Source organism: Oncorhynchus mykiss, chromosome 9, assembly GCF_057628025.1.
Source record: "Oncorhynchus mykiss isolate SJ-2025 chromosome 9, ASM5762802v1, whole genome shotgun sequence".
Taxonomy (NCBI): domain Eukaryota; kingdom Metazoa; phylum Chordata; class Actinopteri; order Salmoniformes; family Salmonidae; genus Oncorhynchus; species Oncorhynchus mykiss.
In genome coordinates, this window is record NC_143030.1 from 3,567,187 (window position 1) to 3,669,543 (window position 102,357).

The 102,357-nt window shown below is 43.2% G+C and overlaps 1 protein-coding gene across 1 annotated transcript; it reads right to left on the reverse strand.

Moving 5' to 3' along the window:
• Positions 1-4,606: 4,606 nt before the first annotated feature.
• LOC100135883 (proteasome subunit beta type-6) lies at positions 4,607-99,371 on the reverse strand. The gene is made up of 6 exons (XM_036986995.2): positions 98,688-99,371; positions 95,041-95,108; positions 93,025-93,156; positions 91,349-91,478; positions 87,848-87,992; positions 4,607-4,856 (listed from the first exon to the last, which is right to left on the reverse strand). The coding sequence occupies exons 1-6, from the start codon at positions 98,775-98,777 to the stop codon at positions 4,729-4,731; spliced, it is 693 nt and encodes a 230-aa protein (XP_036842890.1). The 5' UTR covers positions 98,778-99,371; the 3' UTR covers positions 4,607-4,728.
• Positions 99,372-102,357: the final 2,986 nt, after the last annotated feature.

A 102,357-nucleotide genomic window follows, 5' to 3' on the forward strand; every position in this document is an offset into this window, starting at 1 on the left:
TCTGTGTTGTTTTATTTCCTGCTTTGATGGTTGTTGATGCTGAATGTGATGATGCAACGATGTGGCAATAAAGATTGACAGAGTCAAACTGATCAACACCGTCTTTGTCTCTGTGTTTTATCCAGTCCTCAACAGTGACAGCTGTTATTTCATCTCTGATACCTCCGCTCTTCTCTGGGTTTGACAGACAGACAGACCAAAAACCCGCTGACACTCGGCAGTCTGTGGAATGAGTTTGACCCCGCTGTACTACAAAGACCCACCTCTTACCTTCTGCTGAACGTTACTGCTGTGCTGTGTCTGTGTGTAGCAGCAGGCTGGTACAATACTGACAAAGCTGAGAACAGGAAACTGTTTTATACCCCTCCTGTGACATAAAACAAACTCTGGTTAGAGAATGCCTTTTGGCACAGATACAGGTTCAGCTTAACGTCCTCAAACCCTCACAGTAACCACTAGGAGGGAAATACAAAGCTGACCTCAGATCAGTATCCAGAGGGTGACTTCATCACTTCACCGCAAACAACTGCTCTGCTTCCTCTTTCCCCTAAGGGCCCCTCCCACCGTGAATTCTTATTGGCCAACTGTCCTGAAGTAGAGGTAACCGCTGGCGATGATTGTCAGCAATGATCTAAGGCAGCGTTTCCCAAAATAAGTCATCGAGACCTGAATAGGTGCACGTTTTGGTTTTTGCTTCAAACACTACACAGCTGATTCAAATTATCAAAGCTTGATGATTAGTTGGGGGGAAGAGGTGGAGAAGGAGGGAAGGATGGGGAGGAGGAGAGGAGGGAAGGATGGGGAAGGATGGGGGAGGAGGAAATGAGGGAAGGATGGGGGAGGAGGAGAAGAGGGAAGGATGGGGGAGGAGGAGATGAGGGAAGGATGGGGAGGAGGAGATGAGGGAAGGATGGGGGAGGAGGAGATGAGGGAAGGATGGGGGAGGAGGAGATGAGTGAAGGATGGGGGAGGAGGAGAAGAGGGAAGGATGGGGGAGGAGGAGATGAGGGAAGGATGGGGGAGGAGGAGATGAGGGAAGGATGGGGAAGGATGGGGGAGGAGGAGATGAGGGAAGGATGGGGGAGGAGGAGATGAGGGAAGGATGGGGGAGGAGGAGAAGAGGGAAGGATGGGGAAGAAGGAGATGAGGGAAAGATGGGGGAGGAGTAGAAGAGGGAAGGATGGGGGAGGAGGAGATGAGGGAAGGATGGGGGAGGAGAAGAGGGAAGGATGGGGGAGGAGGAGATGAGGGAAAGATGGGGGAGGAGTAGAAGAGGGAAGGATGGGGAGGAGGAGATGAGGGAAGGATGGGGGAGGAGGAGATGAGGGAAGGATGGGGGAGGAGTAGAAGAGGGAAGGATGGGGGAGGAGGAGATGAGGGAAGGATGGGGGAGGAGAAGAGGGAAGGATGGGGGAGGAGAAGATGAGGGAAAGATGGGGGAGGAGTAGAAGAGGGAAGGATGGGGGAGGAGGAGATGAGGGAAGGATGGGGGAGGAGGAGAAGAGGGAAGGATGGGGGAGGAGGAGAAGAGGGAAGGATGGGGGAGGAGGAGAAGAGGGAAGGATGGGGGAGGAGGAGAAGAGGGAAGGATGGGGGAGGAGGAGATGAGGGAAGGATGGGGGAGGAGGAGATGAGGGAAGGATGGGGAAGGATGGGGGAGGAGGAGATGAGGGAAGGATGGGGGAGGAGGAGATGAGGGAAGGATGGGGGAGGAGGAGAAGAGGGAAGGATGGGGAAGGAGGAGATGGGGGAGGAGTAGAAGAGGGAAGGATGGGGGAGGAGGAGATGAGGGAAGGATGGGGGAGGAGAAGAGGGAAGGATGGGGGAGGAGGAGATGAGGGAAAGATGGGGGAGGAGTAGAAGAGGGAAGGATGGGGGAGGAGGAGATGAGGGAAGGATGGGGGAGGAGTAGAAGAGGGAAGGATGGGGGAGGAGGAGATGAGGGAAGGATGGGGGAGGAGAAGAGGGAAGGATGGGGGAGGAGGAGATGAGGGAAAGATGGGGGAGGAGTAGAAGAGGGAAGGATGGGGGAGGAGGAGATGAGGGAAGGATGGGGAGGAGGAGATGAGGGAAGGAAGGGGGAGGAGGAGATGAGGGAAGGAAGGGGGAGGAGGAGAAGAGGGAAGGAAGGGGGAGGAGGAGAAGAGGGAAGGATGGGGGAGGAGAAGAGGGAAGGATGGGGGAGGAGGGATGAGGGGAGGATGGCAGAGGAGGGATGGTCCTAGAGAGAGATTGAGGCTGAATAATGCAGTGTGTTATGGTTAGGGACAGTGTGTTAGGGACAGTGTGTTATGGTTAGGGACAGTGTGTTTTGGTTAGGAACCGTGTGTTTTGGTTAGGGACAGTGTGTTTTGGTTAGGGACAGTGTGTTATGGTTGGGGACAGTGTGTTAGGGACAATGTGTTATGGTTGGGGACAGTGTGTTAGGGACAGTGTGTTATGGTTAGGGACAGTGTGTTAGGGACAGTGTGTTGTGGTTAGGGACAGTGTGTTTTGGTTAGGGACAGTGTGTTTTGGTTAGGGACAGTGTGTTTTGGTTAGGGAGGGTGTGTTTTGGTTAGGGACAGTGTGTTTTGGTTAGGGACAGTGTGTTTTGGTTAGGGACGGTGTGTTTTGGTTAGGGAGGATGTGTTTTGGTTAGGGAGGGTGTGTTTTGGTTAGGGACAGTGTGTTTTGGTTAGGGACAGTGTGTTTTGGTTAGGGACAGTGTGTTTTGGTTAGGGACAGTGTGTTTTGGTTAGGGACAGTGTGTTTTGGTTAGGTACAGTGTGTTTTGGTTAGGGACAGTGTGTTGTGGTTAGGGACAGTGTGTTATGGTTGGGGACAGTGTGTTAGGGACAGTGTGTTATGGTTGGGGACAGTGTGTTAGGGACAGTATGTTGTGGTTAGGGACAGTGTGTTTTGGTTAGGGACAGTGTGTTTTGGTTAGGAACAGTGTGTTTTGGTTAGGGACAGTGTGTTATGGTTGGGGACAGTGTGTTTTGGTTAGGGAGGTTGTGTTTTGGTTAGGGACAGTGTGTTTTGGTTAGGGACAGTGTGTTTTGGTTAGGTACAGTGTGTTTTGGTTAGGGACAGTGTGTTGTGGTTAGGGACAGTGTGTTATGGTTGGGGACAGTGTGTTAGGGACAGTGTGTTATGGTTGGGGACAGTGTGTTAGGGACAGTATGTTGTGGTTAGGGACAGTGTGTTTTGGTTAGGGCCAGTGTGTTTTGGTTAGGAACAGTGTGTTTTGGTTAGGGACAGTGTGTTATGGTTGGGGACAGTGTTTTAGGGACAGTGTGTTATGGTTAGGGACAGTGTGTTTTGGTTAGGGACAGTGTGTTTTGGTTAGGAACAGTGTGTTGTGGTTAGGGACAGTGTGTTATGGTTGGGGACAGTGTGTTAGGAACAGTGTGTTGTGGTTAGGGACAGTGTGTTGTGGTTAGGGACAGTGTGTTAGGGACCGTGTGTTTTGGTTAGGGACAGTGTGTTATGGTTAAGCTAAATGGCTGGTTCAGTTAGCCAGTTCCTGTCGACTTGTTGCCATGGGCAGACCGATTCGAGACTGCATTATCTGTGGTAAGCGCAAACTTACGAGGCTGAATCGTCATCTGCTCTCAGTTTACAAACGTAACACTATGAGCCAGATGTGCAAAGACGCTATGCGGGTGTCTTTGTCTACCGAGGTGTTAGAGAATACAGCTCCAGCAGAATCCCCATCCTCTGGTGACGAGACCAACCTTCCCCTGGGCAACTTCCAGGGATGGACGACAGCGGCCTTCTCCCCGGGCAACATCTAGGGATGGACGACAGCGGCCTTCTCCCCGGGCAACTTCCAGGGATGGACGACAGCGGCCTTCTCCCCGAGAAACATCTAGGGATGGACGACAGCGGCCTTCTCCCCGGGCAACATCTAGGGATGGACGACAGCGGCCTTCTCCCCGGGCAACTTCCAGGGATGGACGACAGCGGCCTTCTCCCCGGGCAACATCCAGGGATGGACGACAGCGGCCTACTCCCCGGGCAACATCTAGGAATGGACGACAGCGGCCTTCTCCCCGGGCAACATCTAGGAATGGACGACAGCGGCCTTCTCCCCGGGCAACTTCCAGTCCTTTAGACAGACAGTAGGGTATATCTCCAGTCCTTTAGACAGACAGTAGGGTATATCTCCAGTCCTTTAGACAGACAGTAGGGTATATCTCCAGTCCTTTAGACAGACAGTAGGGTATATCTCCAGTCCTTTAGACAGACAGTAGGGTATATCTCCAGTCCTTTAGACAGACAGTAGGGTATATCTCCAGTCCTATAAACAGACAGTAGGGTATATCTCCAATCCTTTAGACAGACAGTAGGGTATATCTCCAGTCCTTTAGACAGACAGTAGGGTATATCTCCAGTCCTATAAACAGACAGTAGGGTATATCTCCAATCCTTTAGACAGACAGTAGGGTATATCTCCAGTCCTTTAGACAGACAGTAGGGTATATCTCCAGTCCTTTAAACAGACAGTAGGGTATATCTCCAGTCCTTTAGACAGATAGTAGGGTATATCTACACTCCAGTCTCTCCCTTTCTGATTAACAATTAAACAGGCTGTTCATCAGTGACCACAAAAGAAACAATATTTACTTCCAAAACAACTTTATTTAAATTTGCTTATTTTTTATTAGAAATCTGAAGGGCTTTAGAAAGTCATGCTGCATCACTGGTGCCTGGTCTGCCTAACAGAACTGTGTGTCTCTGTCTTTAAGCAGTAGACCATTTAGGTAGCTGGTTTCCCAGGATGACCTGTCTGTCCACTCCCGTCTCTGAGATGGCTGCCAGCCGGACCACGCCTCCACTGGACCCATCCCTCTCCATAGCCAGGGACAGGGCTGTCGGGGAAATAATATAGTTAACATGATAACAGGGCTGTCGGGGAAATAATATAGTTAACATGATAACAGGGCTGTCGGGGGGATAATATAGTTAACATGATAACAGGGCTGTCGGGGGGATAATATAGTTAACATGATAACAGGGACAGGGCTGTCGGGGGGATAATATAGTTAACATGATAACAGGGCTGTCGGGGGGATAATATAGTTAACATGATAACAGGGCTGTCGGGGGAATAATATAGTTAACATGATAACAGGGACAGGGCTGTCGGGGGGATAATATAGTTAACATGATAACAGGGACAGGGCTGTCGGGGGAATAATATAGTTAACATGATAACAGGGACAGGGCTGTCGGGGGGATAATATAGTTAACATGATAACAGGGCTGTCGGGGGGATAATATAGTTAACATGATAACAGGGCTGTCGGGGGAATAATATAGTTAACATGATAACAGGGCTGTCGGGGGGATAATATAGTTAACATGATAACAGGGACAGGGCTGTCGGGGGGATAATATAGTTAACATGATAACAGGGCTGTCGGGGGGATAATATAGTTAACATGATAACAGGGCTGTCGGGGGAATAATATAGTTAACATGATAACAGGGACAGGGCTGTCGGGGAAATAATATAGTTAACATGATAACAGGGCTGTCGGGGGGATAATATAGTTAACATGATAACAGGGCTGTCGGGGGGATAATATAGTTAACATGATAACAGGGCTGTCGGGGGAATAATATAGTTAACATGATAACAGGGACAGGGCTGTCGGGGGGATAATATAGTTAACATGATAACAGGGACAGGGCTGTCGGGGGAATAATATAGTTAACATGATAACAGGGCTGTCGGGGGAATAATATACTTAACATGATAACAGGGACAGGGCTGTCGGGGGAATAATATAGTTAACATGATAACAGGGCTGTCGGGGGAATAATATAGTTAACATGATAACAGGGCTGTCGGGGGGATAATATAGTTAACATGATAACAGGGACAGGGCTGTCGGGGGAATAATATAGTTAACATGATAACAGGGCTGTCGGGGGAATAATATAGTTAACATGATAACAGGGACAGGGCTGTCGGGGGGATAATATAGTTAACATGATAACAGGGACAGGGCTGTCGGGGGGATAATATAGTTAACATGATAACAGGGCTGTCGGGGGGATAATATAGTTAACATGATAACAGGGCTGTCGGGGGAATAATATAGTTAACATGATAACAGGGCTGTCGGGGGAATAATATAGTTAACATGATAACAGGGACAGGGCTGTCGGGGGAATAATATAGTTAACATGATAACAGGGACAGGGCTGTCGGGGGAATAATATAGTTAACATGATAACAGGGCTGTCGGGGGGATAATATAGTTAACATGATAACAGGGACAGGGCTGTCGGGGGAATAATATAGTTAACATGATAACAGGGCTGTCGGGGGAATAATATAGTTAACATGATAACAGGGACAGGGCTGTCGGGGGAATAATATAGTTAACATGATAACAGGGACAGGGCTGTCGGGGGAATAATATAGTTAACATGATAACAGGGCTGTCGGGGGAATAATATAGTTAACATGATAACAGGGACAGGGCTGTCGGGGGAATAATATAGTTAACATGATAACAGGGACAGGGCTGTCGGGGGGATAATATAGTTAACATGATAACAGGGCTGTCGGGGGGATAATATAGTTAACATGATAACAGGGACAGGGCTGTCGGGGGAATAATATAGTTAACATGATAACAGGGCTGTCGGGGGAATAATATAGTTAACATGATAACAGGGCTGTCGGGGGAATAATATAGTTAACATGATAACAGGGACAGGGCTGTCGGGGGAATAATATAGTTAACATGATAACAGGGACAGGGCTGTCGGGGAAATAATATAGTTAACATGATAACAGGGACAGGGCTGTCAGGGGAATAATATAGTTAACATGATAACAGGGACAGGGCTGTCGGGGGGATAATATAGTTAACATGATAACAGGGACAGGGCTGTCGGGGGAATAATATAGTTAACATGATAACAGGGACAGGGCTGTCGGGGGAATAATATAGTTAACATGATAACAGGGCTGTCGGGGGAATAATATAGTTAACATGATAACAGGGCTGTCAGGGGGATAATATAGTTAACATGATAACAGGGCTGTCGGGGGAATAATATAGTTAACATGATAACAGGGACAGGGCTGTCGGGGGGATAATATAGTTAACATGATAACAGGGCTGTCGGGAGGATAATATAGTTAACATGATAACAGGGCTGTCGGGGGAATAATATAGTTAACATGATAACAGGGACAGGGCTGTCGGGGGGATAATATAGTTAACATGATAACAGGGCTGTCGGGGGAATAATATAGTTAACATGATAACAGGGACAGGGCTGTCGGGGGGATAATATAGTTAACATGATAACAGGGACAGGGCTGTCGGGGGAATAATATAGTTAACATGATAACAGGGACAGGGCTGTCGGGGGAATAATATAGTTAACATGATAACAGGGCTGTCGGGGGAATAATATAGTTAACATGATAACAGGGCTGTCAGGGGGATAATATAGTTAACATGATAACAGGGCTGTCGGGGGAATAATATAGTTAACATGATAACAGGGACAGGGCTGTCGGGGGGATAATATAGTTAACATGATAACAGGGCTGTCGGGAGGATAATATAGTTAACATGATAACAGGGCTGTCGGGGAATAATATAGTTAACATGATAACAGGGACAGGGCTGTCGGGGGAATAATATAGTTAACATGATAACAGGGACAGGGCTGTCGGGGGGATAATATAGTTAACATGATAACAGGGACAGGGCTGTCGGGGGAATAATATAGTTAACATGATAACAGGGACAGGGCTGTCGGGGGGATAATATAGTTAACATGATAACAGGGCTGTCGGGGGAATAATATAGTTAACATGATAACAGGGCTGTCGGGGGGATAATATAGTTAACATGATAACAGGGACAGGGCTGTCGGGGGAATAATATAGTTAACATGATAACAGGGACAGGGCTGTCGGGGGAATAATATAGTTAACATGATAACAGGGCTGTCGGGGGGATAATATAGTTAACATGATAACAGGGACAGGGCTGTCGGGGGAATAATATAGTTAACATGATAACAGGGACAGGGCTGTCGGGGGGATAATATAGTTAACATGATAACAGGGACAGGGCTGTCGGGGGAATAATATAGTTAACATGATAACAGGGCTGTCGGGGGGATAATATAGTTAACATGATAACAGGGACAGGGCTGTCGGGGGGATAATATAGTTAACATGATAACAGGGACAGGGCTGTCGGGGGGATAATATAGTTAACATGATAACAGGGACAGGGCTGTCGGGGGAATAATATAGTTAACATGATAACAGGGACAGGGCTGTCGGGGGAATAATATAGTTAACATGATAACAGGGACAGGGCTGTCGGGGGAATAATATAGTTAACATGATAACAGGGACAGGGCTGTCGGGGGGATAATATAGTTAACATGATAACAGGGACAGGGCTGTCGGGGGGATAATATAGTTAACATGATAACAGGGACAGGGCTGTCGGGGGAATAATATAGTTAACATGATAACAGGGACAGGGCTGTCGGGGGGATAATATAGTTAACATGATAACAGGGCTGTCGGGGGAATAATATAGTTAACATGATAACAGGGACAGGGCTGTCGGGGGGATAATATAGTTAACATGATAACAGGGCTGTCGGGGGGATAATATAGTTAACATGATAACAGGGCTGTCGGGGGAATAATATAGTTAACATGATAACAGGGCTGTCGGGGGGATAATATAGTTAACATGATAACAGGGCTGTCGGGGGGATAATATAGTTAACATGATAACAGGGACAGGGCTGTCGGGGGGATAATATAGTTAACATGATAACAGGGACAGGGCTGTCGGGGGGATAATATAGTTAACATGATAACAGGGACAGGGCTGTCGGGGGGATAATATAGTTAACATGATAACAGGGACAGGGCTGTCGGGGGAATAATATAGTTAACATGATAACAGGGACAGGGCTGTCGGGGGGATAATATAGTTAACATGATAACAGGGCTGTCGGGGGAATAATATAGTTAACATGATAACAGGGCTGTCGGGGGGATAATATAGTTAACATGATAACAGGGACAGGGCTGTCGGGGGGATAATATAGTTAACATGATAACAGGGACAGGGCTGTCGGGGGGATAATATAGTTAACATGATAACAGGGACAGGGCTGTCGGGGGGATAATATAGTTAACATGATAACAGGGACAGGGCTGTCGGGGGGATAATATAGTTAACATGATAACAGGGACAGGGCTGTCGGGGGAATAATATAGTTAACATGATAACAGGGCTGTCGGGGGAATAATATAGTTAACATGATAACAGGGACAGGGCTGTCGGGGGGATAATATAGTTAACATGATAACAGGGCTGTCGGGGGAATAATATAGTTAACATGATAACAGGGCTGTCGGGGGGATAATATAGTTAACATGATAACAGGGCTGTCGGGGGGATAATATAGTTAACATGATAACAGGGACAGGGCTGTCGGGGGAATAATATAGTTAACATGATAACAGGGCTGTCGGAGGGATAATATAGTTAACATGATAACAGGGACAGGGCTGTCGGAGGGATAATATAGTTAACATGACAACAGGGACAGGGCTGTCGGGGGAATAATATAGTTAACATGATAACAGGGCTGTCGGGGGAATAATATAGTTAACATGATAACAGGGACAGGGCTGTCGGGGGAATAATATAGTTAACATGATAACAGGGACAGGGCTGTCGGGGGGATAATATAGTTAACATGATAACAGGGACAGGGCTGTCGGGGGAATAATATAGTTAACATGATAACAGGGACAGGGCTGTCGGGGGGATAATATAGTTAACATGATAACAGGGCTGTCGGGGGAATAATATAGTTAACATGATAACAGGGACAGGGCTGTCGGGGGGATAATATAGTTAACATTATAACAGGGACAGGGCTGTCGGGGGAATAATATAGTTAACATGATAACAGGGCTGTCGGGGGGATAATATAGTTAACATGATAACAGGGACAGGGCTGTCGGGGGGATAATATAGTTAACATGATAACAGGGACAGGGCTGTCGGGGGAATAATATAGTTAACATGATAACAGGGACAGGGCTGTCGGGGGAATAATATAGTTAACATGATAACAGGGCTGTCGGGGGAATAATATAGTTAACATGATAACAGGGACAGGGCTGTCGGGGGAATAATATAGTTAACATGATAACAGGGCTGTCGGGGGGATAATATAGTTAACATGATAACAGGGACAGGGCTGTCGGGGGAATAATATAGTTAACATGATAACAGGGCTGTCGGGGGAATAATATAGTTAACATGATAACAGGGACAGGGCTGTCGGGGGAATAATATAGTTAACATGATAACAGGGACAGGGCTGTCGGGGGAATAATATAGTTAACATGATAACAGGGACAGGGCTGTCGGGGGAATAATATAGTTAACATGATAACAGGGACAGGGCTGTCGGGGGGATAATATAGTTAACATGATAACAGGGCTGTCGGGGGAATAATATAGTTAACATGATAACAGGGACAGGGCTGTCGGGGGGATAATATAGTTAACATGATAACAGGGCTGTCGGGGGAATAATATAGTTAACATGATAACAGGGCTGTCGGGGGAATAATATAGTTAACATGATAACAGGGCTGTCGGGGGAATAATATAGTTAACATGATAACAGGGACAGGGCTGTCGGGGGAATAATATAGTTAACATGATAACAGGGCTGTCGGGGGAATAATATAGTTAACATGATAACAGGGACAGGGCTGTCGGGGGAATAATATAGTTAACATGATAACAGGGACAGGGCTGTCGGGGGGATAATATAGTTAACATGATAACAGGGCTGTCGGGGGGATAATATAGTTAACATGATAACAGGGACAGGGCTGTCGGGGGGATAATATAGTTAACATGATAACAGGGCTGTCGGGGGGATAATATAGTTAACATGATAACAGGGACAGGGCTGTCGGGGGGATAATATAGTTAACATGATAACAGGGCTGTCGGGGGGATAATATAGTTAACATGATAACAGGGACAGGGCTGTCGGGGGGATAATATAGTTAACATGATAACAGGGCTGTCGGGGGGATAATATAGTTAACATGATAACAGGGACAGGGCTGTCGGGGGGATAATATAGTTAACATGATAACAGGGCTGTCGGGGGGATAATATAGTTAACATGATAACAGGGCTGTCGGGGGAATAATATAGTTAACATGATAACAGGGACAGGGCTGTCGGGGGGATAATATAGTTAACATGATAACAGGGACAGGGCTGTCGGGGGGATAATATAGTTAACATGATAACAGGGCTGTCGGGGGGATAATATAGTTAACATGATAACAGGGCTGTCGGGGGAATAATATAGTTAACATGATAACAGGGACAGGGCTGTCGGGGGGATAATATAGTTAACATTATAACAGGGACAGGGCTGTCGGGGGAATAATATAGTTAACATGATAACAGGGACAGGGCTGTCGGGGGGATAATATAGTTAACATTATAACAGGGACAGGGCTGTCGGGGGAATAATATAGTTAACATGATAACAGGGCTGTCGGGGGAATAATATAGTTAACATGATAACAGGGACAGGGCTGTCGGGGGAATAATATAGTTAACATGATAACAGGGCTGTCGGGGGGATAATATAGTTAACATGATAACAGGGCTGTCGGGGGAATAATATAGTTAACATGATAACAGGGCTGTCGGGGGAATAATATAGTTAACATGATAACAGGGACAGGGCTGTCGGGGGGATAATATAGTTAACATGATAACAGGGCTGTCGGGGGAATAATATAGTTAACATGATAACAGGGACAGGGCTGTCGGGGGAATAATATAGTTAACATGATAACAGGGCTGTCGGGGGAATAATATAGTTAACATGATAACAGGGACAGGGCTGTCGGGGGAATAATATAGTTAACATGATAACAGGGCTGTCGGGGGAATAATATAGTTAACATGATAACAGGGCTGTCGGGGGAATAATATAGTTAACATGATAACAGGGACAGGGCTGTCGGGGGGATAATATAGTTAACATGATAACAGGGCTGTCGGGGGAATAATATAGTTAACATGATAACAGGGACAGGGCTGTCGGGGGAATAATATAGTTAACATGATAACAGGGCTGTCGGGGGAATAATATAGTTAACATGATAACAGGGACAGGGCTGTCGGGGGGATAATATAGTTAACATGATAACAGGGACAGGGCTGTCGGGGGAATAATATAGTTAACATGATAACAGGGCTGTCGGGGGGATAATATAGTTAACATGATAACAGGGACAGGGCTGTCGGGGGAATAATATAGTTAACATGATAACAGGGCTGTCGGGGGAATAATATAGTTAACATGATAACAGGGACAGGGCTGTCGGGGGAATAATATAGTTAACATGATAACAGGGCTGTCGGGGGAATAATATAGTTAACATGATAACAGGGACAGGGCTGTCGGGGGAATAATATAGTTAACATGATAACAGGGACAGGGCTGTCGGGGGGATAATATAGTTAACATGATAACAGGGACAGGGCTGTCGGGGGGATAATATAGTTAACATGATAACAGGGACAGGGCTGTCGGGGGGATAATATAGTTAACATGATAACAGGGACAGGGCTGTCGGGGGAATAATATAGTTAACATGATAACAGGGACAGGGCTGTCGGGGGGATAATATAGTTAACATGATAACAGGGACAGGGCTGTCGGGGGGATAATATAGTTAACATGATAACAGGGACAGGGCTGTCGGGGGGATAATATAGTTAACATGATAACAGGGACAGGGCTGTCGGGGGGATAATATAGTTAACATGATAACAGGGACAGGGCTGTCGGGGGAATAATATAGTTAACATGATAACAGGGCTGTCGGGGGAATAATATAGTTAACATGATAACAGGGCTGTCGGGGGAATAATATAGTTAACATGATAACAGGGACAGGGCTGTCGGGGGAATAATATAGTTAACATGATAACAGGGACAGGGCTGTCGGGGGGATAATATAGTTAACATGATAACAGGGACAGGGCTGTCGGGGGAATAATATAGTTAACATGATAACAGGGCTGTCGGGGGGATAATATAGTTAACATGATAACAGGGACAGGGCTGTCGGGGGAATAATATAGTTAACATGATAACAGGGACAGGGCTGTCGGGGGGATAATATAGTTAACATGATAACAGGGCTGTCAGGGGAATAATATAGTTAACATGATAACAGGGACAGGGCTGTCGGGGGAATAATATAGTTAACATGATAACAGGGCTGTCGGGGGAATAATATAGTTAACATGATAACAGGGACAGGGCTGTCGGGGGGATAATATAGTTAACATGATAACAGGGCTGTCGGGGGGATAATATAGTTAACATGATAACAGGGCTGTCGGGGGGATAATATAGTTAACATGATAACAGGGCTGTCGGGGGAATAATATAGTTAACATGATAACAGGGCTGTCGGGGGAATAATATAGTTAACATGATAACAGGGACAGGGCTGTCGGGGAAATAATATAGTTAACATGATAACAGGGACAGGGCTGTCGGGGGGATAATATAGTTAACATGATAACAGGGACAGGGCTGTCGGGGGAATAATATAGTTAACATGATAACAGGGACAGGGCTGTCGGGGGGATAATATAGTTAACATGATAACAGGGACAGGGCTGTCGGGGGAATAATATAGTTAACATGATAACAGGGCTGTCGGGGGGATAATATAGTTAACATGATAACAGGGCTGTCGGGGGGATAATATAGTTAACATGATAACAGGGCTGTCGGGGGGATAATATAGTTAACATGATAACAGGGCTGTCGGGGGAATAATATAGTTAACATGATAACAGGGACAGGGCTGTCGGGGGAATAATATAGTTAACATGATAACAGGGACAGGGCTGTCGGGGGAATAATATAGTTAACATGATAACAGGGACAGGGCTGTCGGGGGGATAATATAGTTAACATGATAACAGGGCTGTCGGGGGAATAATATAGTTAACATGATAACAGGGACAGGGCTGTCGGGGGAATAATATAGTTAACATGATAACAGGGCTGTCGGGGGAATAATATAGTTAACATGATAACAGGGACAGGGCTGTCGGGGGGATAATATAGTTAACATGATAACAGGGCTGTCGGGGGAATAATATAGTTAACATGATAACAGGGACAGGGCTGTCGGGGGGATAATATAGTTAACATGATAACAGGGCTGTCGGGGGAATAATATAGTTAACATGATAACAGGGCTGTCGGGGGAATAATATAGTTAACATGATAACAGGGACAGGGCTGTCGGGGAAATAATATAGTTAACATGATAACAGGGACAGGGCTGTCGGGGGGATAATATAGTTAACATGATAACAGGGACAGGGCTGTCGGGGGAATAATATAGTTAACATGATAACAGGGCTGTCGGGGGAATAATATAGTTAACATGATAACAGGGACAGGGCTGTCGGGGGGATAATATAGTTAACATGATAACAGGGACAGGGCTGTCGGGGGAATAATATAGTTAACATGATAACAGGGCTGTCGGGGGGATAATATAGTTAACATGATAACAGGGCTGTCGGGGAAATAATATAGTTAACATGATAACAGGGCTGTCGGGGGAATAATATAGTTAACATGATAACAGGGACAGGGCTGTCGGGGAAATAATATAGTTAACATGATAACAGGGACAGGGCTGTCGGGGGGATAATATAGTTAACATGATAACAGGGACAGGGCTGTCGGGGGAATAATATAGTTAACATGATAACAGGGCTGTCGGGGGAATAATATAGTTAACATGATAACAGGGACAGGGCTGTCGGGGGGATAATATAGTTAACATGATAACAGGGACAGGGCTGTCGGGGGAATAATATAGTTAACATGATAACAGGGCTGTCGGGGGAATAATATAGTTAACATGATAACAGGGACAGGGCTGTCGGGGGGATAATATAGTTAACATGATAACAGGGCTGTCGGGGGGATAATATAGTTAACATGATAACAGGGCTGTCGGGGAAATAATATAGTTAACATGATAACAGGGCTGTCGGGGGGATAATATAGTTAACATGATAACAGGGCTGTCGGGGGGATAATATAGTTAACATGATAACAGGGACAGGGCTGTCGGGGGAATAATATAGTTAACATGATAACAGGGCTGTCGGGGGAATAATATAGTTAACATGATAACAGGGACAGGGCTGTCGGGGGGATAATATAGTTAACATGATAACAGGGCTGTCGGGGGAATAATATAGTTAACATGATAACAGGGACAGGGCTGTCGGGGGAATAATATAGTTAACATGATAACAGGGCTGTCGGGGGGATAATATAGTTAACATGATAACAGGGACAGGGCTGTCGGGGGAATAATATAGTTAACATGATAACAGGGCTGTCGGGGGAATAATATAGTTAACATGATAACAGGGCTGTCGGGGGAATAATATAGTTAACATGATAACAGGGCTGTCGGGGGAATAATATAGTTAACATGATAACAGGGCTGTCGGGGGAATAATATAGTTAACATGATAACAGGGCTGTCGGGGGAATAATATAGTTAACATGATAACAGGGCTGTCGGGGGAATAATATAGTTAACATGATAACAGGGACAGGGCTGTCGGGGGAATAATATAGTTAACATGATAACAGGGACAAGGCTGTCGGGGGGATAATATAGTTAACATGATAACAGGGACAGGGCTGTCGGGGGAATAATATAGTTAACATGATAACAGGGACAGGGCTGTCGGGGAAATAATATAGTTAACATGATAACAGGGCTGTCGGGGGGATAATATAGTTAACATGATAACAGGGACAGGGCTGTCGGGGGGATAATATAGTTAACATGATAACAGGGCTGTCGGGGGAATAATATAGTTAACATGATAACAGGGACAGGGCTGTCGGGGGGATAATATAGTTAACATGATAACAGGGACAGGGCTGTCGGGGGAATAATATAGTTAACATGATAACAGGGCTGTCGGGGGGATAATATAGTTAACATGATAACAGGGCTGTCGGGGGGATAATATAGTTAACATGATAACAGGGACAGGGCTGTCGGGGGAATAATATAGTTAACATGATAACAGGGCTGTCGGGGGGATAATATAGTTAACATGATAACAGGGACAGGGCTGTCGGGGGAATAATATAGTTAACATGATAACAGGGCTGTCGGGGGAATAATATAGTTAACATGATAACAGGGACAGGGCTGTCAGGGGAATAATATAGTTAACATGATAACAGGGCTGTCGGGGGGATAATATAGTTAACATGATAACAGGGACAGGGCTGTCGGGGGAATAATATAGTTAACATGATAACAGGGCTGTCGGGGGAATAATATAGTTAACATGATAACAGGGCTGTCGGGGGGATAATATAGTTAACATGATAACAGGGACAGGGCTGTCGGGGGATAATATAGTTAACATGATAACAGGGCTGTCGGGGGAATAATATAGTTAACATGATAACAGGGCTGTCGGGGGAATAATATAGTTAACATGATAACAGGGCTGTCGGGGGGATAATATAGTTAACATGATAACAGGGACAGGGCTGTCGGGGGAATAATATAGTTAACATGATAACAGGGACAGGGCTGTCGGGGGGATAATATAGTTAACATGATAACAGGGCTGTCGGGGGAATAATATAGTTAACATGATAACAGGGCTGTCGGGGGAATAATATAGTTAACATGATAACAGGGCTGTCGGGGGGATAATATAGTTAACATGATAACAGGGACAGGGCTGTCGGGGGAATAATATAGTTAACATGATAACAGGGACAGGGCTGTCGGGGGAATAATATAGTTAACATGATAACAGGGACAGGGCTGTCGGGGGAATAATATAGTTAACATGATAACAGGGACAGGGCTGTCGGGGGGATAATATAGTTAACATGATAACAGGGCTGTCGGGGGAATAATATAGTTAACATGATAACAGGGACAGGGCTGTCGGGGGAATAATATAGTTAACATGATAACAGGGCTGTCGGGGGAATAATATAGTTAACATGATAACAGGGCTGTCGGGGGGATAATATAGTTAACATGATAACAGGGACAGGGCTGTCGGGGGGATAATATAGTTAACATGATAACAGGGACAGGGCTGTCGGGGGAATAATATAGTTAACATGATAACAGGGACAGGGCTGTCGGGGGAATAATATAGTTAACATGATAACAGGGCTGTCGGGGGAATAATATAGTTAACATGATAACAGGGCTGTCGGGGGAATAATATAGTTAACATGATAACAGGGACAGGGCTGTCGGGGGGATAATATAGTTAACATGATAACAGGGCTGTCGGGGGGATAATATAGTTAACATGATAACAGGGACAGGGCTGTCGGGGGGATAATATAGTTAACATGATAACAGGGCTGTCGGGGGAATAATATAGTTAACATGATAACAGGGACAGGGCTGTCGGGGGGATAATATAGTTAACATGATAACAGGGCTGTCGGGGGGATAATATAGTTAACATGATAACAGGGACAGGGCTGTCGGGGGGATAATATAGTTAACATGATAACAGGGACAGGGCTGTCGGGGGAATAATATAGTTAACATGATAACAGGGCTGTCGGGGGGATAATATAGTTAACATGATAACAGGGCTGTCGGGGAAATAATATAGTTAACATGATAACAGGGACAGGGCTGTCGGGGGAATAATATAGTTAACATGATAACAGGGACAGGGCTGTCGGGGGGATAATATAGTTAACATGATAACAGGGACAGGGCTGTCGGGGGAATAATATAGTTAACATGATAACAGGGACAGGGCTGTCGGGGAAATAATATAGTTAACATGATAACAGGGACAGGGCTGTCGGGGGAATAATATAGTTAACATGATAACAGGGACAGGGCTGTCGGGGGGATAATATAGTTAACATGATAACAGGGACAGGGCTGTCGGGGGATAATATAGTTAACATGATAACAGGGCTGTCGGGGGGATAATATAGTTAACATGATAACAGGGACAGGGCTGTCGGGGGAATAATATAGTTAACATGATAACAGGGCTGTCGGGGGGATAATATAGTTAACATGATAACAGGGACAGGGCTGTCGGGGAAATAATATAGTTAACATGATAACAGGGCTGTCGGGGGAATAATATAGTTAACATGATAACAGGGACAGGGCTGTCGGGGGAATAATATAGTTAACATGATAACAGGGACAGGGCTGTCGGGGGAATAATATAGTTAACATGATAACAGGGCTGTCGGGGGGATAATATAGTTAACATGATAACAGGGCTGTCGGGGGGATAATATAGTTAACATGATAACAGGGACAGGGCTGTCGGGGGAATAATATAGTTAACATGATAACAGGGACAGGGCTGTCGGGGGGATAATATAGTTAACATGATAACAGGGACAGGGCTGTCGGGGGAATAATATAGTTAACATGATAACAGGGCTGTCGGGGGAATAATATAGTTAACATGATAACAGGGACAGGGCTGTCGGGGGAATAATATAGTTAACATGATAACAGGGCTGTCGGGGGGATAATATAGTTAACATGATAACAGGGACAGGGCTGTCGGGGGGATAATATAGTTAACATGATAACAGGGACAGGGCTGTCGGGGGAATAATATAGTTAACATGATAACAGGGCTGTCGGGGGGATAATATAGTTAACATGATAACAGGGCTGTCGGGGGAATAATATAGTTAACATGATAACAGGGACAGGGCTGTCGGGGGGATAATATAGTTAACATGATAACAGGGACAGGGCTGTCGGGGGAATAATATAGTTAACATGATAACAGGGACAGGGCTGTCGGGGGAATAATATAGTTAACATGATAACAGGGCTGTCGGGGGAATAATATAGTTAACATGATAACAGGGACAGGGCTGTCGGGGGAATAATATAGTTAACATGATAACAGGGCTGTCGGGGGGATAATATAGTTAACATGATAACAGGGACAGGGCTGTCGGGGGGATAATATAGTTAACATGATAACAGGGCTGTCGGGGGAATAATATAGTTAACATGATAACAGGGACAGGGCTGTCGGGGGGATAATATAGTTAACATGATAACAGGGCTGTCGGGGGGATAATATAGTTAACATGATAACAGGGCTGTCGGGGGGATAATATAGTTAACATGATAACAGGGCTGTCGGGGAATAATATAGTTAACATGATAACAGGGACAGGGCTGTCGGGGGAATAATATAGTTAACATGATAACAGGGACAGGGCTGTCGGGGGAATAATATAGTTAACATGATAACAGGGACAGGGCTGTCGGGGGGATAATATAGTTAACATGATAACAGGGCTGTCGGGGGGATAATATAGTTAACATGATAACAGGGACAGGGCTGTCGGGGGGATAATATAGTTAACATGATAACAGGGCTGTCGGGGGAATAATATAGTTAACATGATAACAGGGACAGGGCTGTCGGGGGAATAATATAGTTAACATGATAACAGGGACAGGGCTGTCGGGGGAATAATATAGTTAACATGATAACAGGGACAGGGCTGTCGGGGGGATAATATAGTTAACATGATAACAGGGACAGGGCTGTCGGGGGAATAATATAGTTAACATGATAACAGGGACAGGGCTGTCGGGGGAATAATATAGTTAACATGATAACAGGGACAGGGCTGTCGGGGGGATAATATAGTTAACATGATAACAGGGACAGGGCTGTCGGGGGAATAATATAGTTAACATGATAACAGGGACAGGGCTGTCGGGGGAATAATATAGTTAACATGATAACAGGGCTGTCGGGGGAATAATATAGTTAACATGATAACAGGGACAGGGCTGTCGGGGGGATAATATAGTTAACATGATAACAGGGACAGGGCTGTCGGGGGGATAATATAGTTAACATGATAACAGGGCTGTCGGGGGAATAATATAGTTAACATGATAACAGGGCTGTCGGGGGAATAATATAGTTAACATGATAACAGGGCTGTCGGGGGAATAATATAGTTAACATGATAACAGGGCTGTCGGGGGAATAATATAGTTAACATGATAACAGGGCTGTCGGGGGAATAATATAGTTAACATGATAACAGGGCTGTCGGGGGGATAATATAGTTAACATGATAACAGGGCTGTCGGGGGGATAATATAGTTAACATGATAACAGGGACAGGGCTGTCGGGGGAATAATATAGTTAACATGATAACAGGGCTGTCGGGGGGATAATATAGTTAACATGATAACAGGGACAGGGCTGTCGGGGGGATAATATAGTTAACATGATAACAGGGCTGTCGGGGGAATAATATAGTTAACATGATAACAGGGACAGGGCTGTCGGGGGAATAATATAGTTAACATGATAACAGGGACAGGGCTGTCGGGGGAATAATATAGTTAACATGATAACAGGGCTGTCGGGGGAATAATATAGTTAACATGATAACAGGGCTGTCAGGGGGATAATATAGTTAACATGATAACAGGGACAGGGCTGTCGGGGGGATAATATAGTTAACATGATAACAGGGACAGGGCTGTCGGGGGGATAATATAGTTAACATGATAACAGGGCTGTCGGGGGAATAATATAGTTAACATGATAACAGGGACAGGGCTGTCGGGGGGATAATATAGTTAACATGATAACAGGGCTGTCGGGGGAATAATATAGTTAACATGATAACAGGGCTGTCGGGGGAATAATATAGTTAACATGATAACAGGGACAGGGCTGTCGGGGGGATAATATAGTTAACATGATAACAGGGCTGTCGGGGGAATAATATAGTTAACATGATAACAGGGACAGGGCTGTCGGGGGGATAATATAGTTAACATGATAACAGGGACAGGGCTGTCGGGGGGATAATATAGTTAACATGATAACAGGGCTGTCGGGGGAATAATATAGTTAACATGATAACAGGGCTGTCGGGGGAATAATATAGTTAACATGATAACAGGGACAGGGCTGTCGGGGGAATAATATAGTTAACATGATAACAGGGACAGGGCTGTCGGGGGGATAATATAGTTAACATGATAACAGGGACAGGGCTGTCGGGGGAATAATATAGTTAACATGATAACAGGGACAGGGCTGTCGGGGGGATAATATAGTTAACATGATAACAGGGACAGGGCTGTCGGGGGGATAATATAGTTAACATGATAACAGGGACAGGGCTGTCGGGGGAATAATATAGTTAACATGATAACAGGGACAGGGCTGTCGGGGGAATAATATAGTTAACATGATAACAGGGCTGTCGGGGGAATAATATAGTTAACATGATAACAGGGACAGGGCTGTCGGGGGAATAATATAGTTAACATGATAACAGGGACAGGGCTGTCGGGGGGATAATATAGTTAACATGATAACAGGGACAGGGCTGTCGGGGGGATAATATAGTTAACATGATAACAGGGCTGTCGGGGGGATAATATAGTTAACATGATAACAGGGACAGGGCTGTCGGGGGAATAATATAGTTAACATGATAACAGGGACAGGGCTGTCGGGGGAATAATATAGTTAACATGATAACAGGGACAGGGCTGTCGGGGGAATAATATAGTTAACATGATAACAGGGACAGGGCTGTCAGGGGAATAATATAGTTAACATGATAACAGGGCTGTCGGGGGGATAATATAGTTAACATGATAACAGGGACAGGGCTGTCAGGGGAATAATATAGTTAACATGATAACAGGGCTGTCGGGGGGATAATATAGTTAACATGATAACAGGGACAGGGCTGTCGGGGGAATAATATAGTTAACATGATAACAGGGCTGTCGGGGGAATAATATAGTTAACATGATAACAGGGCTGTCGGGGGAATAATATAGTTAACATGATAACAGGGCTGTCGGGGGAATAATATAGTTAACATGATAACAGGGACAGGGCTGTCGGGGGAATAATATAGTTAACATGATAACAGGGACAGGGCTGTCGGGGGGATAATATAGTTAACATGATAACAGGGCTGTCGGGGGGATAATATAGTTAACATGATAACAGGGACAGGGCTGTCGGGGGAATAATATAGTTAACATGATAACAGGGACAGGGCTGTCGGGGGGATAATATAGTTAACATGATAACAGGGACAGGGCTGTCGGGGGGATAATATAGTTAACATGATAACAGGGCTGTCGGGGGGATAATATAGTTAACATGATAACAGGGCTGTCGGGGGGATAATATAGTTAACATGATAACAGGGACAGGGCTGTCGGGGGAATAATATAGTTAACATGATAACAGGGACAGGGCTGTCGGGGGGATAATATAGTTAACATGATAACAGGGCTGTCGGGGGAATAATATAGTTAACATGATAACAGGGACAGGGCTGTCGGGGGAATAATATAGTTAACATGATAACAGGGCTGTCGGGGGAATAATATAGTTAACATGATAACAGGGACAGGGCTGTCGGGGGAATAATATAGTTAACATGATAACAGGGACAGGGCTGTCGGGGGAATAATATAGTTAACATGATAACAGGGCTGTCGGGGGGATAATATAGTTAACATGATAACAGGGACAGGGCTGTCGGGGGGATAATATAGTTAACATGATAACAGGGACAGGGCTGTCGGGGGGATAATATAGTTAACATGATAACAGGGCTGTCGGGGGGATAATATAGTTAACATGATAACAGGGACAGGGCTGTCGGGGGAATAATATAGTTAACATGATAACAGGGACAGGGCTGTCGGGGGAATAATATAGTTAACATGATAACAGGGACAGGGCTGTCGGGGGAATAATATAGTTAACATGATAACAGGGCTGTCGGGGGAATAATATAGTTAACATGATAACAGGGCTGTCGGGGGAATAATATAGTTAACATGATAACAGGGACAGGGCTGTCGGGGGGATAATATAGTTAACATGATAACAGGGCTGTCGGGGGAATAATATAGTTAACATGATAACAGGGACAGGGCTGTCGGGGGAATAATATAGTTAACATGATAACAGGGACAGGGCTGTCGGGGGAATAATATAGTTAACATGATAACAGGGACAGGGCTGTCGGGGGAATAATATAGTTAACATGATAACAGGGCTGTCGGGGAATAATATAGTTAACATGATAACAGGGCTGTCGGGGGAATAATATAGTTAACATGATAACAGGGACAGGGCTGTCGGGGGGATAATATAGTTAACATGATAACAGGGACAGGGCTGTCGGGGGAATAATATAGTTAACATGATAACAGGGCTGTCGGGGGGATAATATAGTTAACATGATAACAGGGACAGGGCTGTCGGGGGGATAATATAGTTAACATGATAACAGGGACAGGGCTGTCGGGGAATAATATAGTTAACATGATAACAGGGCTGTCGGGGGAATAATATAGTTAACATGATAACAGGGCTGTCGGGGGAATAATATAGTTAACATGATAACAGGGCTGTCGGGGGAATAATATAGTTAACATGATAACAGGGCTGTCGGGGGAATAATATAGTTAACATGATAACAGGGCTGTCGGGGGGATAATATAGTTAACATGATAACAGGGCTGTCGGGGGAATAATATAGTTAACATGATAACAGGGACAGGGCTGTCGGGGGAATAATATAGTTAACATGATAACAGGGACAGGGCTGTCGGGGGGATAATATAGTTAACATGATAACAGGGCTGTCAGGGGGAATAATATAGTTAACATGATAACAGGGACAGGGCTGTCGGGGGGATAATATAGTTAACATGATAACAGGGCTGTCGGGGGGATAATATAGTTAACATGATAACAGGGACAGGGCTGTCGGGGGGATAATATAGTTAACATGATAACAGGGCTGTCGGGGGAATAATATAGTTAACATGATAACAGGGACAGGGCTGTCGGGGGGATAATATAGTTAACATGATAACAGGGACAGGGCTGTCGGGGGAATAATATAGTTAACATGATAACAGGGACAGGGCTGTCGGGGGGATAATATAGTTAACATGATAACAGGGCTGTCGGGGAATAATATAGTTAACATGATAACAGGGCTGTCGGGGGAATAATATAGTTAACATGATAACAGGGACAGGGCTGTTGGGGGGATAATATAGTTAACATGATAACAGGGCTGTCGGGGGAATAATATAGTTAACATGATAACAGGGACAGGGCTGTCGGGGGAATAATATAGTTAACATGATAACAGGGACAGGGCTGTCGGGGGGATAATATAGTTAACATGATAACAGGGCTGTCGGGGGAATAATATAGTTAACATGATAACAGGGCTGTCGGGGGAATAATATAGTTAACATGATAACAGGGACAGGGCTGTCGGGGGAATAATATAGTTAACATGATAACAGGGACAGGGCTGTCGGGGGGATAATATAGTTAACATGATAACAGGGACAGGGCTGTCAGGGGGATAATATAGTTAACATGATAACAGGGCTGTCAGGGGGATAATATAGTTAACATGATAACAGGGACAGGGCTGTCAGGGGAATAATATAGTTAACATGATAACAGGGCTGTCGGGGGAATAATATAGTTAACATGATAACAGGGCTGTCGGGGGATAATATAGTTAACATGATAACAGGGACAGGGCTGTCGGGGGGATAATATAGTTAACATGATAACAGGGCTGTCGGGGGGATAATATAGTTAACATGATAACAGGGACAGGGCTGTCGGGGGGATAATATAGTTAACATGATAACAGGGACAGGGCTGTCGGGGGGATAATATAGTTAACATGATAACAGGGACAGGGCTGTCGGGGGGATAATATAGTTAACATGATAACAGGGACAGGGCTGTCGGGGGGATAATATAGTTAACATGATAACAGGGACAGGGCTGTCGGGGGAATAATATAGTTAACATGATAACAGGGACAGGGCTGTCGGGGGGATAATATAGTTAACATGATAACAGGGACAGGGCTGTCGGGGGGATAATATAGTTAACATGATAACAGGGACAGGGCTGTCGGGGGGATAATATAGTTAACATGATAACAGGGACAGGGCTGTCGGGGGGATAATATAGTTAACATGATAACAGGGACAGGGCTGTCGGGGGGATAATATAGTTAACATGATAACAGGGACAGGGCTGTCGGGGGGATAATATAGTTAACATGATAACAGGGACAGGGCTGTCGGGGGAATAATATAGTTAACATGATAACAGGGCTGTCGGGGGGATAATATAGTTAACATGATAACAGGGACAGGGCTGTCGGGGGAATAATATAGTTAACATGATAACAGGGCTGTCGGGGGAATAATATAGTTAACATGATAACAGGGCTGTCGGGGGAATAATATAGTTAACATGATAACAGGGACAGGGCTGTCGGGGGAATAATATAGTTAACATGATAACAGGGACAGGGCTGTCGGGGGGATAATATAGTTAACATGATAACAGGGACAGGGCTGTCGGGGGGATAATATAGTTAACATGATAACAGGGACAGGGCTGTCGGGGGGATAATATAGTTAACATGATAACAGGGACAGGGCTGTCGGGGGAATAATATAGTTAACATGATAACAGGGACAGGGCTGTCGGGGGAATAATATAGTTAACATGATAACAGGGACAGGGCTGTCGGGGGGATAATATAGTTAACATGATAACAGGGCTGTCGGGGGAATAATATAGTTAACATGATAACAGGGCTGTCGGGGGGATAATATAGTTAACATGATAACAGGGCTGTCGGGGGGATAATATAGTTAACATGATAACAGGGCTGTCGGGGGAATAATATAGTTAACATGATAACAGGGCTGTCGGGGGAATAATATAGTTAACATGATAACAGGGCTGTCGGGGGGATAATATAGTTAACATGATAACAGGGCTGTCGGGGGGATAATATAGTTAACATGATAACAGGGCTGTCGGGGGGATAATATAGTTAACATGATAACAGGGCTGTCGGGGGAATAATATAGTTAACATGATAACAGGGCTGTCGGGGGGATAATATAGTTAACATGATAACAGGGCTGTCGGGGGGATAATATAGTTAACATGATAACAGGGCTGTCGGGGGAATAATATAGTTAACATGATAACAGGGACAGGGCTGTCGGGGGAATAATATAGTTAACATGATAACAGGGACAGGGCTGTCGGGGGGATAATATAGTTAACATGATAACAGGGACAGGGCTGTCGGGGGAATAATATAGTTAACATGATAACAGGGCTGTCGGGGGAATAATATAGTTAACATGATAACAGGGCTGTCGGGGGGATAATATAGTTAACATGATAACAGGGCTGTCGGGGGGATAATATAGTTAACATGATAACAGGGCTGTCGGGGGGATAATATAGTTAACATGATAACAGGGCTGTCAGGGGAATAATATAGTTAACATGATAACAGGGACAGGGCTGTCGGGGGGATAATATAGTTAACATGATAACAGGGACAGGGCTGTCGGGGGGATAATATAGTTAACATGATAACAGGGACAGGGCTGTCGGGGGGATAATATAGTTAACATGATAACAGGGACAGGGCTGTCGGGGGAATAATATAGTTAACATGATAACAGGGCTGTCGGGGGGATAATATAGTTAACATGATAACAGGGCTGTCGGGGGGATAATATAGTTAACATGATAACAGGGCTGTCAGGGGAATAATATAGTTAACATGATAACAGGGACAGGGCTGTCGGGGGGATAATATAGTTAACATGATAACAGGGACAGGGCTGTCGGGGGGATAATATAGTTAACATGATAACAGGGACAGGGCTGTCGGGGGGATAATATAGTTAACATGATAACAGGGACAGGGCTGTCGGGGGAATAATATAGTTAACATGATAACAGGGCTGTCGGGGGAATAATATAGTTAACATGATAACAGGGCTGTCGGGGGGATAATATAGTTAACATGATAACAGGGACAGGGCTGTCGGGAGGATAATATAGTTAACATGATAACAGGGCTGTCGGGGGAATAATATAGTTAACATGATAACAGGGACAGGGCTGTCGGGGGGATAATATAGTTAACATGATAACAGGGACAGGGCTGTCGGGGGGATAATATAGTTAACATGATAACAGGGACAGGGCTGTCGGGGGGATAATATAGTTAACATGATAACAGGGACAGGGCTGTCGGGGGAATAATATAGTTAACATGATAACAGGGACAGGGCTGTCGGGGGGATAATATAGTTAACATGATAACAGGGCTGTCGGGGGGATAATATAGTTAACATGATAACAGGGACAGGGCTGTCGGGGGAATAATATAGTTAACATGATAACAGGGACAGGGCTGTCGGGGGGATAATATAGTTAACATGATAACAGGGCTGTCGGGGGGATAATATAGTTAACATGATAACAGGGCTGTCGGGGGGATAATATAGTTAACATGATAACAGGGCTGTCGGGGGGATAATATAGTTAACATGATAACAGGGACAGGGCTGTCGGGGGGATAATATAGTTAACATGATAACAGGGCTGTCGGGGGGATAATATAGTTAACATGATAACAGGGACAGGGCTGTCGGGGGGATAATATAGTTAACATGATAACAGGGCTGTCGGGGGGATAATATAGTTAACATGATAACAGGGCTGTCGGGGGGATAATATAGTTAACATGATAACAGGGCTGTCGGGGGGATAATATAGTTAACATGATAACAGGGACAGGGCTGTCGGGGGAATAATATAGTTAACATGATAACAGGGCTGTCGGGGGAATAGTATAGTTAACATGATAACAGGGACAGGGCTGTCGGGGGAATAATATAGTTAACATGATAACAGGGCTGTCGGGGGAATAATATAGTTAACATGATAACAGGGACAGGGCTGTCGGGGGAATAATATAGTTAACATGATAACAGGGCTGTCGGGGGAATAATATAGTTAACATGATAACAGGGCTGTCGGGGGAATAATATAGTTAACATGATAACAGGGCTGTCGGGGGAATAATATAGTTAACATGATAACAGGGCTGTCGGGGGGATAATATAGTTAACATGATAACAGGGACAGGGCTGTCGGGGGAATAATATAGTTAACATGATAACAGGGACAGGGCTGTCGGGGGAATAATATAGTTAACATGATAACAGGGCTGTCGGGGGGATAATATAGTTAACATGATAACAGGGACAGGGCTGTCGGGGGAATAATATAGTTAACATGATAACAGGGCTGTCGGGGGAATAATATAGTTAACATGATAACAGGGACAGGGCTGTCGGGGGGATAATATAGTTAACATGATAACAGGGCTGTCGGGGGGATAATATAGTTAACATGATAACAGGGACAGGGCTGTCGGGGGAATAATATAGTTAACATGATAACAGGGACAGGGCTGTCGGGGGGATAATATAGTTAACATGATAACAGGGCTGTCGGGGGGATAATATAGTTAACATGATAACAGGGACAGGGCTGTCGGGGGAATAATATAGTTAACATGATAACAGGGACAGGGCTGTCGGGGGGATAATATAGTTAACATGATAACAGGGCTGTCGGGGGGATAATATAGTTAACATGATAACAGGGCTGTCGGGGGGATAATATAGTTAACATGATAACAGGGCTGTCGGGGGGATAATATAGTTAACATGATAACAGGGACAGGGCTGTCGGGGGAATAATATAGTTAACATGATAACAGGGACAGGGCTGTCGGGGGAATAATATAGTTAACATGATAACAGGGCTGTCGGGGGGATAATATAGTTAACATGATAACAGGGACAGGGCTGTCGGGGGGATAATATAGTTAACATGATAACAGGGACAGGGCTGTCGGGGGAATAATATAGTTAACATGATAACAGGGCTGTCGGGGGAATAATATAGTTAACATGATAACAGGGACAGGGCTGTCGGGGGGATAATATAGTTAACATGATAACAGGGACAGGGCTGTCGGAGGGATAATATAGTTAACATGATAACAGGGCTGTCGGGGGGATAATATAGTTAACATGATAACAGGGACAGGGCTGTCGGGGGAATAATATAGTTAACATGATAACAGGGACAGGGCTGTCGGGGGGATAATATAGTTAACATGATAACAGGGACAGGGCTGTCGGGGGGATAATATAGTTAACATGATAACAGGGACAGGGCTGTCGGGGGAATAATATAGTTAACATGATAACAGGGACAGGGCTGTCGGGGGAATAGTATAGTTAACATGATAACAGGGACAGGGCTGTCGGGGGGATAATATAGTTAACATGATAACAGGGACAGGGCTGTCGGGGGGATAATATAGTTAACATGATAACAGGGACAGGGCTGTCGGGGGAATAATATAGTTAACATGATAACAGGGCTGTCGGGGGAATAATATAGTTAACATGATAACAGGGCTGTCGGGGGAATAATATAGTTAACATGATAACAGGGCTGTCGGGGGAATAATATAGTTAACATGATAACAGGGCTGTCGGGGGGATAATATAGTTAACATGATAACAGGGACAGGGCTGTCGGGGGGATAATATAGTTAACATGATAACAGGGACAGGGCTGTCGGGGGAATAATATAGTTAACATGATAACAGGGACAGGGCTGTCGGGGGGATAATATAGTTAACATGATAACAGGGCTGTCGGGGGGATAATATAGTTAACATGATAACAGGGACAGGGCTGTCGGGGGGATAATATAGTTAACATGATAACAGGGCTGTCGGGGGAATAATATAGTTAACATGATAACAGGGACAGGGCTGTCGGGGGAATAATATAGTTAACATGATAACAGGGACAGGGCTGTCGGGGGGATAATATAGTTAACATGATAACAGGGACAGGGCTGTCGGGGGAATAATATAGTTAACATGATAACAGGGCTGTCAGGGGGATAATATAGTTAACATGATAACAGGGACAGGGCTGTCGGGGGGATAATATAGTTAACATGATAACAGGGACAGGGCTGTCGGGGGAATAATATAGTTAACATGATAACAGGGACAGGGCTGTCGGGGGGATAATATAGTTAACATGATAACAGGGACAGGGCTGTCGGGGGAATAATATAGTTAACATGATAACAGGGCTGTCGGGGGGATAATATAGTTAACATGATAACAGGGCTGTCGGGGGAATAATATAGTTAACATGATAACAGGGCTGTCGGGGGGATAATATAGTTAACATGATAACAGGGACAGGGCTGTCGGGGGAATAATATAGTTAACATGATAACAGGGCTGTCGGGGGGATAATATAGTTAACATGACAACAGGGACAGGGCTGTCGGGGGGATAATATAGTTAACATGATAACAGGGCTGTCGGGGGGATAATATAGTTAACATGATAACAGGGACAGGGCTGTCGGGGGGATAATATAGTTAACATGATAACAGGGCTGTCGGGGGGATAATATAGTTAACATGATAACAGGGACAGGGCTGTCGGGGGGATAATATAGTTAACATGATAACAGGGCTGTCGGGGGAATAATATAGTTAACATGATAACAGGGCTGTCGGGGGGATAATATAGTTAACATGATAACAGGGACAGGGCTGTCGGGGGGATAATATAGTTAACATGATAACAGGGCTGTCGGGGGGATAATATAGTTAACATGATAACAGGGACAGGGCTGTCGGGGGGATAATATAGTTAACATGATAACAGGGCTGTCGGGGGGATAATATAGTTAACATGATAACAGGGCTGTCGGGGGAATAATATAGTTAACATGATAACAGGGCTGTCGGGGGGATAATATAGTTAACATGATAACAGGGACAGGGCTGTCGGGGGGATAATATAGTTAACATGATAACAGGGCTGTCGGGGGAATAATATAGTTAACATGATAACAGGGACAGGGCTGTCGGGGGAATAATATAGTTAACATGATAACAGGGCTGTCGGGGGAATAATATAGTTAACATGATAACAGGGACAGGGCTGTCGGGGGGATAATATAGTTAACATGATAACAGGGACAGGGCTGTCGGGGGAATAATATAGTTAACATGATAACAGGGCTGTCGGGGGAATAATATAGTTAACATGATAACAGGGACAGGGCTGTCGGGGGGATAATATAGTTAACATGATAACAGGGACAGGGCTGTCGGGGGAATAATATAGTTAACATGATAACAGGGACAGGGCTGTCGGGGGGATAATATAGTTAACATGATAACAGGGCTGTCGGGGGGATAATATAGTTAACATGATAACAGGGCTGTCGGGGGAATAATATAGTTAACATGATAACAGGGACAGGGCTGTCGGGGGAATAATATAGTTAACATGATAACAGGGACAGGGCTGTCGGGGGAATAATATAGTTAACATGATAACAGGGACAGGGCTGTCGGGGGAATAATATAGTTAACATGATAACAGGGACAGGGCTGTCGGGGGGATAATATAGTTAACATGATAACAGGGACAGGGCTGTCGGGGGAATAATATAGTTAACATGATAACAGGGCTGTCGGGGGAATAATATAGTTAACATGATAACAGGGACAGGGCTGTCGGGGGAATAATATAGTTAACATGATAACAGGGACAGGGCTGTCGGGGGAATAATATAGTTAACATGATAACAGGGACAGGGCTGTCGGGGGGATAATATAGTTAACATGATAACAGGGCTGTCGGGGGGATAATATAGTTAACATGATAACAGGGCTGTCGGGGGGATAATATAGTTAACATGATAACAGGGCTGTCGGGGGAATAATATAGTTAACATGATAACAGGGCTGTCGGGGGAATAATATAGTTAACATGATAACAGGGCTGTCGGGGGAATAATATAGTTAACATGATAACAGGGACAGGGCTGTCGGGGGAATAATATAGTTAACATGATAACAGGGACAGGGCTGTCAGGGGAATAATATAGTTAACATGATAACAGGGACAGGGCTGTCGGGGGAATAATATAGTTAACATGATAACAGGGCTGTCGGGGGGATAATATAGTTAACATGATAACAGGGACAGGGCTGTCGGGGGAATAATATAGTTAACATGATAACAGGGACAGGGCTGTCGGGGGAATAATATAGTTAACATGATAACAGGGACAGGGCTGTCGGGGGAATAATATAGTTAACATGATAACAGGGACAGGGCTGTCGGGGGAATAATATAGTTAACATGATAACAGGGACAGGGCTGTCGGGAGGATAATATAGTTAACATGATAACAGGGACAGGGCTGTCGGGGGAATAATATAGTTAACATGATAACAGGGACAGGGCTGTCGGGGGGATAATATAGTTAACATGATAACAGGGACAGGGCTGTCGGGGGGATAATATAGTTAACATGATAACAGGGCTGTCGGGGGGATAATATAGTTAACATGATAACAGGGCTGTCGGGGGGATAATATAGTTAACATGATAACAGGGACAGGGCTGTCGGGGGAATAATATAGTTAACATGATAACAGGGACAGGGCTGTCGGGGGAATAATATAGTTAACATGATAACAGGGACAGGGCTGTCGGGGGGATAATATAGTTAACATGATAACAGGGACAGGGCTGTCGGGGGGATAATATAGTTAACATGATAACAGGGACAGGGCTGTCGGGGGAATAATATAGTTAACATGATAACAGGGCTGTCGGGGGGATAATATAGTTAACATGATAACAGGGACAGGGCTGTCGGGGGAATAATATAGTTAACATGATAACAGGGCTGTCGGGGGAATAATATAGTTAACATGATAACAGGGACAGGGCTGTCGGGGGAATAATATAGTTAACATGATAACAGGGCTGTCGGGGGAATAATATAGTTAACATGATAACAGGGACAGGGCTGTCGGGGGAATAATATAGTTAACATGATAACAGGGACAGGGCTGTCGGGGGGATAATATAGTTAACATGATAACAGGGCTGTCGGGGGGATAATATAGTTAACATGATAACAGGGCTGTCGGGGGAATAATATAGTTAACATGATAACAGGGCTGTCGGGGGGATAATATAGTTAACATGATAACAGGGACAGGGCTGTCGGGGGAATAATATAGTTAACATGATAACAGGGCTGTCGGGGGAATAATATAGTTAACATGATAACAGGGCTGTCGGGGGAATAATATAGTTAACATGATAACAGGGCTGTCGGGGGGATAATATAGTTAACATGATAACAGGGACAGGGCTGTCGGGGGAATAATATAGTTAACATGATAACAGGGACAGGGCTGTCGGGGGGATAATATAGTTAACATGATAACAGGGCTGTCGGGGGAATAATATAGTTAACATGATAACAGGGACAGGGCTGTCGGGGGGATAATATAGTTAACATGATAACAGGGACAGGGCTGTCGGGGGGATAATATAGTTAACATGATAACAGGGACAGGGCTGTCGGGGGAATAATATAGTTAACATGATAACAGGGACAGGGCTGTCGGGGGAATAATATAGTTAACATGATAACAGGGACAGGGCTGTCGGGGGGATAATATAGTTAACATGATAACAGGGCTGTCGGGGGAATAATATAGTTAACATGATAACAGGGACAGGGCTGTCGGGGAATAATATAGTTAACATGATAACAGGGCTGTCGGGGGAATAATATAGTTAACATGATAACAGGGACAGGGCTGTCGGGGGAATAATATAGTTAACATGATAACAGGGACAGGGCTGTCGGGGGGATAATATAGTTAACATGATAACAGGGACAGGGTTGTCGGGGGGATAATATAGTTAACATGATAACAGGGCTGTCGGGGAATAATATAGTTAACATGATAACAGGGACAGGGCTGTCGGGGGGATAATATAGTTAACATGATAACAGGGCTGTCGGGGGAATAATATAGTTAACATGATAACAGGGCTGTCGGGGGAATAATATAGTTAACATGATAACAGGGCTGTCGGGGGGATAATATAGTTAACATGATAACAGGGACAGGGCTGTCGGGGGAATAATATAGTTAACATGATAACAGGGCTGTCGGGGGAATAATATAGTTAACATGATAACAGGGCTGTCGGGGGAATAATATAGTTAACATGATAACAGGGACAGGGCTGTCGGGGGAATAATATAGTTAACATGATAACAGGGACAGGGCTGTCGGGGGGATAATATAGTTAACATGATAACAGGGACAGGGCTGTCGGGGGGATAATATAGTTAACATGATAACAGGGACAGGGCTGTCGGGGGAATAATATAGTTAACATGATAACAGGGACAGGGCTGTCGGGGGGATAATATAGTTAACATGATAACAGGGCTGTCGGGGGAATAATATAGTTAACATGATAACAGGGACAGGGCTGTCGGGGGAATAATATAGTTAACATGATAACAGGGACAGGGCTGTCGGGGGAATAATATAGTTAACATGATAACAGGGACAGGGCTGTCGGGGGAATAATATAGTTAACATGATAACAGGGACAGGGCTGTCGGGGGAATAATATAGTTAACATGATAACAGGGACAGGGCTGTCGGGGGGATAATATAGTTAACATGATAACAGGGACAGGGCTGTCGGGGGGATAATATAGTTAACATGATAACAGGGACAGGGCTGTCGGGGGAATAATATAGTTAACATGATAACAGGGACAGGGCTGTCGGGGGAATAATATAGTTAACATGATAACAGGGACAGGGCTGTCGGGGGGATAATATAGTTAACATGATAACAGGGCTGTCGGGGGAATAATATAGTTAACATGATAACAGGGACAGGGCTGTCGGGGGGATAATATAGTTAACATGATAACAGGGCTGTCGGGGGGATAATATAGTTAACATGATAACAGGGCTGTCGGGGGAATAATATAGTTAACATGATAACAGGGCTGTCGGGGAATAATATAGTTAACATGATAACAGGGACAGGGCTGTCGGGGGGATAATATAGTTAACATGATAACAGGGCTGTCGGGGGAATAATATAGTTAACATGATAACAGGGACAGGGCTGTCGGGGGGATAATATAGTTAACATGATAACAGGGACAGGGCTGTCGGGGGAATAATATAGTTAACATGATAACAGGGACAGGGCTGTCGGGGGAATAATATAGTTAACATGATAACAGGGACAGGGCTGTCGGGGGAATAATATAGTTAACATGATAACAGGGACAGGGCTGTCGGGGAATAATATAGTTAACATGATAACAGGGACAGGGCTGTCGGGGGGATAATATAGTTAACATGATAACAGGGCTGTCGGGGGAATAATATAGTTAACATGATAACAGGGCTGTCGGGGGAATAATATAGTTAACATGATAACAGGGACAGGGCTGTCGGGGGAATAATATAGTTAACATGATAACAGGGCTGTCGGGGGGATAATATAGTTAACATGATAACAGGGACAGGGCTGTCGGGGGAATAATATAGTTAACATGATAACAGGGACAGGGCTGTCGGGGGGATAATATAGTTAACATGATAACAGGGACAGGGCTGTCGGGGGGATAATATAGTTAACATGATAACAGGGACAGGGCTGTCGGGGGGATAATATAGTTAACATGATAACAGGGACAGGGCTGTCGGGGGGATAATATAGTTAACATGATAACAGGGACAGGGCTGTCGGGGGGATAATATAGTTAACATGATAACAGGGACAGGGCTGTCGGGGGGATAATATAGTTAACATGATAACAGGGACAGGGCTGTCGGGGGGATAATATAGTTAACATGATAACAGGGACAGGGCTGTCGGGGGGATAATATAGTTAACATGATAACAGGGACAGGGCTGTCGGGGGGATAATATAGTTAACATGATAACAGGGACAGGGCTGTCGGGGGGATAATATAGTTAACATGATAACAGGGACAGGGCTGTCGGGGGGATAATATAGTTAACATGATAACAGGGACAGGGCTGTCGGGGGAATAATATAGTTAACATGATAACAGGGCTGTCGGGGGAATAATATAGTTAACATGATAACAGGGACAGGGCTGTCGGGGGGATAATATAGTTAACATGATAACAGGGACAGGGCTGTCGGGGGGATAATATAGTTAACATGATAACAGGGACAGGGCTGTCGGGGGGATAATATAGTTAACATGATAACAGGGACAGGGCTGTCGGGGGGATAATATAGTTAACATGATAACAGGGCTGTCGGGGGAATAATATAGTTAACATGATAACAGGGCTGTCGGGGGGATAATATAGTTAACATGATAACAGGGACAGGGCTGTCGGGGGAATAATATAGTTAACATGATAACAGGGCTGTCGGGGGGATAATATAGTTAACATGATAACAGGGACAGGGCTGTCGGGGGGATAATATAGTTAACATGATAACAGGGACAGGGCTGTCGGGGGAATAATATAGTTAACATGATAACAGGGACAGGGCTGTCGGGGGAATAATATAGTTAACATGATAACAGGGCTGTCGGGGGGATAATATAGTTAACATGATAACAGGGACAGGGCTGTCGGGGGGATAATATAGTTAACATGATAACAGGGACAGGGCTGTCGGGGGGATAATATAGTTAACATGATAACAGGGCTGTCGGGGGAATAATATAGTTAACATGATAACAGGGACAGGGCTGTCGGGGGGATAATATAGTTAACATGATAACAGGGCTGTCGGGGGAATAATATAGTTAACATGATAACAGGGACAGGGCTGTCGGGGGGATAATATAGTTAACATGATAACAGGGACAGGGCTGTCGGGGGGATAATATAGTTAACATGATAACAGGGCTGTCGGGGGAATAATATAGTTAACATGATAACAGGGACAGGGCTGTCGGGGGGATAATATAGTTAACATGATAACAGGGCTGTCGGGGGAATAATATAGTTAACATGATAACAGGGACAGGGCTGTCGGGGGAATAATATAGTTAACATGATAACAGGGACAGGGCTGTCGGGGGGATAATATAGTTAACATGATAACAGGGACAGGGCTGTCGGGGGGATAATATAGTTAACATGATAACAGGGACAGGGCTGTCGGGGGGATAATATAGTTAACATGATAACAGGGACAGGGCTGTCGGGGGGATAATATAGTTAACATGATAACAGGGCTGTCGGGGGAATAATATAGTTAACATGATAACAGGGACAGGGCTGTCGGGGGAATAATATAGTTAACATGATAACAGGGACAGGGCTGTCGGGGGAATAATATAGTTAACATGATAACAGGGCTGTCAGGGGGATAATATAGTTAACATGATAACAGGGACAGGGCTGTCGGGGGAATAATATAGTTAACATGATAACAGGGACAGGGCTGTCGGGGGAATAATATAGTTAACATGATAACAGGGACAGGGCTGTCGGGGGGATAATATAGTTAACATGATAACAGGGACAGGGCTGTCGGGGGGATAATATAGTTAACATGATAACAGGGCTGTCGGGGGAATAATATAGTTAACATGATAACAGGGACAGGGCTGTCGGGGGAATAATATAGTTAACATGATAACAGGGCTGTCGGGGGGATAATATAGTTAACATGATAACAGGGACAGGGCTGTCGGGGGAATAATATAGTTAACATGATAACAGGGCTGTCGGGGGAATAATATAGTTAACATGATAACAGGGCTGTCGGGGGAATAATATAGTTAACATGATAACAGGGCTGTCGGGGGGATAATATAGTTAACATGATAACAGGGCTGTCGGGGGGATAATATAGTTAACATGATAACAGGGACAGGGCTGTCAGGGGAATAATATAGTTAACATGATAACAGGGACAGGGCTGTCGGGGGAATAATATAGTTAACATGATAACAGGGACAGGGCTGTCGGGGGGATAATATAGTTAACATGATAACAGGGCTGTCGGGGGGATAATGTAGTTAACATGATAACAGGGCTGTCGGGGGAATAATATAGTTAACATGATAACAGGGACAGGGCTGTCGGGGGAATAATATAGTTAACATGATAACAGGGACAGGGCTGTCGGGGGAATAATATAGTTAACATGATAACAGGGACAGGGCTGTCGGGGGGATAATATAGTTAACATGATAACAGGGACAGGGCTGTCGGGGGGATAATATAGTTAACATGATAACAGGGACAGGGCTGTCGGGGGAATAATATAGTTAACATGATAACAGGGCTGTCGGGGGAATAATATAGTTAACATGATAACAGGGACAGGGCTGTCGGGGGAATAATATAGTTAACATGATAACAGGGCTGTCGGGAGGATAATATAGTTAACATGATAACAGGGACAGGGCTGTCGGGGGGATAATATAGTTAACATGATAACAGGGCTGTCGGGGGGATAATATAGTTAACATGATAACAGGGACAGGGCTGTCGGGGGAATAATATAGTTAACATGATAACAGGGACAGGGCTGTCGGGGGAATAATATAGTTAACATGATAACAGGGCTGTCGGGGGAATAATATAGTTAACATGATAACAGGGACAGGGCTGTCGGGGGGATAATATAGTTAACATGATAACAGGGACAGGGCTGTCGGGGGGATAATATAGTTAACATGATAACAGGGCTGTCGGGGGGATAATATAGTTAACATGATAACAGGGACAGGGCTGTCGGGGGAATAATATAGTTAACATGATAACAGGGCTGTCGGGGGGATAATATAGTTAACATGATAACAGGGCTGTCGGGGGGATAATATAGTTAACATGATAACAGGGACAGGGCTGTCGGGGAATAATATAGTTAACATGATAACAGGGCTGTCGGGGGAATAATATAGTTAACATGATAACAGGGACAGGGCTGTCGGGGGAATAATATAGTTAACATGATAACAGGGACAGGGCTGTCGGGGGAATAATATAGTTAACATGATAACAGGGCTGTCGGGGGGATAATATAGTTAACATGATAACAGGGACAGGGCTGTCGGGGGAATAATATAGTTAACATGATAACAGGGACAGGGCTGTCGGGGGAATAATATAGTTAACATGATAACAGGGCTGTCGGGGGGATAATATAGTTAACATGATAACAGGGACAGGGCTGTCGAGGGGATAATATAGTTAACATGATAACAGGGACAGGGCTGTCGGGGGAATAATATAGTTAACATGATAACAGGGACAGGGCTGTCGGGGGGATAATATAGTTAACATGATAACAGGGCTGTCGGGGGAATAATATAGTTAACATGATAACAGGGACAGGGCTGTCGGGGGGATAATATAGTTAACATGATAACAGGGACAGGGCTGTCGGGGGAATAATATAGTTAACATGATAACAGGGCTGTCGGGGGGATAATATAGTTAACATGATAACAGGGACAGGGCTGTCGGGGGAATAATATAGTTAACATGATAACAGGGACAGGGCTGTCGGGGGAATAATATAGTTAACATGATAACAGGGACAGGGCTGTCGGGGGGATAATATAGTTAACATGATAACAGGGACAGGGCTGTCGGGGGAATAATATAGTTAACATGATAACAGGGCTGTCGGGGGAATAATATAGTTAACATGATAACAGGGACAGGGCTGTCGGGGGGATAATATAGTTAACATGATAACAGGGACAGGGCTGTCGGGGGGATAATATAGTTAACATGATAACAGGGACAGGGCTGTCGGGGGAATAATATAGTTAACATGATAACAGGGCTGTCGGGGGAATAATATAGTTAACATGATAACAGGGACAGGGCTGTCGGGGGGATAATATAGTTAACATGATAACAGGGACAGGGCTGTCGGGGGAATAATATAGTTAACATGATAACAGGGACAGGGCTGTCGGGGGGATAATATAGTTAACATGATAACAGGGCTGTCGGGGGAATAATATAGTTAACATGATAACAGGGACAGGGCTGTCGGGGGAATAATATAGTTAACATGATAACAGGGACAGGGCTGTCGGGGGGATAATATAGTTAACATGATAACAGGGCTGTCGGGGGGATAATATAGTTAACATGATAACAGGGCTGTCGGGGGGATAATATAGTTAACATGATAACAGGGACAGGGCTGTCAGGGGAATAATATAGTTAACATGATAACAGGGCTGTCGGGGGGATAATATAGTTAACATGATAACAGGGACAGGGCTGTCAGGGGAATAATATAGTTAACATGATAACAGGGCTGTCGGGGGGATAATATAGTTAACATGATAACAGGGCTGTCGGGGGGATAATATAGTTAACATGATAACAGGGCTGTCGGGGGGATAATATAGTTAACATGATAACAGGGCTGTCGGGGGGATAATATAGTTAACATGATAACAGGGCTGTCAGGGGGATAATATAGTTAACATGATAACAGGGACAGGGCTGTCAGGGGAATAATATAGTTAACATGATAACAGGGCTGTCGGGGGGATAATATAGTTAACATGATAACAGGGCTGTCAGGGGGATAATATAGTTAACATTATAACAGGGACAGGGCTGTCAGGGGAATAATATAGTTAACATGATAACAGGGCTGTCGGGGGAATAATATAGTTAACATGATAACAGGGACAGGGCTGTCGGGGGGATAATATAGTTAACATGATAACAGGGACAGGGCTGTCGGGGGGATAATATAGTTAACATGATAACAGGGACAGGGCTGTCGGGGGAATAATATAGTTAACATGATAACAGGGCTGTCGGGGGGATAATATAGTTAACATGATAACAGGGACAGGGCTGTCGGGGGGATAATATAGTTAACATGATAACAGGGACAGGGCTGTCGGAGGGATAATATAGTTAACATGATAACAGGGCTGTCGGGGGGATAATATAGTTAACATGATAACAGGGACAGGGCTGTCGGGGGAATAATATAGTTAACATGATAACAGGGACAGGGCTGTCGGGGGGATAATATAGTTAACATGATAACAGGGACAGGGCTGTCGGGGGAATAATATAGTTAACATGATAACAGGGACAGGGCTGTCGGGGGGATAATATAGTTAACATGATAACAGGGACAGGGCTGTCGGGGGAATAATATAGTTAACATGATAACAGGGCTGTCGGGGGATAATATAGTTAACATGATAACAGGGACAGGGCTGTCGGGGGGATAATATAGTTAACATGATAACAGGGCTGTCGGGGGAATAATATAGTTAACATGATAACAGGGACAGGGCTGTCGGGGGGATAATATAGTTAACATGATAACAGGGCTGTCGGGGGAATAATATAGTTAACATGATAACAGGGCTGTCGGGGGAATAATATAGTTAACATGATAACAGGGACAGGGCTGTCGGGGGGATAATATAGTTAACATGATAACAGGGACAGGGCTGTCGGGGGGATAATATAGTTAACATGATAACAGGGACAGGGCTGTCGGGGGAATAATATAGTTAACATGATAACAGGGCTGTCGGGGGGATAATATAGTTAACATGATAACAGGGCTGTCGGGGGGATAATATAGTTAACATGACAACAGGGACAGGGCTGTCGGGGAAATAATATAGTTAACATGATAACAGGGACAGGGCTGTCGGGGGGATAATATAGTTAACATGATAACAGGGCTGTCGGGGGAATAATATAGTTAACATGATAACAGGGACAGGGCTGTCGGGGGGATAATATAGTTAACATGATAACAGGGACAGGGCTGTCGGGGGAATAATATAGTTAACATGATAACAGGGCTGTCGGGGGATAATATAGTTAACATGATAACAGGGACAGGGCTGTCGGGGGGATAATATAGTTAACATGATAACAGGGCTGTCGGGGGAATAATATAGTTAACATGATAACAGGGACAGGGCTGTCGGGGGGATAATATAGTTAACATGATAACAGGGCTGTCGGGGGAATAATATAGTTAACATGATAACAGGGACAGGGCTGTCGGGGGGATAATATAGTTAACATGATAACAGGGACAGGGCTGTCGGAGGGATAATATAGTTAACATGATAACAGGGACAGGGCTGTCGGGGGAATAATATAGTTAACATGATAACAGGGCTGTCGGGGGGATAATATAGTTAACATGATAACAGGGCTGTCGGGGGGATAATATAGTTAACATGACAACAGGGACAGGGCTGTCGGGGAAATAATATAGTTAACATGATAACAGGGACAGGGCTGTCGGGGGGATAATATAGTTAACATGATAACAGGGCTGTCGGGGGAATAATATAGTTAACATGATAACAGGGACAGGGCTGTCGGGGGAATAATATAGTTAACATGATAACAGGGACAGGGCTGTCGGGGGGATAATATAGTTAACATGATAACAGGGCTGTCGGGGGGATAATATAGTTAACATGATAACAGGGCTGTCGGGGGGATAATATAGTTAACATGATAACAGGGACAGGGCTGTCAGGGGAATAATATAGTTAACATGATAACAGGGCTGTCGGGGGGATAATATAGTTAACATGATAACAGGGACAGGGCTGTCAGGGGAATAATATAGTTAACATGATAACAGGGCTGTCGGGGGGATAATATAGTTAACATGATAACAGGGCTGTCGGGGGGATAATATAGTTAACATGATAACAGGGCTGTCGGGGGGATAATATAGTTAACATGATAACAGGGCTGTCGGGGGGATAATATAGTTAACATGATAACAGGGCTGTCAGGGGGATAATATAGTTAACATGATAACAGGGACAGGGCTGTCAGGGGAATAATATAGTTAACATGATAACAGGGCTGTCGGGGGGATAATATAGTTAACATGATAACAGGGCTGTCAGGGGGATAATATAGTTAACATTATAACAGGGACAGGGCTGTCAGGGGAATAATATAGTTAACATGATAACAGGGCTGTCGGGGGAATAATATAGTTAACATGATAACAGGGACAGGGCTGTCGGGGGGATAATATAGTTAACATGATAACAGGGACAGGGCTGTCGGGGGGATAATATAGTTAACATGATAACAGGGACAGGGCTGTCGGGGGAATAATATAGTTAACATGATAACAGGGCTGTCGGGGGGATAATATAGTTAACATGATAACAGGGACAGGGCTGTCGGGGGGATAATATAGTTAACATGATAACAGGGACAGGGCTGTCGGAGGGATAATATAGTTAACATGATAACAGGGCTGTCGGGGGGATAATATAGTTAACATGATAACAGGGACAGGGCTGTCGGGGGAATAATATAGTTAACATGATAACAGGGACAGGGCTGTCGGGGGGATAATATAGTTAACATGATAACAGGGACAGGGCTGTCGGGGGAATAATATAGTTAACATGATAACAGGGACAGGGCTGTCGGGGGGATAATATAGTTAACATGATAACAGGGACAGGGCTGTCGGGGGAATAATATAGTTAACATGATAACAGGGCTGTCGGGGGATAATATAGTTAACATGATAACAGGGACAGGGCTGTCGGGGGGATAATATAGTTAACATGATAACAGGGCTGTCGGGGGAATAATATAGTTAACATGATAACAGGGACAGGGCTGTCGGGGGGATAATATAGTTAACATGATAACAGGGCTGTCGGGGGAATAATATAGTTAACATGATAACAGGGCTGTCGGGGGAATAATATAGTTAACATGATAACAGGGACAGGGCTGTCGGGGGGATAATATAGTTAACATGATAACAGGGCTGTCGGGGGAATAATATAGTTAACATGATAACAGGGACAGGGCTGTCGGGGGGATAATATAGTTAACATGATAACAGGGACAGGGCTGTCGGAGGGATAATATAGTTAACATGATAACAGGGACAGGGCTGTCGGGGGAATAATATAGTTAACATGATAACAGGGCTGTCGGGGGGATAATATAGTTAACATGATAACAGGGCTGTCGGGGGGATAATATAGTTAACATGACAACAGGGACAGGGCTGTCGGGGAAATAATATAGTTAACATGATAACAGGGACAGGGCTGTCGGGGGGATAATATAGTTAACATGATAACAGGGCTGTCGGGGGAATAATATAGTTAACATGATAACAGGGACAGGGCTGTCGGGGGGATAATATAGTTAACATGATAACAGGGACAGGGCTGTCGGGGGGATAATATAGTTAACATGATAACAGGGCTGTCGGGGGAATAATATAGTTAACATGATAACAGGGACAGGGCTGTCGGGGGGATAATATAGTTAACATGATAACAGGGACAGGGCTGTCGGGGGGATAATATAGTTAACATGATAACAGGGCTGTCGGGGGGATAATATAGTTAACATGATAACAGGGCTGTCGGGGGAATAATATAGTTAACATGATAACAGGGACAGGGCTGTCGGGGGAATAATATAGTTAACATGATAACAGGGCTGTCGGGGGAATAATATAGTTAACATGATAACAGGGACAGGGCTGTCGGGGGGATAATATAGTTAACATGATAACAGGGCTGTCGGGGGGATAATATAGTTAACATGATAACAGGGCTGTCGGGGGAATAATATAGTTAACATGATAACAGGGACAGGGCTGTCGGGGGAATAATATAGTTAACATGATAACAGGGCTGTCGGGGGGATAATATAGTTAACATGATAACAGGGACAGGGCTGTCGGGGGGATAATATAGTTAACATGATAACAGGGCTGTCGGGGGGATAATATAGTTAACATGATAACAGGGCTGTCGGGGGGATAATATAGTTAACATGATAACAGGGCTGTCGGGGGGATAATATAGTTAACATGATAACAGGGACAGGGCTGTCGGGGGAATAATATAGTTAACATGATAACAGGGCTGTCGGGGGAATAATATAGTTAACATGATAACAGGGCTGTCGGGGGATAATATAGTTAACATGATAACAGGGACAGGGCTGTCGGGGGAATAATATAGTTAACATGATAACGGGGACAGGGCTGTCGGGGGGATAATATAGTTAACATGATAACAGGGCTGTCGGGGGGATAATATAGTTAACATGATAACAGGGCTGTCGGGGGGATAATATAGTTAACATGATAACAGGGACAGGGCTGTCGGGGGAATAATATAGTTAACATGATAACAGGGCTGTCGGGGGAATAATATAGTTAACATGATAACAGGGCTGTCGGGGGAATAATATAGTTAACATGATAACAGGGACAGGGCTGTCGGGGGAATAATATAGTTAACATGATAACGGGGACAGGGCTGTCGGGGGGATAATATAGTTAACATGATAACAGGGACAGGGCTGTCGGGGGAATAATATAGTTAACATGATAACAGGGCTGTCGGGGGGATAATATAGTTAACATGATAACAGGGCTGTCGGGGAAATAATATAGTTAACATGATAACAGGGCTGTCGGGGGGATAATATAGTTAACATGATAACAGGGACAGGGCTGTCGGGGGGATAATATAGTTAACATGATAACAGGGACAGGGCTGTCGGGGGAATAATATAGTTAACATGATAACAGGGCTGTCGGGGGAATAATATAGTTAACATGATAACAGGGACAGGGCTGTCGGGGGAATAATATAGTTAACATGATAACAGGGCTGTCGGGGGAATAATATAGTTAACATGATAACAGGGCTGTCGGGGGGATAATATAGTTAACATGATAACAGGGCTGTCGGGGGGATAATATAGTTAACATGATAACAGGGCTGTCGGGGGGATAATATAGTTAACATGATAACAGGGACAGGGCTGTCGGGGGAATAATATAGTTAACATGATAACAGGGACAGGGCTGTCGGGGGGATAATATAGTTAACATGATAACAGGGCTGTCGGGGGGATAATATAGTTAACATGATAACAGGGCTGTCGGGGGGATAATATAGTTAACATGATAACAGGGCTGTCGGGGGGATAATATAGTTAACATGATAACAGGGACAGGGCTGTCGGGGGAATAATATAGTTAACATGATAACAGGGACAGGGCTGTCGGGGGGATAATATAGTTAACATGATAACAGGGACAGGGCTGTCGGGGGAATAATATAGTTAACATGATAACAGGGCTGTCGGGGGAATAATATAGTTAACATGATAACAGGGACAGGGCTGTCGGGGGGATAATATAGTTAACATGATAACAGGGACAGGGCTGTCGGAGGGATAATATAGTTAACATGATAACAGGGCTGTCGGGGGGATAATATAGTTAACATGATAACAGGGACAGGGCTGTCGGGGGAATAATATAGTTAACATGATAACAGGGCTGTCGGGGGGATAATATAGTTAACATGATAACAGGGACAGGGCTGTCGGGGGAATAATATAGTTAACATGATAACAGGGCTGTCGGGGGAATAATATAGTTAACATGATAACAGGGCTGTCGGGGGAATAATATAGTTAACATGATAACAGGGACAGGGCTGTCGGGGGAATAATATAGTTAACATGATAACAGGGACAGGGCTGTCGGGGGAATAATATAGTTACCATGATAACAGGGCTGTCGGGGGATAATATAGTTAACATGATAACAGGGCTGTCGGGGGGATAATATAGTTAACATGATAACAGGGCTGTCGGGGGAATAATATAGTTAACATGATAACAGGGCTGTCGGGGGATAATATAGTTAACATGATAACAGGGCTGTCGGGGGGATAATATAGTTAACATGATAACAGGGACAGGGCTGTCGGGGGGATAATATAGTTAACATGATAACAGGGCTGTCAGGGGGAATAATATAGTTAACATGATAACAGGGCTGTCGGGGGATAATATAGTTAACATGATAACAGGGCTGTCGGGGGGATAATATAGTTAACATGATAACAGGGACAGGGCTGTCGGGGGGATAATATAGTTAACATGATAACAGGGCTGTCGGGGGGATAATATAGTTAACATGATAACAGGGCTGTCGGGGGAATAATATAGTTAACATGATAACAGGGACAGGGCTGTCGGGGGGATAATATAGTTAACATGATAACAGGGCTGTCAGGGGGAATAATATAGTTAACATGATAACAGGGACAGGGCTGTCGGGGGAATAATATAGTTAACATGATAACAGGGACAGGGCTGTCGGGGGGATAATATAGTTAACATGATAACAGGGCTGTCGGGGGAATAATATAGTTAACATGATAACAGGGACAGGGCTGTCGGGGGAATAATATAGTTAACATGATAACAGGGACAGGGCTGTCGGGGGAATAATATAGTTAACATGATAACAGGGACAGGGCTGTCGGGGGGATAATATAGTTAACATGATAACAGGGACAGGGCTGTCGGGGGAATAATATAGTTAACATGATAACAGGGACAGGGCTGTCGGGGGGATAATATAGTTAACATGATAACAGGGACAGGGCTGTCGGGGGAATAATATAGTTAACATGATAACAGGGCTGTCGGGGGAATAATATAGTTAACATGATAACAGGGACAGGGCTGTCGGGGGAATAATATAGTTAACATGATAACAGGGACAGGGCTGTCGGGGGGATAATATAGTTAACATGATAACAGGGACAGGGCTGTCGGGGGAATAATATAGTTAACATGATAACAGGGCTGTCGGGGGAATAATATAGTTAACATGATAACAGGGACAGGGCTGTCGGGGGAATAATATAGTTAACATGATAACAGGGACAGGGCTGTCGGGGGGATAATATAGTTAACATGATAACAGGGACAGGGCTGTCGGGGGAATAATATAGTTAACATGATAACAGGGCTGTCGGGGGGATAATATAGTTAACATGATAACAGGGCTGTCAGGGGGATAATATAGTTAACATGATAACAGGGCTGTCGGGGGGATAATATAGTTAACATGATAACAGGGACAGGGCTGTCGGGGGAATAATATAGTTAACATGATAACAGGGCTGTCGGGGGGATAATATAGTTAACATGATAACAGGGACAGGGCTGTCGGGGGAATAATATAGTTAACATGATAACAGGGACAGGGCTGTCGGGGGGATAATATAGTTAACATGATAACAGGGACAGGGCTGTCGGGGGGATAATATAGTTAACATGATAACAGGGACAGGGCTGTCGGGGGAATAATATAGTTAACATGATAACAGGGACAGGGCTGTCGGGGGGATAATATAGTTAACATGATAACAGGGCTGTCGGGGGAATAATATAGTTAACATGATAACAGGGACAGGGCTGTCGGGGGGATAATATAGTTAACATGATAACAGGGCTGTCGGGGGAATAATATAGTTAACATGATAACAGGGCTGTCGGGGGAATAATATAGTTAACATGATAACAGGGACAGGGCTGTCGGGGGAATAATATAGTTAACATGATAACAGGGACAGGGCTGTCGGGGGGATAATATAGTTAACATGATAACAGGGACAGGGCTGTCGGGGGGATAATATAGTTAACATGATAACAGGGACAGGGCTGTCGGGGGAATAATATAGTTAACATGATAACAGGGCTGTCGGGGGAATAATATAGTTAACATGATAACAGGGACAGGGCTGTCGGGGGAATAATATAGTTAACATGATAACAGGGACAGGGCTGTCGGGGGAATAATATAGTTAACATGATAACAGGGACAGGGCTGTCGGGGGAATAATATAGTTAACATGATAACAGGGACAGGGCTGTCGGGGGGATAATATAGTTAACATGATAACAGGGACAGGGCTGTCGGGGGGATAATATAGTTAACATGATAACAGGGCTGTCGGGGGAATAATATAGTTAACATGATAACAGGGACAGGGCTGTCGGGGGAATAATATAGTTAACATGATAACAGGGACAGGGCTGTCGGGGGAATAATATAGTTAACATGATAACAGGGCTGTCGGGGGAATAATATAGTTAACATGATAACAGGGCTGTCGGGGGAATAATATAGTTAACATGATAACAGGGCTGTCGGGGGAATAATATAGTTAACATGATAACAGGGACAGGGCTGTCGGGGGAATAATATAGTTAACATGATAACAGGGACAGGGCTGTCGGGGGGATAATATAGTTAACAGGGACAGGGCTGTCGGGGGAATAATATAGTTAACATGATAACAGGGCTGTCGGGGGGATAATATAGTTAACATGATAACAGGGCTGTCGGGGGATAATATAGTTAACATGATAACAGGGACAGGGCTGTCGGGGGAATAATATAGTTAACATGATAACAGGGCTGTCGGGGGGATAATATAGTTAACATGATAACAGGGACAGGGCTGTCGGGGGAATAATATAGTTAACATGATAACAGGGCTGTCGGGGGGATAATATAGTTAACATGATAACAGGGACAGGGCTGTCGGGGGAATAATATAGTTAACATGATAACAGGGACAGGGCTGTCGGGGGAATAATATAGTTAACATGATAACAGGGCTGTCGGGGGAATAATATAGTTAACATGATAACAGGGACAGGGCTGTCGGGGGGATAATATAGTTAACATGATAACAGGGCTGTCGGGGGGATAATATAGTTAACATGATAACAGGGACAGGGCTGTCGGGGGAATAATATAGTTAACATGATAACAGGGCTGTCGGGGGGATAATATAGTTAACATGATAACAGGGACAGGGCTGTCGGGGGAATAATATAGTTAACATGATAACAGGGCTGTCGGGGGAATAATATAGTTAACATGATAACAGGGACAGGGCTGTCGGGGGGATAATATAGTTAACATGATAACAGGGCTGTCGGGGGGATAATATAGTTAACATGATAACAGGGACAGGGCTGTCGGGGGAATAATATAGTTAACATGATAACAGGGCTGTCGGGGGGATAATATAGTTAACATGATAACAGGGACAGGGCTGTCGGGGAAATAATATAGTTAACATGATAACAGGGACAGGGCTGTCGGGGGAATAATATAGTTAACATGATAACAGGGCTGTCGGGGGGATAATATAGTTAACATGATAACAGGGCTGTCGGGGGGATAATATAGTTAACATGATAACAGGGACAGGGCTGTCGGGGGAATAATATAGTTAACATGATAACAGGGACAGGGCTGTCGGGGGGATAATATAGTTAACATGATAACAGGGCTGTCGGGGGAATAATATAGTTAACATGATAACAGGGACAGGGCTGTCGGGGGAATAATATAGTTAACATGATAACAGGGCTGTCGGGGGGATAATATAGTTAACATGATAACAGGGACAGGGCTGTCGGGAGGATAATATAGTTAACATGATAACAGGGCTGTCGGGGGGATAATATAGTTAACATGATAACAGGGACAGGGCTGTCGGGAGGATAATATAGTTAACATGATAACAGGGCTGTCGGGGGAATAATATAGTTAACATGATAACAGGGACAGGGCTGTCGGGGGGATAATATAGTTAACATGATAACAGGGACAGGGCTGTCGGGGGAATAATATAGTTAACATGATAACAGGGCTGTCGGGGGAATAATATAGTTAACATGATAACAGGGCTGTCGGGGGAATAATATAGTTAACATGATAACAGGGACAGGGCTGTCGGGGGGATAATATAGTTAACATGATAACAGGGACAGGGCTGTCGGGGGGATAATATAGTTAACATGATAACAGGGACAGGGCTGTCGGGGGAATAATATAGTTAACATGATAACAGGGACAGGGCTGTCGGGGGAATAATATAGTTAACATGATAACAGGGACAGGGCTGTCGGGGGGATAATATAGTTAACATGATAACAGGGCTGTCGGGGGGATAATATAGTTAACATGATAACAGGGACAGGGCTGTCGGGGGAATAATATAGTTAACATGATAACAGGGCTGTCGGGGGGATAATATAGTTAACATGATAACAGGGACAGGGCTGTCGGGGGAATAATATAGTTAACATGATAACAGGGACAGGGCTGTCGGGGGATAATATAGTTAACATGATAACAGGGACAGGGCTGTCGGGGGAATAATATAGTTAACATGATAACAGGGCTGTCGGGGGGATAATATAGTTAACATGATAACAGGGACAGGGCTGTCGGGGGAATAATATAGTTAACATGATAACAGGGCTGTCGGGGGGATAATATAGTTAACATGATAACAGGGACAGGGCTGTCGGGGGAATAATATAGTTAACATGATAACAGGGACAGGGCTGTCGGGGGAATAATATAGTTAACATGATAACAGGGCTGTCGGGGGAATAATATAGTTAACATGATAACAGGGACAGGGCTGTCGGGGGGATAATATAGTTAACATGATAACAGGGCTGTCGGGGGGATAATATAGTTAACATGATAACAGGGACAGGGCTGTCGGGGGAATAATATAGTTAACATGATAACAGGGCTGTCGGGGGGATAATATAGTTAACATGATAACAGGGACAGGGCTGTCGGGGGAATAATATAGTTAACATGATAACAGGGCTGTCGGGGGAATAATATAGTTAACATGATAACAGGGACAGGGCTGTCGGGGGGATAATATAGTTAACATGATAACAGGGCTGTCGGGGGGATAATATAGTTAACATGATAACAGGGACAGGGCTGTCGGGGGAATAATATAGTTAACATGATAACAGGGCTGTCGGGGGGATAATATAGTTAACATGATAACAGGGACAGGGCTGTCGGGGAAATAATATAGTTAACATGATAACAGGGACAGGGCTGTCGGGGGAATAATATAGTTAACATGATAACAGGGCTGTCGGGGGGATAATATAGTTAACATGATAACAGGGCTGTCGGGGGGATAATATAGTTAACATGATAACAGGGACAGGGCTGTCGGGGGAATAATATAGTTAACATGATAACAGGGACAGGGCTGTCGGGGGGATAATATAGTTAACATGATAACAGGGCTGTCGGGGGAATAATATAGTTAACATGATAACAGGGACAGGGCTGTCGGGGGAATAATATAGTTAACATGATAACAGGGCTGTCGGGGGGATAATATAGTTAACATGATAACAGGGACAGGGCTGTCGGGAGGATAATATAGTTAACATGATAACAGGGCTGTCGGGGGGATAATATAGTTAACATGATAACAGGGACAGGGCTGTCGGGAGGATAATATAGTTAACATGATAACAGGGCTGTCGGGGGAATAATATAGTTAACATGATAACAGGGACAGGGCTGTCGGGGGAATAATATAGTTAACATGATAACAGGGCTGTCGGGGGGATAATATAGTTAACATGATAACAGGGACAGGGCTGTCGGGGGAATAATATAGTTAACATGATAACAGGGCTGTCGGGGGAATAATATAGTTAACATGATAACAGGGCTGTCGGGGGAATAATATAGTTAACATGATAACAGGGACAGGGCTGTCGGGGGGATAATATAGTTAACATGATAACAGGGACAGGGCTGTCGGGGGGATAATATAGTTAACATGATAACAGGGACAGGGCTGTCGGGGGAATAATATAGTTAACATGATAACAGGGACAGGGCTGTCGGGGGAATAATATAGTTAACATGATAACAGGGACAGGGCTGTCGGGGGGATAATATAGTTAACATGATAACAGGGCTGTCGGGGGAATAATATAGTTAACATGATAACAGGGACAGGGCTGTCGGGGGAATAATATAGTTAACATGATAACAGGGACAGGGCTGTCGGGGGAATAATATAGTTAACATGATAACAGGGACAGGGCTGTCGGGGGAATAATATAGTTAACATGATAACAGGGCTGTCGGGGGAATAATATAGTTAACATGATAACAGGGACAGGGCTGTCGGGGGGATAATATAGTTAACATGATAACAGGGCTGTCGGGGGAATAATATAGTTAACATGATAACAGGGACAGGGCTGTCGGGGGGATAATATAGTTAACATGATAACAGGGACAGGGCTGTCGGGGGGATAATATAGTTAACATGATAACAGGGCTGTCGGGGGGATAATATAGTTAACATGATAACAGGGCTGTCGGGGGGATAATATAGTTAACATGATAACAGGGCTGTCGGGGGGATAATATAGTTAACATGATAACAGGGCTGTCGGGGGAATAATATAGTTAACATGATAACAGGGACAGGGCTGTCGGGGGGATAATATAGTTAACATGATAACAGGGACAGGGCTGTCGGGGGGATAATATAGTTAACATGATAACAGGGCTGTCGGGGGGATAATATAGTTAACATGATAACAGGGCTGTCGGGGGGATAATATAGTTAACATGATAACAGGGACAGGGCTGTCGGGGGAATAATATAGTTAACATGATAACAGGGCTGTCGGGGGAATAATATAGTTAACATGATAACAGGGACAGGGCTGTCGGGGGAATAATATAGTTAACATGATAACAGGGACAGGGCTGTCGGGGGGATAATATAGTTAACATGATAACAGGGACAGGGCTGTCGGGGGGATAATATAGTTAACATGATAACAGGGCTGTCGGGGGGATAATATAGTTAACATGATAACAGGGACAGGGCTGTCGGGGGGATAATATAGTTAACATGATAACAGGGCTGTCGGGGGGATAATATAGTTAACATGATAACAGGGACAGGGCTGTCGGGGGGATAATATAGTTAACATGATAACAGGGCTGTCGGGGGAATAATATAGTTAACATGATAACAGGGACAGGGCTGTCGGGGGAATAATATAGTTAACATGATAACAGGGCTGTCGGGGGAATAATATAGTTAACATGATAACAGGGACAGGGCTGTCGGGGGAATAATATAGTTAACATGATAACAGGGACAGGGCTGTCGGGGGAATAATATAGTTAACATGATAACAGGGACAGGGCTGTCGGGGGAATAATATAGTTAACATGATAACAGGGACAGGGCTGTCGGGGGGATAATATAGTTAACATGATAACAGGGACAGGGCTGTCGGGGGGATAATATAGTTAACATGATAACAGGGCTGTCGGGGGAATAATATAGTTAACATGATAACAGGGACAGGGCTGTCGGGGGAATAATATAGTTAACATGATAACAGGGACAGGGCTGTCGGGGGAATAATATAGTTAACATGATAACAGGGCTGTCGGGGGGATAATATAGTTAACATGACAACAGGGACAGGGCTGTCGGGGGAATAATATAGTTAACATGATAACAGGGCTGTCAGGGGGATAATATAGTTAACATGATAACAGGGCTGTCGGGGGAATAATATAGTTAACATGATAACAGGGACAGGGCTGTCGGGGGAATAATATAGTTAACATGATAACAGGGCTGTCGGGGGAATAATATAGTTAACATGATAACAGGGCTGTCAGGGGGATAATATAGTTAACATGATAACAGGGACAGGGCTGTCGGGGGAATAATATAGTTAACATGATAACAGGGCTGTCGGGGGAATAATATAGTTAACATGATAACAGGGCTGTCAGGGGGATAATATAGTTAACATGATAACAGGGACAGGGCTGTCAGGGGAATAATATAGTTAACATGATAACAGGGCTGTCGGGGGAATAATATAGTTAACATGATAACAGGGACAGGGCTGTCGGGGGGATAATATAGTTAACATGATAACAGGGACAGGGCTGTCGGGGGGATAATATAGTTAACATGATAACAGGGCTGTCGGGGGAATAATATAGTTAACATGATAACAGGGACAGGGCTGTCGGGGGAATAATATAGTTAACATGATAACAGGGACAGGGCTGTCGGGGGAATAATATAGTTAACATGATAACAGGGACAGGGCTGTCGGGGGAATAATATAGTTAACATGATAACAGGGCTGTCGGGGGAATAATATAGTTAACATGATAACAGGGACAGGGCTGTCGGGGGGATAATATAGTTAACATGATAACAGGGCTGTCGGGGGAATAATATAGTTAACATGATAACAGGGACAGGGCTGTCGGGGGAATAATATAGTTAACATGATAACAGGGACAGGGCTGTCGGGGGAATAATATAGTTAACATGATAACAGGGACAGGGCTGTCGGGGGAATAATATAGTTAACATGATAACAGGGCTGTCGGGGGAATAATATAGTTAACATGATAACAGGGACAGGGCTGTCGGGGGAATAATATAGTTAACATGATAACAGGGACAGGGCTGTCGGGGGAATAATATAGTTAACATGATAACAGGGCTGTCGGGGGAATAATATAGTTAACATGATAACAGGGACAGGGCTGTCGGGGGGATAATATAGTTAACATGATAACAGGGACAGGGCTGTCGGGGGAATAATATAGTTAACATGATAACAGGGACAGGGCTGTCGGGGGGATAATATAGTTAACATGATAACAGGGACAGGGCTGTCGGGGGGATAATATAGTTAACATGATAACAGGGCTGTCGGGGGGATAATATAGTTAACATGATAACAGGGACAGGGCTGTCGGGGGGATAATATAGTTAACATGATAACAGGGACAGGGCTGTCGGGGGAATAATATAGTTAACATGATAACAGGGACAGGGCTGTCGGGGGGATAATATAGTTAACATGATAACAGGGACAGGGCTGTCGGGGGGATAATATAGTTAACATGATAACAGGGCTGTCGGGGGGATAATATAGTTAACATGATAACAGGGACAGGGCTGTCGGGGGAATAATATAGTTAACATGATAACAGGGACAGGGCTGTCGGGGGAATAATATAGTTAACATGATAACAGGGACAGGGCTGTCGGGGGAATAATATAGTTAACATGATAACAGGGCTGTCGGGGGGATAATATAGTTAACATGACAACAGGGACAGGGCTGTCGGGGGGATAATATAGTTAACATGATAACAGGGACAGGGCTGTCGGGGGGATAATATAGTTAACATGATAACAGGGACAGGGCTGTCGGGGGGATAATATAGTTAACATGATAACAGGGACAGGGCTGTCGGGGGGATAATATAGTTAACATGATAACAGGGACAGGGCTGTCGGGGGGATAATATAGTTAACATGATAACAGGGCTGTCGGGGGAATAATATAGTTAACATGATAACAGGGACAGGGCTGTCGGGGGAATAATATAGTTAACATGATAACAGGGCTGTCGGGGGAATAATATAGTTAACATGATAACAGGGACAGGGCTGTCGGGGGAATAATATAGTTAACATGATAACAGGGACAGGGCTGTCGGGGGGATAATATAGTTAACATGATAACAGGGCTGTCGGGGGAATAATATAGTTAACATGATAACAGGGCTGTCGGGGGAATAATATAGTTAACATGATAACAGGGCTGTCGGGGGGATAATATAGTTAACATGATAACAGGGACAGGGCTGTCGGGGGAATAATATAGTTAACATGATAACAGGGACAGGGCTGTCGGGGGGATAATATAGTTAACATGATAACAGGGCTGTCGGGGGAATAATATAGTTAACATGATAACAGGGACAGGGCTGTCGGGGGAATAATATAGTTAACATGATAACAGGGCTGTCGGGGGAATAATATAGTTAACATGATAACAGGGCTGTCGGGGGGATAATATAGTTAACATGATAACAGGGACAGGGCTGTCGGGGGAATAATATAGTTAACATGATAACAGGGCTGTCGGGGGAATAATATAGTTAACATGATAACAGGGACAGGGCTGTCGGGGGAATAATATAGTTAACATGATAACAGGGCTGTCGGGGGAATAATATAGTTAACATGATAACAGGGCTGTCGGGGGAATAATATAGTTAACATGATAACAGGGCTGTCGGGGGAATAATATAGTTAACATGATAACAGGGCTGTCGGGGGAATAATATAGTTAACATGATAACAGGGCTGTCGGGGGAATAATATAGTTAACATGATAACAGGGACAGGGCTGTCGGGGGAATAATATAGTTAACATGATAACAGGGACAAGGCTGTCGGGGGGATAATATAGTTAACATGATAACAGGGACAGGGCTGTCGGGGGAATAATATAGTTAACATGATAACAGGGCTGTCGGGGGAATAATATAGTTAACATGATAACAGGGACAGGGCTGTCGGGGGGATAATATAGTTAACATGATAACAGGGCTGTCGGGGGAATAATATAGTTAACATGATAACAGGGCTGTCGGGGGAATAATATAGTTAACATGATAACAGGGCTGTCGGGGGAATAATATAGTTAACATGATAACAGGGACAGGGCTGTCGGGGGAATAATATAGTTAACATGATAACAGGGCTGTCGGGGGAATAATATAGTTAACATGATAACAGGGACAGGGCTGTCGGGGGAATAATATAGTTAACATGATAACAGGGACAGGGCTGTCGGGGGGATAATATAGTTAACATGATAACAGGGCTGTCGGGGGAATAATATAGTTAACATGATAACAGGGCTGTCGGGGGAATAATATAGTTAACATGATAACAGGGCTGTCGGGGGGATAATATAGTTAACATGATAACAGGGACAGGGCTGTCGGGGGAATAATATAGTTAACATGATAACAGGGACAGGGCTGTCGGGGGGATAATATAGTTAACATGATAACAGGGCTGTCGGGGGAATAATATAGTTAACATGATAACAGGGCTGTCGGGGGAATAATATAGTTAACATGATAACAGGGACAGGGCTGTCGGGGGGATAATATAGTTAACATGATAACAGGGACAGGGCTGTCGGGGGAATAATATAGTTAACATGATAACAGGGCTGTCGGGGGGATAATATAGTTAACATGATAACAGGGACAGGGCTGTCGGGGGAATAATATAGTTAACATGATAACAGGGCTGTCGGGGGGATAATATAGTTAACATGATAACAGGGACAGGGCTGTCGGGGGAATAATATAGTTAACATGATAACAGGGCTGTCGGGGGAATAATATAGTTAACATGATAACAGGGCTGTCGGGGGAATAATATAGTTAACATGATAACAGGGACAGGGCTGTCGGGGGAATAATATAGTTAACATGATAACAGGGCTGTCGGGGGAATAATATAGTTAACATGATAACAGGGCTGTCGGGGGAATAATATAGTTAACATGATAACAGGGCTGTCGGGGGAATAATATAGTTAACATGATAACAGGGCTGTCGGGGGAATAATATAGTTAACATGATAACAGGGCTGTCGGGGGAATAATATAGTTAACATGATAACAGGGCTGTCGGGGGAATAATATAGTTAACATGATAACAGGGACAGGGCTGTCGGGGGAATAATATAGTTAACATGATAACAGGGACAAGGCTGTCGGGGGGATAATATAGTTAACATGATAACAGGGACAGGGCTGTCGGGGGAATAATATAGTTAACATGATAACAGGGCTGTCGGGGGAATAATATAGTTAACATGATAACAGGGACAGGGCTGTCGGGGGGATAATATAGTTAACATGATAACAGGGCTGTCGGGGGAATAATATAGTTAACATGATAACAGGGCTGTCGGGGGAATAATATAGTTAACATGATAACAGGGCTGTCGGGGGAATAATATAGTTAACATGATAACAGGGACAGGGCTGTCGGGGGAATAATATAGTTAACATGATAACAGGGACAGGGCTGTCGGGGGGATAATATAGTTAACATGATAACAGGGCTGTCGGGGGGATAATATAGTTAACATGATAACAGGGCTGTCGGGGGGATAATATAGTTAACATGATAACAGGGCTGTCGGGGGGATAATATAGTTAACATGATAACAGGGCTGTCGGGGGAATAATATAGTTAACATGATAACAGGGCTGTCGGGGGGATAATATAGTTAACATGATAACAGGGCTGTCGGGGGGATAATATAGTTAACATGATAACAGGGACAGGGCTGTCGGGGGAATAATATAGTTAACATGATAACAGGGACAGGGCTGTCGGGGGGATAATATAGTTAACATGATAACAGGGCTGTCGGGGGGATAATATAGTTAACATGATAACAGGGCTGTCGGGGGGATAATATAGTTAACATGATAACAGGGCTGTCGGGGGAATAATATAGTTAACATGATAACAGGGCTGTCGGGGGAATAATATAGTTAACATGATAACAGGGCTGTCGGGGGGATAATATAGTTAACATGATAACAGGGCTGTCGGGGGAATAATATAGTTAACATGATAACAGGGCTGTCGGGGGAATAATATAGTTAACATGATAACAGGGACAGGGCTGTCGGGGGGATAATATAGTTAACATGATAACAGGGCTGTCGGGGGAATAATATAGTTAACATGATAACAGGGACAGGGCTGTCGGGGGGATAATATAGTTAACATGATAACAGGGCTGTCGGGGGAATAATATAGTTAACATGATAACAGGGACAGGGCTGTCGGGGGGATAATATAGTTAACATGATAACAGGGACAGGGCTGTCGGGGGAATAATATAGTTAACATGATAACAGGGCTGTCGGGGGAATAATATAGTTAACATGATAACAGGGACAGGGCTGTCGGGGGGATAATATAGTTAACATGATAACAGGGACAGGGCTGTCGGGGGGATAATATAGTTAACATGATAACAGGGACAGGGCTGTCGGGGGGATAATATAGTTAACATGATAACAGGGACAGGGCTGTGGGGGGATAATATAGTTAACATGATAACAGGGACAGGGCTGTCGGGGGGATAATATAGTTAACATGATAACAGGGACAGGGCTGTCGGGGGAATAATATAGTTAACATGATAACAGGGACAGGGCTGTCGGGGGAATAATATAGTTAACATGATAACAGGGACAGGGCTGTCGGGGGGATAATATAGTTAACATGATAACAGGGCTGTCGGGGGAATAATATAGTTAACATGATAACAGGGACAGGGCTGTCGGGGGAATAATATAGTTAACATGATAACAGGGACAGGGCTGTCGGGGGGATAATATAGTTAACATGATAACAGGGACAGGGCTGTCGGGGGAATAATATAGTTAACATGATAACAGGGCTGTCGGGGGAATAATATAGTTAACATGATAACAGGGACAGGGCTGTCGGGGGGATAATATAGTTAACATGATAACAGGGACAGGGCTGTCGGGGGGATAATATAGTTAACATGATAACAGGGCTGTCGGGGGAATAATATAGTTAACATGATAACAGGGCTGTCGGGGGAATAATATAGTTAACATGATAACAGGGCTGTCGGGGGGATAATATAGTTAACATGATAACAGGGACAGGGCTGTCGGGGGAATAATATAGTTAACATGATAACAGGGACAGGGCTGTCGGGGGGATAATATAGTTAACATGATAACAGGGACAGGGCTGTCGGGGGGATAATATAGTTAACATGATAACAGGGACAGGGCTGTCGGGGGAATAATATAGTTAACATGATAACAGGGACAGGGCTGTCGGGGGGATAATATAGTTAACATGATAACAGGGACAGGGCTGTCGGGGGGATAATATAGTTAACATGATAACAGGGCTGTCGGGGGGATAATATAGTTAACATGATAACAGGGCTGTCGGGGGGATAATATAGTTAACATGATAACAGGGCTGTCGGGGGGATAATATAGTTAACATGATAACAGGGCTGTCGGGGGATAATATAGTTAACATGATAACAGGGACAGGGCTGTCGGTGGAATAATATAGTTAACATGATAACAGGGACAGGGCTGTCGGGGGAATAATATAGTTAACATGATAACAGGGCTGTCGGGGGGATAATATAGTTAACATGATAACAGGGCTGTCGGGGGATAATATAGTTAACATGATAACAGGGACAGGGCTGTCGGTGGAATAATATAGTTAACATGATAACAGGGACAGGGCTGTCGGGGGAATAATATAGTTAACATGATAACAGGGACAGGGCTGTCGGGGGAATAATATAGTTAACATGATAACAGGGACAGGGCTGTCGGGGGGATAATATAGTTAACATGATAACAGGGCTGTCGGGGGAATAATATAGTTAACATGATAACAGGGACAGGGCTGTCGGGGGGATAATATAGTTAACATGATAACAGGGACAGGGCTGTCGGGGGGATAATATAGTTAACATGATAACAGGGACAGGGCTGTCGGGGGATAATATAGTTAACATGATAACAGGGCTGTCGGGGGGATAATATAGTTAACATGATAACAGGGCTGTCGGGGGGATAATATAGTTAACATGATAACAGGGACAGGGCTGTCGGGGGAATAATATAGTTAACATGATAACAGGGACAGGGCTGTCGGGGGGATAATATAGTTAACATGATAACAGGGCTGTCGGGGGGATAATATAGTTAACATGATAACAGGGCTGTCGGGGGGATAATATAGTTAACATGATAACAGGGCTGTCGGGGGGATAATATAGTTAACATGATAACAGGGCTGTCGGGGGGATAATATAGTTAACATGATAACAGGGCTGTCGGGGGAATAATATAGTTAACATGATAACAGGGACAGGGCTGTCGGGGGGATAATATAGTTAACATGATAACAGGGCTGTCGGGGGGATAATATAGTTAACATGATAACAGGGCTGTCGGGGGAATAATATAGTTAACATGATAACAGGGACAGGGCTGTCGGGGGGATAATATAGTTAACATGATAACAGGGCTGTCGGGGGAATAATATAGTTAACATGATAACAGGGACAGGGCTGTCGGGGGGATAATATAGTTAACATGATAACAGGGCTGTCGGGGGAATAATATAGTTAACATGATAACAGGGCTGTCGGGGGGATAATATAGTTAACATGATAACAGGGACAGGGCTGTCGGGGGAATAATATAGTTAACATGATAACAGGGACAGGGCTGTCGGGGGGATAATATAGTTAACATGATAACAGGGACAGGGCTGTCGGGGGGATAATATAGTTAACATGATAACAGGGCTGTCGGGGGAATAATATAGTTAACATGATAACAGGGCTGTCGGGGGGATAATATAGTTAACATGATAACAGGGACAGGGCTGTCGGGGGAATAATATAGTTAACATGATAACAGGGACAGGGCTGTCGGGGGGATAATATAGTTAACATGATAACAGGGACAGGGCTGTCGGGGGGATAATATAGTTAACATGATAACAGGGCTGTCGGGGGGATAATATAGTTAACATGATAACAGGGCTGTCGGGGGAATAATATAGTTAACATGATAACAGGGACAGGGCTGTCGGGGGGATAATATAGTTAACATGATAACAGGGCTGTCGGGGGAATAATATAGTTAACATGATAACAGGGACAGGGCTGTCGGGGGAATAATATAGTTAACATGATAACAGGGCTGTCGGGGGAATAATATAGTTAACATGATAACAGGGACAGGGCTGTCGGGGGGATAATATAGTTAACATGATAACAGGGACAGGGCTGTCGGGGGAATAATATAGTTAACATGATAACAGGGCTGTCGGGGGGATAATATAGTTAACATGATAACAGGGACAGGGCTGTCGGGGGGATAATATAGTTAACATGATAACAGGGACAGGGCTGTCGGGGGAATAATATAGTTAACATGATAACAGGGACAGGGCTGTCGGGGGGATAATATAGTTAACATGATAACAGGGACAGGGCTGTCGGGGGGATAATATAGTTAACATGATAACAGGGCTGTCGGGGGAATAATATAGTTAACATGATAACAGGGCTGTCGGGGGGATAATATAGTTAACATGATAACAGGGCTGTCGGGGGAATAATATAGTTAACATGATAACAGGGACAGGGCTGTCGGGGGGATAATATAGTTAACATGATAACAGGGACAGGGCTGTCGGGGGAATAATATAGTTAACATGATAACAGGGACAGGGCTGTCGGGGGAATAATATAGTTAACATGATAACAGGGACAGGGCTGTCGGGGGGATAATATAGTTAACATGATAACAGGGACAGGGCTGTCGGGGGATAATATAGTTAACATGATAACAGGGACAGGGCTGTCGGGGGAATAATATAGTTAACATGATAACAGGGACAGGGCTGTCGGGGGGATAATATAGTTAACATGATAACAGGGACAGGGCTGTCGGGGGGATAATATAGTTAACATGATAACAGGGCTGTCGGGGGAATAATATAGTTAACATGATAACAGGGACAGGGCTGTCGGGGGGATAATATAGTTAACATGATAACAGGGACAGGGCTGTCGGGGGAATAATATAGTTAACATGATAACAGGGACAGGGCTGTCGGGGGGATAATATAGTTAACATGATAACAGGGACAGGGCTGTCGGGGGAATAATATAGTTAACATGATAACAGGGCTGTCGGGGGGATAATATAGTTAACATGATAACAGGGACAGGGCTGTCGGGGGAATAATATAGTTAACATGATAACAGGGACAGGGCTGTCGGGGGGATAATATAGTTAACATGATAACAGGGACAGGGCTGTCGGGGGGATAATATAGTTAACATGATAACAGGGCTGTCGGGGGAATAATATAGTTAACATGATAACAGGGCTGTCGGGGGATAATATAGTTAACATGACAACAGGGCTGTCGGGGGGATAATATAGTTAACATGATAACAGGGACAGGGCTGTCGGGGGAATAATATAGTTAACATGATAACAGGGACAGGACTGTCGGGGGGATAATATAGTTAACATGATAACAGGGCTGTCGGGGGGATAATATAGTTAACATGATAACAGGGACAGGGCTGTCGGGGGAATAATATAGTTAACATGATAACAGGGACAGGGCTGTCGGGGGAATAATATAGTTAACATGATAACAGGGACAGGGCTGTCGGGGGAATAATATAGTTAACATGATAACAGGGACAGGGCTGTCGGGGGGATAATATAGTTAACATGATAACAGGGCTGTCGGGGGAATAATATAGTTAACATGATAACAGGGACAGGGCTGTCGGGGGAATAATATAGTTAACATGATAACAGGGACAGGGCTGTCGGGGGGATAATATAGTTAACATGATAACAGGGACAGGGCTGTCGGGGGGATAATATAGTTAACATGATAACAGGGACAGGGCTGTCGGGGGGATAATATAGTTAACATGATAACAGGGCTGTCGGGGGGATAATATAGTTAACATGATAACAGGGCTGTCGGGGGAATAATATAGTTAACATGATAACAGGGCTGTCGGGGGGATAATATAGTTAACATGATAACAGGGCTGTCGGGGGAATAATATAGTTAACATGATAACAGGGACAGGGCTGTCGGGGGAATAATATAGTTAACATGATAACAGGGCTGTCGGGGGAATAATATAGTTAACATGATAACAGGGACAGGGCTGTCGGGGGAATAATATAGTTAACATGATAACAGGGCTGTCGGGGGAATAATATAGTTAACATGATAACAGGGCTGTCGGGGGGATAATATAGTTAACATGATAACAGGGCTGTCGGGGGAATAATATAGTTAACATGATAACAGGGACAGGGCTGTCGGGGGAATAATATAGTTAACATGATAACAGGGACAGGGCTGTCGGGGGGATAATATAGTTAACATGATAACAGGGACAGGGCTGTCGGGGAAATAATATAGTTAACATGATAACAGGGCTGTCGGGGGAATAATATAGTTAACATGATAACAGGGACAGGGCTGTCGGGGGGATAATATAGTTAACATGATAACAGGGACAGGGCTGTCGGGGAAATAATATAGTTAACATGATAACAGGGACAGGGCTGTCGGGGGAATAATATAGTTAACATGATAACAGGGACAGGGCTGTCGGGGGGATAATATAGTTAACATGATAACAGGGCTGTCGGGGGAATAATATAGTTAACATGATAACAGGGACAGGGCTGTCGGGGGGATAATATAGTTAACATGATAACAGGGCTGTCGGGGGGATAATATAGTTAACATGATAACAGGGACAGGGCTGTCGGGGAAATAATATAGTTAACATGATAACAGGGACAGGGCTGTCGGGGGAATAATATAGTTAACATGATAACAGGGACAGGGCTGTCGGGGGGATAATATAGTTAACATGATAACAGGGACAGGGCTGTCGGAGGGATAATATAGTTAACATGATAACAGGGCTGTCGGGGGGATAATATAGTTAACATGATAACAGGGCTGTCGGGGGGATAATATAGTTAACATGATAACAGGGCTGTCGGGGGAATAATATAGTTAACATGATAACAGGGCTGTCGGGGGGATAATATAGTTAACATGATAACAGGGCTGTCGGGGGGATAATATAGTTAACATGATAACAGGGACAGGGCTGTCGGGGGGATAATATAGTTAACATGATAACAGGGACAGGGCTGTCGGGGGGATAATATAGTTAACATGATAACAGGGCTGTCGGGGGAATAATATAGTTAACATGATAACAGGGCTGTCGGGGGATAATATAGTTAACATGATAACAGGGCTGTCGGGGGAATAATATAGTTAACATGATAACAGGGACAGGGCTGTCGGGGGAATAATATAGTTAACATGATAACAGGGACAGGGCTGTCGGGGGAATAATATAGTTAACATGATAACAGGGCTGTCGGGGGATAATATAGTTAACATGATAACAGGGACAGGGCTGTCGGGGGAATAATATAGTTAACATGATAACAGGGACAGGGCTGTCGGGGGAATAATATAGTTAACATGATAACAGGGACAGGGCTGTCGGGGGGATAATATAGTTAACATGATAACAGGGACAGGGCTGTCGGGGGAATAATATAGTTAACATGATAACAGGGCTGTCGGGGGGATAATATAGTTAACATGATAACAGGGCTGTCGGGGGGATAATATAGTTAACATGATAACAGGGCTGTCGGGGGGATAATATAGTTAACATGATAACAGGGACAGGGCTGTCGGGGGAATAATATAGTTAACATGATAACAGGGACAGGGCTGTCGGGGGGATAATATAGTTAACATGATAACAGGGACAGGGCTGTCGGGGGGATAATATAGTTAACATGATAACAGGGCTGTCGGGGGGATAATATAGTTAACATGATAACAGGGACAGGGCTGTCGGGGGAATAATATAGTTAACATGATAACAGGGCTGTCGGGGGGATAATATAGTTAACATGATAACAGGGACAGGGCTGTCGGGGGAATAATATAGTTAACATGATAACAGGGACAGGGCTGTCGGGGGGATAATATAGTTAACATGATAACAGGGCTGTCGGGGGAATAATATAGTTAACATGATAACAGGGACAGGGCTGTCGGGGGGATAATATAGTTAACATGATAACAGGGACAGGGCTGTCGGTGGAATAATATAGTTAACATGATAACAGGGACAGGGCTGTCGGGGGGATAATATAGTTAACATGATAACAGGGACAGGGCTGTCGGGGGGATAATATAGTTAACATGATAACAGGGACAGGGCTGTCGGTGGAATAATATAGTTAACATGATAACAGGGACAGGGCTGTCGGGGGGATAATATAGTTAACATGATAACAGGGACAGGGCTGTCGGGGGAATAATATAGTTAACATGATAACAGGGACAGGGCTGTCGGGGGGATAATATAGTTAACATGATAACAGGGCTGTCGGGGGAATAATATAGTTAACATGATAACAGGGCTGTCGGGGGGATAATATAGTTAACATGATAACAGGGCTGTCGGGGGGATAATATAGTTAACATGATAACAGGGACAGGGCTGTCGGGGGAATAATATAGTTAACATGATAACAGGGACAGGGCTGTCGGGGGGATAATATAGTTAACATGATAACAGGGACAGGGCTGTCGGGGGAATAATATAGTTAACATGATAACAGGGCTGTCGGGGGGATAATATAGTTAACATGATAACAGGGACAGGGCTGTCGGGGGGATAATATAGTTAACATGATAACAGGGCTGTCGGGGGGATAATATAGTTAACATGATAACAGGGACAGGGCTGTCGGGGGGATAATATAGTTAACATGATAACAGGGCTGTCGGGGGAATAATATAGTTAACATGATAACAGGGACAGGGCTGTCGGGGGGATAATATAGTTAACATGATAACAGGGACAGGGCTGTCGGGGGAATAATATAGTTAACATGATAACAGGGACAGGGCTGTCGGGGGAATAATATAGTTAACATGATAACAGGGACAGGGCTGTCGGGGGGATAATATAGTTAACATGATAACAGGGACAGGGCTGTCGGGGGGATAATATAGTTAACATGATAACAGGGACAGGGCTGTCGGGGGAATAATATAGTTAACATGATAACAGGGACAGGGCTGTCGGGGGGATAATATAGTTAACATGATAACAGGGACAGGGCTGTCGGGGGAATAATATAGTTAACATGATAACAGGGCTGTCGGGGGAATAATATAGTTAACATGATAACAGGGCTGTCGGGGGGATAATATAGTTAACATGATAACAGGGCTGTCGGGGGGATAATATAGTTAACATGATAACAGGGACAGGGCTGTCGGGGGGATAATATAGTTAACATGATAACAGGGACAGGGCTGTCGGGGGAATAATATAGTTAACATGATAACAGGGACAGGACTGTCGGGGGGATAATATAGTTAACATGATAACAGGGACAGGGCTGTCGGGGGAATAATATAGTTAACATGATAACAGGGACAGGGCTGTCGGGGGGATAATATAGTTAACATGATAACAGGGCTGTCGGGGGGAATAATATAGTTAACATGATAACAGGGCTGTCGGGGGGATAATATAGTTAACATGATAACAGGGACAGGGCTGTCAGGGGAATAATATAGTTAACATGATAACAGGGACAGGGCTGTCGGGGGGATAATATAGTTAACATGATAACAGGGACAGGGCTGTCGGGGGAATAATATAGTTAACATGATAACAGGGACAGGGCTGTCGGGGGGATAATATAGTTAACATGATAACAGGGCTGTCGGGGGAATAATATAGTTAACATGATAACAGGGCTGTCGGGGGGATAATATAGTTAACATGATAACAGGGACAGGGCTGTCGGGGGGATAATATAGTTAACATGATAACAGGGCTGTCGGGGGGATAATATAGTTAACATGATAACAGGGACAGGGCTGTCGGGGGGATAATATAGTTAACATGATAACAGGGACAGGGCTGTCGGGGGGATAATATAGTTAACATGATAACAGGGACAGGGCTGTCGGGGGGATAATATAGTTAACATGATAACAGGGACAGGGCTGTCGGGGGTATAATATAGTTAACATGATAACAGGGCTGTCGGGGGATAATATAGTTAACATGATAACAGGGACAGGGCTGTCGGGGGAATAATATAGTTAACATGATAACAGGGACAGGGCTGTCGGGGGAATAATATAGTTAACATGATAACAGGGACAGGGCTGTCGGGGGGATAATATAGTTAACATGATAACAGGGACAGGGCTGTCGGGGGGATAATATAGTTAACATGATAACAGGGACAGGGCTGTCGGGGGGATAATATAGTTAACATGATAACAGGGACAGGGCTGTCGGGGGAATAATATAGTTAACATGATAACAGGGACAGGGCTGTCGGGGGGATAATATAGTTAACATGATAACAGGGCTGTCGGGGGAATAATATAGTTAACATGATAACAGGGACAGGGCTGTCGGGGGGATAATATAGTTAACATGATAACAGGGCTGTCGGGGGAATAATATAGTTAACATGATAACAGGGACAGGGCTGTCGGGGGGATAATATAGTTAACATGATAACAGGGACAGGGCTGTCGGGGGGATAATATAGTTAACATGATAACAGGGACAGGGCTGTCGGGGGAATAATATAGTTAACATGATAACAGGGACAGGGCTGTCGGGGGAATAATATAGTTAACATGATAACAGGGACAGGGCTGTCGGGGGGATAATATAGTTAACATGATAACAGGGCTGTCGGGGGGATAATATAGTTAACATGATAACAGGGACAGGGCTGTCGGGGGAATAATATAGTTAACATGATAACAGGGCTGTCGGGGGGATAATATAGTTAACATGATAACAGGGACAGGGCTGTCGGGGGAATAATATAGTTAACATGATAACAGGGCTGTCGGGGGGATAATATAGTTAACATGATAACAGGGACAGGGCTGTCGGGGGAATAATATAGTTAACATGATAACAGGGACAGGGCTGTCGGGGGGATAATATAGTTAACATGATAACAGGGCTGTCGGGGGGATAATATAGTTAACATGATAACAGGGCTGTCGGGGGAATAATATAGTTAACATGATAACAGGGACAGGGCTGTCGGGGGGATAATATAGTTAACATGATAACAGGGACAGGGCTGTCGGGGGAATAATATAGTTAACATGATAACAGGGACAGGGCTGTCGGGGGGATAATATAGTTAACATGATAACAGGGACAGGGCTGTCGGGGGGATAATATAGTTAACATGATAACAGGGCTGTCGGGGGGATAATATAGTTAACATGATAACAGGGCTGTCGGGGGGATAATATAGTTAACATGATAACAGGGACAGGGCTGTCGGGGGAATAATATAGTTAACATGATAACAGGGACAGGGCTGTCGGGGGGATAATATAGTTAACATGATAACAGGGACAGGGCTGTCGGGGGGATAATATAGTTAACATGATAACAGGGACAGGGCTGTCGGGGGGATAATATAGTTAACATGATAACAGGGCTGTCGGGGGGATAATATAGTTAACATGATAACAGGGACAGGGCTGTCGGGGGGATAATATAGTTAACATGATAACAGGGACAGGGCTGTCGGGGGAATAATATAGTTAACATGATAACAGGGCTGTCGGGGGGATAATATAGTTAACATGATAACAGGGCTGTCGGGGGGATAATATAGTTAACATGATAACAGGGCTGTCGGGGGGATAATATAGTTAACATGATAACAGGGCTGTCGGGGGAATAATATAGTTAACATGATAACAGGGACAGGGCTGTCGGGGGGATAATATAGTTAACATGATAACAGGGCTGTCGGGGGAATAATATAGTTAACATGATAACAGGGCTGTCGGGGGGATAATATAGTTAACATGATAACAGGGCTGTCGGGGGGATAATATAGTTAACATGATAACAGGGACAGGACTGTCGGGGGGATAATATAGTTAACATGATAACAGGGACAGGGCTGTCGGGGGAATAATATAGTTAACATGATAACAGGGCTGTCGGGGGAATAATATAGTTAACATGATAACAGGGACAGGGCTGTCGGGGGGATAATATAGTTAACATGATAACAGGGCTGTCGGGGGAATAATATAGTTAACATGATAACAGGGCTGTCGGGGGGATAATATAGTTAACATGATAACAGGGACAGGGCTGTCGGGGGAATAATATAGTTAACATGATAACAGGGACAGGGCTGTCGGGGGGATAATATAGTTAACATGATAACAGGGACAGGGCTGTCGGGGGAATAATATAGTTAACATGATAACAGGGCTGTCGGGGGAATAATATAGTTAACATGATAACAGGGACAGGGCTGTCGGGGGGATAATATAGTTAACATGATAACAGGGCTGTCGGGGGAATAATATAGTTAACATGATAACAGGGACAGGGCTGTCGGGGGGATAATATAGTTAACATGATAACAGGGACAGGGCTGTCGGTGGAATAATATAGTTAACATGATAACAGGGCTGTCGGGGGGATAATATAGTTAACATGATAACAGGGCTGTCGGGGGGATAATATAGTTAACATGATAACAGGGACAGGGCTGTCGGGGGTATAATATAGTTAACATGATAACAGGGCTGTCGGGGGAATAATATAGTTAACATGATAACAGGGCTGTCGGGGGGATAATATAGTTAACATGATAACAGGGACAGGGCTGTCGGGGGTATAATATAGTTAACATGATAACAGGGCTGTCGGGGGAATAATATAGTTAACATGATAACAGGGCTGTCGGGGGGATAATATAGTTAACATGATAACAGGGACAGGGCTGTCGGGGGGATAATATAGTTAACATGATAACAGGGACAGGGCTGTCGGGGGAATAATATAGTTAACATGATAACAGGGACAGGGCTGTCGGGGGGATAATATAGTTAACATGATAACAGGGACAGGGCTGTCGGGGGAATAATATAGTTAACATGATAACAGGGCTGTCGGGGGGATAATATAGTTAACATGATAACAGGGCTGTCGGGGGAATAATATAGTTAACATGATAACAGGGACAGGGCTGTCGGGGGATAATATAGTTAACATGATAACAGGGCTGTCGGGGGAATAATATAGTTAACATGATAACAGGGCTGTCGGGGGGATAATATAGTTAACATGATAACAGGGCTGTCGGGGGGATAATATAGTTAACATGATAACAGGGCTGTCGGGGGGATAATATAGTTAACATGATAACAGGGCTGTCGGGGGGATAATATAGTTAACATGATAACAGGGCTGTCGGGGGGATAATATAGTTAACATGATAACAGGGACAGGGCTGTCGGGGGAATAATATAGTTAACATGATAACAGGGACAGGGCTGTCGGGGGGATAATATAGTTAACATGATAACAGGGACAGGGCTGTCGGGGGAATAATATAGTTAACATGATAACAGGGACAGGGCTGTCGGGGGGATAATATAGTTAACATGATAACAGGGACAGGGCTGTCGGGGGAATAATATAGTTAACATGATAACAGGGCTGTCGGGGGGATAATATAGTTAACATGATAACAGGGACAGGGCTGTCGGGGGGATAATATAGTTAACATGATAACAGGGCTGTCGGGGGGATAATATAGTTAACATGACAACAGGGACAGGGCTGTCGGGGGGATAATATAGTTAACATGATAACAGGGACAGGGCTGTCGGGGGAATAATATAGTTAACATGATAACAGGGCTGTCGGGGGAATAATATAGTTAACATGATAACAGGGCTGTCGGGGGGATAATATAGTTAACATGATAACAGGGACAGGGCTGTCGGGGGGATAATATAGTTAACATGATAACAGGGACAGGGCTGTCGGGGGATAATATAGTTAACATGATAACAGGGACAGGGCTGTCGGGGGATAATATAGTTAACATGATAACAGGGCTGTCGGGGGAATAATATAGTTAACATGATAACAGGGACAGGGCTGTCGGGGGAATAATATAGTTAACATGATAACAGGGACAGGGCTGTCGGGGGGATAATATAGTTAACATGATAACAGGGCTGTCGGGGGAATAATATAGTTAACATGATAACAGGGACAGGGCTGTCGGGGGAATAATATAGTTAACATGATAACAGGGACAGGGCTGTCGGGGGAATAATATAGTTAACATGATAACAGGGACAGGGCTGTCGGGGGGATAATATAGTTAACATGATAACAGGGCTGTCGGGGGAATAATATAGTTAACATGATAACAGGGCTGTCGGGGGATAATATAGTTAACATGATAACAGGGACAGGGCTGTCGGGGGATAATATAGTTAACATGATAACAGGGACAGGGCTGTCGGGGGAATAATATAGTTAACATGATAACAGGGCTGTCGGGGGAATAATATAGTTAACATGATAACAGGGACAGGGCTGTCGGGGGGATAATATAGTTAACATGATAACAGGGACAGGGCTGTCGGGGGGATAATATAGTTAACATGATAACAGGGACAGGGCTGTCGGGGGGATAATATAGTTAACATGATAACAGGGACAGGGCTGTCGGGGGAATAATATAGTTAACATGATAACAGGGACAGGGCTGTCGGGGGGATAATATAGTTAACATGATAACAGGGCTGTCGGGGGGATAATATAGTTAACATGATAACAGGGCTGTCGGGGGAATAATATAGTTAACATGATAACAGGGACAGGGCTGTCGGGGGAATAATATAGTTAACATGATAACAGGGACAGGGCTGTCGGGGGATAATATAGTTAACATGATAACAGGGACAGGGCTGTCGGGGGAATAATATAGTTAACATGATAACAGGGACAGGGCTGTCGGGGGAATAATATAGTTAACATGATAACAGGGACAGGGCTGTCGGGGGGATAATATAGTTAACATGATAACAGGGCTGTCGGGGGAATAATATAGTTAACATGATAACAGGGACAGGGCTGTCGGGGGAATAATATAGTTAACATGATAACAGGGACAGGGCTGTCGGGGGGATAATATAGTTAACATGATAACAGGGACAGGGCTGTCGGGGGAATAATATAGTTAACATGATAACAGGGACAGGGCTGTCGGGGGGATAATATAGTTAACATGATAACAGGGCTGTCGGGGGAATAATATAGTTAACATGATAACAGGGCTGTCGGGGGAATAATATAGTTAACATGATAACAGGGACAGGGCTGTCGGGGGAATAATATAGTTAACATGATAACAGGGCTGTCGGGGGGATAATATAGTTAACATGATAACAGGGACAGGGCTGTCGGGGGAATAATATAGTTAACATGATAACAGGGACAGGGCTGTCGGGGGGATAATATAGTTAACATGATAACAGGGCTGTCGGGGGGATAATATAGTTAACATGATAACAGGGCTGTCGGGGGAATAATATAGTTAACATGATAACAGGGACAGGGCTGTCGGGGGGATAATATAGTTAACATGATAACAGGGACAGGGCTGTCGGGGGGATAATATAGTTAACATGATAACAGGGACAGGGCTGTCGGGGGGATAATATAGTTAACATGATAACAGGGACAGGGCTGTCGGGGGAATAATATAGTTAACATGATAACAGGGACAGGGCTGTCGGGGGGATAATATAGTTAACATGATAACAGGGACAGGGCTGTCGGGGGGATAATATAGTTAACATGATAACAGGGACAGGGCTGTTGGGGGAATAATATAGTTAACATGATAACAGGGACAGGGCTGTCGGGGGGATAATATAGTTAACATGATAACAGGGACAGGGCTGTCGGGGGAATAATATAGTTAACATGATAACAGGGACAGGGCTGTCGGGGGGATAATATAGTTAACATGATAACAGGGACAGGGCTGTCGGGGGGATAATATAGTTAACATGATAACAGGGACAGGGCTGTCGGGGGGATAATATAGTTAACATGATAACAGGGACAGGGCTGTCGGGGGGATAATATAGTTAACATGATAACAGGGCTGTCGGGGGGATAATATAGTTAACATGATAACAGGGCTGTCGGGGGGATAATATAGTTAACATGATAACAGGGCTGTCGGGGGGATAATATAGTTAACATGATAACAGGGCTGTCGGGGGGATAATATAGTTAACATGATAACAGGGCTGTCGGGGGAATAATATAGTTAACATGATAACAGGGACAGGGCTGTCGGGGGGATAATATAGTTAACATGATAACAGGGACAGGGCTGTCGGGGGGATAATATAGTTAACATGATAACAGGGACAGGGCTGTCGGGGGAATAATATAGTTAACATGATAACAGGGCTGTCGGGGGGATAATATAGTTAACATGATAACAGGGATAGGGCTGTCGGGGGGATAATATAGTTAACATGATAACAGGGCTGTCGGGGGGATAATATAGTTAACATGATAACAGGGACAGGGCTGTCGGGGGGATAATATAGTTAACATGATAACAGGGACAGGGCTGTCGGGGGATAATATAGTTAACATGATAACAGGGACAGGGCTGTCGGGGGGATAATATAGTTAACATGATAACAGGGCTGTCGGGGGAATAATATAGTTAACATGATAACAGGGACAGGGCTGTCGGGGGAATAATATAGTTAACATGATAACAGGGCTGTCGGGGGGATAATATAGTTAACATGATAACAGGGACAGGGCTGTCGGGGGGATAATATAGTTAACATGATAACAGGGACAGGGCTGTCGGAGGGATAATATAGTTAACATGATAACAGGGCTGTCGGGGGGATAATATAGTTAACATGATAACAGGGACAGGGCTGTCGGGGGGATAATATAGTTAACATGACAACAGGGCTGTCGGGGGGATAATATAGTTAACATGATAACAGGGCTGTCGGAGGGATAATATAGTTAACATGATAACAGGGCTGTCGGGGGAATAATATAGTTAACATGATAACAGGGCTGTCGGAGGGATAATATAGTTAACATGATAACAGGGCTGTCGGGGGAATAATATAGTTAACATGATAACAGGGCTGTCGGGGGGATAATATAGTTAACATGATAACAGGGACAGGGCTGTCGGGGGGATAATATAGTTAACATGACAACAGGGCTGTCGGGGGGATAATATAGTTAACATGACAACAGGGCTGTCGGAGGGATAATATAGTTAACATGATAACAGGGCTGTCGGAGGGATAATATAGTTAACATGATAACAGGGCTGTCGGGGGAATAATATAGTTAACATGATAACAGGGACAGGGCTGTCGGGGGGATAATATAGTTAACATGACAACAGGGCTGTCGGGGGGATAATATAGTTAACATGATAACAGGGCTGTCGGGGGGATAATATAGTTAACATGATAACAGGGCTGTCGGGGGGATAATATAGTTAACATGATAACAGGGCTGTCGGGGGAATAATATAGTTAACATGATAACAGGGCTGTCGGGGGGATAATATAGTTAACATGATAACAGGGCTGTCGGGGGGATAATATAGTTAACATGATAACAGGGCTGTCGGGGGGATAATATAGTTAACATGATAACAGGGCTGTCGGGGGGATAATATAGTTAACATGATAACAGGGCTGTCGGGGGGATAATATAGTTAACATGATAACAGGGCTGTCGGGGGAATAATATAGTTAACATGATAACAGGGCTGTCGGGGGAATAATATAGTTAACATGATAACAGGGCTGTCGGGGGGATAATATAGTTAACATGATAACAGGGCTGTCGGGGGAATAATATAGTTAACATGATAACAGGGCTGTCGGGGGGATAATATAGTTAACATGATAACAGGGCTGTCGGGGGGATAATATAGTTAACATGATAACAGGGCTGTCGGGGGAATAATATAGTTAACATGATAACAGGGACAGGGCTGTCGGGGGGATAATATAGTTAACATGATAACAGGGCTGTCGGGGGGATAATATAGTTAACATGATAACAGGGCTGTCGGGGGAATAATATAGTTAACATGATAACAGGGACAGGGCTGTCGGGGGGATAATATAGTTAACATGATAACAGGGACAGGGCTGTCGGGGGGATAATATAGTTAACATGATAACAGGGACAGGGCTGTCGGGGGGATAATATAGTTAACATGATAACAGGGACAGGGCTGTCGGGGGAATAATATAGTTAACATGATAACAGGGCTGTCGGGGGAATAATATAGTTAACATGATAACAGGGACAGGGCTGTCGGGGGGATAATATAGTTAACATGATAACAGGGACAGGGCTGTCGGGGGAATAATATAGTTAACATGATAACAGGGCTGTCGGGGGAATAATATAGTTAACATGATAACAGGGCTGTCGGGGGGATAATATAGTTAACATGATAACAGGGACAGGGCTGTCGGGGGGATAATATAGTTAACATGATAACAGGGACAGGGCTGTCGGGGGAATAATATAGTTAACATGATAACAGGGCTGTCGGGGGGATAATATAGTTAACATGATAACAGGGCTGTCGGGGGAATAATATAGTTAACATGATAACAGGGACAGGGCTGTCGGGGGGATAATATAGTTAACATGATAACAGGGCTGTCGGGGGGATAATATAGTTAACATGATAACAGGGCTGTCGGGGGGATAATATAGTTAACATGATAACAGGGCTGTCGGGGGAATAATATAGTTAACATGATAACAGGGCTGTCGGGGGGATAATATAGTTAACATGATAACAGGGACAGGGCTGTCGGGGGAATAATATAGTTAACATGATAACAGGGACAGGGCTGTCGGGGGAATAATATAGTTAACATGATAACAGGGACAGGGCTGTCGGGGGGATAATATAGTTAACATGATAACAGGGACAGGGCTGTCGGGGGGATAATATAGTTAACATGATAACAGGGCTGTCGGGGGAATAATATAGTTAACATGATAACAGGGCTGTCGGGGGGATAATATAGTTAACATGATAACAGGGACAGGGCTGTCGGGGGGATAATATAGTTAACATGATAACAGGGACAGGGCTGTCGGGGGGATAATATAGTTAACATGATAACAGGGCTGTCGGGGGGATAATATAGTTAACATGATAACAGGGACAGGGCTGTCGGGGGAATAATATAGTTAACATGATAACAGGGCTGTCAGGGGAATAATATAGTTAACATGATAACAGGGACAGGGCTGTCGGGGGGATAATATAGTTAACATGATAACAGGGACAGGGCTGTCGGGGGGATAATATAGTTAACATGATAACAGGGACAGGGCTGTCGGGGGAATAATATAGTTAACATGATAACAGGGACAGGGCTGTCGGGGGGATAATATAGTTAACATGATAACAGGGACAGGGCTGTCGGGGGGATAATATAGTTAACATGATAACAGGGCTGTCGGGGGGATAATATAGTTAACATGATAACAGGGCTGTCGGGGGAATAATATAGTTAACATGATAACAGGGACAGGGCTGTCGGGGGGATAATATAGTTAACATGATAACAGGGACAGGGCTGTCGGGGGAATAATATAGTTAACATGATAACAGGGACAGGGCTGTCGGGGGAATAATATAGTTAACATGATAACAGGGACAGGGCTGTCGGGGGGATAATATAGTTAACATGATAACAGGGACAGGGCTGTCGGGGGGATAATATAGTTAACATGATAACAGGGCTGTCGGGGGAATAATATAGTTAACATGATAACAGGGCTGTCGGGGGGATAATATAGTTAACATGATAACAGGGACAGGGCTGTCGGGGGGATAATATAGTTAACATGATAACAGGGACAGGGCTGTCGGGGGGATAATATAGTTAACATGATAACAGGGACAGGGCTGTCGGGGGGATAATATAGTTAACATGATAACAGGGACAGGGCTGTCGGGGGGATAATATAGTTAACATGATAACAGGGACAGGGCTGTCAGGGGAATAATATAGTTAACATGATAACAGGGCTGTCGGGGGATAATATAGTTAACATGATAACAGGGACAGGGCTGTCGGGGGAATAATATAGTTAACATGATAACAGGGACAGGGCTGTCGGGGGGATAATATAGTTAACATGATAACAGGGCTGTCGGGGGAATAATATAGTTAACATGATAACAGGGACAGGGCTGTCGGGGGGATAATATAGTTAACATGATAACAGGGCTGTCGGGGGAATAATATAGTTAACATGATAACAGGGACAGGGCTGTCGGGGGGATAATATAGTTAACATGATAACAGGGACAGGGCTGTCGGGGGAATAATATAGTTAACATGATAACAGGGACAGGGCTGTCGGGGGGATAATATAGTTAACATGATAACAGGGCTGTCGGGGGAATAATATAGTTAACATGATAACAGGGCTGTCGGGGGAATAATATAGTTAACATGATAACAGGGACAGGGCTGTCGGGGGGATAATATAGTTAACATGATAACAGGGCTGTCGGGGGAATAATATAGTTAACATGATAACAGGGACAGGGCTGTCGGGGGGATAATATAGTTAACATGATAACAGGGACAGGGCTGTCGGGGGGATAATATAGTTAACATGATAACAGGGCTGTCGGGGGAATAATATAGTTAACATGATAACAGGGACAGGGCTGTCGGGGGAATAATATAGTTAACATGATAACAGGGACAGGGCTGTCGGGGGGATAATATAGTTAACATGATAACAGGGACAGGGCTGTCGGGGGGATAATATAGTTAACATGATAACAGGGCTGTCGGGGGGATAATATAGTTAACATGATAACAGGGCTGTCGGGGGGATAATATAGTTAACATGATAACAGGGCTGTCGGGGGAATAATATAGTTAACATGATAACAGGGACAGGGCTGTCGGGGGGATAATATAGTTAACATGATAACAGGGCTGTCGGGGGAATAATATAGTTAACATGATAACAGGGCTGTCGGGGGAATAATATAGTTAACATGATAACAGGGACAGGGCTGTCGGGGGAATAATATAGTTAACATGATAACAGGGACAGGGCTGTCGGGGGGATAATATAGTTAACATGATAACAGGGACAGGGCTGTCGGGGGGATAATATAGTTAACATGATAACAGGGCTGTCGGGGGGATAATATAGTTAACATGATAACAGGGCTGTCGGGGGGATAATATAGTTAACATGATAACAGGGCTGTCGGGGGAATAATATAGTTAACATGATAACAGGGACAGGGCTGTCGGGGGGATAATATAGTTAACATGATAACAGGGACAGGGCTGTCGGGGGAATAATATAGTTAACATGATAACAGGGACAGGGCTGTCGGGGGGATAATATAGTTAACATGATAACAGGGCTGTCGGGGGGATAATATAGTTAACATGATAACAGGGACAGGGCTGTCGGGGGGATAATATAGTTAACATGATAACAGGGCTGTCGGGGGGATAATATAGTTAACATGATAACAGGGCTGTCGGGGGAATAATATAGTTAACATGATAACAGGGACAGGGCTGTCGGGGGAATAATATAGTTAACATGATAACAGGGACAGGGCTGTCGGGGGAATAATATAGTTAACATGATAACAGGGACAGGGCTGTCGGGGGGATAATATAGTTAACATGATAACAGGGACAGGGCTGTCGGGGGGATAATATAGTTAACATGATAACAGGGCTGTCGGGGGAATAATATAGTTAACATGATAACAGGGACAGGGCTGTCGGGGGGATAATATAGTTAACATGATAACAGGGCTGTCGGGGGAATAATATAGTTAACATGATAACAGGGACAGGGCTGTCGGGGGAATAATATAGTTAACATGATAACAGGGCTGTCGGGGGGATAATATAGTTAACATGATAACAGGGCTGTCGGGGGGATAATATAGTTAACATGATAACAGGGCTGTCGGGGGAATAATATAGTTAACATGATAACAGGGACAGGGCTGTCGGGGGGATAATATAGTTAACATGATAACAGGGACAGGGCTGTCGGGGGAATAATATAGTTAACATGATAACAGGGACAGGGCTGTCGGGGGGATAATATAGTTAACATGATAACAGGGCTGTCGGGGGAATAATATAGTTAACATGATAACAGGGCTGTCGGGGGGATAATATAGTTAACATGATAACAGGGACAGGGCTGTCGGGGGAATAATATAGTTAACATGATAACAGGGACAGGGCTGTCGGGGGGATAATATAGTTAACATGATAACAGGGACAGGGCTGTCGGGGGAATAATATAGTTAACATGATAACAGGGCTGTCGGGGGGATAATATAGTTAACATGATAACAGGGCTGTCGGGGGGATAATATAGTTAACATGATAACAGGGACAGGGCTGTCGGGGGGATAATATAGTTAACATGATAACAGGGCTGTCGGGGGGATAATATAGTTAACATGATAACAGGGACAGGGCTGTCGGGGGGATAATATAGTTAACATGATAACAGGGACAGGGCTGTCGGGGGAATAATATAGTTAACATGATAACAGGGCTGTCGGGGGAATAATATAGTTAACATGATAACAGGGACAGGGCTGTCGGGGGGATAATATAGTTAACATGATAACAGGGACAGGGCTGTCGGGGGGATAATATAGTTAACATGATAACAGGGACAGGGCTGTCGGGGGAATAATATAGTTAACATGATAACAGGGCTGTCGGGGGAATAATATAGTTAACATGATAACAGGGCTGTCGGGGGAATAATATAGTTAACATGATAACAGGGCTGTCGGGGGAATAATATAGTTAACATGATAACAGGGACAGGGCTGTCGGGGGAATAATATAGTTAACATGATAACAGGGACAGGGCTGTCGGGGGAATAATATAGTTAACATGATAACAGGGCTGTCGGGGGAATAATATAGTTAACATGATAACAGGGCTGTCGGGGGGATAATATAGTTAACATGATAACAGGGACAGGGCTGTCGGGGGGATAATATAGTTAACATGATAACAGGGCTGTCGGGGGAATAATATAGTTAACATGATAACAGGGACAGGGCTGTCGGGGGGATAATATAGTTAACATGATAACAGGGACAGGGCTGTCGGGGGGATAATATAGTTAACATGATAACAGGGACAGGGCTGTCGGGGGGATAATATAGTTAACATGATAACAGGGACAGGGCTGTCGGGGGAATAATATAGTTAACATGATAACAGGGCTGTCGGGGGAATAATATAGTTAACATGATAACAGGGACAGGGCTGTCGGGGGAATAATATAGTTAACATGATAACAGGGACAGGGCTGTCGGGGGAATAATATAGTTAACATGATAACAGGGACAGGGCTGTCGGGGGGATAATATAGTTAACATGATAACAGGGACAGGGCTGTCGGGGGAATAATATAGTTAACATGATAACAGGGCTGTCGGGGGAATAATATAGTTAACATGATAACAGGGCTGTCGGGGGGATAATATAGTTAACATGATAACAGGGCTGTCGGGGGAATAATATAGTTAACATGATAACAGGGACAGGGCTGTCGGGGGGATAATATAGTTAACATGATAACAGGGCTGTCGGGGGAATAATATAGTTAACATGATAACAGGGACAGGGCTGTCGGGGGGATAATATAGTTAACATGATAACAGGGACAGGGCTGTCGGGGGGATAATATAGTTAACATGATAACAGGGACAGGGCTGTCGGGGGATAATATAGTTAACATGATAACAGGGCTGTCGGGGGATAATATAGTTAACATGATAACAGGGACAGGGCTGTCGGGGGGATAATATAGTTAACATGATAACAGGGCTGTCGGGGGGATAATATAGTTAACATGATAACAGGGCTGTCGGGGGAATAATATAGTTAACATGATAACAGGGACAGGGCTGTCGGGGGATAATATAGTTAACATGATAACAGGGACAGGGCTGTCGGGGGAATAATATAGTTAACATGATAACAGGGACAGGGCTGTCGGGGGGATAATATAGTTAACATGATAACAGGGACAGGGCTGTCGGGGGAATAATATAGTTAACATGATAACAGGGCTGTCGGGGGGATAATATAGTTAACATGATAACAGGGCTGTCGGGGGGATAATATAGTTAACATGATAACAGGGACAGGGCTGTCGGGGGATAATATAGTTAACATGATAACAGGGACAGGGCTGTCGGGGGATAATATAGTTAACATGATAACAGGGCTGTCGGGGGATAATATAGTTAACATGATAACAGGGACAGGGCTGTCGGGGGATAATATAGTTAACATGATAACAGGGCTGTCGGGGGATAATATAGTTAACATGATAACAGGGACAGACAGGGCTGTCGGGGGAATAATATAGTTAACATGATAACAGGGACAGGGCTGTCGGGGGGATAATATAGTTAACATGATAACAGGGCTGTCGGGGGGATAATATAGTTAACATGATAACAGGGACAGGGCTGTCGGGGGATAATATAGTTAACATGATAACAGGGACAGGGCTGTCGGGGGATAATATAGTTAACATGATAACAGGGCTGTCGGGGGAATAATATAGTTAACATGATAACAGGGCTGTCGGGGGGATAATATAGTTAACATGATAACAGGGCTGTCGGGGAAATAATATAGTTAACATGATAACAGGGCTGTCGGGGGAATAATATAGTTAACATGATAACAGGGACAGGGCTGTCGGGGGGATAATATAGTTAACATGATAACAGGGACAGGGCTGTCGGGGGGATAATATAGTTAACATGATAACAGGGACAGGGCTGTCGGGGGGATAATATAGTTAACATGATAACAGGGCTGTCGGGGGAATAATATAGTTAACATGATAACAGGGACAGGGCTGTCGGGGGGATAATATAGTTAACATGATAACAGGGACAGGGCTGTCGGGGGGATAATATAGTTAACATGATAACAGGGACAGGGCTGTCGGGGGGATAATATAGTTAACATGATAACAGGGACAGGGCTGTCGGGGGGATAATATAGTTAACATGATAACAGGGACAGGGCTGTCGGGGGGATAATATAGTTAACATGATAACAGGGCTGTCGGGGGAATAATATAGTTAACATGATAACAGGGCTGTCGGGGGGATAATATAGTTAACATGATAACAGGGCTGTCGGGGGAATAATATAGTTAACATGATAACAGGGACAGGGCTGTCGGGGGGATAATATAGTTAACATGATAACAGGGCTGTCGGGGGAATAATATAGTTAACATGATAACAGGGCTGTCGGGGGGATAATATAGTTAACATGATAACAGGGCTGTCGGGGGGATAATATAGTTAACATGATAACAGGGCTGTCGGGGGATAATATAGTTAACATGATAACAGGGACAGGGCTGTCGGGGGAATAATATAGTTAACATGATAACAGGGACAGGGCTGTCGGGGGGATAATATAGTTAACATGATAACAGGGACAGGGCTGTCGGGGGAATAATATAGTTAACATGATAACAGGGACAGGGCTGTCGGGGGGATAATATAGTTAACATGATAACAGGGACAGGGCTGTCGGGGGAATAATATAGTTAACATGATAACAGGGACAGGGCTGTCGGGGGGATAATATAGTTAACATGATAACAGGGCTGTCGGGGGAATAATATAGTTAACATGATAACAGGGCTGTCGGGGGGATAATATAGTTAACATGATAACAGGGCTGTCGGGGGAATAATATAGTTAACATGATAACAGGGACAGGGCTGTCGGGGGGATAATATAGTTAACATGATAACAGGGCTGTCGGGGGAATAATATAGTTAACATGATAACAGGGCTGTCGGGGGGATAATATAGTTAACATGATAACAGGGCTGTCGGGGGGATAATATAGTTAACATGATAACAGGGCTGTCGGGGGATAATATAGTTAACATGATAACAGGGACAGGGCTGTCGGGGGAATAATATAGTTAACATGATAACAGGGACAGGGCTGTCGGGGGGATAATATAGTTAACATGATAACAGGGACAGGGCTGTCGGGGGAATAATATAGTTAACATGATAACAGGGACAGGGCTGTCGGGGGAATAATATAGTTAACATGATAACAGGGACAGGGCTGTCGGGGGGATAATATAGTTAACATGATAACAGGGACAGGGCTGTCGGGGGGATAATATAGTTAACATGATAACAGGGCTGTCGGGGGAATAATATAGTTAACATGATAACAGGGACAGGGCTGTCGGGGGGATAATATAGTTAACATGATAACAGGGACAGGGCTGTCGGGGGAATAATATAGTTAACATGATAACAGGGACAGGGCTGTCGGGGGGATAATATAGTTAACATGATAACAGGGCTGTCGGGGGAATAATATAGTTAACATGATAACAGGGCTGTCGGGGGAATAATATAGTTAACATGATAACAGGGACAGGGCTGTCGGGGGGATAATATAGTTAACATGATAACAGGGACAGGGCTGTCGGGGGGATAATATAGTTAACATGATAACAGGGACAGGGCTGTCAGGGGAATAATATAGTTAACATGATAACAGGGACAGGGCTGTCGGGGGGATAATATAGTTAACATGATAACAGGGACAGGGCTGTCAGGGGAATAATATAGTTAACATGATAACAGGGACAGGGCTGTCGGGGGAATAATATAGTTAACATGATAACAGGGCTGTCGGGGGGATAATATAGTTAACATGATAACAGGGACAGGGCTGTCGGGGGAATAATATAGTTAACATGATAACAGGGACAGGGCTGTCGGGGGGATAATATAGTTAACATGATAACAGGGCTGTCGGGGGAATAATATAGTTAACATGATAACAGGGACAGGGCTGTCGGGGGGATAATATAGTTAACATGATAACAGGGCTGTCGGGGGAATAATATAGTTAACATGATAACAGGGACAGGGCTGTCGGGGGGATAATATAGTTAACATGATAACAGGGCTGTCGGGGGGATAATATAGTTAACATGATAACAGGGCTGTCGGGGGGATAATATAGTTAACATGATAACAGGGACAGGGCTGTCGGGGGAATAATATAGTTAACATGATAACAGGGACAGGGCTGTCGGGGGGATAATATAGTTAACATGATAACAGGGACAGGGCTGTCAGGGGAATAATATAGTTAACATGATAACAGGGACAGGGCTGTCGGGGGGATAATATAGTTAACATGATAACAGGGACAGGGCTGTCGGGGGGATAATATAGTTAACATGATAACAGGGCTGTCGGGGGATAATATAGTTAACATGATAACAGGGACAGGGCTGTCGGGGGAATAATATAGTTAACATGATAACAGGGACAGGGCTGTCGGGGGGATAATATAGTTAACATGATAACAGGGACAGGGCTGTCGGGGGGATAATATAGTTAACATGATAACAGGGCTGTCGGGGGATAATATAGTTAACATGATAACAGGGACAGGGCTGTCGGGGGATAATATAGTTAACATGATAACAGGGACAGGGCTGTCGGGGGAATAATATAGTTAACATGATAACAGGGACAGGGCTGTCGGGGGGATAATATAGTTAACATGATAACAGGGACAGGGCTGTCGGGGGGATAATATAGTTAACATGATAACAGGGACAGGGCTGTCGGGGGAATAATATAGTTAACATGATAACAGGGACAGGGCTGTCGGGGGGATAATATAGTTAACATGATAACAGGGCTGTCGGGGGGATAATATAGTTAACATGATAACAGGGACAGGGCTGTCGGGGGGATAATATAGTTAACATGATAACAGGGACAGGGCTGTCGGGGGAATAATATAGTTAACATGATAACAGGGCTGTCGGGGGAATAATATAGTTAACATGATAACAGGGACAGGGCTGTCGGGGGGATAATATAGTTAACATGATAACAGGGACAGGGCTGTCGGGGGAATAATATAGTTAACATGATAACAGGGCTGTCGGGGGATAATATAGTTAACATGATAACAGGGACAGGGCTGTCGGGGGGATAATATAGTTAACATGATAACAGGGACAGGGCTGTCGGGGGGATAATATAGTTAACATGATAACAGGGCTGTCGGGGGAATAATATAGTTAACATGATAACAGGGACAGGGCTGTCGGGGGGATAATATAGTTAACATGATAACAGGGCTGTCGGGGGAATAATATAGTTAACATGATAACAGGGACAGGGCTGTCGGGGGAATAATATAGTTAACATGATAACAGGGACAGGGCTGTCGGGGGATAATATAGTTAACATGATAACAGTTAATATAATAATAGCTAATATAATCATAATAGTTCATATAATAATAGCTAATATAATCATAATAGTTCATATAATAATAGCTAATATAATCATGATGCAGGTAATATAACAATATAACAATACTGTTAATATAATAATAAGTGGAAACCACGAAATTGGGGAGGAGAAAAGGGGTGAAAATACAAAATAATAATAATGCAGTGAATATAATAATATAGTTCATTTAATTATAGTTAATATAATAATATAGTTCATTTAATTATAGTTAATTTAAGTTAACAAGTTAATATAATGGTATAGTTAATATAAGTTAACAAGTTAATATAAGTTAACAAGTTAATATAATATTATAGTTAATATAATATTATAGTTCATTTAATTATAGTTAATTTAAGTTAACAAGTTAATATAATATTATAGTTAATATAAGTTAACAAGTTAATATAAGTTAACAAGTTAATATAATATTATAGTTAATATAATATTATAGTTCATTTAATTATAGTTAATTTAAGTTAACAAGTTAATATAATATTATAGTTAATATAAGTTAACAAGTTAATATAGTTACTATTATAAAACAGTTAATATAATAATAATAATAATAATAAAGCAGTTTTTTATATTTTTTTAATGTAATAAAAGCTTTAAATATGTATTTCCGTTAGAACACTCTGTTATTACTTAGAATTTATTTAGTGTTGTTTACACTGTTCCAAACGGTCAGAAAAATTATAATACTGTAATCTAACAGCACCTGTTTGTCACACATCTGGCCTAGAATATGTGGACAACTACAAATACCTGGATGTCTCCTTCCAGACTCACATTAAGCATCTCCAATCTAAAACCGTCTTCCTATATCGCAACAAAGCATCCTTCACTCATGCTGCCAAACATACCCTCGTAAAACTGACTATCCTACCGATCCTTGACTTCAGTGATGTCATTTATAAAATAGCCTCCATCACTCTACTCAGCTAATTGGATGCAGTCTATCACAGTGACATCCGTGTTGTCACCAAAGCCCCATATACTACCCACCACTGCGACCTGTGTGCTCTAGTCGGCTGGCCCTCACTTCATATTCGTTGCCAAACCCACTGGCTCCAGGTCATCTATAAGTCTTTGCTAGGTAAAGCCCCACCTTATCTCAGCTCACTTGTCACCATAGCAACACCCACCCGTAGCATGCGCTCCAGTCTCAAAACTGAACAAAGAACAAGATTTGTTTTGTTTGTACCTCCAGATACCAGGCGAAGACACTGGTCCTTTGTCATGTTGGGTTTGTAGTTGGAGTCCATGTAACCATAGATATAGGTGGATCCTGACCCTCCAACTGATACAGGCTGTCTGACCAGCATACCTCCTACTGGGACAGTGTACACCTGGGGGGGGGGAGTGTCGCGAGAATTATGTTCTCAATGTTCATAAACCAATTCAATTAAACTACTCAGTCTGTTAATCAGGATTTGTAAGATACTGATTGAAATGAAACAGACGGAGGCCCAGCTAAAATAGTCAATAAGGTTTATTCACGGGAACGTTCTGGTCTGTTGTACAAAACAATTCATTTTATACTGACTTCTCATGCACACACACATTCACACAAATATACTCACACACATTCACACAAACATACGCACACACATTCACACAAACATACGCACACACATTCACACGCACACACATTCGCACGCACGCACACACTCACACACACATTCACACACGCGCACACTAACATACGCACACACATTCACACAAACATACGCACACAATGTCCTGCTACCCAGCCGACAAAGATTAGGGGATTCCGTGAGACTTACTCCCCATCCTCCCTCTTCATATAAATTCCATCAACAGGGAGAGAAGCGGAAAAAAAGAGAGAGTGTGTGTGTGTGTGTGTGTGTGTGTGAGTGAGTGAGTGAGTTAGGGTCTGACTGATACAGGCTGTCTGACCAGCATACCTATATATCCTACTGGACAAGAGGAAAGAGAGAGAGAAGGACAGAGTAAGTATTGAGTAGTGTCTGGTAGTGGAGAGAGTAAGTACTGAGTAGGGTCTGATAGTGGAGAGAGAAGGACAGAGTAAGTACTGAGTAGTGTCTGATAGTGGAGAGAGTAAGTACTGAGTAGTGTCTGATAGTGGAGAGAGTAAGTACTGAGTAGTGTCTGATAGTGGAGAGAGTAAGTACTGAGTAGTGTCTGATAGTGGAGGGAGAAGGACAGAGTAAGTATTGAGTAGTGGAGAGAGAAGGGCAGAGTAAGTATTGAGTAGTGTATGTTAGTGGAGAGAGAAGGACAGAGTAAGTATTGAGTAGTGTCTGATAGTGGAGAGAGAGAAGGACAGAGTAAGTACTGAGTAGTGTCTGATAGTGGAGAGAGAGAAGGACAGAGTAAGTATTGAGTAGTGTCTGATAGTGGAGAGAGAATGACAGAGTAAGTATTGAGTAGTGTCTGATAGTGGAGAGAGAGAAGGACAGAGTAAGTATTGAGTAGTGTCTGATAGTGGAGAGAGAGAAGGACAGAGTAAGTACTGAGTAGTGTCTGATAGTACTTACTCTGTCCTTCTCTCTCTCCACTGAGTAGTGTCTGATAGTGGAGAGAGTAAGTACTGAGTAGTGTCTGATAGTGGAGAGAGTAAGTACTGAGTAGTGTCTGATAGTGGAGAGAGTAAGTACTGAGTAGTGTCTGATAGTGGAGAGAGTAAGTACTGAGTAGTGTCTGATAGTGGAGAGAGTAAGTATTGAGTAGTGTCTGATAGTGGAGGGAGAAGGACAGAGTAAGTATTGAGCAGTGTCTGATAGTGGAGAGAGTAAGTATTGAGTAGTGTCTGATAGTGGACAGAGAAGGACAGAGTACCTACTGAGTAGTGTCTGATAGTGGAGGGAGAAGGACAGAGTAAGTATTGAGTAGTGTCTGATAGTGGAGAGAGAAGGACAGAGTAAGTACTGAGTAGTGTCTGATAGTGGAGAGAGTAAGTACTGAGTAGTGTCTGATAGTGGAGAGAGTAAGTATTGAGTAGTGTCTGATAGTGGAGGGAGAAGGACAGAGTAAGTATTGAGTAGTGGAGAGAGAAGGGCAGAGTAAGTATTGAGTAGTGTATGTTAGTGGAGAGAGAAGGACAGAGTAAGTATTGAGTAGTGTCTGATAGTGGAGAGAGAGAAGGACAGAGTAAGTACTGAGTAGTGTCTGATAGTGGAGAGAGAGAAGGACAGAGTAAGTATTGAGTAGTGTCTGATAGTGGAGAGAGAGAAGGACAGAGTAAGTACTGAGTAGTGTCTGATAGTACTTACTCTGTCCTTCTCTCTCTCCACTGAGTAGTGTCTGATAGTGGAGAGAGTAAGTACTGAGTAGTGTCTGATAGTGGAGAGAGTAAGTACTGAGTAGTGTCTGATAGTGGAGAGAGTAAGTACTGAGTAGTGTCTGATAGTGGAGAGAGTAAGTACTGAGTAGTGTCTGATAGTGGAGAGAGTAAGTATTGAGTAGTGTCTGATAGTGGAGGGAGAAGGACAGAGTAAGTATTGAGCAGTGTCTGATAGTGGAGAGAGTAAGTATTGAGTAGTGTCTGATAGTGGACAGAGAAGGACAGAGTACCTACTGAGTAGTGTCTGATAGTGGAGGGAGAAGGACAGAGTAAGTATTGAGTAGTGTCTGATAGTGGAGAGAGAAGGACAGAGTAAGTACTGAGTAGTGTCTGATAGTGGAGAGAGTAAGTACTGAGTAGTGTCTGATAGTGGCGAGAGTAAGTACTGAGTAGTGTCTGATAGTGGAGAGAGTAAGTACTGAGTAGTGTCTGATAGTGGCGAGAGTAAGTACTGAGTAGTGTCTGATAGTGGAGAGAGTAAGTACTGAGTAGTGTCTGATAGTGGAGAGAGTAAGTACTGAGTAGTGTCTGATAGTGGAGAGAGTAAGTACTGAGTAGTGTCTGATAGTGGCGAGAGTAAGTACTGAGTAGTGTCTAATAGTGGAGAGAGTAAGTACTGAGTAGTGTCTGGTAGTGGAGAGAGAAGGACAGAGTAAGCATTGAGTAGTGTCTGATAGTGGAGAGAGTAAGTACTGAGTAGTGTCTGATAGTGGAGAGAGTAAGTACTGAGTAGTGTCTGATAGTGGAGAGAGTAAGTACTGAGTAGTGTCTGATAGTGGAGAGAGTAAGTACTGAGTAGTGTCTGATAGTGGAGAGAGTAAGTACTGAGTAGTGTCTGATAGTGGAGAGAGAAGGACAGAGTAAGTATTGAGTAGTGTCTGATAGTGGAGAGAGAGAAGGACAGAGTAAGTACTGAGTAGTGTCTTATAGTGGAGAGAGAGAAGGACAGAGTAAGTACTGAGTAGTGTCTGATAGTGGAGAGAGAGAAGGACAGAGTAAGTACTGAGTAGTGTCTGATAGTGGAGAGAGAGAAGGACAGAGTAAGTATTGAGTAGTGTCTGATAGTGGAGAGAGAAGGACAGAGTAAGTATTGAGTAGTGTCTGATAGTGGAGAGAGAGAAGGACAGAGTAAGTACTGAGTAGTGTCTGATAGTGGAGAGAGAGAAGGACAGAGTAAGTACTGAGTAGTGTCTGATAGTGGAGAGAGAGAAGGACAGAGTAAGTATTGAGTAGTGTCTTATAGTGGAGAGAGTAAGTATTGAGTAGTGTATGTTAGTGGAGAGAGAAGGACAGAGTAAGTATTGAGTAGTGTCTGATAGTGGAGAGAGAGAAGGACAGAGTAAGTACTGAGTAGTGTCTTATAGTGGAGAGTCTAACCTGTCCTCCCCGTCTCTTGTCCCATCCCGCCACGATGATCCCGGCCATCAGCTCCTCTCTGTACCTATAGCAGGACGCCTTAAATAGATTGGCAGCTGTCTGGACCAAAGGGGCTTCATCCAGCTCAATACTGGGGAAGAGAGGGAGGAAGTATTTTTACAGTAGTGTGGATGCAGTAGAGGACAGTGTGTACCTAACATACTGTTGTTTCCTGTTGTATTTTACAGTAGTGTGGATGCAGTAGAGGACAGTGTGTACCTAACATACTGTTGTATTTTACAGTAGTGTGGATACAGTAGAGGACAGTGTGTACCTAACATACTGTTGTTTCCTGTTGTATTTTACAGTAGTGTGGATGCAGTAGAGGACAGTGTGTACCTAACATACTGTTGTTTCCTGTTGTATTTTACAGTAGTGTGGATGCAGTAGAGGACAGTGTGTACCTAACATACTGTTGTTTCCTGTTGTATTTTACAGTAGTGTGGATGCAGTAGAGGACAGTGTGTACCTAACATACTGTTGTTTCCTGTTGTATTTTACAGTAGTGTGGATACAGTAGAGGACAGTGTGTACCTAACATACTGTTGTATCCTGTTGTATTTTACAGTAGTGTGGATACAGTAGAGGACAGTGTGTACCTAACATACTGTTGTTTCCTGTTGTATTTTACAGTAGTGTGGATGCAGTAGAGGACAGTGTGTACCTAACATACTGTTGTTTTCTGTTGTATTTTACAGTAGTGTGGATACAGTAGAGGACAGTGTGTACCTAACATACTGTTGTTTCCTGTTGTATTTTACAGTAGTGTGGATACAGTAGAGGACAGTGTGTACCTAACATACTGTTGTTTCCTGTTGTATTTTACAGTAGTGTGGATGCAGTAGAGGACAGTGTGTACCTAACATACTGTTGTTTCCTGTTGTATTTTACAGTAGTGTGGATACAGTAGAGGACAGTGTGTACCTAACATACTGTTGTTTCCTGTTGTATTTTACAGTAGTGTGGATGCAGTAGAGGACAGTGTGTACCTAACATACTGTTGTATCCTGTTGTATTTTACAGTAGTGTGGATGCAGTAGAGGACAGTGTGTACCTAACATACTGTTGTTTTCTGTTGTATTTTACAGTAGTGTGGATGCAGTAGAGGACAGTGTGTACCTAACATACTGTTGTTTCCTGTTGTATTTTACAGTAGTGTGGATACAGTAGAGGACAGTGTGTACCTAACATACTGTTGTTTCCTGTTGTATTTTACAGTAGTGTGGATGCAGTAGAGGACAGTGTGTACCTAACATACTGTTGTATCCTGTTGTATTTTACAGTAGTGTGGATGCAGTAGAGGACAGTGTGTACCTAACATACTGTTGTTTCCTGTTGTATTTTACAGTAGTGTGGATGCAGTAGAGGACAGTGTGTACCTAACATACTGTTGTATCCTGTTGTATTTTACAGTAGTGTGGATGCAGTAGAGGACAGTGTGTACCTAACATACTGTTGTTTTCTGTTGTATTTTACAGTAGTGTGGATGCAGTAGAGGACAGTGTGTACCTAACATACTGTTGTATTTTACAGTAGTGTGGATACAGTAGAGGACAGTGTGTACCTAACATACTGATTCCACTTGTACTATGACTGATACGGCTGTGATACGTGGTTGAACTGTAAATATAGTCTACCTGTGGAACCCCAGCTGGTAGGTAACAACATCAGCTATAGCCTGAGTATCGGCAGCAGAACCAGACCGACAGCAGAAGATTCTGTCATGAATAGGAGTCAACTTGTCTGTCACGCGGTTGGCTATGTAGGCCCTAGAGACAGAGAGAGAGACAGAGACAGAGAGAGGTGAGAGAGAGACGGTTAGATACACACCCTAGGGCTGAATGATTGTACAGTTGTGTAACCAACCATTATGAACAATCAGGTGTAAATAATCATGACAATGGTCTTAACACATTGACTTTAGGTGGGGGGGGGGGGTGAACTTTACTTTCTAGCAGATAGTAGTAGTAGTGTATCCAATAGAAGTTTATTATTTTTACATGAAGTGGATAAAGTTGGTCATTTTACGAGCAGAACTGTTGGGTGGAGAAGCTTCATTTCCAGAAGTCCAAACCACTTGTTTTGGAGACAGGGGTTTCATCACTAGGTACGACAGTCTTTTCTTTATACATTACAAGCTCATCAACAAAAATGACAACTATCACAATAACTGTAGCCATTTGTAGGAAATGAATTGTTAGCCAAAATACCATAATGGTCACATCCCTAACACACACAGACATCTCAGTGAGTGAGTGAGTGAGTGAGTGAGTGAGACAGACAGACACAGAGAGACAGTGGAGAGAGAGAGAGAGAGAGAGACAGTGGAGAGAGAGAGACAGTAAAGAGAGACAGTGGAGAGAGAGAGAGACAGTAGAGAGAGACAGTAGAGAGACAGGAGAGAGAGAGAGAGACAGTAGAGAGAGAGAGAGACAGTAGAGAGAGAGACAGTAGAGAGACAGGAGAGAGAGAGAGAGACAGTAGAGAGAGAGAGAGAGTAGAGAGAGAGTAGAGAGAGAGAGAGTAGAGAGAAACAGTAGAGAGAGGAGAGAGAGAGAGAGAGAGAGAGGAGAGAGAGAGAGAGGAGAGAGAGTAGAGATAGACAGTGGAGAGAGAGAGAGAGAGAGACAGTAGAGAGAGAGAGAGACAGTAGAGAGAGAGACAGTAGAGAGACAGGAGAGAGAGAGAGAGACAGTAGAGAGAGAGAGAGAGTAGAGAGAGAGTAGAGAGAGAGAGAGTAGAGAGAAACAGTAGAGAGAGGAGAGAGAGAGAGAGAGACAGTGAGAGAGAGAGACACAGAGAGAGAGAGAGAGAGAGAGAAAGTAGAGAGAGAGAGAGTAGAGAGAAACAGTAGAGAGAGGAGAGAGAGACAGAGAGACAGAGACAGCAAGAGAGAGAGAGAGACAGAGAGAGAGAGAGAGAGAGAGAGAGAGACACAGACACACAGACAGACAGAGGGAGACAGACAGACAGAGACAGAGAGACAGAGACAGAGAGACAGAGAGACAGAGAGAGAGAGAGAGAGAGACAATCATAATGGTCACATCCCTAACGGGCTGACTTCACAGCTCGCGTCACGTGCGCCAACGATCGTCTGCGTTGCCACGGGCTAAAATAGAAATCAGTTTTATTTCTGACGCAGATCACGCCGCCAGTCCTGCCTCTCCCATCTCCTCATTGGTTTATAGAAGCAGGTACCCACGTGCCATCTCCTCATTGGTTATACCCACATGGGTGACTGAAGACGAACGAGGTCAGTGGCAGTAATGCACCTAATTTCTGAAAGTTGTCAATCGCAATATAAATTCAAGAGAAGAAAAAGCCTGGAAGGAGGAGAGATGACTAGAAACGATTCGGTTGACCGTTTTATGTGTGGATTAATTGTCGGAGTAGAAAGCTTGTGCATTTTAGGTAAAATAACAAATCAATGTTTATATCCCAGGACAAATTAGCTAGCTAAATAGGACAAATTAGCTAGCAAGTGCAAGCTACCTAGCTAAATTACTATAAATGTTTAATGCTTTTCAACCTGTCCCCAAATTAATATCATTGGTTCAGAGTTTGTTTTGATATTTTAACCTGCGTGTCGTGGTCGCGTTTGGTGTATGTACGATGGCACAGCCGGTTTGGGTTCTGTGTTACAGACAACTCACCCAGTAGTAGTACGGGAGTCTGCACCAATCACCACACCTCCATCATACTCCACTGCCATAATGGTGGTCTGAAAGAGAAAGAGAGAGAGACAGAAAGAGAGAGAGACAGAGATACAGAGAGAGACAGAGACAGAGAGAGAGACAGAAAGAGACATGTAAACATAGGGTTATATAGGGTTAACATATATAATATATAGGGTTATATAGATAACATATATAATATATAGGGTTAACATATAGAATATATAGGGTTATATGGGGTTAACATAATATATAGGGTTATATATATAATATATAGGGTTATATAGAGAACATATAGAAAATATATAATATATAGGGTTATATAGAGAACATATATAATATATAGGGTTATATAGATAACATAAATAATATATAGGGTTATATAGAGAACATATATAATATATAGGGTTATATAGATAACATAAATAATATATAGGGTTATATAGAGAACATATAGGGTTATATAGGGTTAGATAGAGAACATATAGAATATATAGGGTTAACATATATAATATATAGGGTTAACATACATAATATATGGGGTTATATAGAGAACATATATAATATATAGGGTTATATGGGGTTAACATATAAAATATATAGGGTTATATAGAGAACATATAGAATATATTGGGTTATATAGGGTTAACATATATAATATATAGGGTTATATAGTGAACATATAGAATATATTGTGTTATATAGGGTTAACATATATAATATATAGGATTATATAGAGAACATATATAATATATAGGGTTATATAGAGAACATATATATTATATAGGGTTATATAGGGATAGCATATAGAATATATAGGGTTAACATATAGAATATATAGGGTTAACATATAGGGTTATATAGAGAACATATAGAATATATAGGGTTATATAGATAACATATAATATATAGGGTTATATAGGGTTAACATATAGAATATATAGGGTTAACATATAGGGTTATATAGAGAACATATAGGGTTATATAGATAACATATATAATATATAGGGTTATATATAGGGTTAACATATAGGGTTATATAGAGAACATATAGAATATATGGGGTTATATAGGGTTACCATATAGAATATAGGGTTATATAGAGAACATATAGAATATATAGGGTTATATAGGGTTAACATATAGAATATATAGGGTTAACATATAGAATATATAGGGTTATATAGGGTCGACATATAGAATATATAGGGTTATATAGATAACATATAGAATATCTAGGGTTATATAGGGTCAACATATAGAATATATAGGGTTATATAGGGTTGACATATAGAATATATAGGGTTAACATATAGAATATATAGGGTTGTATAGAGAACATATAAAATATATAGAATAATATAGAGAACATATATAATATATAGGGTTATATATAGAACATATAGAATATATAGGGTTATATAGGGTTAACATAGAATATATAGGGTTAACATAGAATGTATAGGGTTATATAGAGAACATATAGAATATACAGGGTTATATAGATGACATATAGAATATACAGGGTTATATAGGGTTAACATATAGAATATATAGGGTTATATAGGGTCAACATTTAGAATATATAGGGTTATATAGGGTCAACATATAGAATATATAGGGTTATATAGGGTTAACATATAGAATATATAGGGTTATATAGGGTCAACATATAGAATATATAGGGTTAACATATAGAATATATAGGGTTATATAGGGTTAACATATAGAATATATAGGGTTATATAGGGTCAACATATAGAATATATAGGGTTAACATATAGAATATATAGGGTTATATAGGGTCAACATATAGAATATATAGGGTTATATAGGGTTAACATATAGAATATATAGGGTTAACATATAGAATATATAGGGTTATATAGGGTCAACATATAGAATATATAGGGTTAACATATAGAATATATAGGGTTAACATATAGAATATATAGGGTTATATAGGGTCAACATATAGAATATATAGGGTTAACATATAGAATATATAGGGTTAACATATAGAATATATAGGGTCAACATATAGAATATATAGGGTTAACATATAGAATATATAGGGTTAACATATAGAATATATAGGGTTAACATATAGAATATATAGGGTTATATAGGGTCAACATATAGAATATATAGGGTTATATAGGGTCAACATATAGAATATATAGGGTTATATAGGGTCAACATATAGAATATATAGGGTTAACATATAGAATATATAGGGTTATATAGGGTTAACATATAGAATATATAGGGTTATATAGGGTCAACATATAGAATATATAGGGTTATATAGGGTCAACATATAGAATATATAGGGTTAACATATAGAATATATAGGGTTATATAGGGTTAACATATAGAATATATAGGGTTATATAGGGTCAACATATAGAATATATAGGGTTATATAGATAACATATATAATATATAGGGTTAACATATAGAATATATAGGGTTATATAGGGTCAACATATAGAATATATAGGGTTAACATATAGAATATATAGGGTTATATAGGGTTAACATATAGAATATATAGGGTTAACATATAGAACATAGAGAGAACTTTCTGAATGCACTGTGTGTTTTCATCTTGTTCACATGCTTCTGGTAATAGAAATCAGAACAACACTACCAGGGCTTTGAGAGGTGATCTGAACACCACTACCAGGGCTTTGAGAAGGTGATCTGAACACCACTACCAGGGCTTTGAGAAGGTGATCTGAACACCACTACCAGGGCTTTGAGAAGGTGATCTGAACACCACTACCAGGGCTTTGAGAGGTGATCTGAACACACTACCAGGGCTTTGAGAAGGTGATCTGAACACCACTACCAGGGCTTTGAGAAGGTGATCTGAACACCACTACCAGGGCTTTGAGAGGTGATCTGAACACACTACCAGGGCTTTGAGAGGTGATCTGAACACCACTACCAGGGCTTTGAGAAGGTGATCTGAACGACACTACCAGGGCTTTGAAAAGGTGATCTGAACTACACTACCAAGGCTTTTGGCCGACATTCACATCTATGAAACATTTGATCTCCTCTGTTCCCAAAACTAAAATGTGTTATGAAAAGAGCGCCCTAAGATTTGTAGACTTTACCCTTCCCAAAAATATTTTTAAAATCGCGTTGTTTAGAAGGTACGCTAAGGCGAATCGAGTTCTTGCACAGGCGCACTTCACAGAGTAGACGTTCCCGAACGGACATGTGCAGATGTCTGTTAAAACAGGCCAATAGGATCTCACTACCTAGTGCTTGGCTCTGCCCACTATGACTGACTTGTTCCCATTAGAAACGACAGGCTGTGGTCTGTCATGGTTTACTTATAAAATATTTGGTGAAGTTTTGCTCAAACGTAACTAATCAAAAATCATTAGCCAACGGTCTCAACTTAACTAAATTAGTTGTATGAGATAGCTAGAAATGATAATGAATGAACTTGGTTTGATGGAGAGGCTATCATTAGTAATTTAGCTAGCAATGACTGTCGCCAGAAGTGCTGTCTCATTCAGCGGGGGTAACAAAGTTCTGGCCAACTTGCTAACTTTGCACTGGTACAACCTATCGGGACCGGTTTCAGCCACACCATGCGGACCACTTACCCCGGTGCTGACTTCCTTCATGGTCCAGTCCGGTGCCATGTCGCTACCGGAGGAGAGCTGACCGAACCGCATCGCCGTTGCTGCCGCCATTTTGAAACCACTTATTTAGTGAACGTCCAGGGTTGCCAGGTCAAGCTAAAATGTGCTTTTCCTCTGACTACTCAAAACCCGCACTCAAATCAAATGTATTTATAAAGCCCTTCTTACATCAGCTGATATCTCACAGTGCTGCACACAAGGTCTGAATAGTAGCCTACATTGTGATTTTTTTAACAGCAAGAGATAGGTTGACACATTTAGTCAATAAACCCATTTTCTATAACGTTATCGAGCGAATTAAGAAGGAATCTCGATTTAACTTCTAACGACCTTTGAAGCTAAATTCGTTTTTCCATCAAAATAATAATTATTGCTAGCTAATGTATTTGAATGTCGCAAGAGAAAATATAATTTGCCCTTATTGAACTTCAAAAAACGAATGTTAGGCTATTTTCTGGAAATTGAGCCGTTATTATATGCCAGATGTTAAGACTACAAACCGTTATAAATAGTTAACTGTAATTAGGCCATTTGTTTAACTGCATCTAGTTAACCAAACCACTTTTCCATGGTTTGGTACTAGCTAGATTCAGGCAGCCAAAAGCCACCGATAGGCCGACATCTAATAGATAGCCTACAGTAGCCTAGGCAAGATGTAAAATGGACGATTTGGCAGCTTGCTTAGTTTAAATTTACTGACGAATTTATTTAACATGAATAGCAAGGCAATTTCGAGGTGAGAAGTGCTTCCGTTGCCCAATTATAGCCTACTAGGCTACTGGGGATGGGGTCATAATTTCAAACACTGAATGAAATATTAATAATATGGATTTGAACTGAATTAGGCCTACGCTTGTCAACAACAGCCAGTGTTTTTGGGGGTTTATTTTACCTGTTGCCTAATCTAACTGACTATTACCTTCAATCTAATGCATTCTAACAGCTGATCGACAATTGCGATAAAACTGTGACTGTGATCACAATTGATAACTTCCCATTTCATTAACTAAACATGGTCATTAAGAACTGCATAATGACACAAACAATAAACTGAAGTTACAGGCTATTTATTAAATCAGTTTGACAGCTTCAGGTAAGCTACACAAGTGGCACAAATTGATTTGCACTGACTCCAGTGGTATCATCATTTCAACATATTTATCGTAGCCTATAAAACGGTAGGCTACAAGAGCCTACATTGTCATAGAAAGTAATAGGCTAATTAATGGCCAACATATGCAAATGTGTCTTTGTCAGTTTCATTGTGGACTTTTAACCATAACAGAAGCAGCTGAGGGAATTCCATAACTTCCATTTCAAATGTTCACTCGAGCAGCGCTCGATACCCAAGAAACCTTCACTTGATATGGTTTACTATAAGCAGTTGGTATGGTTTACTATAAGCAGTTGGTATGGTTTACTATAAGCAGTTGGTATGGTTTACTATAAGCAGTTGATATGGTTTACTATAAGCAGTTGGTATGGTTTACTATAAGCAGTTGGTATGGTTTACTATAAGCAGTTGGTATGGTTTACTATAAGCAGTTGATATGGTTTACTACTATAAGCAGTTGGTATGGTTTACTACTATAATCAGTTGGTATGGTTTACTATAAGCAGTTGATATGGTTTACTATAAGCAGTTGGTATGGTTTACTATAAGCAGTTGGTATGGTTTACTATAAACAGTTGATATGGTTTACTACTATAAGCAGTTGGTATGGTTTACTACTATAATCAGTTGGTATGGTTTACTATAAGCAGTTGATATGGTTTACTATAAGCAGTTGGTATGGTTTACTATAAGCAGTTGGTATGGTTTACTATAAACAGTTGATATGGTTTACTACTATAAGCAGTTGGTATGGTTTACTATAAGCAGTTGGTATGGTTTACTATAAGCAGTTGGTATGGTTTACTATAAGCAGTTGGTATGGTTTACTATAAGCAGTTGATATGGTTTACTATAAGCAGTTGGTATGGTTTACTATAAGCAGTTGGTTTGGTTTACTATAAGCAGTTGGTATGGTTTACTATAAGCAGTTGATATGGTTTACTATAAGCAGTTGATATGGTTTAGTATAAGCAGTTGGTATGGTTTACTATAAGCAGTTGATATGGTTTACTATAAGCAGTTGGTATGGTTTACTATAAGCAGTTGGTATGGTTTACTATAAGCAGTTGATATGGTTTACTATAAGCAGTTGGTATGGTTTACTATAAGCAGTTGGTTTGGTTTACTATAAGCAGTTGGTATGGTTTACTATAAGCAGTTGATATGGTTTACTATAAGCAGTTGATATGGTTTAGTATAAGCAGTTGGTATGGTTTACTATAAGCAGTTGATATGGTTTACTATAAGCAGTTGGTATGGTTTACTATAAGCAGTTGGTATGGTTTACTATAAGCAGTTGGTATGGTTTACTATAAACAGTTGATATGGTTTACTACTATAAGCAGTTGGTATGGTTTACTATAAGCAGTTGGTATGGTTTACTATAAGCAGTTGGTATGGTTTACTATAAACAGTTGATATGGTTTACTATAAGCAGTTGGTATGGTTTACTATAAGCAGTTGGTATGGTTTACTATAAGCAGTTGGTATGGTTTACTATAAACAGTTGATATGGTTTACTACTATAAGCAGTTGGTATGGTTTACTATAAGCAGTTGGTATGGTTTACTATAAGCAGTTGGTATGGTTTACTATAAGCAGTTGGTATGGTTTACTATAAGAAGTTGGTATGGTTTACTACTATAAGCAGTTGATATGGTTTACTACTATAAGCAGTTGATATGGTTTACTATAAGCAGTTGGTATGGTTTACTATAAGCAGTTGATATGGTTTACTATAAGCAGTTGGTATGGTTTACTACAAGCAGTTGATATGGTTTACTATAAGCAGTTGGTATGGTTTACTATAAGCAGTTGGTATGGTTTACTATAAGCAGTTGATATGGTTTACTATAAGCAGTTGATATGGTTTACTATAAGCAGTTGGTATGGTTTACTATAAGCAGTTGGTATGGTTTACTATAAGCAGTTGGTATGGTTTACTATAAGCAGTTGATATGGTTTACTATAAGCAGTTGGTATGGTTTACTACTATAATCAGTTGGTATGGTTTACTATAAGCAGTTGATATGGTTTACTAGAAGCAGTTGGTATGGTTTACTACAAGCAGTTGATATGGTTTACTATAAGCAGTTGATATGGTTTACTATAAGCAGTTGGTATGGTTTACTAGAAGCAGTTGGTATGGTTTACTACAAGCAGTTGATATGGTTTACTACTGTAAGTAGTTGTTATGGTTTACTACAAGCAGTTGATATGGTTTACTACTGTAAGCAGTTGGTATGGTTTACTATAAGCAGTTGGTATGGTTTACTATAAGCTGTTGGTATGGTTTACTATAAGCAGTTGGTATGGTTTACTATAAGCAGTTGATATGGTTTACTATAAGCAGTTGGTATGGTTTACTATAAGCAGTTGGTATGGTTTACTATAAGCTGTTGGTATGGTTTACTATAAGCAGTTGATATGGTTTACTAGAAGCAGTTGATATGGTTTACTATAAGCAGTTGGTATGGTTTACTATAAGCAGTTGATATGGTTTACTATAAGCAGTTG

Coding starts and splice junctions, on each gene's coding strand:
- LOC100135883 (XM_036986995.2), bottom strand. CDS start 98,777: ATGGCGGCAGCAACGGCGATGCGGTTCGGTCAGCTCTCCTCCGGTAGC. Junction 95,109..98,687: donor TGAAGGAAGTCAGCACCGGG/GTAAGTGGTCCG, acceptor TTTCTCTTTCAG/ACCACCATTATGGCAGTGGA. Junction 4,857..87,847: donor TCTTCGCCTGGTATCTGGAG/GTACAAACAAAA, acceptor TTTCCCCGACAG/CCCTGTCCCTGGCTATGGAG.